Here is a 144,179-nt window from a genome sequence, read left to right as displayed (position 1 = left end):
ATGCGATGTGAAACATTTTAGTTTACCATGTAAACTAACTGCATGAAATTATTTAACAGATCTACATCAAACACTCATCTTGTAAAATAAGTGAAAATGCTCATCAAAATAACCAAAGCATTAATTATTCCTACATAGACTGCTGTTTTTGATCAAAATTTGAATACCTATACCTAGCAGTTAAAATAGCATATAATGACTACCAATGCCAGAGGAGAAAAGACTTGCATGTTAAACTTTTCATTAATGCATCTGACATTGTTTACTGAAGTGACGTAACAGTTTGAATCTATTACTTTGACCGACATTGATTGCATATTGAGTTGCCCATGATAATTTTATCAATGAATAGCCTCAGTCAATAGGTAATAAAAGTGTTTCACGGTCATTGATGTTTTTTTTAAAAAAGGATAAAAAAGTTCCTCAATGATGAAGGACGGATTTTAATTACATGCTATATTTACCATCACAATGGACCTGAAATGAAACAATCAAGATGTGATGTCCCTCTATTTTCAAAAGCTCGAAAGTAATTGGGCATGTGACTGACACCAGGTGTGGTCAGTTCCAATGTTCCTCCATGACTGATTAAGCACATAAAAGGTCTGGATGTGACTCCCAGCACTGAATTTGCATTTGGTAGCTATTCACTGGAACTCAAAATGAGGTTCAAAGAGGTGCCAATGCGAGTGGCGTCACTAGGCTGAAAAAAACAACCCAAATAAACCTATCAGGGAGAGAGCTACTGTAACACCTGAAGAGAGCCCAAATCAACAATTCGGTACATTCTTATAATGAAAGAGTGAGCTTAGCAATACCCCTTCACAAGATTTATCCAGCTCAAGGGCACTCTTGAGGAGGTAGGCGTATCACTGTCAAAGTCTACAATCAAGAGACATCTTTGTGTATGTAAATACAGGGGGTTTACCTCTAGATGCAAGCTGGTAACACTGAAGAACAGGAAGGCCAGGGTAGACTTTAACACCCCTGCCAAATTCTTAAATAAGGTTCTTTGTAAAGATAAAACCAAGATCTACTTGCACCAGACTGATGGGAAGAGAAAATTATGGTGATAGAGAGATACAGCTAATGATCGGGATACCACCATCATCTGACAAACATGGTGGAGGCAGTGTTATGCTATGGGCAAGTATGGCTGCCAGTGGATCTGGGTCACTGGTGTTTATTGATGATGTGACTGCTGACAGAAGCAGCGGAATGAATTCCGAAGCGCATAACGCTGTACTCTCTGCTCAGATTCAGCCAAATGCTGCAAAACTGATAGGAAGGTACTTTACAGTGCTACTGGACAATGACCCAAAACATACTGCAAAAACAACCCAAGAGTTTCTCAATGTACAGAAATGGCATATTCTTCAATGGCCAAGTCATTCACCTGATCTTAACCCAACAAAGAAAGCCTGCATCTCAGTTACTGAAGACAAAACTGAAAGTGGAAAGAACAACAAACAAGCAGCAACTGAAGGCAACAGCAGTGAAGGTCTGGCAAAGCATCCAAAGGGAAAAAACTCGACTTTTATTCGTGGCTTCTAGACTTCAGCCAGTCATTGGCTGCTAAGGATTTTCGTCCAACTATTGCACATATGCATATATAATGCATATACTTTATATTATATTACTTTGTCCAATTACTTTTGAGCCTCTGACCATGGAGGCACTCTGGGAAAATGGCCGTAATTTCTGACATCTTAATTTAACACATTTATTAAACCCTAAATTAAACTCCTAAATTAAAGCTGAAAAATTATACTGCCCTCACATCTTCATTGCTTAATTTAAAATGCATTGTAGTGGTATACAAAGAGGAAATTACAAAAATTGCATCAGTGTCCAAATATTTATGGATCTAACTGTATGTTTTCAGAGCCTAGGCTCCATGGATAAACAGGGATTATGTAGTGATGCTACTCCAGAGACTGCCATGACCTCCTGGCAGTAGATGACAGAATTCCAGGACTTTGGGAAACCAAATTTCCTGGTCGTAAGGCATGGTTGCCAACTTTGGTAAGCTGGCTGGCATGAGATTTTCAGTTCGAGACGAGTCTGCACACGCATGCACATGTATGTAACGGTTTTATTACCTTGAAAATATTATGCATGATTTGTAAACTAAACAAGTGCTTTTGATGTAGTTAAGTTTAGGTGTATAATGGAATAATATATATTTGCCGTAAGATTTCTAAGGTGAGTGTGAGACTCTGAAAGCATGACCCACCAGAAGTGTGAGAGCTGGCAGCCCTGGTAAGGATATACTGGTAAGATATACTGGTAAGGATATACTGGTAAGATATGTTCAGATAAGTTTCCTTGATTTTCCAGCTTCACCTAGTCAAATGTGTGGGTGTGGAAAAGCACCTTAAATATTTAGGACAACCAAACAAGCTGTATAAAAGTAAATTATTATTAGTATTTATTATTATTATTAGTATTATTATGATTATTGTAATTAGAAGAAGAATTATAAGTCTATACACTGGCACATAAGCACGTTCTGCAATTCGCCCTGGGTTTCTTCTCTGCAAATACCCAAAGTGTCTTTAACGTACAGTATCCATTGTCGGATTCATCCCTGGTGTGATCATCTGTCATAAAACTGTGCGAACTTGCATCAGCTATTCAGAGGAAAAAATATACATGACCTCCGTGGTTTTGCTGGTAAGGTTTTGTGGGACTGAGCATAGTGGCCCTTCATTTGTCATTGTTGAGGGTCCTTTGCCAATAACGTGGCATCTAAAGTCACCTTGTGTATGTCAGACAACTTTGACATCTTTATTCTTAGTCTTCAAATCAGTCCTTCTTTGAAATGTCTCTTCAGTTCTCTGTCTACACATTTTAAATATGTTTGATACTAAGGTTATTTCCGTAATACTGTCCTCCAATCACCAGCCCCAGAAATCACGGCCAATGAGGCCACACCCACCTTGCCGGAATACTACACACAATAGTATCACATTCGCTGTACAGGAACCTTTCTGAATTAACGCCTTTGTGAAGCATTGTGCCGGTTTGTTGTTAAAATGGTGACGTTTTTGTTACTGGACATTCCTTGATGTGAATCATTAAACCTGCTCGCTCTGAACTTCCGCTTCCACTTTTTTGTTCATTACAGTTTCCCATGAGTCACATATGCTTCATGATGCTCTAAGAAATTGAAGTATAGCATAGTCTGTAGGATCTAGTCATTTCCTCCTCAGAAAAAAAACATCTGACAGATTTTAATTTCCTGGCTGCAGCTATTCTTTCTGCAAATATAACAGATAGCATGCTAATCTCATCCATTACATTTAATGCATATTCAATCTCTGAAGCTTTAATGATTTTCTTCCTTCGTTCTGCTTGCTGCTCTTTTTAGTCTCATTAATAACAAATAATGGCAATGTCAAGAAATATCGCTGTAATATTTGTTGTATGTGTGTGTGTGTCTGTATATATATATATGCACACCTACAGTATGGACAATTTAGCAACTCCAAATAGCCTCAGCATGTTTTTGGACTGTGAGGGGAAACCGGAGTTGTGTGTGTGTGTGTGTGTGTGTGTATGTATATATATATATATATATATATATATATATATATATATACATACATACATACACACACACACACACAACTCCGGTTTCCCCTCACAGTCCAAAAACATCACATATTCTTATATTCTTGGCTTCTTAGCTAAACTGATAAGAAGTTATTCTTTGTCCAGTTCAGCAATTCGCTTACTGGATCCTTTGCAAAGATTTATTTTTTTTTTATCCCTTTTTAAAACTTTTTAAAGAAGCAATTCGAGGTTCTCGTAATAGTACACTGCTTCCTTTGCACTCAGACTTAACCAGAAGTTTTTTTAGCTATTAGTGAAACTGCATTGTCACCAATCTGCTCTGAAATTAATTTTGGAGGGATCCTGCAGTCTGGATTTATGTGAAGTGAATTTCTAATGTGACATTTTCTCAGCAGTAAGAGGAAACCCTGAAAAGAAAAGAACAACGAAATGCAGTAAATTGTTGCTTGTACACATCACGACTCACGTAAATATATGACAATTTGACTAATCCTTTAGTTAAGGGGAAGGGTTCAGGTGTAATTCAATTTTATTTCATCTCTTTGTTGAAAGCACTGAAATGGTTCATAAATTTCTTGAGGAATCACAAATAATATACTATTTTGTGCTTAATTAATCATGAACCAACTCTTGCTTAATGTATTAATGAATCACAAACTAAGTCGTACAAGCAAATTAGTATTTGCTTAGCAGCAAATCATTAGGCCCACTGTTAATTTAAACTTTCACAACTTTGCCATTACTGTTGGGAATAATAACACTCTCTACCTGCTAGACACTGGTAATTATGATTGTAACAAAGCAACAAGTAGGTTTGCTCAAGTAAAAAAAAAAAAGACATGGAAACTTACCACTGCTTGTGTATTAGTTCAATGAATTAATCAATGATGAAGTTGGTGTCAGTTGTATTAGGGAAGAAAAACAGTCCATGCACTTAATAACATCTAACCACGAAAACAAAAATGCATTTGGTTTAAGCAGGGTGGGAAACATATAGTATAACAAATTGTATAACAGAAAAAAGGTTTAAAGAAAAAAATAAAAATAATAAAAAAATATATATATATATAATTTGCAATTAAAGCTGATTAACTTGATATATAAAATACCCTTTCTGTCTTCTGCAGTTTAGTTTATCAGAACTAATAACTTTTACTATTTAAGAAAAAAGAGGCAGTTGGATTGTTTACTAATATGTCACATAGCCATCTACTGTATAAGAATTAATAATTATCTGAGATCCACAACATTTGATTCTTTGAAGAGAAAAATTAGTATTTGTTCCTCCATGTAATTACAGTCTAAAATTAGTTCTCAGATGCCCCAAGACTAAAAACATTTGCATCTCTTTTGATAAATCATTGGCATGCAAAATTGCCCTTCATGCTCACATTTAAAGATCTTGGAGATGTGATTGCTTGCTACTGTAGATATAGACCTACATAGAAAAATAGTGATAATAGAATATGATCATTATTACTTACATATGCGCAATGGTGACTTCATCTGCATTCTTGAGCAATACTAGGTTTTTTTGCTTTCGATTAAACAGAATTATATGGCATTTAAGAATGTCCATCTTTTACATCTGTCTGCAACAGATGACTATGAAGTCATATAAAGAAGTTTGTTTAAAATAAACCTTACTGCGTGTGCTATTAAAGCCTAGGATGTTTTATGGACCCAAGTAATTTGTCCTAAAAACAGAAGCCTAGAAACTATTGATCTCCACATTATTGAGCTCCTTCATTATATATATCTACTTTTCACAAGGAATTTGCTTGAAAGCATTTTTAACACAATGCGGCTCCTAGATAAAAATAGTCAAATGTGTCTCACCCACACCATGAAAATACTGTACATTACAAACATTAACCACCCCTGTATTTCCAGTAAATGCCACATAACATAATAAGCTGCTGAATCTCATAGCATCTGTAAAATAAAGCTTCAACAGCGATATGTGCTGTAAATTTCTGAGGTGATATTCTTTTAACACACTTTTGAGATGTGGATATTACTGAGAGGGGTCACAGTGCACGGCTTGATGGCAACTCCATTCTGTACTGGGGCCTGAGAAGGACGTCTGCGAGGGCCCTGAGGGCAGATATGGAGGCGTTTGTTAGAGGAATCTGTGAGCAAGTGACACGCCATCTATAGTCTAGTGACCCACGTCCTATTTACAAAGATATTGAAGCATTACGCACATCTGAATCTGTTCCTCGGAGAGTCGCAGTCAGGGTGGGTGATGGAACGGTCTTTATGGATAACAGTACGGTTGTAACCCGACATGCTGACTGCTTTGAGCAGCTGCATCTCTGGGTCCACAGTTCCTGACGCTGATGATTAGCTGTGAACTACCCAGGCTCACTGAGAATGCACGAGTGGTGAACCAGCTGGGAGTAGGGAAAGCTGCAGGGGTCTGTGTTGTCCGGGTTGAACTTCCCCAGGATGGTGGTAAGGCTGTCCTCCTGGCATTGCGGGCAATCTTTGCTTGCAATTGGGAGTCAGGCATCATCCCAACTGACTGGATAACAGGACTTCTTGTCCTTATCTGGAAAGGGAAGGGTGATCGCCTGGATTGCAGCAACTACAGGGAGATAACCCTACTCTTAGTGCTGGGTAAGGTCCATGCTAGGGTCATTCTCAACAGGATCCATGATTCCTCATTTGCCTACCAGTGACCGGAGCAGTCTGGTTTCACTCCTAAGAAGTCTACCATCGACCACATCCTGGTACTGAGGGTTCTTATCAAGCTCAAACGCAAATACTGTAAGTTTCTTTGTAGCCTTTTTGGATTTTTGTTAAAAGTTCGACTGAGTTGATCAACCTACCCTGTGGGACATCCTGAGTCTTCGCCGGATCCCCCCAAAGTTGCTGGACATCACGGCCGGTCAGTACACTGGTACAGTGAGTGCTGTGCAGAGTGGAAATAGATCCTCTGCGTTCATCCCAGTTGATTCTGAGGCTTATCAGGGGTGTGTTCTTGCTCATACTCTGTTCAGTGCTGGTTGTTGGGCAAAGTCATGGGATCCAGCAGCTATGGGTCATCTGTTGGTAAAGAAAGATTCACTGATCTTGAATCATGAATGAATGCTGTGATCTTCATAGGACAGGGCTGTTGAAAAACTGAACGAGGAGTCTGAGTGTCTGGGCTTGCAAATCCAGTGAGCTGAGACGAAGACTGGACTCCTTCGGTACTTTAGAGAATCCTTGGGTACCACTGGTTTGACTTTGTGTGGAAGCGGTTGCTAGAGGAGTCCGGAATGAGGCACATTACCTGCATTGTGAGGGAGCATCAGTTACGGCACTACGGCCATGTGGCGTAAAAATGAAGTGAACTATGGGATGGAACAAACTTATTCCAAACACATATGTCAGCTAGTACTGATTTCATGGGTTAGTAGTTAGTTAGTTAGTTGCTGGTTAGCCGGTTTCTGGTTTCGCAGTTCATGATCCTAAGTAGGCAGCATTCCACAGCTGTGCTACCTGCATTTCAGTCTGCATTCCGGTTCGCCTGATCCTGGAGCCGTCCATCCAGTCAATGGCTCAAATCCTCCTGGTTCCCCGTTTCCAGCAGTGTTTGGATTGTTGGTCTCGGGGGGTCAGAAGACCAAACGTGATAGATGGGTGGCTCAGGTTGAGGTATCTTGTCATAAACCTTGCTTATGAAAGCCAATAAAAGCTTTTAACCAGTAAGCGCCGAGCCCGAGTCGTGACGCACATTATTATGCAGAATAACTGTGTGAGTAATGATGAGTTTGTTAGACAGCTTCCATTTCTCAGTGTGTATGTAATGCACTTAATTTTATTCTTATCGTGAGTTGCGTAGTTTGGGGCTCAGTTACACTTTTCAGTTGATTTAGTAGGTGTGATACAGGGTACAGGGGTAACAGACGGAGAGATCCGAGATATATTGAGCACTGACTGGTGAATAAAATGAGCTGCAAAGATCTAAGGGAGACAAGGTCTAGTGAAAAGTGCCCACATGACCATCTGTACAGTGTTCTCAAAAAGTAAACAGGACGGGGACAGAACACCAGCAGTCTGTCACACTCTCTGGCTTATTATGACTGGTTTAGGACTGGAAGAAAATTTTAATGACATGGTTGCTCGGTTACAATAAGAACGCAGCACTAAATCCTGACAAAGGCTTAATAATAATTAACAATGAGTATCGCAATACAGTGTAGAATAAATAAAGACATATATATGAGGGAAGAACTTATTAGATTATAAAGTTTGTGAGTCTGAGCATTTTATCTCTTTTGATAATCGGGCATCTCGTCCAGGATATACCCCAGCCTAGACCACAGGCGGTAATTAGGTGGATGGATGGATTGATTTTTCTACTGAAATATTTTCAGCATTTTTCAGTATTGTAAATTTTGTCTGGTAAAGGAAGAAGCAACAAAATTAACCTTATATACCCATAAGCAATGGTACTTGATTTGTTTTAGTAAAATATTAACGCGTATAAATGAATGCATTGTCAGCTTGCTCATTGTTAATTTAAAAGTGTTTGCTAAGCAACTTCAAAAAAAAAAAAAAGTGCCCGAGCAGGGGGAGTGTAAAGGGAACAGCCACCCGCTGGCTGTTTGTCAAACCTCCCCTTCAGTTCTCACAAGTACCACTGACAGTAGCTTGCCAGTCAGCACCGTGGGAGCTGTCAATAGTGTGCTTATCTGCGGATTATCTGCCTCATCAGCCAGCCTATATGAAGGAGTTGTGAAATCACCGAAAGCAGTAATTCGTTGTGTTTTCCTCACACTCCTAAGCAACGGCAATTTATTAAGCTCATATGAACTCAAGTTTATAAGACAAAAGCCTGGTTGTACGGGTATTTCATACTGCTGGTTGTTTTGGGTTTTGTTTTGTAAATAAAAAATGACAAATATTTACTGGCAGTTTGTGTCCTTCCTGAGGGTGCCCCCCTGCTCACGGCTACATGCAGCCAGCAATTGCTCTCCCTAATCCACAGTTTTGAGGAATTAGGAATGTCTACTGCAGTGCTGCAGTATTAACAAGGTTATGAGAGAGTTGTCACATGTACCGGATCCTGTTTTAGGTCACTGGACAAGTGGTGAAATGTGAAAAATACGAAGGCTGAGGGGCAGAACAGAGGGAGAGATGCAGTCAAGGAGAGGCGCTCCGAGGTCAGTGCTCTTCAGGTGAACAGTGCCCCTGGTCACGAATAAGTTCACAGCAGCAGAATCTCAGAAGAGAACATTGTGACAAGCAGAGAGTAGACAAGCTTTATTGCAGGCAAGAGACCTTTTTTTACACGAGGCTACAGACAGATCTGAAGTTATTGTCCTTTACAAACTGTTTTTCACAGTTTAAGTGTTTTATATTTTTTTTAAAAGTCCAATGCTTCTGTTTTTCCTCAGAAAATAGCAGTGTTGTAGTGTTGTACATACTCAAGTCTGTATCTGATATACTGCGTGTATACTGTGTATATATAAAGTGCATATATATATATAAATTCTTAATGAATCGTTATTTTTTTGTGCCACTAATAGTCTAGACAACAGACAATCAGCTTGCAGGTTTATTAACCAGGGTCAGGGGACGAACTCCTGGCCATGCAGAATGTGTATTTCCAGGTGAACAGACATGCTTGGTGGGTGAGATAACTAGACAATCAATGATTTATAAATTATTTGCTCCCCTGCTCAAATGACGGTTTTGGCAAAATAATATTAGTGTAATTCATCTTAAAATGTTATAACATGCAAAGATAATATAGATTATATAATGCATTTTATTTTTTGTGATGTGATCTTTTTAAAGTTATTTTCAGACATTTTGCAAAGTCCATAATTAGAATGCGTATTTGTGTTAATTTTGCATTACGCCATCAAGTACAATGAATGATCGACAAAATTTACAGAAAGATTTACATTTACAGATAAATTTTGGTTGTGTTTATGGATTAGTTAGAATGGTGATTATCACGTAATTCATGAATTATACACACCATACACAAGGAACTAACATTATTTTTCTTTTTTTTTGTAAAAATACTTTGGAGGCCACAGATATCCAAAAGTGCATTTTTTGCACATTGGTAACGTTTTATCCCTTATTGTACGGAAAACCCCCAAAGATCCCTTTGTATCTACATATGACATAGTACAGTTCTTTATTCTCTATAGATCAGCGTTGTCTTCCTTCTCTTTTTTGAATTTTTACATGGGATCGCAGCAGTTTTGCTGGCTTTGCCTATTATTCATTGGAATGGAAGTAAATGGAGAAATGGGGCTATGAGACTAAAGAGTAGATCTCGCTTTTCATTGGACTGAACCAGGCCATGTGTGAAAATCTGAGGTTAATCCCACTTACCAACAGATGGCGTTGGCTTTGTGATAAAATACACGAAGAGCAATTTATGGTGTTATCCATGTATTATTCTCTTCATTGCTTATTCAGTACAGGGTCATTTGAGGGTCATCTTGAGGGGTTTCTGGAATTATGAGGGACTCGATTGGAAGCTCATTTCATCATAATGGAATCACACACAAGAAGCATCTAGAGTTAGACTTGGTTTTACATGGTAGAAGGATCTTCAGGGGGCGTTGCTATGCTGAGCAAGGAGAGTGAAACAGGATGCAGATCTTGGTGAGTGACTCAGTGGAGGTGGGTGTTATTGCATTAATGGCTCTGAAAGCCAGCATTAAGGAACTTGAAATTAGTTTGAGCTCCTTATCATGTTATGAATAACCTGCAGTGGTTTAACTGCACAAGGTGGTAGGCCTGTCTGTAAAGAGTTAATTTAGAGATGTCAGTTCACTAAACTGCCTGTCTTTGCTCATCATAAGGAAATCGGAGTAACCAGAGGAAATTCGGATGTTTCAGGGAAAACGTGCTCACCTTCACACAGTTTAAAGCTGCTTGCGGTAATAATTCGCTCATGGCGTGTACGCTGTGTAAGAGCAGCGGACGCATCTTCGGTGGCATTTCGCATCTTCATCTGCTATCTACACATGCTGATCATACCACACCAAATCAGAAGGCCTGTTATTCATACACAAACAAAGGGCTGGAGTGGGGGTCTAAACACACCCCAGCATTGCTCACAGCTATGGTTCGTATGGTTAGAGTGACCATGCTTCCCTGATGAAGTCATCTCAGATACAATATACCGAATGGTGGCAACACTCAGTTAAAAATAGCTGTTGCAATGGGGCAAGGGTGGGATTCAAAATCCCCAACCCTGAAGAAGAGCAGCAACTGTACTACACACTGAACTACTATCTGCTATTTTGTTATTGTTATTAATATTACTATTTTAATACTGGTGGAAAGTTGGATCAGATGGCAGGCACAAATGCTGGAGATTTTCAACTGACACCTCCAAGATCTTCTCTTGCATCCCGGGGAAGGATTGAGATATTGAACGTGAATGGTTGGTGTTCCAAGTCAGCATTACCAAAGCGGCCAGGTGGAGCTGTGACCATAAGGTTGTTGATGCCCATCATGCTGACAATCCCCAAACTTGGTGGTGGACACCAGTGGTACAGGGAGCTGTCAGGCTGAAGAAGGAGGCATTCTGAGCTTGGTTAGCTTGTGGGACTCCTGAAACAGCTGACAGGTACCGGCAGGCCATGGGGAATGCAGCTTTGGCAGTTACTGAAGCAAGAACGCTGGGTGGGAGGAGTTTGGGGAGCCTATGGAGAAGGACTTTTAGTGGCCTCAAAATGATTCTGGCAAACCATGAATGAGCAAGCTTCCCTGTCCTGATCAGCACCTCCGAGTCTGAGGCCATGAGTGTGGGAAGAAGGGAGCGTGAGATCGACAGGCGGATCTGTGCAGCATCAGTAGTAATGCAGATGCTGTACCTTTCTGTGTTGGTAAAGAGAGCTGAGCTGGAAGGCAAAGCTGTCAATTTACTGGTTGACCTAGGTTCCTACCCTCACCTACGGTCATGAGCTTTAGGTAGTGAGTGAAAGAATGAGATTGTGGATACAAGCAGCAGAAATGAGTTTCCTCCGCAGGGTGTCTGGGCTCAGTCTTAGAGAGGGGGGGAGGAGCTCCGACATTCAGGAGGGGCTCAAAGTAGAGCCGCTGCTCCTCCACATCGAAAGGAGCCAGTTGAGGTGGTTCAGGCATCTATCTAGGACGCCTCCTGGACGGCTCCCTGGGGAGATGTTTCGGGCACGTCCAATCAGGAGGAGGCCCCAGGGCAGACCCAGGACACACTGGAGAGATTATATCTCTCGGCTGGCCTGGGAACGCTTTGGTGCTCCCCCGGAGGAGCTGGAGGAGGTGGCTGGGGAGAGGGAGGTCTCGGCATCTCTGCTTAGACTGTTGGCCCTGTGATCTAGTCCAAGATAAGCAGCAGACAAGGGAGGGATGAATGAATGGATGGATATTATTTTATTTTCAAGTTTTATAGGGGTGTGTGCCCTGCAATAATGTACAGCAGTCCTATGCCCAGTACTGCTTGGAATATACCCCAGATGTCAGGGTCAGCGCCTGTCCCACCCTGCCCTTCATGTCCCTTCCCTGTTCCCTCCACCGTCTTTGCACTAGCCCCTAGTGTGTTTACCTTGTTCCCTGGACCACTGCATAGCTCGGTGGTTTGGGTGTGTGGCTCAGACAGTTAATCCTCTGGCTGTGGATATGAGGATAGCCAGAACCCAGCCTCACCTGCTTTGTTTTCCCTAGTGTTTTTCATTAGTTCTTCGCTTCCCTGTTTTGGTTTATCCGACTCGTGTCTGGTTTTTCTGTTCTGCTTGTGTTTGTGTTCCTGGTCCTTCCTGGTATCGGCCCTCGCTGTTTAGCAGTGTTCCCTAGTTCCTGTGTTTGTAATTTATGCCCCCTGTTGTCCTGTGCCTTAATTGATTAAATGATTGGATTGTCCTCACCTGCTCCTCATTGCCCCTATAGCCCGTATAGCCACACCTGCCCCTTGTTAGTTGTTATTTTCAGTGTATTAACGTGACTGCCCCCCCCCCCCCTTCAGTCAGTTATTGTGCTCATGCTACTGTGTATTCTTTCTGTTTCCTAATACTGCTCACAATTTTTGCTCCAGTTCCCTGATTAGTGTTTGTTTTCTGCGTGATTAATTTAGTGGGGCTCTTGTATCACTTGTTTTGGTTTTTACTCCTCATGGTCCTTTTATTTTGTGGATTTCCCCTTGTGTTCAGTTTTATTAGTACACCCCCTCTCTCTTGGATCGTCCACTCCCTTCACCACCTGCGCCATGCTGCTCCTTGACACCAGCCCCTCCGTCCCTGACCACAATGGCTGGATGGATGCTTGGATAGAATATACTTTTATTGTGATTTATCGCGATAATTTTTCAATGGCTTCAGTTTATGGTTTCGTCCTGCTTGTACATTTACTCATCTAAGAGAACATTTATTGGTCTGTGAAAAGACAGAGATTCTCAACACGCAATAAGGCATATGTTCTACTCTGCCCTGTTTGCATTGTCTCGTTATGTTATGAAAGACTGCTTTCAGACACCGGAGGCCCTCACCTGCATAGGAATACCAGAAATAAAAGCATATAATTCTGTACATTTCATCAGAAGGTTTTCACTTAAATGGAGCTAAAACGAAGCTTAGTAATGTTTGAACGCGTTGGAGAATGTAAATCCAGTATGTTTTTGTGTGCACATTTTTTTTTTATGACATATTTTAAATGTCATGGTCATGAGAATAATATATCCAATCAGGGAACAGGGTGGAGAACAGGGTGCGGTGAGGCTAGGAAATTATGAACATCAGCTTTAATCAAGTCAGCCCAAGCAACAGCATATTACAATGAAAAGCTTATTAACTGAGCATGTGCTTTGATAGATCATGCACCGTTCATTCCTTATATGCGTTTACATTTATAGTGCTTGAGAGATTATGATTGGGCAGTTCTCTGATGTGTTGTTTGGAATAATTTCTAAGAACAGGAAGCGATGTTTCTTTCCCCTGTGCTGTGTTGCTCACATACTTCGGCTGGTGCCCATATATCAGTCTGTGCCTTTTCTCTTCTGAGTACAAAAACATTATTAGTGCACATCAGAGGCGCCAGGCAACTAATGGAGATCTGACCGGAGTGAAGCCTAGCATACAAATCGCCCCCTTTTCCTTTTTTTAAAAAAAAAAGTGTATATTGGATACTGTACTGAAGTACTGAAAAACAGCAAAGCCCGGTGATGTAATTAAAAATGTAATTCCAATTTGCGACTAATTACAGGTAATTTGGTTTTCAAGGTAAATGTAGTTCTTCCACCAAAAATGTCAAATGAATACGCTTCAGCAGTTTAGCAATAAACACGGCAGTAATAAGCAGCATTGCACTGTTATGTTTTAACAGCCTTCTGTTTTTTCCTCTTTCAGCCACAGAACTGCACAAACGCAGAAAACTTCAATTGTACACCTCAAAGCAGAATTGAGCACCTATTTTTATGTCTGTTATTTCTGCAGTTGAGACTTATCTTACGACTGGTGGTGCTCAATGCAGATGCAAGAATATGAAATTCCATTTTTAATGAATGTCTCTTACATAGTAAGTTTGATCAGCATTCTGTCAACACACACCAATGGTGAATGCATGAATATTAATTTAGGATATTAATAAGATTTGTGCCAAATGAAATCTAAACAGTGCCAGACAGAATAAAGCAGAATATATATGTGGAGTGACATTAAGGAGAATGATTTTTTATCATTAAGCTAACACTAAACCATGACTTGACCTTTGCTGTGTGTAAGTGGAAGCATTTTCCTATCCGTAGCATAAATATTGTCGCATAAAGTTCAAGTGAGAACCATTACGATCACATAATGTTCTCCCTTAGACCACAGTTACATGTGGGCTTTCACTGCCTTACAGGAACTGCTGTGTTGCAGTCTGTCTTCAGTGAATACCTAGGAGAGAAGTCTGACGTCACCCTATGCATGATGGTTAATTAGTGTTGATGTGGGTCAGCAAAGACCAGGAACCTCTAGATCTGGACAGAATTAAGCTGAAGCGGCAAAGGTAAACAGACAAAGGTGCTGGTAGAGGGTGTGCCTCAAAGTGCGCGTGTGTGCGTGGATGATTTTAATAGGTTCTGCATAACTAAAAATAATAACATGAATGTAATTTCGTCTGCAGACTCTGATTCAGCACTTGGTCTTTGAGGGTGGATCTGCTTCCTGGTTGCTACAGCAGGTGCTCGCTGGTGTGGACGTCAAGCGCAGTTCAGTACAGAAGCTCTGCTGACACCGGCCCCCAGTGCAGGTCCTTCGCACACCTGCTACCCAGCGGCTTTTAGTTTACTACAGTTATGGAAGTGCACAGCGCTACATCCTAAAGGGCAAACTAGCCGTACTGCTGTCACTGGAAAGAAAAAAACTCAGGGTACATAATTTCAATGGCTGCCATTGGAATTTGGATTATTTGGCTTCTCCCGTCTCGAACCCTATCACGAAAAAACTGTGGTTTATGAAGACGGATGCCAGTTTGGATAAATTTCACCGTTTACCATTTTAAATAATTATAAACATCCAAGTTTTAAATATCCAGATAAGAGGTAGTTTTGTTACAATATATTTATATATAGCTGGTCTCTGACTTCTATCATATAATCAGTGTAAATGTTTTGAGGTCAGTTCTGAGTTGGCATTGAATGCTTTGACAGTGGTACATTCTTGCCACAGGTAAGTCTAATTTACCATTCATGTAAAACAGGTGGTTGACTCTCACTTGGTATAATCATAAGAATAATCATTGTCAACAGTATTATTTTTTTCCATACCTTTAATCATAAATTTATACCTGTGTCTGCAGTTACAATCAATTGGACATGAATGCTCTTATTAGAGAAGTTCTGGAAGGACTGAAAAGAAAAGCTCGACAAGAACATCTTTGTTCGCTAAAAAGGGAATCCTTTCATAAGACAGCCAGAGATAATTGGATTTCTAAGTACTCTCATTGAAATTTCCAGTCATACTTAATAATACAATTTCAATCAAAGGAAAATCTCAGGTTGCAGTGCAGTTCAGAGCTAGAAATTACTACTATCTGTTGTGGAGAGAAACCAGTTTTTAATAATTTGCAATACTGGCTCAATACATTCAATTTTTTCTTAGCCTGTCGGGAATTTGGAGGTAAATCGTTGACTTTCAGCAGGGGCTAAAGTCAAGTTTCACACCAAGTCCAGGTGCATCAAGGGAACAAAATGCAGCCCTTTAAAAACAATGTCCTCTGTGATGAGACACACCCACCATGAGCACAGTCATGACATACTCACAGTAACTCATACCAGATCACCACGTCAGGTGACTCTCAGCTGCCAATTAATTGTGACGAACAGGGTTCGGGGTTTCAAATTAGCAGAGCTTCTAACTCAGCTCAGCTACTCTTTCCTGTCACCCATGACACCAACCAAGCGAGGCAGGGAGTTCCACAGAGACTGGTGGGGATTGTGCTGGCCAAGTTTGTCTTGACATAAAGGGCTGTCAGGCGCAGGCAGCTTGTCCGCTGCCAGCAGTGAGTGATGTGGTATCATTTAAGTGCTGCTAGATCTTTTTCACAGCACTCAGTGACTCAGCGTGAAATGAAGAAAAAAAATAAGACGGATGTAGGGTAAACGCCCTGTGCTTCAGCATAGTGGGGTCTCATACTGAACTGGATTCAGCCAAACAGGAATGAGGGATGGGGTGTAGGGTAAGTGTGGAGCTGTACGTGGAAGGTGAAGGTGAATCCAGCTGGCCTTTTTCATGTAGGAGAAGGAAAATGGAGAGTAGGAGAGCAGGATTACTGTCACAGACGTAGAGTGACACAACAGCAGAATTCTTTAAAAAAATATCTGATTACAATATAAAAATGTATATATTGGCATGGAAGTTTGACCAGTGTTCAGGCCGCATTCTGACACCCAACACCTCCAAACTATTAGCAACAGCAATAACTGTCATTAGCAATTATCATTAGCAGTAATACATTAATTGTCATTAGCAATAATACTCTCAACAGAATAGATTGGTCTGACACAGGCCAAGATTAAGCTCTGGGAACTCAAATGTTATACTAAATGTATATCTTTTCTCTGCTAACAGGGGAGCGTAACTGAACATTTCTTATCTTTTCGATCACACTAAATTTGTCACAAAAATTGGTAATTACTTTTTCTTACACGACTGGAGTGATCCTGAGCTACAATGTTATATTCCCATCTGGGTGGTTCATTTGGATGCACTTTCTGTGAATTACAGATCATTTCAATCTAGTGGCTAAGGCAACTTTTTTTTTTTTAACGATTCCCTCAGTGAAAACAGTAAATTCGTCATGACACAGATGCAGATGACACCTCCGTGACCCTGTGCAGGAGATTAGTCTGCACACAGACAGGAGGTAGGAAAGCTTGTGGAGCTGAGGACCACAATCTGCTACTCAAAGTTGACAAGATGAATGAGATGATTCTGGACTTCAGAAGAACCGGGGGTAGCGTACTGTAACACTCTATACGTCAGTGCCTCTGCTGTCAGCAGAGCTCAGAGCATTGAATTTCTGGATGTGTACCTCGCCGGGGATCTCTCCTGGAGCCAGCAGGCATCCTCCCTGATGAGGAATTCCCATCGGCGGACTCACTTCCTGTGGCAAGACTGCCACCTCACATCCCATCCACCAGGGCCACTGGCGTCGTCTCCTTTCATGACCTGTTAGCACCATTTGGTAGGAGGTTCTGTAACATCAAAGCAGGACAGTGAGGCTTAAAAACTGTTTGTATGCTGAACAGTGTTAGGCTAAGGCTGGGACTGTTGACCAGACTTATAACTGTGGACTAGTAACTGTAAATCTATTTATTTATATGACATTCTGTTCCATGCCAAACCTCTGTACCAAATCTGCATAATCTTTCACTACCAATCATGTGGTTAACAGTCATAATGTCCATAGTTTAAATGTCATGTTTATATGAGGCTTATATGTCTCCGTATTTATATTCTGCTTATTACTTCTTATTTGCAGTGACCAATATGAATGATATTTCTCCTCAATGCCAATCTCCACGCGTCATATCTGAGGCCGAGAAGTGAAACATTCTTTGACTTTGACTAGAGATGACAAGCTAAACGAATCTGAGCATAGTTAAACAGAGCAAAGAGAGCATACAGTATTACAAATCAAAATAATAATGAAGATGTGCAATACTGGAGTGAATTAAGATATTCAACGTTTCGCATAAAAAATAATCGCATAGTTCATGACACTAACTCGTATAAGGGAAGAGAAAATAGATTACAGTTTTTTTTTTATTTACTTGTTTAAATAAAATAATTCTCTTCGTATTTTCCTCTCACATGTGGCAGCAAATTATGTATTAGTACAGTTCAATCTAAAATCTGCATATTCTGTATCATTTTAGACTATCAATAAATCCAACGACTACTTAGCAAAGATGAGATCAGTGTACAAAAATTATGCTCTAAGTGGATTAAACATTAATAAATTTTATGTATAACACTTCCAACATATACTCAAAAAATGATTTAACAATAATGTAACAGATTTTTACAGAAAAATAATTTAAACAAGTAATACTGCAAAAAGACAAAAAGAAATGTTGTACAACTTTAAGTCTGTATGGAACAAAAAGGACAATGAATGAAAAAAAAAAATAAAAAAAGATTCAGCAGAAATGGAGGAAATTTTTTCTGGGGCTCCAAGGTCAACTGGCCTGCTGAATCCCACTGGGCACAATGACCCTTTAAAGGGATTTTGTGAGCAAAATGAGGGATGGGGAAGTGGGCTTCAGGCAGCTAGCGAGGTGCAGTGGGTCAGTCAGGGTGCTGATCCGTCCGCCACCTGGGCTGAAAACATTTCTGAAGCCTTTCAACCCAGGCACAGAACCACCGCTGCAAATGGAAGAGGGATGGACAGGCAGGCACACACTACATACCCAAAAACCACAGATAAAGCTACACGAGGTGCAGAACTATCAGCTTACGATCTGCATACCATAAATGAACAATGAACATTATACTGGCAAGACACTTCAGTTAATACTATACTGGCAAAACGGCGTAAAAGAAAAAAAAGACGTCATTACTGTGAAGACCGATGTATTTAAATGCATAAGAAATATAAGGGCGTCCTACAGCTGGCTAAGACTGACACGGTCATGCAGGACACGTTTGCTAAATGCCAAATGCAAAAAAAGGTTCCAAATTCCGACGTATGATATTCCTCCAGCAGTTCAATCCAACTGTAAAATCAATAGGAGCACTTCATTCCCCCAGTAACTAATCCTGCAGTGTAAAAGAGAAATGACAGGATTCCGGATGACGCCATAGACGGCATATACATACATAAATGTATTCATTCTGAGCCGAGCTTCAGCCGCAGCAGTAGCTGCTAGTGGGAATGTGATTTTCATTTAATATTAATGACATCCTTGTGATGTCACCCATCCACCTTCCATAATCGTTTATCCAGTAGAGGGTCACATTAAACCTGGAGTCTGTACAGGGGAACAGGGCAGGGGGGCACTCTGGACAGGATAATAGTCCATCACAGGGCGCACGCACACAGCAGCACACTTTAGGCAATTTAAAGACGTTCCCTGAGATAGGCTCCAGGCTCTGGCCAAGATATATGGGTATAAAAGGATTAGATTTTTTTTTTCTTTTTCATCAGAAAGTCTTCTGTGTATCTGTCTATTTTTTTTTGTTCTACAAAATCTATTAAAACTCCGTGATTGAAAGGTGCCTTAAATAGCTCAAGTTGGTAATAAAATCCTCTCTTACACCAAAATTCAGGTCACTAGAGTAAAAATACTTAGAACAACCAAGGACTAATTAAATGAGGTATGTATCATGGTTTTTGTGAGATAAACACACCCATACTTTACCTTATTATTAGTAAATGGATATTCTGGTTGATATACTGTTAACAGAATTTAAAATAAAAAAATGCATTTATTCATAAACTAAAATAAATAACGATGAGCTTAAAATGTCCACAATATTTCTTACATTTTTTATTAAAGTTGTTCATAAAAATAGGTCACTTTGTAATTTTTCTATTGGAAACCATTTAATGAATCACTCTTCTGAATAAGGGAATATGATAAACCATGTGGGAATGCGCTAATGCTTCTCATGTCCCTAGATATTAGTACAATGTAAACAATGGCTACCACAATAAAAAGAAATCAAGTTAAGCTGCTTGGTGTCTGATGGCAGGTTTCTTGCTGTTTATATCCATCTATATCTGTACTTTCAATCGCCTTGGCTCTGAAGCCTGCTTTCACAGTTTTTTATACAAGGATGGAACTGAATATTTGAATCTGAATATTGGTAAAATACAACTATGTAATTCTATGGGGAATAGATATGCATAAACTGAGAAAAATAACACTAACACTAACAATAACAATAATAATAATAATAATAATAATAATAATAATAGATAATTAGTAAGTTCAGTATAATGTTAATTCAGATAACTGTTACTGACTGGACTTTTCATTCAATCAGTTCAATAAAAAGTAAGAGTAAAAATTCAGATCAAGATTTTGTTTCAACCAACTAATTCAGTATAGAGTGTCACAGTCAGGAGTACTTATCTGATTACTTAAAACAAAATCTTGGTTTGGATTTTTATTTTCTGGACCTGAATTATTAGGCATCTAACAAAGTTTAACAGATACTAGATAGTAAGAAACGTGCAGTTTCAGACACTTGATCCCATTAGTGTTATAACTCTAAAAGTATTTGACAGATCTTTTTCAAACTGTGCAAAGGTATTATATGGGTGAGAAACTGGAACTGCTCGAATTCTGACACAGACTGCCTCAAAACTGAAGCATCCCCACATAGTGACACCAAAGGGAAGGGAAGCCTCAGACACTTCATAATTGTAGCATGATATAACTCAAAAAATATTTTTTGGAACTTTGCACATTGTGCTGGTGAAGATCTGAACCTTTTGCAAATTTTGATACAAACTGCCTTAAAATTGTCATCAAAGGAAAGGGTAATAGCAGAAGGTGCTTGACCTTGTTAACAGGATAACTATCAGATCTTCGATGGATCGTATTACCATTTTGCAAAAACATTGAATGACAATCTATGCCTGATACACCTGAGACAAATTGCTTTCAAACTGAAGCAGCAGCGCTAAGTGGCAGCAGCGGATGGAAAGGGAGCTACAGAATCCATCTTATGAACACAGCTATCTAAAATGTCTAAATATATTCCATAGATTATTTTCAAACTTCCCAGGAATATTGTACAGGTCAGTGGTTCGCAAACTGTGTGGCGTGAGATTATTTTTTTGAATATTCCAAAATAACACATTTTTTCCCCCATCGCCGGCCCCCCTGCGCAGCCAATTTTATTGGTAGCTGTCCGCTCAGTGAAATTTATTGTGGCGGAATTTTATTAAAATTAGCCTTGTAATAATTTTTCAGAGAAGAAGTGAGGAAAGTGTGACAGGTGAGCTTGGTGTGGGAAGAGTAATGATTCAACAGGGGAGTGAGGGCGACAGCCACCTTTCTGTTTTTGTTGTTTGTATGCCTGCTCATCTTAAACATATTTATTATTACTCTACACTAGCTATTTCCTAAGTTTAAATTCTAATATAACTTTTTGTTTGTTTGCTAATGTTTACATTTCACAAAATTGGGATCTGGTACATATACACAGATTTTATGTACCCCCCACTGGGCCTGTGGGACAGTTCTTTTGCCAGCTAACTGAAGGTTGTTTTTGTACAGTCAAAAACAATCCAGGTAGCAATAACATTTGTTATGTGTCTGTGTGTGTTTGCCTGTTTGACATTACATGTTTGTTAATGTCAGTAAGACACGGAGTCTGTTAAATCACAGAAAATGTTGGTCACAGTGCAAATAAGAAACCAGAACATAATTTAGACATGAAGAGTATACAAAAGTGACATTTTAAGACATGGACATGAAAATATATGTGCAAATTGGCATGTGAGTGCAATATGCAGTAAATGAATAAATGTATTTTCAGAATTACATGCCACGACTAGGACCCAGCGCATTCAGGTAAGAACACATTTATTGGCTGTCATACCTCGTTGATCCGTCCAGTAATTCTACAAATTGCAGAGGTTGGGAGTGTGGGAGGAATAGGATTAGATGGGGGAGGAGTGATGTGACTGTCTGGGGAAATTCCTTTTTTTGGGGATTCCTTATTTTGTTGTTCTGACATTTTTCTAGTTATTTAATATCCCATTATTACTCAGAGAAAAATACAAATAATTTAACCTGAAAAATGTTTAGTCAACAATTTAACTCTCACTCATTGAACGACTGCTCTTAAGATGTCGAATACACACACTTTTATGTCTTTTACCCTTATTAATCAGATGTCAATATGTCCTGCTATCTGCGGACTATTCCACAATGTATCAGATTCAGTTTCACTATCCAGCTTCAGGCAAAAAGTATTAGCATTACAAACGGGATCACTAACGCTGGATTGCTGACAGGATGTATAGGAGTGTTTAAAAAGTTCATCTCTCTGGGTTGGTTTTTTCACGTCTTCTGGAAATTAGACCACTGTTTCATTAACTAGGTGATTTTTCTTTCCATGTATTGATATATATTCTTAGGGTAAGAAAGTATGTCAGCTTCACTGCCTTAATTTGTAGTTTTGATATAATACAATTTGTGGGTGATGTCTTTTAGACACCCATTGGGGTCTTATATACCCAATTACTTATAAAACAAACTGGACCTTTGATCCGCTGGAGGACATATAGCAGAGAAGACGATGTTGGCAATATTGGACAATACTATGAAGTTTTCCACATCATCTTCAGGGGGCGCTCTCATAGAGCACATTTAACCACCTGCTCATTACTCTATGGTGTGCTGAAAGTGCTACTAGGGAACGTTCCCGCCTGCTGCCATCAGACGCCGCAGCCCATCCAGCTGACGTGCCACTCCACCTTCCACAGCTATTACACGTCAGTAAGCATCCTGTCTTGTTAGAGCAAGTCTACTGCTATCCGTTCTCTGTTATAACTGCACATATACCATTGCTATTTTATTATCCCTTTATTTAAATATTTCTGTAGTATCACAATGATTTTACTGGCATTTTATGTACTTTTTAAAATTTTCTTGCACGGTGTGTGCTGTTCTTGCACTGGTCCATTTGACACTATGCGTGTTCGTCTCAGAATGTTCTTGCTGCTGTATGCGGCAGAATATCCCAGTAGGATCAATAAAGTCCATCTTAATCATAATATTAATCTTTAAATAGGTGAATATCAGAAATAATGTGCAAGTAGATATAATAACCAAATAGCCCAAATAATATCAGTAAACCAGGATAATTATGTTCAATAGATTCCATTCTTATATTAAGAAAAATCAGCGCAGTGATAGAACAAGCCTTAACACCGTAACATCCATGTTATTCAAGACGCCCCTGCAAGAGCTGTTATGACATGCTGAGATACATCATTTCTGGGATTTTTGCTTTTAAATGATAAATTAAAAGAACAAGAGCTAGAAAAAAAGTCTCTTTGTAACACAAGAAAATGTGTGTGGTATACTGTGACAATACAGTGTCCCCGTCACATTCGCAAGGATTACGGGTGGAAGATCCTCACAAATTCACAAATAAGAGGCCTGCTTAGGCATCTCTAACCTCAACCCACAAGAGTCTGCTAGCCCGAGCGATGTCTCTATTATGAACTGCTAACTAAACAGTACTGTACTGTACATTCGCATGTCAAATTACTCTCTCATCCAAACCTTTTTATAGAACCAGGGAAGGACATAACTGGTATGCATGTACGCATTCACCTTTAAAAACAATACATGTGACAATCGATAATGTGTAAAAGTACTTATGTTCATTTGCAGTGCTATGACAAGAATACATTGCATTTTAACCTGTATACCACAAATGAAGTAGTTACCATATAAAGATTAAAATGCATTGTTTTTTTCAAATCAGCGCAAATGCACATAAAACAAGTACGCTTTTACACTGTTACCACAATCGATTGTAATACATATTGTTAAAGGTGAACGCATTCTTGCATACAGCTATGTCCATCCCTGTATGCAATACACAAACCATGTAAACTATGCCCCGGCATGTATGAAGTTACTACTGTATAGTGAGAGCACATTTTGGACCCATTATTAAAAATACAAAATACAAAAATATCCAAAGTGAAAACGTAAAAGTTACTATGAGAAATGCGAGATTCCATGGTCATAAAGACGGCTAATACAGGGGTGTGGCTGGTTGCTGAGACAAAGATGCATGGTGTGAAATATCTAAGAAACATTATGTATCACAAATATTAAAAAACATGATTTTATGTGAAACAATCAGCATTGTTTCTGGCTTGCATCAACTTGGTTTCTGTAATCTTTCAGCAAGCTCCAAAAATATTTGATTTATTCATGCGCAGCTCACGAATAACCAAAGCCGTGAATGTCAAATTCACAAATGCGAAGGGGGTACAACATTTCCACTGGATTCTGCCTCAAGAGTCCTTGGTTATACAGTAGCCCTGCAGTATCCATACTCAGTTATCCATACTACAATACTGTATAGTAAAATGTGTACTTTTTTTGCATCGTTCTTTCATCCTTTGAGGGGTATAAAAAGTACAAGTATATTAAAAGTATTTTCTATAGTTCATCTTACCTTGTAGTAGGTAACGCAGGCCAAGAAATTCACAGCCTGCTGAAGGAAAGATATAGTAACATGTAGCCATCGTACCTCGTATGACGTCAGTCTTAAATCCATTTACAGGTACAGTTCATAGCAAAAATCAAGGTCTAAAATCATCCCAATTCAGCTGCCATCAAACGCTGAATTGGAAATTTACTGGAATACAGCACACAGATGTCAGATACACAAAGCTTCTAAGGCCTTGCTGTGATACAAAAGGCAAAGGGGAAAGAAAAAATAAAAAAAAATCAATGGCCAGCAGAAATACTTAGGAAAAAGAAGATTCGTATGCTTACCCTTGTAAGAGTCAATGCAGCTGTATTTCATTTTCACTGGGAACCTGAACTGGACAAGCAGTTATGGAAGACTGATGGATACTGCTGTCATTTTGAATGGTATGCAAGCTCTACATTCAGGTCTCCTTTTACCACACAATGGAGCGAACCAACATTAAATACACTGCAGTAGCATTGTTGGAAATCTCATGTATTTCTTAGAGGTCATACTTGTTAACCCATCTCAGCTAATAGAAAACATTTCAGCGAAGTGACTGTGGAGCCTCGGTTATACAACTGGGAATTTGGCTGAAGATATTTTTTTCGTAAAGCTGTCTTGACAACTCCCCAAATCCAGTGTATTTCTAAGGGCAACTATGTCAGACCCCCTGCAGAGTGTTTCCTGCGGTTTCAAAAATTGAAACAGAGAATGAATTTCTTGTAATACCAATGCTGCAGGGAAAGAAAAAAAAAAAAAAAAAAAAAAAAAAAAAAACCACCACTGGACTATCATGATACAGTCTATTCACCCGTCTCGGAATATTTGCAAGAATGCCGAAAACTCATTTCCTGTCTGACATAAGGCTTCTTAACTTTTTACTCTTTCAAGGCAAAAATTCCTTTGTTTCTACTAAGAAAAAAACAATGCAACAAAAATCGTATGCAGTCAGCGTGAATGGTTCACGGCAGCTCGAATATACATGTGATGTAGCAGATGTCAAAATGTGATTTGTTTACTTTGTGTACAGCCAATATATATTCATCATATTAATCAACCTATTTAATGTCTTTAACCCCCCCCCCAGCTAATTTACTCTTGTCCCTTGGTCAGCAAAACGTACAACACACCTACATATGTTAAACATTTATTAGAAAAAATGACCTGTTAACAGATCCATATAAGGCAGAAAGCTGTTACATAAAACATATGGAAGTCAGAATCATTTAATTTCCCGTGGTCCTGAAAGACACCTACAGATAGTCAGAAACAAGGAAATGAATTCCAGAAAGTTTCATGCAGCAGATTAAGAAAATTTCCCATCCACATACACGTCATTCATAAATATTCATGTGGTGGAGTCCACAAAACCTACAATTTTAACTTCTTGCTCATCCATTGCCTAAGATTTCATTTCCCCTTACTGTAAATGTTTGCAAGCATACTGGCTATATTGCACATTTTACTATTCTGACTTGAGGCTTGGAGATCACAATTAGCTGGAATCACAAGCAACACAGTATTCAACTATGCAAATAATTAAAAAAAAAATACCGCACATCAAGCTAAAACAAGGTGTGTTTAAAAAAAGAATAAAAATTTCACTACAGACAAGGAATAAATTGATTTGTAAGGGAAAAAAATGATTGGCTCAAAACCATTAACTATACCTGAAAAGAGAAGCATTATTGCAGTCAGTCGAGAAAATTGCCATTACTTTTTCAAACTCAGTTAAAACCATCGATTGGCAAGTTTAAGGCACACCATCTTAGCACTGAACAGGTTTTAAAACCTTACCAATAAGGATTTATGATCTAACGTTGAAATCAGTTTAATTTGCCACACAAAACACACACCAGGGTGAAAGTGAAACTAGCGTTACCAAATGGTTTCTAAAAAAACATTTTACACGTTCAGTTGACCACATCAAAAACTGACCTAGGTGGTGTACTTTTACTCAATTATAAACCAAACTGTATTGCATACACATTTTCTGAACAGTCAGTAAAATGAGTAACTTACAGGGGGAGAATTATTGATTCCAAACTTGAGGATCAAGGAACAACGGATTTATTGAGGGGCTTTAATTGATAATATGCAGATACGGAAAAGGAGCCAAAACATGTAAAATCTCGTGCGTGTTACACCAATCGTGGCTGAAAAGGCAAGGGACTGCAGAAGCTCCAGAGAGAAACCACTGGACAACGGTATTCAGATACCCAAATCTGAACAGCCAGCTTTGTCGGGGTGTTCAATCTTCAAGAATGCATTTATGGAGGGATCATATGACCCAAAAAGCCCCAAAGTGACAACAGTAAATTTGTCATTCTATAGTGATTAGTGTTTTTTTTAATACTAGACTGACCATTTTCAATAGGACAGGGATTAAAAGGAGGGGGAAAAAATAATGTTAGCAGAGACTCCTGGGACAGGCTGTTATGCGACTAATAGTTTTAAAGGTTCTTAACACGCTGATACATTAAAATAAAAACATAATAAAGGAAAAAAAAAATCACACCTGTCAGAGATTGCAATCACACTACTAGGTGCTACAAAGAAAATCTTATAGCTGAACTTTATTTGCATACGAAAACTTTGGATTTCAGGTTTAAACAAAAATGATCCCCATTCCCTCTAAAAGCATGACCAAGTTAGCCGTTCATCAGTAAGCACAGCAAAGGATTAAGAAGGAATCAAGGCAGGTCAGTCTATATGCACAAAACTAACTGCTATGTAGCCAAGGCATCTTGTGAGAGGGCATGAGTAATGCAGCGTAAAAAAAAAAAAAAAAACAACCTTTATGAAATACACAGAAGAACCGAAGTAAATAAAACATGAAATACTAAATTTTAACAAAATTGTATGGGAATTAAATTCAGAAGACAACCCATTCCTTTTAGTGTTCACAAAATTGAAAGATTCCTTTTTAAAGTACAGTCATCTAAAGGCTGTGCAACTTGGTAAATTGCCTTCTGAGGCATAATGCTCCTGAAAGACTACAAGGCCCCAACTAGATTCGAAAGCATAAATCAATATTTCACGCGCATCATATCCTGTCAGCAATTTCTCCATTGATATATATATTTGGAGGAAGAGGATTCTTAGATACTATCCATAGCTTTGAATTCGCTCAAGACTTGCAGAGGGTTTATATGCTTCTTCTGGGAGGACCTCTTAACCTTGGTTTGGCCATCATCATGCTTCTCACGTTTGACTAGGGGCTTCTTCTCTGGGGCCTTCATCTTCCAAGAGATGGCAGGCATGTTGAGTGACTGCATTCCCCCGACCTTTTGGTACTTGGTGGAAGCCACATAAGACGCCTTCACTGTAGAGACGACAGTGTTCATCAAGTTCTTTGCGGCTTGGATGAGGGACATGGCACTGTCAACCTGGAACAGAACCAAAGCCATATGTAAATCATTCTCTAACCGCAAACCTGCATCAAAATCCAAAGGATTAAGATTCATATAGCTGGCAAATGACCAACAAAGATTCTGAAATAGTACAAGTCAATCAAACACACAACGTTTTAACAGCAGATCACTGAATTAATGACATCTAATAATTGGATGTTAATATACCTATGCCTCTATGAGAAGAATTCATCATATAGCGTATATGTATCAAAAGGAGGAGCACGGCACTGTGGTTTTATGAGCTGCCATAAACTTCCATTTTAAAGTGAAAAAGTAACGGTGTAAATAACTGGGGAAATGGCACTTGAGACAAATTTGCTAAACTGTGAAAAATACTGTTCTCTTAAGAGAAAGGCACTTACACAAAGTTGAATTCTGTAAAATAAGAAAAAAATGTTTTTGTATCTTCTGGAAAGAATTTTATTCCCAAAGCCAGAGATACAATACAACTTATTACCAAATAACCTAAACAGGCTTTCGGAATGTGGAATTTTAAGGGAAGGCTGGTTTGGCAAAGTGTTTAAGACATGTGCCTTTAAACATTACCTAAGGGGGGAGACTGCATTTACATCTTAAAAGCACATAGTACATGGTTGAAAAACAGTATCGCAATTTGAAAATGTGAATGGCTATTATAGCGACATAAGCAATATATCAATGCACCTAAAGTTTTAATTTGAAGAAATAGATTTCCATATGAGTTTACCTAGACAGACACTACCCTTCTCTCACAAGCAGCACGTTTACCAGATTTTAGACGGAGTCCATGAGAAATATACAAATAAGGCAGTGTAAAGATTTCAAGAAAATAATCTGGATGACAGAACGATAAACTACCCCATTGTTTATCATTGGTCCATTTGGATGCGACCATTTCCTGAAGATAAGCAAAGGAACTGCCTGGTTCATGCTAAGCAAAACAGGTACTTTAAGTCTGTCAGTGATCTAAAACCCATTAGTGTGCTACACTGAAAGCACAATGGGGTCAATACACACAATGCGGGAAATTCTCCAAAAGTGGTGGGAATAAGGAATGACAGGCAGATAAGGATGCAGCCTCCAAGTAAGAGGGATAGCAGGAAGAAAACTAGAACAATTCTGCAAGAATGTCATCTAAATTTTTACTGATCCATTTTCTTTGAAATAGTGTCAATACGAACCAATGGACTTCTGACCTGACAATAACAAGTGCTTAAGGATGTACTGTCACTGTAAAACAAATGCAGAAACAATGTCATTTAAAACAGTAATTAAAAAAAGTTTTCCAAAAATCTTACTTAAAAAACCCTAAGTACAGCTTGCAACAGTCCTTCACTACATAAAAATTGATGACTGCAGGTCAAGAAGAGGAAACATTAAATGGCAGGAAATGAGAGTGCATCAAATCCTGATTAAATGCTGAAAAAGGACTGCAGGTCTGACAGCACCTAGTTTTGCTGAAACCTCTGCCGTCGAAAGAATCATATCAAATGAATATGCCTGTAACACAGCTTTGCTAAAGGTGACTTAGAGACTTAATTGCATTAATCTATTTTAATCGCATATAAAACTATTTAATATGCAAGAACCTTAAGAAATGTCAAGACTTGTATTAATTAGGTTTCATTTTAGTTTAAGTTGACTGAACTACTTCATAGTTTAAAGGATCTCTTACATCCTAATAAGCTGTTACTGTGGAATTCCATTCCATTCTAATCAAACTGCTTTAAAAACTGGTCTTGTCTACAATGTCAATTTTGCAGAAAAATAACCAGCAGTTAAAATAAGGCCAATGTCTCCAATAACTGCACTTTAACACACAATGTAGTATGAAACTATACGTGAAAATTCTTGATAAAAATACTTTTGGTTTCTTTGGGGGGATGGGGGGGGACAAGGCCTGAGATGCTCACTATGAGGTTAAAGTAAAATCCAATTTTTATAATGCTACAATGTTAATTTTGTCACTGAATACATACTGCATGATCTGGTAGCCGTACATGTTGGATGTTAGGTTGTAATCTTGTGCCAAGGACAGTTGCCGCATAAGATACTGTCCTCTGTGTTGCCTTTCAATAATTCCTCTGACATCTCTCAAAGATGGTACACAAGAACGTTCATCAACTAAGGCATACGATTTATTTCCCTGAGATTTCCAGGCGATAGCTCAAGGCAATCTGGGTGGGCGGGATTGCAGAACTTACCCCAGAGACCACAAGCTCCCCACCAAGATTTTGCACTTCTGCCTTTACTTTGCTGCAGATGTTCAGCTGGTGGCAGTAGAGAGCAATACGCTGCAGGTAGGCCAGAAGATCTTGCTTGCATGCGGAGTCCGGGCACTACAAATAAAGAGGGCAAAGGTTAACGGAATATTAGGGAGCAAAATGCAATTCCCAACTGAATGTATGCTAAGTAAACAAAGTGCTTTCACATCACCAAAAACCACTAAGGGAGAAATTCACGCAGTATCAGTGCTTTGAGACATTAAGGGCAGGAGTGTGACAGAACACACTATTTTGGGTGAGAAATGTTTTAATTTGCATAATTTATACTGGGAGGTCTTGAATATACAGAAATTTTTATGAAAATAACAGAAGCAGCAAAAACTTTGAAAATATGCTGCATTCAACGTGGAGGTCAAATTTTTATAATTTTTTAAAAAGCAGCAGCAGCTTTTTAAAGAGTTTTCCTTAAAGGAATATCATCAGAAGTTTGAGAGATGAGCTCTGAACGATGAACCAAAAAGGTCAGTCCTCCCAACACATGCAGAACACAAGGCATCTAAACCTCAAAAACACATTTACAGCTTACTACTACATAAGGTACACTGAATGTGCGAATATTTAATAAATAAATTAAAAAAAATGTAGACCTTCCATGAATAACTATGCAAATTACTCAGAATCTAAAGGGGGGGGGGGGGGGGGGAACCTTCCTCAAATCCCATGAGTCACCTTTCGCATATTATCGAAACCCTCTCCTTGCAACACTCAGCTTAATATTACTGCATTTAGCAGGAAATCAAGGCATAAAATACCTGCCGCCAATGGCAGTGTCTTAGCGCCATTATTTAACTACATCCTCTAGCAGATTCCTACCTCTGAGGACGTGTTTAAAGGTGAGAAGAAAAAAAACGTGTACCACTTCACAGTACATTTACCTCCCCAATCCCAGGTCTCATACGTTGTATGTATGCATGCAGTACTAGCAAAACATCTGGACACACCAGCTTTTAAAGCATTTCTCAATTTTAGCTGTTATTCCTTACAAAAGGCCCCGGGGCAATGCAGTAAAAATATTGTGACGACTAAGAAGTGTTCGACATTTCCAAATTATATTACATTTTAGACTTTTCAAACAGCCCTCTTTTGCTTCAATGTCAGCTGTGTAGATACTAGACATTCTTCGGACCGGCTTCCAGATGTAAATACATGGAATGCTTCAACAATCTGGAAGGAGTTTTCACAAGTTCTGAGCACAACTTGGCTACCTTGCTGCTCTTTCTCATTAAACCAACTGATCCCAAACCAGCTGTACAGGGTTTAGGGCATGGGGTTTGTGTGGATCAGGTCTTCAGTAGATATGTCCAGAGTGTGTGTGTGTGTGTGTGTGTGTGTGTGTGTGTGTGTTTTGAAGTTGCATAACTGTATAACGCAGTTGTAGTGAATCTCATTAAACATTACTGTGAGATAATTATACTAACACTGCTGGCATAAACAAAAAGACCAAGTAGCAGATTAAATATGCACAACTCCATTCCAAGATCAGTTGGAAGTACTGCGTGTAAAAAAAAAAAAAAAAAACTACTGCCAGAAAGGAGCGTGTGTGTTGCAGGGGAGGGGTTAAATGCTGATCAGCTTGGGGTGAAAGCAGTGGAAGGATCACTTTGAAGAACACCTCAAACCAGTGGCACTGCTGGAAACTGCAGGTTAAGTGGCTGTGGTAGTCAGAGGCCCCTGTGGCGGCATAGATGTTGACAGCTCTGTATATCGTTGGGGTAAGATGGCCAGTTCTCTCCCTCAGTATCACATGGAAGTAAAGAACTTCTGGACTAGGACACAGGAGAGGTGGCCTGCATTGTAAAAAGGGGAATCGGTGCAAGTCTACAATTGTCATCCGCCCTGAAAAAGGTACCACCACCATATGGGAGAGGAGATTTCATCTGATGGCTGAACCTCAGATTCAGTGGTAAATTCCAACCTGGGCAGTGGTGTCTTAATGGTTAGGGAAACACACTTGTAATTGAAAGATTGCTGGTTTGAACCAACGACCAGCAAGGCATCACTGAGGTACCCTGAGCAAGGTACCGCCCCCAAAGGACTGCTCCCCGGGCGCTGAATTAGCTGCCCCCTGCTATGTCACATTGTTACATACGGGTTAAATGCAGAGGACACATTTCGTTGTTGTGCATCAACAATGATCACTGATCACCAAATTCTAAGTTATAAAGCGCACTAATCATCCTCACTCACACACAGTTGAGAGAGAGTTAACGGGAATATGCAATATGTACTCAGTGTGCTGTTGGCCTTCCCCAAGTCCGCAAAGATGCTGCAGGAATATGGTACCGGGCTGCTCCCGCATGATATTTGGCCCATGCGAATGTAGTACTGTAAGTTGCCCTCATCCAGGGCACAAAAATCACAGCCATTTAGTGTATTAGCCTGAGTCAAGGATTCATTTGGTCCCCACTCCTGTGTCAGATTTTCATGGACGGGGATTTCGAGGCACAGCCGAGACTGGAAGCCTGCCCGGTACGGGGGCCTAGAAGCAGCAGCCCTGCTATTTACAGATGTCATGATTTGGCCTCATCTGACTCAGACCCGTAGAATACACTTGAGTGCTTCAATGCCATGTGTGAAGCAGCAGCACATAAGCAGAGCCAAAACTGAGACCATGGTGCTCTCGGCGCATTCAGGCAACGGGGGCGAGCCCACCCTTAAAGAAAGAGTTTAAGTACCTTGGGATTTTGTTCACAAATGGTAGCAGGGAAAGTGAGACTGAACGTCAGATCTGTTCAGTGGCTGCAGTTTTGATGGCACTGAAGGGTTCTGGGAAGCTAAGCCACTGGACGAAGCTCACAGTCTAGCAGTCAATCCATGTCTATCCCTGAGCTCAGCTATGACATTGTTCTGTTGGAAATGACCAAAAGGAAGCTGCGAGCACAAGCAGCCATGAATGTATAGAGCTATCGTCTCACAACAGCCTTGGCAAATTTATCAAGCCTGGAACTTAGCTTTCATTGAGACACTAAGATGACTGGAAATTCAGGAATTATTTTTGAAAATTGGTCATAAACCCAAATTTGAAGCTAGTCCTTTCCAAATTCATTTTATGAACTTGATGTAATGCACTTATTGCATACAATATAATGAACACTGCTAAGCTGCTAGTAAAGTTGCTGTGGTTGACGGGGCAGCTGTGTGCTTTAATTGAAATCAAAGCACGGTAAAATGGATTTAAAATGAGTAATTTTATACAGGAATTGGATGGAAATAATGAATATTGAATTTTGCATAAATGGTTCATTAACATTTAAACACTGCATGAAGAGTTAACACAACTAGCTTTAATCCACAGAAGAATGCAAAACTGAACCAAAATACATTTAATGACGGTTTACTCAGATCAGAGAAATCTTTCTGCTAAGCAATGATACCATGCGTGGAATGACCTGGAACTTAAGGCTTAACATTATCATAATGAGACAGACAAAGAATCACAGCTATAAACTGCTTATTCAAGAAATCAGGAATGTCTGGCACTGATGAGATTAAAGGAGCAGCTGGCTTTATCTGTCATACGGCTAAACTGAGAGGTCATGGATCAGTTCTTGATTTTCTTTACACTCCCCTGTGGTACGAAATTTACTGCCCTTCCTACAAAGCAGCAGAGACTGGACCTGGGATTAGACTCCGACCACCAGCAGAGTTTATGAATTGCCTATAAATTTACACTGATTGAAAGCAAATTTGAAAGCATACCGTGCATGTAGGCGTTTGTCTTGAGGGCAGAGTCTGATTCACAGTTCCACGTAGAGAGAGAGAAAATGTATAGGGGATGTAGCTGCACTTATATTTACTTTAAAAAAAAAAGTTAGGCCTACAATCCACCAGTCAACTGCGAGCTGGTTCAGACATTATTCTAATATGGCGGCCTGTGGGGCTGCTCATAAATTGTTAATAAACTGCAGTGCAGACATTTGTGTAGCACTGACCTACATCTTTCATGACATCATTTTCAAAGATATTTTAAAGTATTACCCTGCATGTTTCATGCCCCTCTACAATATAGCCAATTAAAAAAAATATCCTTACTGAAGTACAATCCTAATCTCCCCCCCCTCCCTACGCTACACCATGACATTTAATAGACATACATGAACAGGAAATATCTATGGTGTATCTTAACTTTCTACCTGCAGGCTGCCAAGCTTAGTGCTGCAGGTATAGAGCTATAAATAAACCCACGTTATAAAAAGTCTGCCAGGAAGTAATTAAGCTACTAATTAAAGACGAATCACTCTTAATGAACTGAATTCCACCGAGATTTTGCCTTGTCTGTTCTCCTCCCCAGTTCCTCATATCTTTAGTGAAATTAGCCAACTAATACAACTTCTGAGCTCAGAACCTGCCATAATACTGGTAATTCTAGAGTTTCTTGAACCTGTACAAAGGCCGAAAAGAACTCATTTAAATTAAATTGAGCCATTTCAGCTTCAGCCTTTGCTCTCGCTCAAGCATTTTTTTTATGCATGATGCTGCTAACATTTTTCACAACATAAAAGTTGCGAAAAAACTTCAAATCAAAATAGTAAGGTCATTCTGAACTCTTTGGTTTTAAGTTGGATCCAAACTAGAGGAACTGGATTCTTGTCAACCATATCCAAGCCATAACACATTAAAAACAGAATACAAGTACATTGCAAATGTTTAAGCTTGCTGAGGTAGGGCAAGGCTGCATGGGTACATTGGGCATCCAAGTCCAAGCACAACAGAGCCAATTATTAAAACAAAATCACAGATAACATTTACTTGGTTGTTTGAGCAGTAGTACTGCAGTTCATACAGGGTTCGTCATACTTGCATCCTCAACAAAGTTCACTTGTCACAGCCCACAAACCTACGGAAGGTGGGCGGAAAACCAGCCAGCACCAGACCGACACTCCATGTCCCTGACCTTTGCTACATCAACCAACATTTAGCGGCGATAACCTCAGCACAGCAGACCAGATCGGCCACAGCATATGTGAAATACACAAAAGAGGAAGAAAGTGTACTGGTTCTTAAACTAGAACATTAATAAAGCACACAGTTTTTAGGGAAGGGAAAACACCAGGTACCTGATCAGCAATGGCACGGCCCAGCTTGTCCATTCTTGATCCAGCCTCTGCGATCTTCTTGGCGGCACTAATTACATCAGCTGTGTTCTTCAGAGGCCCTTTTCCCCTAAGATAAGGTCTTCATGTTATTTACTGCTCTCGTGTTTTACCATATTTACATTCCTTTTCACAACACTGGGGTAATTTCAGGCATATTTGGCACTTAAAAACAGGATCAGTGACAAGCCTGCGGCAGTTCAGTATCAGCACTGATAAGTCATTTATTACAGAATACTATCTGGTCAAGCTACTGCCACAACACTGCCACTGTTTAATTTTACCCTTCAGAACAAGTGATTTAAATACAAATCCCTCCGAATTAGATTTCATCATATGCCAACCCAGAGGCCCAGACTCCCCTATGAACTTGGGGGGGGGGGGCTAAAATTTATTACGGGAATATCATCGCTTTGTGTGAAGCAAACCGGATGGTGAAGGCATTGAGCAGACACCACCCACTCTATCCCAGCTGTCTGGTCAGTTCCGGAGCCCAGTGCTCCTTGGGCCTACAGTATGATTCAGGCCCAGCCTGCCCTACCCCCACAGCCAAAGCGGGGAAGTCCTTTGCCAGTTTTGTGTCCCCACAAGGGACTCTGGAGCACAGTTGGCAAGTGGCACAACCTGGATTCAAAGCTGCTCTCTCCAGGCTAAATGGAGCCATCCAAAGCATGACAGATGGAATTCTCCACTCCCCCCCCCACCCCCCAGAGAGTCAGACACTAGAAGTCAAGGCTTTGAGAGGGAAGCTAAGGTAGAAGGTAGCACTGTAAACACTAACAAATCAGCAGTGCTACTGTTCCCATCAACGTTGTTGAAGTCGTTTTCAATTCAACGTGATCACAGAAAGGGATCACAGACTCTACCCACCCAAGAGCCTAACACCAGATTGCATTCATTTTACTCTTAATTATCTGCCTGTGACGAATGACATAACATGAGTATCACGACATTTCATTAAACATATACATATATACCTGCACAGCTTTTAAAGTTTGTTTACTTGTACTAACAAAAGTAATTCTGAATTTATCAGAATATGCTTGTCGTATTCATATAGCTGAGGGTGGGATAGGGGGACAGGTGGCTCGAAAATACATTAACTGATGGCAGCAGGGTTGCCGGCTATTAATCCCTAAGGATACAGGCACAATTTCTTTGCGCCGCATTCACCTCCAGGGAATTGTGCTGGACATCAAGGTTGAGGGACTGTAATAGCACGTGGAACATTTGACTCTCCTAGGACTGCCAAAACACCTATCTTTCACAAACCACCTGCTTTCAGAAACAAAAGAGCGAATTCATTTGATACTAAACTATCTTCCCTCTCATTATGGATTTCCGCCTTCTGACATTTACGGATTTCCAAGTAATCCGAGAAGGGTTTTCACATGGTGAGATGGCCCTACACTGGTATAGACGCGTCAACATACACATAAAAAGTAGAGTAACTCCACGATTCTTCCCCCAAGTCTTTCAGCAAAACCTCCAATGAGGGACCAGCATAAATACTGCTGATAGGCATTTTAATTAAAATCCTCAGCATAGCTTTAAGAGCCAGCCTTATTTGCATTTATCTGCATGATATTAAGATGCAGTACAATAGGTCTAGGGGAAAGCTGCTTCGCAATTGCTTTGCCTTGAACCTTCAGGGGACTGCAGAGCGCACTCTGAACTAGCAGAATCAAGTGGACAGTGAATGTATTAAGTCTGATCATCTGCAGCATACTCATTCCTGTTCTTAGTATTGTAGAACCATTTGCAGAGACATGAATGAGTACGAAAGATTTGGATCCATTAATAGCTAAAGTGACAGCCCTGTGCAGAAGATGGAAGGTCCTAAAAGTGCCAATCTATCTAACAAAATTTTAAATTAAAGGCAGACTGGCATTTCAGAGCAGCTGACGAACATGTGTTCTGCCATCTCCGTTCCAAGTGTGACATGAAAAAAAAAAACACTTTCCTTCTGAGTTTTTGATGAGCATTTAAAACTAACGGGGGCACATCAAGATATTGAAAGCAAGGTTTTATGACTGAACCCTACCCTTTGTTATCACGAGCACTGCTATGACAAACTAAATATCCAGTCAACCCAAGAGGTCCAAGGTGACACCTTTACCCCAACGACTAGACTTATTAAAATACGCCAAATTGACCAAGTACATGATACTTTTTACATCTCAACATTTATGATAACCTGATAGAATATGAACAGCCTCTTTACCAGCTGAATTAAATTAGAATACTAAACATCTCTAGTAATATTCTGTCATTTAAAACTGAAGTATTTTTTGAAGTATTTACTGAAGCGTAAATTTAATCGTGATTTAAAATTGTTCACTAACAGCCCACACCACAAATACAATGTATGTTCAGCGAAACATGCAGAATACTTTTCTTGGCACTTATTGCAAAGAAATGCAGACCACCTGCACTGAAATAATGCTTTATGAAAAACTCCAGAATATAGCATAGACAGAGGTAGGAATTATGCAAACAATGAATGAAACTGACATTTTATAAAGCAGACATTTGTAATTCCACCGCGGACAGATAGTTCTAATTGTAATTTGATGCAAAAGTTTGTTACACAGGCGCTGTCGTACAAATAAACATTAAGTGATTCTGTCAGGACATGCATATGATGAGAGAGTAACTCACCTGGTGAAGTCTGTCATTTCCATCATGATCATGCACATCTGCTTGGCCAGCACAATGATGTCATTCCCACTGTCATCCCACTTGGAAACTTCAGCATCCAGCTTGCTTTTCTCCTCTTGAAAGCTAGCCACCTGTTCCGCGATCTTAGCTTTCTGCTCTTGAGGAAGTTGGGCCATAATAGCCTATTGAGAATAAATAGCACTTTGAATGATAAGCATAACATTACAAGACATTTCCAGTAAAACAAAAAAAATAGAGGGAAAGTAGTTTTGAAGCTTCCGTCAGTCATTGCAATATGACAGTTTGAAAAATGTGTTATTGGCAGCAGCTACAGTAATATAACTGCCCAAAAAAAAATTCATTTCTGATTGAAATCTTCATTCACATCATTCAATATCAATTCATAAAATTCTGGGGTCGATTTTTAATTTGTGCCTTGTCTCCAGCTCATGGATATGTGAGGCTTCAACCCCCTCATTTTCACGTGGCCAGCCTCGTGCAAAGAGATCTGGCCCACAAAACAGATTTTTAAAAAATGCCAGACTGCTCCACTGAAGGTAGTGCTGCATGGTGTCAGACCGTAATTATCTGAAATATTTGCACGATCTATATAACAAATCTATATGCGCTATCTATATAACATAGATTACATTTAAACTTAGCTGAAAACTATAGTCAAAGACTATCTACCAGTAGTGTGTGTGTCAAATAAGTTGGTGATGTTGGCATGAGTTGTCAGATCAGTGCCAAAAAAATGTGATTATAGGGCTTTACATATCGGGTGTGAAAATTTGTCCGGATGTTTATTTACACCCACAATTTGATAAGCAGATTAGTAGTAAGCCTGAAAATACTGATGAGGTGTACTGTGATGCCCAAAAAGTTAGTCATCTGTATAAATTTGACATATCTTTATGTTTAATAAATATGTCAGACTAAATCGGCAAAAAATACAGCCACACCGCCACCATCTTTTTACCTTGTTTATCCAAACTTTTTGGTGTCAACTATCATCAAATCAAACCCAATGGAATCAGAAATCAAACTGATTTGGGACCCAGTGAATCGGAACTGAATTGATTCGGGGAATCAGTGGAAATACCCAGCCCCAGGACGACAAACTGGGTGATTTGCCTCTTTACTTGAATCAAGGAATCGACTAACAAGTACGGCTTGTGTGGCAATACAAAATCTTTTGAAGGCCTGACAAACACCGCAAATATGTAGGTTGTGTCCTGAAAAATTTAAGCGTGAAAGGTTTAAATATAGTGGTTATCTAAATGAATGAAGAAGCTTTTTACTCTCCAGTGCATTTTTAAGTAACCTATTGATAAAGAAACTACTTAAATGTAAATCACCCTAGCCACTACTTATATTGTGATTACACCAACACTGCAGTTGCCATAGTAGTAGCAAGAGACATTTGTCACATGTATTATACTATACATTTGCTCACTGCAGAAGCCCTTGCCAATATCCAGAGCTAAGGGTCAAGATGACATGCTCTTCTCAGTCATCACATTTGCCAGGTCTGTGCTGCTTTTGACACTTTCATTGCAGAGTAACATCCTCCCATAACTAAAATGTTTTTGTGAAACAAAAGCTGATCATTGAGTATCAGATAAAAGTGCACCTTAGATATGTCTGTACCCACAGGATACGAAACAACCATATGACACGTAGCTAACAGAGCTCAGTCTACCTGTGGGCTGAGCTGCCATACCTTTATTCTCAGAAAGGACATAGGCCAAAATATAATTTGCATAGGAAAGATTGCAGACTGTACTGAAAGCCTAGAAATTTTAAACCAAGAACAGACCGACCTGCTGAATCTCACCGTGTATCATACTAGGAAACCTATTTAAATAACGACATGGAGGAAAATCACTATTCAAAATAGAGTAATTTTCTGAAAATAAATTCCATTTAACAGTAAAACAAAAGTTCATTTCCTGGAAATGGGAATTAGATGCAGCTGAAATAAGAGACACACAAACTGCAAAGCACCAAAATACTCATCCAATTACACACATAGGATGATCTACATAGCTACATCCGTGACATACTCCCCTTAAAGACAATGCATAGAGCTTAATTTGTTCTGAGAGGATCCCTAACAACTCGATTCCAGTTGATTCCTTCTGCACAGAGATAAAAAGGGAGTTTCAATTCATTCCATGAAAATGCCACATTAGCTTTGGATGTTGAAATCAATTTAAATTGCTGTGCCTTATTTAAACAGACCTCTATTGTACCCTTTTGGCCAATGTGTATCTGCCTTTGTGTATCACCAAGGCAACAGAACACAATTCTGAGTGGATAAGGAGGATGATATATACTTGTCTGGTTGGTTGAGAATAGGCTCTCTGCTTTCATTAGAATATCATCTAGAACCTTGCCGTCACTGCTAGCAGTGATGATCCTTGCATAATTGTGTATTTGTGGCCATTGCCGGACTACCGTGTGTTATTGAAAGGAAGGTACTGAAAATTAAGCTGGCAAAAAAAACTAGGCCACGCCATCCACACTACTCAAGGGGTGGGGGGGGGTTGGTATTTAATTAAAATAAGTAAAATCTGCTCCATGCCACACAAGAAAAACTCGTAAGAGTAGCGACTGGAATATGGAGTTACATAAATGGTAAGCAGGTTCTGAAGTGTGTTGGCACTGAAAGCATGTCAGAGATGCTCACTCACCCGAGCGCTCTGCCCCGCAATCAGCTGATCATCATCTGTCTGCACACTGGTCCTGCTGCGCACATCAATATCTTCCATCTCAAAGTCTGAGTCGTCCAGCTCCTCGGGGGTCTGGAGAAAAAGAGCAAGGGAGAAATGCCATTAGATAATTAACCAACCCGGGAATAATTGACGATTTATATTTGCCAGGAAGGACCAAATCCAGTAACACTGGCGCAGATGGCAAAACGGTAAGCAAATTCACAAAACAAAATTGAATAATCGGTAATCATTTGTCTACATACACATAGTGAACACAGGTGGGGTCTGGCTACCCTCCAAGCAATGGCTTAACAGCGAACTTCTCAAACAAAGGTAGTATCTGATGATGGTGAGGTGGGGGGCATGATGATGGTGAGGTGGGGGGCATGATGATGGTGAGGTGGGGGGCATGATGATGGTGAGGTGGGGGGCATGCACAACACCTATGAGCCATTAAAAGAACTTACTCAGTGCTTTAGTTTGCGCACGATTATGGAGCTTTGCAACATTAAGTCGAAAACACGATTCCCCCAAATGAAGTGTGATTGTGCCATTTTAAGACTGTTAAAAGAATAGTGCTGAATTCTTATGGCATGCATAGAACATCTGTCATTTATCGGATTCCCAAACAAATACATCTTACTGTGCACTATTTTATAAAGAATACTGTAAACAACTGGTAAGTTTGCATGAATCTCAGCCTTGTTACGGAAAGCAGTCTTTTGCAAGGCAAGCTTTTCCATAGAAGAAAGGGAGTCAAGTTAGCAAGGATAACCAAAGAGTGAAATCTAAAATCCTTGAACACATTTGTCAATTACAGGTTTTTTGGCAAAGGGCCCCAGAGAGACTTAGGGGTCATGAGCTTTATTTGCCACTCTATTCCGCATTCCATACGCATGTGTCATTGAATTTGAATTATGTAACATGCAGAATTTTGTTAAAAATGTTCATATAAGACACAAAATGAAATTTATCCCAAACATATCAAAAATACCCTTGACAAGTTCAGAACTTCAGAAGTTAAAATGACATTTAGTTGAATGTGATGACTGATTTTCTGCCTCTGCATACACTGGAAAAAGTGATGTACGACAAACTAGACAGGAAAACACAAATATTTCATTTTTTGTTCTTGTGTAATATTCATAGGTCAGACTGGTATAAAATTTTGGCTATATAAGGACCAGGGAGGTATCAGCAAATTTACCTTACAGGCATTTGCACATTACTACTTTGTCTGTACCTGTAAATCACACACGTCCAAGGGGAAATTTCAAAAGGATGATCAAAGGATCATTTATTTAGGATTAAGCTATCAAAGGAATCACAAGCAAAGTGAGAATCTTTTGTTCATTCATAAAATGGTAAAACTGGTCATCTTGAACATGACAGCAAAAAAAAAAAAGGGGGGGGGGGGGACTGTGCCCGATTGCTATGAAGAGGTTTAGACACTAACCAAAAAGCTTAAGACAGAAACTGACTTGGCTAAACATCAGTTCACAAAAGTATACTTGTATTAATTTACTTCATTAAAGTCAGCAAAGCTAATAATCCCTTCAGAGGGGCCCTTAGGACTTAAACTTGTGTAAAAATTTCAAGCGTCATGCTAAGAGAGTGAGAAATACCCCAGTGTATAGTCAGAAGCCCCCAAAGGGTTGTTATCCTGTTATGAAGCTGGTTTAGGGAAGAGTGATCAGAGTTTGATCTTTTGTTTAAGGGGCAGCTGTCAACAGCATTGGTGGAGTGTACAACTTCAGTGAGTGCAAAGCAAGTGCTGTATTTGTGAAAATTTGCTACAATAAGGATGAAGCAATGAAGCAATCTTAAATTAAGAGCTACACTATGGGTTGACTGTCATACAGATCATTTGTCAACTGGAAGTCAGTAACAGTGACAAGCCTGAGGTGGATACAGAGCTGTATGACAAGAATACGAATGTTTGACAAAGCCCTTGAGCATTCCACTTATAGAGGTTAAAGACTCTGTCCATCTTAAGTAGCCAGAGCTATACACTTGTCCGTTTGGATTGAAGAGTGACCTCGGTTGGGGCTTTTTAAGAGCCTGCCAGATCTGTTCCTCAGAACTGTGCACAGCCTGGCTGATTTGACAACTCCTGTACTGCCTGCTAGCATGACGTACACATCTTAGCCAAATGTTGCACCATATTATGCCAATAATTTGTAGCCTTGCTTTTGGTTGGGGAACAGCAGCCTTTGCTCATAACTTCAACTGTGGGTTCAACCTAATGTTTTATATTAACCCGCACAGAATACAGGCTATACCAGGAAGGAAATCCCCCTCTCCTCCAGGACAAGGGAAATCAATTACTTAATGCAAACAAGACTTTTTTTTAACCAAAGTAAAAATCCCCATGACTTTTTAGTACCTTCTCGGGGGCTAAAGCTACATTTCCAGGAATCGATTCAAAAAAAAGATTCTTTGGTCAACTCATTCAAGGAAATGTGTTCTAATTTCTGTGATTGGCATCAAGACACCTCTACAAACATACACCCCGTGTAGAGCAACCAGCTGCTTTGATCTTGAAATCATCATTTAGATACGGATGTACCTTCCATTGCATATCATTTTACAGTACATGTTGCTTCTCTCTCCATTTCAGACACACTGTCAAAAAGCTGCAGTTTAATTTCCATCTGGACTAATAATGGTGAGCTGAACAATTAACCACACTATACTTCTAGGTATCACCCAATAGATTTGCAATAAACAACTATTGAGTTGCAAAACTTAGTGCTAAAAGAAATTGTGTGTGTGCCATTAAAATTACCCTAATGTGACATAAGTGTGATATACATGTGACAAGAGAAAGAACAAAATAACTTGAAGTACACCCAATGTGTTATAAAATGTGTTAAATAATACTGACATGGTGCACTTTGTATATAAACATGAAGGAAGGTCAGTCTGGGGGTGTGGCAACTGTTAGCACCAGCATGGAATAAGCTAAAAATGAATTTGTACCTTTTTTGAAAGTGTTTGTTTTATATATTAAATGTGTTCCGTTCAGCAACCACTTGAGTGACAGACTCACTATTGCTCGCTCTCTCACTTTATTTTCAGACTGATACTTAAAGCTGAACTTTACACATACTGTATCTAAATTTCCCTGCTAGCTTGCACTCATAGCAGAGCAATCATTCGCAGGTAGCACATTGAGTGCGTCTGTGCTGCTTTGAGACGCCACAGCGCACTCCGCATAAACACAGCTGCACGCTCAAGTCCCTTTGTACTGTCTGATATTTCGACTTTATAGTTTTTACATATTCTACTCCTCAAGTTAATATTTATAAAAATATTTTTTAGCATTGTCCACAAGACCACACTAAATGTAGGCTGGCACCACACAACAGTATTAATTAAACACAATGAAAATGCCCAATGAAGAGCAAAAAAAAGGGATTTAATAGGGGAAATGTACTAGGATCTACTAGAGTCAAAAATACTTAGGTGAGTAAATTTTTGCTGAAACTGCAACATGTACTGTACTGCACAAAATCTGATTCCCGGTGCTAACACTTTCAATAAAGGTAACCCCTAACTGGGGCTCAGCAGGTAGCAAGCATCAAGAGAACCCAGTGGTGTTCTCAATGACTACCACTGTTCTCTGTCTACAAAATTCCAACTGAATGTTGCCAAGATGCCACAGCCCCTTTTACAGTTTTGTTCAGAGAAGGAACAAACAAGCCGCCGTGGCTGTTTCTATCCCTAAAACACTGATTATCTGGATCAAAAACAAACAAAAAAAAAAACAGACCAAATTCATATATCGGCAGATTATCTACATTTATGAACAAGTATTCAGGATACTGCATGCAAGAATGACCAAACCATGCAATAAAACTGTAAAACAGAGCTCATCTTACTTAACCCAGTCATATAAAATATAATTTGGTTGGCAGAGTCTTTCCCAAAAAAGGTTTAACAAACACACACCTTAGGCTTGGGCAGAATGAAATCATCCGCAAAGTGAAGGTAAAGCAAGACTGTTCGCCAGGATAAACTGAAAGGTCAGGCAGTTGGAGAGAGAACATTCTACTTGTAATGAAACTTCACAGACTTACCCTGATCATCAGCACAGCCTTCCTGATGTCACGGACACCGTCGTACACCAGACGGGAGGCATCGATAAATTCATTCTCATCCACAGGCTGAGTGGGGTTCGCACTCAGGGCCTCCACCGCAGCCTCTACCTGCTCCGTGAAACGGGGCATCACTGCGAACCGGACAGAGGAGATGTGTTAGTGCAAGGCCATCTGCTTAATGTGATGCCTAGCACTTGCAGCACACAGTTAATGTAATATTTCTGTTTGCCAAATTTAATTGAAATTTATGCTTTTTACACACACACCAAATTACATCCACACCACAATACTGGAGCTCTGACTTTATCAAATACCACAGCTGGATATAGGTTGCAATGACATCTCTAAAGTCCAGTTCAAATCAAGCACATAAAATTATACATGATGCAGATCTTTAACCATGTTCAGGGTTAGAGAGCAAAATATCCTTTGAGCAGGACAGAAATGGGAAAAAGATTGACCTACAAAAGACTCGCTTGGGAAGGCTAGTTGGGGAAAATACGAAAAGCTTTTTCTGGTAAAATACAGATGCTGTACTTGGTAAATGATGGTGTTTTGACAATAGCTTTAGCCTTGAGCTCCAATATTCAGAACAATACCAGCACACTATTTTGGGAAAAAGGCTGCTTCATTTACTCTGATCTATAGCAGCTTTGAAACATCTCTGAAAACGGACCCAGCAGCCTTCAGTTGTGCCCAAAACTATGAAGCAATGGTCTGGTCCACATTTCCATTAATACTCAGGCCCATTCGGAATTTCAAAGTGAACAAGGTCCCAGGGGGCATTTCAGCTGGGGAGCTACTTGCAAAGCAGAGGGATGAAGCAAGCAGGGATTTTGGGCTTACAAAAAAATGCAACGGCCTACTCAGTGAACTTAATGGCAAAGGTAGCTGTTTAAGCATTTAGATGTAATAGAGAAAACAACTTGAGAATTTAATTTACACATACATACGACACACACACACACACATGTACAGACACACACACACACACACACACACACATGTACAGACACACACACACACACACACACACACACGTGTACATACACAGATAAAAAAAAAATAATTGAAATCACTGAAATTATAACAAATTCAAGTCATGCTGAAAACTAAATGAAATACCTGTGTCTGTCAGAAGCTTGGTGGCCTCCAGCACCTTTTCAGTGTAGATCCCAGGCTCATAATTGTCCATCTCTGACGTGACCACATGAACCACCCTGGCAGCACGGCCCCGAATAGCCCCAGCAGTACGATCCAGCCCATCCACGTCCTTTTCTTGCAGGGCAATCACGCACTTGTTCACATCCTCCAGAATGTGGTTTTCTAGTAAAAAGACAGATCGCATTTGACCTACAACGTTAAAAACAAGGACACGCACTGTCGGAAAAACCCAAGTCACTCTGAGAATTAAAGCCGGAAATCCTTATCCGTCACGGCGTATTAAACTTTGTCCCTGGTTTTGGAAAATTAAGAACAGTGGTCAAAAACATCTCTCTCTAATGAAAGAAGGTAAAATTCAAATAAATACTTGCAACATTTGTGCAGGGTGGGAATGCATGTTGCACTATACTTGAAATAACGTTACCCATGGATTCCTGTCTGGGGCAAGAGCAAGAGATTTGTCCTTAGAAGCCCACTGATGACAATATACCAGGCTCTTCCTTACCAGACACACACAGGAAGTCATCGATGGAAGTTATGTCATCCACCGCGTCAGTAAGCACACGGACTTGCTTCTCCCATTGCTCTTTGAAAAGATCCATGTTGTCTTGAGCTACTTTGCTGTTGGGCTTGGCAGCTAAGGCCAGGGCAGCATTAATAACCTATAATAATTGTAGATTAAGAGCAATTAAATCACCATCCAAAATTCGGTGCAGATAATCTTGTCTGGCAATCAAATCCTTACAAAGCCGTAACTTCTCAACTGGGACTAGAAATTTTGTGTGTATAAAACATATGTTGACAAAACAAAGGACGGGTGAGTGATTAAACAAGACTGAATGATTTGAGCAATATGGTGACAAACAAGGACAAACATGGTTCTTGTACCTGGGGACAGAGGGTCTCCAGCTGGGAGGCCGCCATACGGACAAGCTTCACTCCTTCCTCATTATTGGAAATGGAACAAGCCAGATTGGCAACCTACAGAAACCAAAAATCAAATAGTTAAACTCACATGGGTTCTCAGACATCAGGACCTATAACAGCTGCCCCATTTGATACTGAATTCTCAAAACTTTCCTTCTCAATAGCTCAGTTCAGAGACAGTTCTTAAATGTCTGAAGTTTATTGCAGTAACCACTGTCAGTGCTTCTGAGAGGAGGCGTACATGTTACTGAAAATTTAAAACAGCTGACACCCAGTGGAAAAATGTGAAGCAAGTAGCTCAATATTCCTTATATTATTTTTATGACATTGATATTTACAATAATGATTCAGTACCAAGACTTCCTTATTTTAAAAAAATTTTAAATAATAGAATGGTTATATGCCAACTACACTACGTTCCAAATAATTAGGCAAGTGCCATAAGTAAAAAGCTGTTAAAGAGGAAGGGCTTATACATAAATATGTATGATTTCTTAAGAGGTTTTTGAAGAACAATGTTTATGCAACAAATACAACACATTTCTCTTCTGAGTCATATGACATTCACTGTTCCAAAACTAATTTAAAACACTTTTTTGTGCATGTTTCAGAATATTTAAAAACTTACTCGGGCACTGCTGGCATCTGTTTGAAATGACAAACCGCACTGACGACAGTTAAAAGGAACCTAAACAGAGCTGACGTTTTATAATAAAGCAAAACTGGTGTCTGCATAGTAATAGTGAATGAGCTGCATAAATATTACCAAACTCTTTTACATGCATAGACAGTATTTTGAAAATGTCACTTTTGGGCGTAAAAACTAATCAATTAGAAGCTTCACATGAGACACCGAAATGCGTAAGAGAAGTGAAATGGAAAAACTTTACGTTTCATACAAAAAAAATTAATTAGGCTGATCAAATGTTGGTTAACAGCATTCATCAACGCCTTTCACACCACTGGACACATTCAATATATGACAATGTGAAAACTTAGCCAACGATCAAATGCTATCCTGCTAAAGGACACAATTCTCATTTTCTGGTGACGCAGTGAAATGATGGTCTGGTGGAGGCAGCAGTGCAAATGCACATTCCTAGTCAAAGATACATGCATTAATTAACACAACATAATAATCAAAACAGATCACCAACTGCTATCTAAAACAGTCATGCTGGCAAAACACAAAATGTAAATAAGTCAAAATGTGTTCTACGGACAAAATTAAATTTTGTGCCGTTTATCGCTGAAGATGTATTGCATTGAGCAAAATGGACAATCATTCAGAAGTAACTGTGTAAAATATTGTATGTGCAAAATATTAATGGATCCTAATACTGCAAGCAAATATGTCTGCATACGGTTTTTCGCTGCTAGGACATTTCAGATGCCTAGGAACCATGGGCAACAATGACACAGCATCATGTGAAAACTCCAAAGGCTTAATTTTCTGAAAACTAGTTGCCCTTCAGTTTTGGTCATACGTGTCGTGCATGTGAACTATCACTCAATACATATTGCAAATGTATTTCCAATCTCAAATTAAATTTTTTAAAACGCCTGGGTTAAACATGGGAAGTAGTAGATTGCCAAAAAACAACATAGCGTAAACACAGAAATATTGCACTTGTAACATATTCTGGCCTACAGAGTACAAATCAGATGTTCCCAAGCAAATTTCACATATATGCCAAGTGACTTAATGGCAAAAATTAACAGCTACAGATTCACGTCATGCGCTAAGGCCCAACTGTTTAACATAATATTGTACTGGCAATTTCCATTCAAGTGGAACATGGAAGCATACTACATGGAAGCAGTATTTCAGTAATACACCATGCAAGTGGGGGGTAGGGCAGGGGGTTTAAGGCAGTCAGCACTTCCCATTGCCCCTGGTGTACATTTCATAAATATTACACAAAAGAAATGGGGCTGGCCAGAGTTCCATTCTACCTCTTTCATTTTACTGAAAATTGAATACAGTCTCCAAAAGCAATCACTCAATCTAATGTAACCTCGATCTAATGTGAATTTTAAAAGCATATTCATTAATGAATATGGCCATATGAACTTGTAGGTAATGTCATCTTTCATACACGCAGGCTTGCCCCATATCCTCAATCAACACCATCTTGCAGAACTTCTAAAATCTTGCAAAAATGTCTGAATCTGATAAAAAAAAATGTGTTTAATGGTTTGCATCTGTGAAGGCAGAGCCATCACAGCCATCAAGCACGAGACGCCCCCCATGACCTTGACCAGCAATTGGAAAATGGATGAATAAAAGGCAGGGGGCTCCCTCTTTTGTAAAGACAAAACCCCAGTCAAAATGGAGCCATATGAATTAAAAACTTGATACTGCTCTTTACAAGGCAAGTCTTAAAAAGTACACAACAGTGCATTTCATGCGTGCTGCAACAAAAATAAGGCCAAAGCTTCACACTAGCAATACAGTTCACAAAAAATACATGGCATCCTTGTGGTTTTATCAATCTCATCAGTTAATTATCCTAAAAACTCCTTTCATTGGATGAACCTGAAGTAAACAGCACTCAAGCCACATGTATTATGCAAGGCTTTAAAACCAAGCTTAAAATGCTAAATAATTTCAATGGGATCCATTTGTTACCAAAAGATGATTTATGCACCATCAACTCAAGTACTAAATCTGATTAGTAATAGAAATCCAAGCCATCCCTACATCGAGTCAACATGTACGGTGAAGTAGGCGCATTGCTACAAACATGCAGGCTTGTGTTTATCGCCAAGGTGCCCAAACTACCCATTTATGAATAAATGTACACAGACTGACATATGGTACATGCATGAAGGAGAGAGTGTCCTTCAGAAGCATAGCACATGTTTACCCCCTGAAAACAGGAAAAAAAACTGCAATACATTTAAACACTAATTCTTATTTTAGCAACAATCACATCTATGTAGCTGTATTTCATCTTTTTAGCTTGTTCCAATTTCATCTGGTGTCAGTTCCAATTATGCAGTGCAGTGAGGCATTTTCAACAATTGTTGTGTCATTCTATAACGCCACTGCCAATTCCTCTGCCTGGGGCAGAACTCTGGGCTCTTTGACTAATCCAGTCCCACTCTAGTCTCTAACTGGTGCTTTCACTCCTGTCTTGGCACTGAAATGAAGGCCAGGCACCCATGGGGAGTGGTCACTCCCAAATGTCAACAAAGGGCATTTTTCTACTGGGACCACGGGGAAAGACATGAGGGAACAAGTAATGAGGATGGCTGACGACGGTGTCCATTTCTAGCTGACCCATAAGACTCCACTACAAAATGTTTTAAATGAAGAACATTGTCTAGGAAAAAATACAATGGTGGAAGAGGAACCGAAGTTCAATTTACACTTATCCTGCCACAACCCCATGACTATGTACGATGACAGCACACTGTACATTAAGCGATTTCCTGACCAGTACATAGCATTTCATTATATTTCCATTGTCAACGGGAAATAGGATACAAACAGTTGAGCAAATTGAACCATTTCCCATGAGACAACACTTAACCTTTGGCAATGAAGTTTGACTCCCCTGGCTAGGTACAAGATTTGTTTCACGGATCTGATCAGCCATATACATTTGGCATGTACTGTATGCCTGCCCAAAATAGCACATGATTTCATTCAGAGATATACGCAATATTAACAGCAAACTGCAAAATTTTAAGTCAAGCAGTACCGTTTCAATAATCAAATTTATTGTAAAGATTGCTATAGCAGATTTTGTACGGAAATTTCACTAAATCACAAGATAAAGATCACATATAATGTCTGAATGTTACAAGAGATCAGATATTTTGCCTTTTGCCTTGTTGCCATAAACAGGCTATATGATTTTATGAACACACAATGGCACCGTTAAACCCAGCGGACCTGATCAGATCCTACTATTCTCACATTAGTTGCAAAAGGACAAGACTCACCTGTATTTCAAGGGTATTCAAGCAGATTAAAATCCCGGTTCATTTAATATCTAACTGAGGGGGTCTCACCTCCCAATGAACTTTAGCTTTCTAAATAAATCAGCTGCAAAAGAAAACTCACCTCAATGAGCTTGTTGGCATGTTCTCGGAAAACTTGGGCATATTCCTTCACCTCCTTCTCATTGCCATTCTTGGCCGCTTCAATGAGGACCAGAAGTGGGACGTTGGTCTCCAGGAAAGAGTCTGACACATGGTCCATTACTGCTTTGCGCAGCTAAGAACATAAAAGTAAAGACAGATACACAGCGTTACAAAGCTTTATTTAAAAAACCCAAAATGCTTTCAAAAAGAGAAACATGGAAGACAACATTAAAATTTGAACTGAAAAATCTGTCAGCTTGCTAGGCCATAATTCTGAAGGAGACACTTCGATCAATTAAATCTATAGAGACATTAACATTACAATGTAGTAACAGGCAATAGATGTCTTCTTTTGGAAATGTAAGACATAGGGTAGCCATTTATATTGAAAGTCATTAATACAGAAAATGGAAGCATCAATCCCTTCCGCAGCCATTATTTAGAAATGAACTCCTGTTTCCAGCTCTGCAGAATCTTTTGTCAATACAGATTAAGAAAACCTCCAATTAATGCACATTACAATTTAGATTTTTGAGTTAATTTTTTAAATGTTAAACAGCATTTCAGATAGCTGCATGTATGTGGTTCTAAATATAACACTGTGTTAAACCATTGACATGAGCCTTTTAGTGGAAGTGTTTGACTTCATAGAAGAATGGAGAAATAAATGGTAAGGAAATGGACCTGTCTGCGTAGATCACGCGTCTTCTTAGTCATCCTGTCAATGGCTGTGTTCAGGGCGTCACTTCTGTCTTTCCTGCCAGCCTACAAGGGAAAAATAGCATTTTGTAGCTTACATGTTCCAATGCAACTGGTAGGTAGAAGGATTTGGGGAAGGTCAAACATTCAGGAGAAATTCCTTTCAAAACAGCCTAATTTTGTAAGCGAAATAGAAACCCCAAAATGAGAAGTAAAATAAAGATAAGTTTACAAAACAGAGGAACCTGCGCGGTTGCATAATGGGAAGCGTACCTTAACTATAAAACACAAACGTATGCAGGTAATCACATTTTCAAGAGAGAAATTCAAAAATGACCCACAACATACACATTGAATATTAACAAGAAATAAACAGGGGTACTGCTGTTCTATGAAAGATAAGCATGTGTAAACTGGGAACACAGAAAATTGCCATTGAATACACGTCGTATTGAGACAACTCTCCATTCATGGCACCTGCAATACAATTTTCTTTTGAGCATATGAAATAAGTTTTTTTGTTTTGCAGAAGCTTAGTGTAACAGTGTGATACTTTACTTCAATTGATATTACTCATGCCCCATATCAGAATACTGAAACATCTAAATTTCTACAGAAGGGCCACACGCATCACGCCAATCACTTTATGCCTTTATAATACAAATGTCTGAGTCTATTTGACTGAATTTCAAAGCCTCAAATTAAGCAAATATGGTGTATTTTACAAAAAAAAAAATGGATCAAGGGCTCCAACTCCCATAAGGCTTTATCTACTATATACCCCCCCCCCCCCCCAAATAATTTACTGCAAAAAGGTTACCTATAATTTAACTGAATTGCAAAGTGTGACATTCACCAGAAACTATGCACAAAGGAACAAACAACCCATATTTATCTGCACAGTGCATATGATAAAATCCCAAATCCTATTTTCCATGTGAACAAAATGTACAGAGACTGCCAAATTTAGAAAGCAAGCTGCGGCATTTATCAACATTCTGATGGGGCAGCGAAACCAGCAAGGAAGAAGAGAGGAGGTCATCAAACAAGCAAGTAGGAGTAAGCAGGAGTGCAAGGCATAAAGTAAGCTAACAAGCCAGAGCATTACAGAGCAAGAGGAAGAGAGCAAGGGAGGGAGAGCGGGTGAGAAAGCTACAGGGAAAGAGGGGGCGAGAGAAAGAGCAAGCAGACGAGCGATGCAGCGAGAGCGAGCAGGAGAGAGCAGGGGAGACCACGCAATAGCAAGAGAGCAGACGAAAATGAGCGAGAACGCGCAAATGGGAGGGAGACTGGGGGAGAGCACACGAGAGAGAGAGAGAGAGAGAGAGAGAGAAACTGCATCACTGATCGACGCCAGCCTGCCACCACTCTGTAGCAGTGCGTGCCTGCAACAAAAGCAGCGAACAGCCTGTCTGATTCTTTCCTTATCCCTTTTTTGACCAGCAACTATCCTCTGTGTTGAGAACTCAATACAGACACGGCTGACGGAGCGACAAGGAGCAAGATATGCGAGAAGGGTCTCTGACTGCCATCAACAAGTTATGCGAAGGCAGACCCCCAGTCATGAAAGGCGACTGCTTGATCTTCAATTAACCAATTGAGCTGACATCATTGCAGTAGCAAAGGAGAGGGACGAAAAACCAAAAACGCACAAGGATTGTGATGGATTCAGATCAACTTATAGACTGAAGGGGGGAAATCTAATTTTCCTGATTTCTCAAAAGAAACCGGATTAAAAATATAAGATTAAAATTCTAGTCATGGAATTGCTCCTTTTGTTGCATTTGTGGAGATCCAGCATTGCTTTATTTCTGATCACGATTCCTTTTGTGTTTTATCAAAAGGGTTTTTGTTCATTAGATTTTTTTTCCGTCTGGCTGCTCAAAGTGTCTGCGGAGAAAAACAGTTGAATGCAGCCTCCGATGTGCAGAAAAGAATGGGTAAGTTAGCTCTTTTATATGCTAGGTCTGGACCTGAATAGAAAACAGAGTGCAAGAGTGGACTAAAGATAACACCTCAAGAGCTCTAACCAGTAATTTATTCATTTTAAACGTGTTTGCTTCACCCAGAGCCACAGAAATAAACCCTAATCTGTGTACTATGTAAAAAAAATCCTCAGCTATAGAGAGATGCACACTGCATTTATCATTTTAAATAGCATCAGGATCGACGTGATAAATTCACAGCAACGCATCCCAAGGACACGCTTAATTCTGGGTGTGTGTACGCGGTGGCAGTGTATTCCACAATGCTCAAATAAACAGGCTGAAAACAAGGGCTTACGAATGATTTTAGTCTTAATTAAAAACATATCTGTTGAATCTACAGACTGCATTTAGAAAGAACAGGGAAGGATGAGATAAAAAGCCGGAAAGAATGAATGTTCCTTCAGAGACATGGGGGGACTTGTATATTGCATGGGGTATTCAATCAAACACAAAATGTGTATATTAGTGTCTGCGCATACAGAAATACATGGGTCACAGATTTGACAGACAGCGACCGTAATTACAGTTTTAATATTCCATAGGGATCGTTTCCAGCAGGAATTAGATGCCCACTCTCCTCCCACCCAGTTTATTTTGTTGTGTTTAAATCCACCCAGGTTTCCATTCAAGGTGGCTACTCGTAGGACCAGCACCAGCGGCACTCTTTGCGATCAGCATGCTGCTGTGCCTGAGCCCTGTGTCATGCACAACCTGCCCCCAGAAATGCCGCTGTGAGGACCTGCAGTTTTACTGCGACACACAGGGGCTCCTGGCCCCCCCAGATGGTGTGGAAAGGGGGGCTTTGGGGCTCTCACTGCGGCACAACAGCATTACAGAACTAAGCGCTGATCAATTCTATGGCTTCAGCCAGCTCACGTGGCTCCACCTGGACCATAACCAAATAAGCACCGTGCGGGAGGATGCATTTCAGGGGCTATACAAGCTTAAGGACCTCAACTTGAGCTCCAACCGCATCACCAAGTTGCCCAACACGACCTTCATCCACCTCATTAATCTCCAGATCCTGGACCTTTCTTTCAACCAGATGACCGCTCTTGAGCCAGAGCTATTCCATGGTCTGCGCAAGCTCCAGATACTGCACCTGCGCTCCAACTCCCTGCGTACAACCCCTGTACGGGCCTTCTGGGACTGCCGCAGCTTGGAGTATTTGGGCCTTAGCAACAACAGGCTAAGAAGTCTGGCTCGCAATGGCTTTGCAGGCCTGATTAAGTTACGGGAACTCCATCTGGAGCACAATCAGTTGACCAAGATCAACTTGGCACACTTCCCCCGACTGGTTGCCCTTCAAGTCCTCTACCTTCAGTGGAACAAAATCAACAACTTAACATGTGGGATGGAGTGGACCTGGACGACTTTAGAGAAGCTAGATCTCACTGGAAATGAGATCCGCACTCTGACTTCTGATGTGTTTGAGACTCTACCCAATCTTAAGATCTTGCTGCTGGATAACAACAAACTAACAAGCCTCGACAGTCAGACCTTGGATATGTGGCACTCACTGGGAACTATTGGGCTTTCCAGCAACCTCTGGGAATGTACCAAACGGATCTGCTCACTGGCTACTTGGCTGAGCATATTCAAGGGAAGGTGGGAACACTCTATATTGTGCCACAGCCCAGAGTATGCACAGGGTGAGGAAATACTGGATGCGGTTTATGGGTTTCAGCTGTGTCAAAATTTTTCGGCGCCATTCCTGCCGACCAGCCGCTCTCCTGAGGTCACGTCACCCCAGGAAGCCACCAGCTCCCTATTTGGAATTATGCAGACACCCACGCAGGACTTCTATGCAGAGGATTTTGGAAGCTTTACTACAGTTGCTACTACCACCACTGCCACCCAACCACCCAAGACTGTCATTGCGACCACCACCACAACCACAGTGGGGTGGGCAGCTGTGACAGACGACTTCTCAGAGATTGACAACACAGTTCTCACCCAGAGGGTCCTTATTGGAACTATGGCCCTGTTGTTTTCATTCTTTCTCATCATTTTTGTGGTATACATCTCCAGAAAGTGTTGCCCCCCAACACTAAGACGAATCCGACATTGCTCAGCAATTCAGAATCGCCGACAGATGAGGACTCAGACACGACAGCCAATGGCAGACCTGGCCACCCAGGTGCCCTATAATGAATATGAGCCCAGCCACGAGGAGGGTGCCCTCGTCATAATTAACGGGTACGGGCAGTGTAAGTGCCAGCAACTGCCTTATAAAGAGTGTGAAGTATGAACTATTATTTATTCTTGCAGATCATGGTTGCCCATTTAGCCATTCCAAACAATAGTGTTGGTTTGTTATTTTTCCAGTATATATTAAAAACCAACTTGTTGGCTTTGAACATATGTTTTGGAAGCAGATGTACGATGCAGCTGAATACAGGCCATCTTCTACAGTTCTGGAAGATTCAGATTAAGTTAACAGGTGTGAATTGATATTCACACATTTATTTTTATAATACGAATACACATTTGTTGGTATCAAGAAGGAAAACTGAAGACATGCCATGTCACTTAGAAATGTATATGGTAACAAAAATAACCTAATTATGAAGAGGAGTCAACCAACCACAAGAGGTAATACTTTAATCTTTACACATGGTAAAAGAAGAAAAAAAAACTAAATTTAATCTTTAAACTGGGCAGTGTTTTTGTTATCTGATCAGACAATGCAGTATTCACAGGCCAATTCAGTGCCCAAGTCTTACTTGCACAGCTGACAAATGACACTTAACAAGGATATTTAGAACCTCTCCAACCAATACGCAGCCTTCCAGGTTTAGAACTAATTCCATCACCTCTTAAATCCAAAAGCTTAGCACTTTTTCTGGGAAAGGTTAATGACCAATATGCCACAGTATTAATTCTGCCAAAATGTCGTAACTCTCTAGCACAGTGGGAGCAAAATACTATTTATGACACCACCGATCCAAATATCAACTACAAGAAATCTTCACACTGGCTCAATTTAAAACCAGTAACTAAGGTGTCTCCCACTTCTCTAAAAATACAACCAGAATGAATATATAGGCCTGTATTATTTGTCAGTTTACCTAGATAAATGCTAAAAAATTGGAAATAGGCAATACCAAATTTAAGAGTCATGGCTCAGTGAATTTTCAATGCCGCAAACAGTACCTGAGGGGCAGATAGAAATGACACCCTTCAGTTAAATAACTGAACAATCTCCATTAGAGAATTTCTCTAATTTTGGGGTGTCATGACGTAGCACCACTTGAACACATTCTCACAGGCTACCTCCAATAAAAAAGAAAAGGAAAAAAAATGTTCCATGTCTTGTACTTCAAAGGGGGAAAAAAGAATTTAAACATGTTAATCCAACACTAAAAGTCAATGTTGAATTTTATATATAAAAACTATATATTACTGACTAGAGATTGCGTTTCAGTTTCCCAGAAGCACCAGCAGTACAGGTGACTCATTGTGAATGACGAGCCATCACTTTGTGCCAAACGGAACGGTGTCCATCATTAAATTAAAGCAGCTGCAGCTCTGTGGACTCTTCAGGATAAGGATGTAGGCTTCACAACTGATAATTTATACTTTTAAATTACAGTTAAAATGAAAGGGGGAGGAGAGCACAGACTACACTAATAACTTTACAGTTAAACCATATGGACAGTAATGGAATATTGTAATACATGTTTGATAGAGAAGAAAAAAAAAATCTCTAGGAAGCAAGCATTAATGCAAATTGACGACAAAAAGTGGCCTCTAGGGGGAGATATAAAAACAAAATCTGCGCGGAATTTTTCCAGAAGCGTTAGAGGGAGAAAGAAGTGTCTTTGGATTAAGACAATTCACAGAACAGGGAAAGCCCCCCCCCCCCCCAAAAAAAAAGAATCCATGATATATCCAGTATTTGTAATTTTACCGAATCCTCAACTACTTAAAATACCTGCCTAAATAACACAAACAGCCATACTATTGAGAGTGATACTAATTAATAAATCTAGAGAGCTGTTTGAACAGTTGACATGGTAGTCATGGTATTTACATAACAGGCCATTTCAAATATTTCCCTAAGAAATTTACGCGTAATATTCCTCATGTGCTCCAACTCTGAGCTGCACCCCTACATACCTTGCATGTTCCCAAATGACAGATAAGAGTTTTGTTCGTGCCAGCTGATATCAGCAAAGACTGGACAAGCCTTACATCTGTATTTATGAAATAAGCTTGGAATTGGACAAGTTATGAACTGGACTGGTGGTTAAACATTTTATTTCTAGAAAGTTTAGCAAACACCTGGCATCTATTAAAAGCAACAGCTTGTGAAGTGATCAACACATGAATTGTAGAATTTTACATCTATCTGCACTCCTGTCACCTGTATTCATACCACGGTGAAGTGCGACATCACATTCCCTAGCAATCCTGATCTTTAAAATGGGTAACGCATATGAGACAGCCATTTTAAATATTAGTTCATTGGTAGCGTATTTTCATTTTCACAGAGGGGGAGATCATGGGACTAAGAGAACACACTTGTGCGATTGACTTTAGGCACACTACCAACACTGGGAAATTCAATAGCAAAACCTAACATGGTTAAATGATTTATACTCATGCCTTTGAAACATTCTACCATGGCTTCTCAATGATTCATTGAAAAATGTATCATCCGATGAAAAAGCATTTGGCAATCAAAATTCATTAGGTATTAATTTATCAGTAAATGATTCCTATTAAAAACTTTACTAATTCTGATTAGTTTGGTAATCCCTTCATTGATTGGTATGTTTGTTGCTAGGAAAAAAATGATGAAAGCACTTTACCAGCGTGTCAAAATACTCCATGCTCTCCCACATTGCCTACAAACCCATTGAAAGCACTACTTTCACTACGCTGTGGTCCAAAAGAATGCTTCCCCCTTTTTCCTTTTGTATTGTAATATGTACAATTTCATATATGTATAGTGGACAAAAGATGTGGCTTTAACTGAAGATTTTTTTTCCTTAAAACATATATTTTTTAAATAAAAATGACTACAGTTTCTGATCTTGCACAAGTCTGGCAGTTAAGTTATTATAAACGATTCAATACTGGCTTAGATTAACTGGTGCAAAAAAAAAAAAAAAAAAAAAAAAAACATGAAAAGCTGTTGAAAGTACCTTTAGAAGTAGTAGAAAGTCTGAGTCCATGTTACTTCTAAAGTATGGTTCTGTCACAACTGGGATGGTAGTATTTATACAGGTTCTCAATTACTCCTATTTAATGCTGGAATGCTATGACAAGACATCAAGGGAAGGAGGGGACAGTGCTAAATAGCCGCAATGCCACACCATTCCAAAATAATCATTAATTCTGGCCAATACTGTGTGTGATACCAGGGTGGGCCGACATATCTGAACATGGGTCTATAGGTTGGTTTAATGAGGTCAGTTTACGTCAGAACGGGTTGGGGTTAAACTCACGGATGACCAGGATCTAGATTGGATCAACCAAATTTAACCATGTTTGTTTTCTGCGAGCTTACTTCCTGTACAGCAACTATGCAACAGGTTTGAGAGGAGTGCAAAACATCTACACAATTCATATGTACTGATACTACACTTCACTGCACTCTATATCAGCGTATAGCATCATGAGATCCTTCTGCCAGGGTTATACAGAATTTTTACTTTAAGCCAAATGCAGCTGTGTCTTCCTCTTAGTAGCGTTTTTCACACACTGATAAAGACGGTAGGAATTTAGATACTGCCAAAATGTCATACTTGCATACAGTCTGCATATCTGCACAACCTTCAGGTTCATTTACACAAATCTTTGTGTGCATTTAAGTGATTCACTGCCTTCAAGTTAATTATATTCAGCCATCTTTAAATTATGAATTCAACAGTTTTTCATTCTCAGATACGTTAATCAATGTGGCCTCCGGTACTTCAATGTCACAACGCCAGCTGTTCAAGAACAGCTCAGAAATCCAAATTAAGATATTCTTCACATACTTATAACTATCATCCAATGAACAAATCTTCATAGACCAGGTCTGGCAAAGGTATTCTTAAGTACAAGTGGAGACCTCAAGCTTAGATCAAAAAAAGAAAAAAATTCATAGTCAATCATCATAGACCTCAATACTACTACCAGCCCAAGCGTAAGAAATTAGTATTTGATCATGAAGGACAGTTACAGTACAAACTGTTAACTGAACTTCACCAGTCACCAATATGTAACAGTAACTGCCATACCATAAAATTTCAGCTGCACAAATTTCAAAATGCTGCTGCTCATGTATGATGTCTACTTTTCATAAAGTAGCCTTAAAAATAAGCTGTAGGAAACAAAGGTGGCGATAAAAGCGCCATCACACACCACAGACCGAACAGGAGGCCAGTGCGTGATTGTTTTGTTTTTTTAAATTCTCTCATTATTGATTGACGGTATTCATAGCTTACAAGATAATAAAGTCTATTCCTCTTCGAGGAAGCAGCCATCTACCACTCAGTCCTCTCAGTGGAGATTTCTCCCCCAAAGAAAGGGGATCAAAGCATCTATGCAGCTATGAGCCATTAACTGCCCATCTGAAGTTCAAGGTCACTGAAAAACACTCAGTGACAGCAGTATTTCAAGGTCTTTTGCTGTCATGATTCTAACACTTGATGCAAGGTTAATAAATGGCACCACATTTCTTTCTCACATCAAATTTTAAAAAAATTAAAAGCAGAAGAGCCTATTAATAGATAACATTTAACAAAACCTGAATTATGGATAGAGTTAATCCTGATAAATGAAATCTTGGACGACTACTGGAGCAATCATTCTTCCTTAGAAAGAAAATGTGTATTTGCTGCAAGAGCACAATGACTCATGGAAATGGTTATTGGCAGTGTGAGAAAATTGAACAAGCCCTCGTCACAGCCTGCAACAAGGCAGAACCCTTTAAAGCTCTGATGAATAAAGGTACCTTTTAACTGTGCATCTTTAATTATGCTAATGAATTGGCAGATCCCCTTGATGCATCTAATCTGGATTGCAAATCAGCATTCAGCATAAGACATTTCTCCTCTGAGCTCATCATTGAGTCCCACTGTTTCAAAGGATAGCTTCAGTTAAAGAATTCAATCAGGACTGACTTTACAAAAATGGAAATGCTTCTATATAGAAGAAACAGAATATTACTCATAGAAACTGAAATATGCAGAATAAATTACCACAAACAGGACATAAAAATAGTTATTAAAAATCCAGGGCATGGAATCTTAAACTTTTGCTAAAAGCACCCAGTTACCGCAAGCAAAACCTAATAATCATTACAGGCTCCAGACTACAGAGCACCTTTAGCGTCGACAATTTCTGCCAAAATGATGCAAACTGCTTGCACCCGACAAATCCAAAAGCAATGAATCTGTACTGGCTTCAATTAGAATGCTGGACATTAAAATGCAGTCATGACTCATTCAAGAAATAGCACATACTTTAAATGTGATCACACAAAACCTATATGCAAAAATCAGACATATATCTGGTCCCAAGTGATATTCAAAGATGTGACACAAAAAGGATGTTTTCCAAAGGCAAAAATCAGGAGATTTTTCACATATCACCAACAACATGCTCGATTTTGGTTTGCTGCAATGTGACCAAACCTACAGAACTACAAAGAAACTAGAATATATTGCTTGGAACCACTCAAGAGAATATAACTTCTAGGACCAGTGACCAGCTTATTAGTGACCAGTTGATTTGTTTATTAAGTCTGGTTAGACTCAGCCACTCTCTCTACTGCCCCGGCTTTAAAAAAAAAATGTAGATTAATTAAAAACCAGAATAAGGTGTTGAACTACATTGCTTTCGTTCAGGATAATAAAATTCTCAGGACAATGGCTGTCAAGACCAACAGTCTTTGATCAAACCGATTTGAGCCAAAAAATATTTAGCTGCACAAACAAAATGAAGCTTGCTTTATCAAATAATAATCAGAATGACTGTCCAACAACAAAGAAATGTTTACAGTGTGTATGCAGAGATCATACTAAATCTGATTTTAACCCTCTTGGGTCTTGGGGTAGGAAACATACTGATTGGGGTATGGTCACATTTCATCATTAACTTAATTCATGGCAAATAATTTATTTCTTATACATTTGTTTTTGCATTACACTCATCTTAATTTTAATGTAAATTATAAATGTTAGATTTATGTTAAGTGTATAATCTGATGTCGAAGTATAGACATTGCAAAATGCAATTTGGAACACTTGCAGAAACATTATAAAGGTACAGAGTAAGCAATGGTGGCAGTTTGTTTTGATCCCAGATATCTGATCACCAAAGTCTTGGGTACATGATGGTGTAGTTGCAACATTCAGTTGGATAAATAGGTTTTTCTTAAGTCATTTCTGGTCTCCTTCCATTGAATATGTAGGAGCTCTCATGTGTATGCATAAGCCATTCACACCTGGCCACATCCGCATTTATGGTGCAGATGGATCACATTTCACCGTGGCGCTGTTCATCAAATCACCATATGAATGTGATTTGAATATGCGGTAATGTGGCTATTTAGAACGCGAATAGCGATCTTCAAGGTGAGGGCTGTACTACATGCCCCCCATGTAGGTAAAACAAAGAAAGGTGGCGATTTAACCTAATTTTAAAAACTAATACTTCCGACAATGGACGTTTTGAAGAGATGACCAATTACGGATTTAGTCAGCGTTTTTTTTATGATTGTACATAAAGATTTAAGCAAGATATCAACTGAAATAGGCGTGAAAAATACGTTGCATCGTCAATGATGCACTCGTACCAAGAGGGTTAAACCAAATAATCAGGAAAATGAACATTTAAAATTTCAAAGCTTGCCAAGTTAATTTCCTAAGATTTTAAAAAAGTTTCCGTGCGATGTGACAATTACGCATGCTCATAACATGTGATGTTGATATTGCACCTTGTGTAATCCTACATACTATGCACTAAAAAGTGTCACTCTTACAATTTTGTTATACTACTCTGAGCATCTGCTTTAATTTCATAGGCTATTTCAGCAAGAGAAAGTTGATTCCTAAAGGTCCCCAGGGAGCATGTGAGTATTTCTTTTGTTGCGGATACCAACCAAACTACTGCTGAATGTAATGGTTTCATCTAAAATAAGTGACAAGCTGTTTCAAAGCACAAGGTCATGGTAATTTCTGGAAATCTGTTTAATAACTTTCATTACAACTACAGCAGAATCTCTAAATGCATATGCACAACATTATGGTATATGCAGTAGGACTGGACGATAACTATTTTATCGCAATAAATACTCACGATATCGATATACCAAGTGCTCGAAGGAGGTCTGATAATTTGAGACATAACATGCCACTGGCCACATTTTATATCACAAAATGAGGTTACTTTGCGACTACTTGTCAGGACTGCCAATGCAGCACAAGTGCAAACACAGCTGTGAAAATGGAGGATTTAATGAATACAAAACAGAATGCAATAGAGCAAGTAGGCAGACAGACAAAACTGTTAAAACAACGGCAACTCACCAGAAGGGCAAGCAAGTCCAAAACAACCCGCTAAAAAAGGGTAATACAGTGAAATCAAAAGGGAAAATCCACAGTAAAATTCAGTCCATGAGAAATTCTGCAGTAATAATCCATAAAGAATTAAGATAGGAAGAATGCCAGCAGCAGCCTTCCGATGACTAACAAACTGCTCATCTCTCGCACTTGCGAAATGCTGTTTGGTACACGTGGCGCTTTTGGTTTCCTTTTGGGTTTTATTTGAGTGCTTTTCTGAGAAGAGAGCTCCATCTAGTGAGGCTAGAATATACAGCAAATTGTTCGACAAATGTCATTTTGGCCATCACTACCGTTTGGCAAGCGTTTGTCACATTCTGAAGATAATCGTAGTTACAAACTTGCCTAACCATCTACTTTACTACTAAATTTTAAAAATCGAGTAAAACGACGACAACTTTTATCGCGATAATTATTGATTATGACCGATATTAACATTATCGTGATAATTTTGGCCACGTTGCCCAGCTCAAATATGCAGGTATCAAAACAACATTCAAATTCCTCCCGATTAGCTAAGAGTTGCATCCAATTACAGTCTGCACATTGTTTCCAGTTCTCTCTATCAAGTGCGTGTGCATGCGTACACATGCCAGCCACTAACTGACATTCATTTTAGAGACTCCAGTTCACTTGTGTTACGTGTTTTTTGACCTTGAACACACCAGAGAACATGCAAACCCCACACACAATAGGGGTGTGTGGCAACAGTACCACCCGTGCCACAGTGTTGCCCTCAATATTAGGTCTGCATGATGTTCAATTGTAATATCAGCACCACACGATATACACATGCAATTGTCATTTCGGAAAAACGAACAGCTGGGCTCAGACAGTAAGTTACACCGAAACATGTTTACTCTACTCAAATACATAATACTGCGTAAAACGATGCAACTAGTTCTGTTAGTTAAAAAAAAGGTCTTCATTTTCTGGGAGTACAACTGGCAGAGACCGTCCCACTCTAGCAACACTGAATGCAATGAACATATTGATTTAGCTATGTGCATAGACGTATCCTCACTTTTACAAAGATGACAGGAGCAGCAAAAATCGCCACAGAAAATTTCAAAATAAAAGCAGCACAGTTCAGCAGTAAATTGAAAATTTTGTAAATTCTAATATTTTCTGAAAAGGGCATGAGTTTAACCCCCCAAGTAAGTACTATGTGTTTAAAAATTGACAATACACTTTAACGTTCAGGCTAGCAGACCATTATGGCTTGATGTGAGGAGTATCCAAGTATTTGCAAATTTGCACATTCACAGGTATTTATTGTCCTCAACCCTTGCTAATGTGAAGGGGTTACTGTATACACACACACACACACACACACACACCGCAGTGTCTCGGCAGAATATTCAGATGTCCGAGAACCCTGGGGTAAGGCGGCTGTCGTTCGCCGTGACCCTCAAGCTTGCTCTCACCTGAGAACAAGATGGGGCAAAGAATAAAAAATGTCCCCACAAGGAATAAGGTATCATTGTTGTTAATTATTATAAATAAAAGCAAACAAGTTACCAGCAGATTAGACATAATCCATTAATTATAAATGAATGCAAATGGTTTTGGAAAAGCAGAATGTAATTTGAATTTCAGCAACCTTTTTAAGTCAGTTCATTCCATTCCAGGTACTAAACAAGGCAGATGCCTTTTTTTAGCAAGTACCAAACAGCAAAATGCACTGAAATCCAACACTGAAGGATATATAATGCTTGGCATAACTTCACTGGCATCGGTGAAAGGAAAATAATCATATACACATTAGAAAACAGCCCAATTAACACAGGAGCGAAGGTTGCTTAAACATCTGAGGAAACTGTTATACACCGACAAAGGCAAACGTTTAGTCTTTACCTAAGCACATGTTTTCGAGTGATGCCTCAGAGTCTGAGAAACTAGATGTATGTAATGCATATTTTGAGATGGTTGGCTGTCTGACAGCAGGCAGAACCATGTTTATACCATCTAAACTAATTGAAATTTGTTTTTTGGGCTCTGTGGCAATTAATCTTTCCCAGCCTCATTTATCTGTTTGCAGCCAATTCATTCTTTTCCTCTGGATATTTATTAAATGTAATTACAAGACATTTTAGGACCAACACAATGTAAATTCCCAAGGCCATCCATATTAGATTGGGAGCCTGAAGTATTACTGCATTGAAAATAACAGGGTAAAAATCCTTATAAATCCCTGCACTAAACATTAAACCCCACCAAACTCAACCACTCATTGTACACAATATTAAAGATTTTTAAACAACCGGCTGTCCAAAAACTAAAATAAAGATTAAACCATATTACATATTACTAAAATAAAACTGGTCTTTATTAATCCTTTACAACTTCTTGCCCTATACAATTCCAACCTTTTTTAATGGTAGTATCGTCAACCAGAACCATCCTATCTGTAGATACATAGAACTTGTCTGACAAGGTTTCCTAGCTCATGCTCTTTCCCACATGCATTCATCTTGTATTGATACTAATTTGTACGTGGATGCAGATGGCCACAAGTGGTGCATGCATATAGCAGTAATATTCTCTCAGACCAGGAGAGAACAGATGTATTGCAAGTATCAGCAGTGCAGTAAAATGGGTAGTATTTTTTTTTGTAACTAGTTTTTAAACACTAAAAAAAAAAAAAAAAAAAAAAAAAAGTTGTTCGGCTTGAGCAGTATTCAGAATACAGCATACAATACCAATATGAAATTGTTACAACAAAATTGTAAGAACGGTGAATTTTATTGCCAATATTTCAAAATGCATGAAGAGTGTGGTTTTTAAAAATACCGTATACTATGGTATAACGTCAGTACTCTAGGAAAAAAATAAATGGGGGTACCTCCACTTCCTTCAGCATATACAATGGCAGTTCAAATAGAATATAACCCCAAATACATAGCAACATCATAGCAGTTATAACACAATGCATCACTCGTGTTTGTGGTGATGCTGGTAAAAGACCTACTGTACTGCTAGTCATAAAAGCATAGCACATATAATCATGTACAACACATTAGTACTTAAATGCATAAACCAGTAACAGTTATTATAGTTATCGTTATTTAGGCTATACAATCTATGTTTCTGTAAGCACACTTCTCAATGGCGAAAATCGCCCAACATTTCTCAATGTAACCCTGTTGCCAAGCGACGCATGACTTAATTCTGGTAAGTGAAGCTACACTGTACCTAGATTTCTATGTTACATACTGTACTTCTCATTCCTGCTTTTACCAAGTGTAATACATTAGTGTTATTTTAGGTTTTATGCATTTAGTATGATTTTCGCTCTAGGAACACTCAAAAATTGCTTGACTGTTGGATTGAGGAGGAAACAATGAAAGGAAACCCAAGCATGTTAAGGCTGAAAAACATTGATTTTTAACACCATGTATTTCACTTTTCAAGCAAAACTATTAATTTCCAGTCGTTATGGGAGCACTTTCCAAATCACAAAACACCACTAAATCACAGTTAAGTGTCCAGTCAATGTTATTTGTTGAGTGATCAGATAGAAAAGGGCTGCAGGACTAGTACAGTCCATGAGAAGAATAAATCCTATTTTCAAGTAGCTGCCAAGTAAGTGGCTCAAGTTAAATCTTACTGGCAATTACTTGTGAGTTTTACATGTAGTTAAATGAGATGATCAGAGAGTTGCTCCAGTAGGCGTCCCCTAGTGTGTCCCCCCCCCCCAAAAAAAAGTCATGAGGACGATAGAAAAATGTCTGCTACTCTCGCTCCAGCACCTTACACGGGCAGAAAACCCATTTCTCTAGTTATCTACTAGTTAGCCACAGGCTGAAGGAAGCTTTTCATGTTAACAAGCAGGTTTCCCTGGAGACAGAACTACCCTGCTGACAAAACATTTACTTTGTGTGGCTGAAATCTGTGCCTTGCGTCTGATATACAGTTAGATGAAACTGCTGTTCATTGCAGCATGCCAAATTTAACTGGCTCAAAGAAAGAAGCTATATTGGTGAAAAAACGTGTTCGATATACTAGTGTTCAAATCCATGAGTCAGGTCAGACATCTGGAAATGCTATGTGACAAGTTTTTAACCACTGAAATCTGTTTTAAAAACACACAAGACCTTCCGTGCTAACAAGTCGGTATTAGTCATTCAGCTTAAATCTTTACTTATCCATCTCAGAGTCGCAGCCCAAGAACAGGGTTTCAGCCTTTCAAACCTCCGGCTATACAAAGCCAGGCTCCATCACCATATATTGCAAATTTTACTTGGGTGGCAATCGGGTTTGCATCTGTGCGGTGACTCATTATGGAGCGAACAGCATTCCTTACCACAGTTCCACGAACTGATGGTTGATAAACCAAGCACAAGGCCAACTATATGATCAAGTGCAATTCTTCAACAGTTAGCACTTGATTAGCAAGACCCAAAAAGAGCATTTTAATGTAAACAAGAAAGTACTAGAGAACATGTAAATGGTGCATTTGTTTGATATACTTGAATCAGGCCAGACATGGACAACTGTAACAGTAATTCTATTCTCGGGAACCTCTTAAAGAAAGGGAGTGTCAGCACTCCACCAGAACTTGTTTCTGATAGAAGAAATGCCTCTCTGCCTCTATAATTAGGGCAAGGGAAACATCTCTCATTCACCTGCCAGCAAACCAATCAAAAAGGCAAGTTTTTTTTCCCCACAGTGAGAGATCAAGGACCCAGGCGGAGAAACACTATTTGACAGCTTGCTGGTGACAGGTTTGTGTTTTATAGCGGCCTTAAATACTCCAGAAATCTCAGTGGCATTAAATTTTCTTCAAGAGGCATGACATAACTTAAATATATATTAAAACAAGATTAGGAGATAGTTACTTTCACTTCAGTTGTCGGTCATTTGGCATCTTTACATCTATAAATAAAATCATTTAATGCCTCCCTGGTGTTATTTCATGCAAACAGGATGGTCCCAACAATAAAACAGAAATAAAAAAGGTAGCAGTTCCTCCCGTTACATCTTTATGCGACCCCATAAAGCCAGCCGATCAGAAGCATGGAGAGGTTACCCATAACAGGATCCCAAAGCACCACAGGCACGGCCTCTGAAAATGGCACCGTTTGTCAGCTGGGCATGTTCCAACCCAAACACAGATATCAAAACAGGAGGAACTGGAGAAAGCTCTGCCACATAAAAAAATCCAAAAACAAAAGCTTTAAGGAGCTAAAAGCACAGCCAAAAATCTTCACATGGAATAAAGTGGTCTGCCTTGGCAATTTTCTTTTTAGATTATCACACACTGGGCAGCACAGTGGTGCAGTGGTTAGCAGTGTCACCTCAAACTTTTGAGACTAGGGTTCAAGTCTCCACCCAGATTCCAAATGTGTGGAGTTTGCATGTTCTCCCCGTGTCGTTATGGGGTTTCCTCCAGGTACTCCGTTTCCTCCCCCCGGCACAGCCCAGAAAACATGCTTTGGTTAACACATTTTCTACCTCTGACCTTTCTGTTCCCACTAACTCCTAATATACAATACATAAATCGCTCTGCACTCTGGAGTAATCAAATTGCCCATAGATGTGCGTGTGTAGGTGAATGGTGCAGGAGTGTGCTCTGTAATGGGTTGGTGATCTCTGGGATAGGCTCCAGACCTCTGCGACCTTGAATAAAGCAAGTGGTTGCAGAAGAATGGATGAATGCAACGTTATAAATGTTCCAAAACAGCATGCAGGATCCTTGTGCACTAAAAGACGTACACACACTCTGCAGGCAAGAAGCGCTGCTTCAGGACCAGGTATAATGCTGCTCCATTTCATATCCAGCAGGCAGATGCAGCGGTCCCTGGTGATTAGTACTGCCGGCAATGCCCGGCTGTCACCAACGCAGACACTGCCGTAAATGCAGGTTAAAACTGCGAAAAGGTGAAGGTATCAATAGATGTGAAAGATTGTGTCTGACCTGGACACGCATGTTTCATCACATAGCAGCGTTATAAAATGCAACACACACATTACTCTTGTAACACTGGTCCACAAAAGGGGAAAAAAAAGCTGCTGGGCTTGTTGCTATGCAACCAGTATACTCCGTTTAAAGTGGAAGTCGGCAACCAAAGCCCTGACAGGACAATATTGCAGTTAACAGCTGGCGAAACTTTTAGTCGAGCATTTGGTAGATTTTTAATCACCTAACCACACAATGAATGATACTACCCATGAATTTTGCAAGCCATTCCACACAGAGAACAAGGGTTATAAAGACCATCAAGTCTTCAATCATGTCAAATGAAGAACGGTATCAATTAGCATAAAATGGGAAGGGGGGGGAGAAATCATGATATATAATCAAGTTTCATGCTCATTAGGCATTTCCACCACGAATATTCAATTTCAGTTAGTGCAATTAAATCATTTCGGAAAAACACATTACATACTAAAACGTCTCTGGAATTTAAAAATAAATTAAAAAAAAAATACCCTTCAAGGAATAAGATAACGTATGGTCAACGGTGCTAATTAAATGTTGATTCTAGAAACACCGATCTTCCTCCAAGAAATACTACTTTGAAGAAATACACACATTTCAGGTATCAAGGCTCAGACGTGTCCAGATACCACCACAACTTCCAAAAATTCTGGGCTTTTAATGCCAAAGAATGAGACGTGTCAGACGATAATATGCACAAGGCCCAAAATATCAAACCCAATGAATTAGAGGTTTTAAAAAGAAAGATTTCATACTTCCATCCATGTTAGAAATGCCAGAGCAGTAAAGTAGAAAGGCGGACTAGGCTCATAAGACAGAAATCATTTTATGAATGTGCTCAATTTAAGTGCCACGGGGGGGGGGGGGGGGGGGGGGTATAGACAGAGGGGACCAGGAGCTCATGTGGTAACAGATGTTTCAGATATGGAGGATCTTATGCCATTAGAAGTCAACAGTAGCTGCAAAAGGCAACTTGAAAGCGACTGACTGCCCTTGGGGAAACCTTCAGGAGTGCGACCCGGATGCTGCAGCTGGACAATCCTGCTTGTAGAGTGATATGAGAAGTCAGGGGGCGCAAGAAGGGCACGGAAGTGGAGAACGTGTTTTGAAGTACGTGTATCCCAACGATTACTCGGGACAAATGGTCAATGATGGGGGTGAGGGGGACAAAAGATTCATCGGGTTGAAATGCATCCATTTGCAGGAAAATAAGTACAAAATGCTGTATCAATTCTGCAGAAAGGCACACACAGAAATACCACAGAAGCATGCACGAACACAGTGGACTTTGTTTTAGGTAAAAGAAAAACATGAAAGCATGAAGACACAATACAAGGATAAGCCCCCAGATAATAGGCAGTGTTAAATGTTGGGGGGAAAGAGTGTTGGAAACAGACTAGAAGGTTAAACTGAAAGACAAAATCAGAAATCCTTGCTTGCTTTGTGTGCGGCCTTCAGTCTAGCATTCTTCACTTTTCCCCATATTTTGTGTGTGCGTGTTATATAAATAGATAGATTAGTGGGTTCCTCCACATTTGTTCATATAGGCCTAGCAACTCACCATAGTTAAAACACCCATTCTTATCTTTGCTGATCCCTGATTGGTGAAAGTCAGCGCTGCCATGTACTAGAAATACCTAATCAATTTCCTTGCCCATGCGCAACCGGTGTGCACCGTTGGACATAAATGTCCACCAGACATAAAAATCAGACTGCACGCACATGACAATGTCTGGCAGACACTCCAGATGAAATTCAGTCACTCAACTTGTGCGTGGACCATAATGCTTGAAAAGGGCGAAAATAAAATTGTACTTAAGCCCACTTCCCTAACAAAGAATCACCGCTTAGTCACCGGGTTACTTATCTGATGTCACCGAAATCATACTACCCAGTGCAAGTGACAACTACAAGTGCATAAACTAAAAATATTCACAATTTTAGCACTAACTTGTACAGCACAATAAAAATTTGCTTACTTTATGCATCAATATTTTCCATAGGTAGAAAAGAAATGGGAAAGATATTATGGATACACGATTCTGGTCCAAGGCTAGTAGGCACACTGAAATGACGGCATGAAGTGTAATGAAGTACTGCACAGTTACAGGGAGGTGGGAGACCAGTCACAGCACTTAAGTCCAAACTAGTGCTATAGCAAATACTCGATATCCAAATAGTTTTTTTTATAAAAAAAAAAAAAAAAGCATTTGAATAACTGGTTAATGACTGACACTCAATTACTGCAGCCCCCTAAAATTCATGTGCAGTTTAGATTGACTGCAATGCGGCACCAGTCACACACAAACACAAGTGAGTCAAAAATGGTGAGTGCACATAAAAACCAAATGCGAATAAAAATTAAGAGTTGCAGCCCTAGTCCAAGCCCTTAAATTCTGATCTTAGTCAGACCAAAACAGAGGAGCAGAACTGACATCTCAAAATTAAAAAGGTTAGAAATTAAAGAAATGGTGCCGTTCATGCTTTTCTGCATATTGAAAACCTACCGTACACGAAACTCATTACAGTCAAGATGAATGAAACTCACCTAGCAAGAACACAGCACTTCGTCACATTTTTAGCAGTGACAGACTGTTTTCTTCATACAAATTTAGGTAGAGGTGATGCCAAAAAGGCAGGTAAGACAGCGGCAGGGTCTTCTATGCCTTTAGGGACTGGGATATACAATTCACTGGCCATAAATTAGTACAGAAAACTACAAAAAAGCCAAAACCAAAAATAGGACAGTATGTGGTGCTTCGGGCAGTGATTTTTTTCCTGACGTCCTCAAGATATGGATCTTGGTTGCATAAACCATGCAATAAACTACTGTGACTGAGAAGGTATATACATTTTCTAAAGGAATAATATGTTTCATAATACTACCAATAAACACACAATATACCTTTATATTCAAAGCCATCCAGAGACTAACAGATCATGTGACACTGAAAAGGTGCGATGTTAGAGTGGTTCAGCGGGTAGCAATCACCTAACATATCCAGGGAACGGGTTCAAATCTTTGTGCACCACTGCCCATTAAGTAACATGACCAGCATCCTGTCTATGGTGCAAGTCAGCCTTGTCTGTAGTGCTGCCTGATCAAAATAAGTGGTTAGAAGATGGAGACTATTAAATCAATTAATAGTTGCCTGGCTTTTACCTTTGGCAACGAATTTAACAAAAAAAGGTGTTAGTGAAATATATCTCCAGGTTCCATAGCATCTTTATCAATCATCTTGAAATTGGCCTTTACTTGAAATCCAATTTAAGAGTATGGATGGTAGATGGATTAACTGACTGCCGTATACAAAACTTCACATTTACAGAATGGGATAAACTAAGTTTGGGGGCTCAAACTATGGCTGCAAGAACTAATCAAGGATGTTGGTAATAAATCAATAGTAAAAACAGCTGACAAAATGTGTCAATGGGATTGTTTTTGAATATACCATTAAAATACCATATACTGCGGTATACTTGTGTATACGCAATTGTTAGCAAGCTAATTATGGCAAAGACAATAGATCTTATGTTCTATACCACTGTCAGATAAAATAGAGGTTCACTGCACTGTATGAAGTTTTACAATCGCCTTAAATACCTGTTTAAATAAAGCATTTGCACTTGTTTCTTTTGGCCCAACCCATGGATTAGTTGATTACTTGATTTAACGAAGTGAGCAGGTGAAGTAATGATTTTATGCAGCCCTAGATGAAACACGAGTGGAGTGGAACCTGGCAATTTAAACAAGTATTTCTAAATCTTTCACTCCAGACACTGAATGACTTGGATGTAAAGTTTTAACATGCTTAAGTATAAACATTTACTTGTAATCAATCAAAGCCTATAATCTAAAACCTTTTAAAGGGTCAGTTAAAGACAGCCCAAAAGACTGAGAAAACCCAATGGAGATATCAAGGACTTATGAACTTGGAGGCAGTTATTCACTCTGCTGTATCTGGGCAGTCTTCCAATACGACCATTTTGGTTTTTTCTATCCCTGCCATTCAATGTACACGAATAAACAAAAATGTTACCTTAAATATCCATGTGCTAAGCACTGTAGATGCAGTAAACCACCAGCACCAGAGGACAGGAAGGGGGATATTCAAGGGCCTAAACATCTTACATGTCTAACTTAAAATGCGTGCAAAGTTTAGTGGGACTGAATACAACCTGCATCTTTGTGAAAGTCTAAAATGCGTCAGTAGAATGGCCGGTTTATTGGGTACCCCTAGTTAATATTGTGCCAGACTCACATTTGCTTCTAGAACCAGAGTAAATGTGCCTGACAGCACAAAGCTCTTAGTTTGTCCATTTGCGACCTTCCTGTTCACCTTTCTCCATGGACAGCTCTCATTAACAAGGCGTTTTTACTTATGGAACAACTGTTACCGATATTTTTACTTTACTTTTAGCAATCACATGATCTGCTGTTTGGAGTTGGCCTTAGGATAACAGGCAGGGTAGCTAATAAAATTAGCTACTTAGTATTATACAGCAGCATGCCTGAGCATCTCACACCTTCAATGTGCCCACATTGCTCTCACAGGCTGAAGTCCTTATGATGGTCATGACAGGCAGACTATGGTCATGATGGTAGCTGCTTTACTTAGACAGCATCGAGTAGAATTCTAATAGCATACATAATATGCAAGTGACACTAAAAAAACCTAATAGTAATGTGACACAGAGAAGGTAACTGCACCTCATATTTCAACTGCAAACCAAGGAGCCGAGTATGAGCATGCGGTGATTGTAAAATTCGGTGATAAAACTGCAAAATGTTATACGCCTTAAATAAGGCAGCTCTCAACACCTGAAATGGGGAAGGCAGGTCCTTCACCGAACAAAATCCATTAGACAGATCTTTAAAATAAAAAAGACACTAATTAAAACCAATTAGGCACAAAAACAAGGTGACAAATACATGACATTATAGGTGTCTGCAGGCTGACCAGAGACTGAAAAGAGCTGCACTTTCTATACAAAATCCAGCTTTTTTTCCCCCCCTAATGAGCAAGCTGATGTCTCTCAATAAGCATAGAAGGGCTTTTGATAAAATCACTCCATGGGTGAGCCAAAACACCAAGTATGAAACTGATCACAAGTAAATGATTACTCATTTTGTGACTAATCCTGCAAGAAGAACAAGTATAAAGGTCTGAGCCTAAATCAGCAATGCTTTAAAAAAAAAGAAAAAGGCATGAGAGCTACATTTTAAGAAGTGGTCTAAAATAGAGATTCTGCACCAATGATATACTGCGGCCCTTGAACAAAACCCGGGAATAGTATTTATATACACAAATTAAAATGAGGGTATAACGAGTGACCCCTGGCGGTTTCATTCAGAGCTTCACTGGAGGATTGCACCTGAAACTGCAGACTGGTAGTGTGAATTCTGGGAGATAGAACGAGACTGCATGGAGGAGGAAGACAAAGACCGAAAGTTACTTACATTGCCCATGTATTCTGAGAGCAGGTCTTGCAGTGCCTGCCTGACAGAATTGCACTCTGCCACTATGCGCTCCCTGCGGTCATCGCGTGTGCAGGAAGAGTCGGCCATGAGGGCAGCGCCACTGATGATACTCTCCAAACGCTCCTCCAGGGAAGGGCGGAATCGGTCCTCACTGAAGCTCATAGGGTCCACGATGATTTGTTTCTGTATCAGAAAGAAGGTGGGTACAGACTTTCAGAGAAGCCGTTTGCATTAGGAATAACTCATTACATATTCTGAACAGCAATTTGTTCCCAGCGAGTCCTCAGACACATTGATAATTTAACATTTACAGTGGATTATCCCCCTTTGAAATAGGAAGGAAGAGAGGCAGTGGATAAATATTTATTTTGTTGGCAAGTGTGCGCAAATATGACACTCCACCAATCCATTTGCTCTTTACACTGTACATGGTAAAAAGTGAGCGTGCTGGAGCCAGCTTTAGGAACACTACATTCACTGCTGGCGGCAGCAACCTTACAGATTGACTTGTTTGGCAGGTGTGCAAGAAAGCAATTGTACTCTGCTTCTTTGGACCAAAAAAAAAAAAAAAAACACAAAAATGATGAAGATTTGATACAGCGGGATTCTGAGTCTGAAATCACCAGCATTGCTTGTGAAAGAAAAGTTATATATGATGGGAGGGACTAGATGTACTTTGTGTTTCAATTCAGGTTTAAAAAGAAAGATTAGGAAATAGCTGATATATGCAAACAATACCTTCATGTCCAGTTATGTTTTAACTGTATATTTAAAACAGACAGCAAACAGCAGCAACATTAAGAAACATTAGGAAATAATCACCATTAAAGACTTAGTTCCATGTTCAGTGCTGCAGCTTGACCCATTTGAGATTCAGATTTGCTCTGCACATTGGATTACTTAGGAAAACCCATTAGCTGTATGTTAATTTTAGACTTAGCATGGAATAAGGCATAGACCTTAGCATGGGGGGTGGGGGCAGCAGCCAACATTACAGGGAGCAAGCAATTTAAAAACATGAATGTGCACGAGGTTATGAAAAGCTTATCAGTCAAGCAGCCATCCGGAACAGACAGTGACTTTATGAAAAGAGTTTAATAACTCCTGATCCCTTACTTTTCTATAGCAGCTGCCAAAGTACTGAAAATGAATTCCAAGACCAGGCTATGACAAACTCCGCAAATGTAGGAAATTATACTTTCTTTGGTGCACTTACATCCATAAGGAGCTCCTAAACACCAACACTGATGAAAAAAAGAGACACTAGAACAATTAACAGAAAATTCTGATTACAAGAAACTAATATGTACAGGCTTCCAAGACGTATAATGAAGTTCATTATTATACTCAGGTGCCAATACAATGTATGAAATGTAATTGGGGCACGAACACAATTGCATTGTTTCAATTTTTGCGCCACTACATCTCTTTTTTTACTTCCGTGCAACTTCCAAGTTCAACAAGTCAGCAAGCTATTGCTGTTATCGCCTCTCTAGTAGTTCCTGTTCAAACAAAAATACCTAGTCTAGACATAGGTACTAAAAATGGTTCTGGAATTGTCCCCGAGGAACTACAAAATCGGGTCAAGTTCCTACGGTGTGAATACAAAAGTCCCTGGTTCTGGAAAAAGGTTCTGTTTCCAGAAAAAAAAGTTCCTGCGGTATAAAAGCGCCTATTAAGATGAAGGGGGGGAAAAAAATGAATGCATTAAATTCAGCTCATGAATTTCTGGTGGAGATTCTTAGCTCAAAATTTGTACAAAACTCATGCCACTTTAGGAAGCTATGGGACTAATACTGAAAAGTATATCCTTTTCATCAATAAAACATTTTTTTTAAAAAAGCTTCAAGAAAAAAAAAAAAAAAACTTCACAGAAATTCAGCGACATCGAAAATGGTCAGATAAAGTGAACGGCATTTAAGCAATGGGGAATTAACCTCTAAACTACAGTTTGATAAGATACTCTTACAATAGATATCCAGACTGATTGCTTGGTTGGCCTTGGGACAGCGAGCAGAATGGTACTAGAACCCTCTTTGACCAAAATAATCCCAACGTGACATTAACAGGAGACAATTGCTTTTAATAGCCCACATATAATCATCTGGATGACAGTTTTCATTAAATTCATCATTCAATCTATGATGTCTCCCCAATCCTAAGAGAATTCACTACAAAATAGCAAATGGAAGATAGCTGACAGCAAATTACTCTGCCAGTGCATTGACACCAACTCAAAAGGCCATTAAAACAGGCCAAAACAGCAGCAGCAAGTGTTGTCCTCATATTTTCCACTTATTCAAAAGATCAGCCATCTAAAATTACACTACTGCAACCCACCAGCTGCCACCCCATAAAGCCACTCTGCATTTTGTTCACAAGAAAAGGTTGCCAAAGATGACTTCCCACACTGCTGTGTTGCTCTTTGAGGCAGTATGGTGGGGAGGTGGAGCATAATAAAGGTGAAACAGGCCAGTAGATTGAATGAACCTTAAAGGATATAGGACAGAGACCTTGGAAGCAATAGTGGGGGAATCTATGCAGTACTAAATAATGAAGGCTGGGCTCTTAAAGGGCTGGCACAGATAGGAGACGCCTTCATCCACACCCTCATTTGAGATGCATGAAGCCATGTCCACAGCTCCACTCAGTTCAGAGGACACTTAACTCTTTGACCCATTACTGTCCAAACTATTTAAAAAGGGTTCCAATATTTAAGATGGAGGGTTCAGTTCATTGTTAGCCATTTACTTTAGCAATTGTGCTAAACACAACTAACAGCATGTCAGTAAACGATATACCACATAAAAACCAAAACATGCAACTAATATGCTGAATACAATGAGGCTTTTAACTAGTGTTCATTATGGGTGAGTTAGAACAGAAAAATAAGGGTTAAAGATTAACACCTATTCCAAAATGCACTCCCATGCAAGTGTTAAGCCCAAATCGGTCGAGAATCATCAACCTTCATACTATCAAAACAGACCCAGGTTCTTCTCCTTTTCAAAGCCCCCACAAGCACTTACATACAATTGTGACATGCAATGGGGGCGTGCAGACATCAAGTGTTCTCTCGCTACAAGCAACCAAATTCAAATTTAAAAATCCTCTGATGTTTCCACACATCAGGTAAAAGGGTAACCAATTCAACAGTCATATTTAAAAAAAAAAAAAAAAAAAAAAAAAAAAAAAAAAGCCACCCCGCTCACACTTTATTAGCTTTATCTCGTCTGGCATTCTTGCTTGTACGTCATGTTTCCAGGGAAACTGAACGATGACTCATTCAAAGTTCTATCAGCTTGAAATTGGGAACCAGGAAATGATCCAGAAAAAATCTGACATGTCTGCACAGTCACCGGAAACCAAGAGACGCAGACTGCTATGATTGAAAGGTGTTAAGCACTCACAAGCATAAATGAATGAAATCTTATATATTAAAGCATCTTTAAAGTTGTGCTCAAATACCATCACCAATAACACACAGAGCATCTGAATCATCTTTATGCTTAGGCATCTTGTTGAATTATCCAAAATGGATTAAATATGGACCATTTCTGCTTCATCAAGCTTACTTCAAGAGCACTAATTTTTCTTGCTTCTTGACTGAATGATTTCCCCACTTAGCAGCTTACATTTGAAATAAGATTGAGCTGGAGGGCACTTTCTCATTGGGACCCAGTGTCAGTCTGAAGCACATCAAGCATAGCCATGCGTATGCTTTCCTTTTCCATAAAAGCATTACACTGAACTAGCCTGCTACCAGCCCGACTGTCCAACACTGGGCAGTTATGACCAGCATTTTCACCCTTTCCACATTTTTGTCTGTTTTTTGACAGACCTCCCAGCAATGTGTCATTTTTCACATCCTCTCTGTACTGTGAAACTTTATACTTACATACTCAAGTAAATTTGACACAGAAGTCCCACACACCTACTGCAAATACATCAAGTCATCAAAATAAAGCTAAATTCAGAGAATCAGATGGAAATTCACTAAGCTTGGACAAAAGTCTAACTACAAATCCCCAAACACTACAACGGTACCAAATGCCATCCATTCATGCATCATCTATACCAGGGTCTCATGTTTTTGCTCCCTCCGAACCTCCAGTAGTGGGTATCTTGGGGTCCCTGAGGACTGGGTTGGGAAACATTGATCTATACCCTGCCAGCACTGCCACCTTTCAAAAGCAAAAATGCCACAATGATCAGCCATGTTCCATTTCCCTCAGCAAGTACCAGTAACAAGGAAGGAGAACATTCAGTTAAAGACACCAGTTCACTAGAACATGCTAGCCTGAATCAATTACCCTAATTTTAATACAGCAACGGCCAAAAGTAATTTTGAAAACTTAGGAGGCTTCTCCTTAATCTCTGTAAAACACAGTGCACACTTAATGCACTTTAAAACATGATATTTAACAATTACCATTACTAATTTAACACCAGATATCATGGCTAATAATAATAAAAATTGCAATCATAAAATGAAATCACGTGCACTCAAATGATCGAGATGTTAAGACCTGGTTTGCGGCAAGAGCTGTGGAATGAAAGAAGCTCAGTTTTGATGGATAATTTCACAGCTTTCCGCTTCAAACATTACACAGGAGGCATACAAGACACACTTGAAAGATTCATAAAGATTCCTTATTCAGGAATCAGAATAATTGTAGAGTAAGAGTGGAAGGAGAAAAGCAAACAGCGATTCACAATGAAACCACTAGCACACATGCTTTGTGCTTGCAATTAAACTCTGCATTAATTCAAAAGCATCCAAATATACTCACAAAAGGAATTATGAAGACTGCAAAAAGGGGCTAAGCATAGCGACAAGCCACTAGGGTCTCTAAGAGCCTAGACTGCTCATCTGTTCCATTCCTTAAACATCAGAGGAGCTTTGAAGAGGAATCCCTCCACTGCATAATTATAACCCCAGTGACACTGAAGAATGTTGCGCAGAGTTTAGGAGAGCATCAAGGAAAAGAATTCAGACTACTCTGTAAAACTAAGGCGGCTCACACTTCAACACTTAAAAAGCACACCTGTATTTATACAGGAAAACCTCACTGCGTTCAGCTGTTAAAGATGAGCAGTAACGTTCCTGAAATGTATTGACTGAACATCAACCATTACCTACAGCGCAAACACATTTGCTTATTCGACCAGTGTATATGCTTGCATTTATAAAACTTATTTGCTGGCATATAAGCAGTGCATTCTTCCCACCTATCTGCAAGTACCATTTTGCAGAGACTACGAAGTGCCAGGCATTTTAAAAACACCACATCTGAATGTTAGGCATGATTGAAAACGAGGAAATTCAAGACATCCTAACCCGGATTACTTACATCAAAGTTGTTGAGGGCGTGGGCCAGCTCTCCTCCCCCTCCCTGCTGATTGGCAGAGTACTCCGCGGCCTGGGCGGCGTTGGAGATGCCAGAGACCGCATTCTGGAGCTGCCTATAGATGAGGTCACGGTTGGCCTTGTAGGCAGCCACGTCGGGATGCTGCAGACAGGCACGTGAAGCCGTGTACAACATGGGGATATTGCGCTGTAGCACTCCGCGCGCTGCCGCCATCTGGTCCTTGTGGTGGACGTCCTTCAGCTCCTATTCCAGAAGAAAGAAAAAATGTTCAATTTTATGTCATTCATGCCTCACAGCATCCAACCTACCTGACTACATCAGGCTAGATGTACCAGATAAGGAATGATTCAAAGTTTTCATATTTGGAAACAATTACAATAATAAATCAAAGGATACAAATTATCCTCTGCAGCCTGATTCAAAACAAACCATAAAAAATTCATTTTACTGCAGAAACAAGATAAGCAAAATAGGAGCAATTTACTCCAAGGTTATTTGCCCCATTTCTTTTCGTGCTTGTGGCCCTGTTCCTAGGTGCTCTTTTTAATCATTTGACTAAGGGAGCAAAGCAGCTGCCATTTATGCATATTACTTTTCTGCCAAATGCTTTGCCCAAATTGCTAATTCATAATATCCACACGATATTAGCAACACAGACATCTGCCAACAGGGGTCTAAAAAGCAGTCCTCCGATTCAATCAGCCTGGCTGATTGTGTATCAAAGACAATCAAAGGGATGAAAACATCAGCTGAGATTTGTCGTCAGATGTCTGACGTACAGGCAGGAAACTTGACAGAAACCTGATATTGTCCACTTCCCCAGCAGCCAAATACACTACAGAAAGCAAATGTAAATACCTTAATATTCATAATTGCATTATTGGAAATGCATTAGAAATCAATCAGGAAGGGAAATCACAGAAGTTTAAATGGTAAAGTAGTACTGTATTGACTGGAGACGGAATTAAAAGATTTGCCTGTATGCCACTTGTAACCAAGTACCTAGCACATGTCAGAAAGTGAATATCAATGAAAATGCATTGTGTATGAGCTGCTCAAGTCCAGTATGGCAGATAAACACTACCCCTCCCCCAATAAGCAACCTGATGCATGTACTTGAAGCAGCTCTACCTTAGGGGCTTGAACTTCGAGACATAAGGATCTCCTATTGTCTGTTACAGGTTAGTGATGTGACGCTCAGTGATGTGTTGTCACAAAGCAGTTTTATGAAATGTAAATCGCTGTCAGCTCCAGCAAACCCAGATGCCCAAATCTCATTTTCCGTTACAGGATCTTGTTAGACTTGTTACAGTAAGAGGCTTATTTCTGAAGAGGGACCAAAAGAGTGTAATGGCATACAAGCATGAGCAATCCAGATCTGAGAACCGGGGGGTGTGAGACAAATCCCAGGAGTCCTGGGAAGACAGTGCAGCAGTCCCTCCAGGTAGCTTTTCATGTTGCAGGCTCCCCATCCACCTCGGTAGGACTGTACCTGCTGTCTTTTGCCTGCCATTGCATTCAGTTTATCCACTTCAGGCTTCAGAGCTTTATAGTGAATGCCAAGATCCTGCTCAGTGCCTGCATTGCGGACCTTTGCCAGGTTATCCTCCACCTACAAAAAAAGGAAGAGCTTCTTTAACATAACTGGACTCCTGCCCAATACCCTAAAATCCCTCTGAAAGCATCTTTCATGCAAGATACTATGCGGATATTAACAGTAAATTGCACAGTTCTCCATTTGTCCAGACATGACTAACTGCAGCTGACACACAATTGCTCATTGCTCAATTCAACAACATTTCAAGGAAGTCAGAATTTGTGGTAAAACTGCACCTGAATAGAACCAGTGGCTAGGACAAGGCCAAAGAAAAAAAAATCAAATTAGAGAAACATATCAGTGAGCCAAACTGAGAATTGAAGAACCAACACTGTCATACAAAAATCAAAATCAGTTTGATCGGCCAGGAATACCCCCCTCCCCCAACATACACACACACACTCCAGTAGTAGTAGACGACTTTCCAGTAAACTTACATGACAGCTCAACACACAGGCAGTAGATAAAAATATAACTAGGACAAGACAATGTTATGCAGTTTAGTTGGTATGCTTGCTTAGATGACAACTGTACAATAAGTGTGCTAGTGCAAAGAATGCCACATTAAATTGAATGGAATAAAAATCAAATCAACAAGATGCCCAATTTATCAGATGATAATTAGTGAAAATCCAGAGGAAAAAAAAAGGCACTAATGTGTGTATGTACACACACAACGTATCACAAGTAGACAACTGGCTAGTGAACAATCTGAATTTAGCAAGGTTTCCTGAGGAATGACAGACTGACAGTTTTGCCCTTTTCTGATAGCTGGGTGCAGAAATTGCAAAGCTATATCCCATTTAACATCAGAGGTCCTCCCAAAAAAAAGAAAGAAAAAAATAGCCTTGAGACAGTACCAGCAATGAAAAGGTGGCCAAAGATGACAAACACTGACATACAGGAAAGCTTGTTAGGGCAAAGTTTGCTGTTCTCCTACCAGTTTGAGTTGCACCAGTAGCTTGTAGACATCAGCCATGTCAGCCAAAACCAGCAGGTGAGTGACGGCGGAAAGCAGGGCCCGAGCGGCTCGCACCATGTTCCCCCGCTTCACAGAGGAGCAAGGGTCTTCAGCAAACTCTCCAGAGGCAGTCTTCATCGAGTCTCCTGCAGACAAACGGAGACACTATGACTGTACACCAATTTAGGAGACTGATGTAAAATTGTAATTCTAATGAAGGGCACCCTATCAAAACCTAAACCGTAAAAACCGAAAATTCATGTCACAGAACCATGTCATTTTAGACAGCATAACATGTGCTTTGCTCTGCCAATTAGTGCTACACCTCCCTGGAGTGTGCGCAAACTATGGGTGATGAATGCAGCGGTGCACTACCAAACATTTACAACAGTTGTCACATTTTAAATTAAAAAGCTAACAAATGCAACACCAACTAAGACTACGAAATCATATTACCCAACACAAGTGCCTAAATATACATCAGCTCCATCAATCTGAGCAGAGCTGGTTGGAAAACTTCATTGCAATCAGGCAGCAATGGAAAAAGCATCTTATGGCCTTTATATTATCAGCTTATTGTCAGAGAAATGCAAGGAAAAAGACATTACTCAGACACTAGATTCGAAGCTTTATTTGCCCTCACTGAACCAAAGTTTCACTGAAAGTTCATTTCTTCCCCCCACCTCCAAAAGAGCCCATTCTCAGGCTGGACTGAAGCAAAGGAAATTCAGTATACAAGAATGGACAGCTGCTATCAGAGGAACAAAGGCACAAAGTATAGTGAGGACAGGCAGCAAGTTAACTGCAAAAGACAATTATAGACGTGAACAGGCCTGGAATGAGTAACAGCCATTACACATTAGAATGCCTGGCTGGAAAAGATTGCAGCCTGCACGTTTCACTAAAGTTTACTCAAGACCTTAGTGTGCATGCTAACAAAGGAAACTTAGGAAGGGATGGACATTCCACAATGTCCCCATGTCCCTCAAACAAGAATTCATCTCCTGCTGTGTAATACCTCCAAGCAAATTACACATTTTTACTGCTTTCTAAGATAAGCAATGAGGTCATTTTGTTAAAGATCAAAAGCAGCCCAATAAAGACATACCAAGCAAATTAGCAGGTAATTTTAAAATTGTCACTACTTGTGAGAAAAGGAGAAAACCTGTCAAAACCAGTAAAGCACAGAAGAAAAAGCAATCAATGCAAAAATTTGAGTTACAGGAAATAAAGCTACAATGTAGGTTAAAATGCAAGCATATACACTGATCATTTAAAAAACAGAATTTAAAGTACATTAGAAACAACCTCACATATCACACTACAACTATATTTAGTACACTGATTATACATAACTGTTAAACCACAGCTGGGTGGGGAAAGACTCATTCATTCTAGAAGAGATTTAGCAATACTCAAAGGCAGCATTATCAGTCCAACCACACATGGCTGCACAGCCACTCTCATGCACCAGTCTTTGAATTCCACCCAGACAAAAGTGTGCCAAAATCAATCAGACATTCCTGCACAGCCTGTCAGCTACTTGCAACCACTTATAAGAGGGATTTCAAGAAAGGTGTGGGGGAAGGAGGGGGGGATCACAAGCAGCACAGGTCGCATAACACATCATACAGATAAGACAGTGGTTAAGAAAACACAAGACCTTCCAGTGAGGCATCTATGCAATAGGTTGAGATATGACACTTTTCAATGTGGCAGAGTTTCCTCAGTAATCTTAATACATGCACCGCAAATGTGCCAGGAAAAACATGAAGAAATTCTTCACATTTATATGATGAATAATGTACCAGGCATTAGCTGCACTATTTAATAGTTAACAAAGAGTAATGCACCCGTAAGCCGACCCTTACACAGACACTATTTACAGCTGAAGGGGAGAACAGCTTAATAAGGTCACAAAAATACCCAAATATTCCTTAAACAAAAGCATTATTTCCAAACAATCTGAATAAACCTTTGAAATCTAGTGAAGATGGCAATGGTTTCATTTTAATAAACCTATCAATGCACAACGCATTATTCCATCTGCTGCCAATACACATAATTAAGAGTGATAGACTAATTGATCTGTGTACCACACACACTAATAATAGTTAAAACTATTGCCACAACGACCTGTAGTTACCTTGTTTGCGCACATCTTCCACTGCTTCAGTAAGCTCATTCTTGAGAAACTGGCTCTCCTTTGCAATCTTGTCTCCTTTCTCAAGAAAATTCTGCGTGGCTGTTTCTACTGAAGCCGCAAGGACGTGCGCCTTCTTGGAGCGACCCTTTTTCTTATTAGACGGCCCTTTGTTGCTGGTGTTCACCAGGGTGGTGACCTAGTCCAGTGAACAATTACATTTTAAAAATAAAACTCAAACCCAAGAACTTGGTAGAAAATTAGATCCGTAAAAGAATTTCAGTTCTTTGCGATAATTTGTTTATAAAAGGTGATGCACGCAGAACTGGGCAAATATGAAAGACAACGCTTACCTGAGTAACCAAGGGCTCAAGGAGTCTCTCCACAGCCAGTGTGCGGATCTCCAAGCTTTTGGGATCCCATTTGAAATTAATATTGGGTGTGTTAATGCTTGTCATTCTTTCACGCCGAATCTAAGAAAAATGAAAATGGTTTATTACCTTTCACTGAAGATAACACTTGATATGAACATTAAATTGAGTTTTATAGCAGCTTATAAATATAATAAAGGAAACAACAAGTTTAGCCTTGTGTTACTGCATGTACGGTCAGACTGATATCAGAGAATAAAAATCCCAGAGGAATCCAACATACTCAGAAAACAGCTACAGCTGAAAGGCTGCATGGGAGGGGAATTCAAGTAAAGACACGTCAAAAATCGAAACCAGCAGAGTGGTGAATAAATACAGTTGTACATGACTCACGTAACCTGACGTAATATTTAAAATGTAAGCTCTGAGAATAATCGTCAAAGGGGAAAACGAAAAAAATTCACAAAATTAAAAATAACAAACATTTTCAGACATCAACTACAACAGTTTTCAAAAAAGTTGGAAAAAACTTGGAAATCATTTAAACCCATGTTTAATTGAAAACAAAATTGAGAACAAGATACAACATATCAAATGTTGAAACTGAGAAATTGTTTCGTAACATATGGTCAATTTGAATTTGATGCCAGCAATCTGAGCATATATTTGTTATACAACAAAAATTTACACAGCGTCCCAACTTTTCTTGGAAATGGGGTTGAACATACAACATGTAAGGCAATGTTTTTGTTCTTTGGTGGGTTTAACCTGACTACTGGTTTACTACGCATTTCCAGTCAGGCACTGACTACCCTGAAGAAATCAGCAAATCCTGGAAGGTTGTACAGCTGTCGCTATTCCCGACTGAGATGTGGCATGACAAGACATCTATCTGCTAGAGTCTAGCCAAAATTAATGCTACATTTCAAAACTGCCTGTAAAGCTACCTTTGAGCGACTTCTTTTAACATGATAATGCGTTACTGGAGGTTGGGGGAGTTATTCAGAGAAATTTTTGACGACCAAGATGCAACTATTATTGAATCATTTATAGTCACACTAAATATTCCTAAACTGCTAGACATCAGCTGTGAGACAACTCATTTTCCATAATGTATTCAGGCCCAAATAAAATACTACTATAATTTAAACTGCCTTAAGAAAAAACATTGCCAATTACTTTAAGCAGGTTAAAGGGTCATATTCAAAAGGACATCCATAAAATGCCAAAATACCCATCTAGCCATTTCAAGATAAGCTATTCAGAGTTTACATATTAAAATAAAACTGTAGTCAGAACATAACACGCATCACGTGTCACAAAATAACTTTTATAAGCGGCAGTAAGAGACCGATAAGCATTCTCGATTTAAACTGAGCTATACACAACTATAATTGACAAATCCAGAAATGCCCATAAAAGTACGGGAAGACGGTACAGGAATCAATGCAGTTTACTCCTCCCCTAATGAATAAATGCAAGCAGGAAAACCAGAGTGAGGTCAAACCTTCCAACTACATGACACATGCTCGACCCCTTAACAGGATTAGCTCTATCAACATAAGAGGAAGGGCAGACACCTACGTCACCATTAATAGGTGATAAGTATTTTAAAAGATCCAAGTTTCTGAATATCTTAATGCAAAAAAAAACATCTCGCTTCTACACTCATACGTGTCGAGGCAGCAAAGGCCGATCCCACGCCTGCGGGCCACACCCGCATGTAAATGAACACAATACGCAGAAGAACGGAGTCTTAACCAGTTTTTCACATTTAAAACTTATAAAAAGCTATCATAACCCACATCTCTAGTTTGTACACTTTATACATAATTAAATATAGCCGTGCAGGACACGTGGACGTTTCGTTTACTGTCTAGGACAGTATTAAACGTTTAGAGATAAACTATTTCCGCAGTCGCACTCAATTTCTCGCTTTTATAACGAAAGATTTTGAGATAACGTTATCTGGGATTTAACCCCACACCCACAACACAAATTGCGAAATCCACAGTTGCTCAATTAACCTGCTTTCTAGAAAGTGGGGAAACCTGATCTCCCCACTACAAACAAACGCACAAATTATGCATGAAACGTTTTAAACTCCAGCTACACGGCCATTTAATAATCCAACTAAAATTAAAAGGTCCACCAAATGAACAATCCAAATAGCTTTTAGTTCCAGTTATATAATTCAGAAAACAAAACTAACCAACTTAGACAACTGTCCAACAGTCCGACTACTATATTTCGATACGCCCGAGAAAACGCCACAAACTACACAATACACAATACTACACAAACTACCCCAGCTTAATTAACACGACAAATCGTTTTCACTCACGGTATCTAGTTAAGTATAACACAGAAAATCACATTATTGCCAATAATACCAAACAATAGGTAAAAAAACAATACAATTTCAGTCGGATTAGAAAACTCCCTAGTCCCTCACAAATAGTGCACCAAAACTATCGACTGTTTCCAACAACTACATATTTATTCACGAAAAAATGCTTAATTACTTAGTCATTATTGACTTTAGTAACATGATTAAAAACATACGGAATGGACAAACTTACCGAACACAAAACGGGTGAGAAACTTGGAAAGGGCGGACGCCTCAAAATGGTGGAATGATAAATTCCGTCAAAGTTTTCCTTTCCCTTTATCCCCTCTTTTATCTCAGTTCCGATATCAACAGCCGGGAACACACAAATACCACAGCTTCGCAAATAGGTCCAAAACTAAATCCTCGACGGTAACAGAGTATTAAAAAGTGCTTGGAATAAAAAAATATGAACTTTTCGGCAGTTATGCGCATTAGTTAACGTAAGTGTTTCCTGCGTGTAGCGGAGGGAGGCGCAGCCGCTTCCCGGAACGGCCAGCAAACAGGAACCAAGCGGAACAGAACAATACGGGGATGGCTGGTCGGCGCGCGCACGCATGCATGCACGCACGCGCCCGCGCATCAGGTGTGCCCGAGGCGTGGCTTCCCGGTAACGCCAGACCTGCGCGCCCACTCGCCAAGGTGACACTCCTGTGCGTTCCTGCCTTCCCAATTTGCATTTTATTACAAGTAAATTCCTCAAATGTGACGAAAAGCAAGTTTCATACTAATTACGTCACACGGACCTACGTACCGGCTCGATCACTTGCAAGAAATTGCTTTAAAATGGCTGATACATTTACACCGAAATTGAATTAGTCTCTTCATACTGAGTTTAGACTAAAGCAAATCCACAATAAAAGTAACTAAATTCGGCCCTTAGATTCTGAAAGTTGATGAGAAAAAGAATTATACTAAAATGTAATACATTCTAGTCTGTTAAATATTCCTTTACGTATGGGGCTCCAAGAGTGATAAATGTGTTAAATTTATCTTTCCTTAATTTTATGTAAGTTTATCACATTCAGGGTTGGAGTCCTACTGGAATGTATGTGGAATTCACTTGTTTTGCCTACCGATTTTCTCGCCTGCCGTCCTACGAAAGTATTGTGACTAGAAGCACAACCTTGATTTGGCGTGCAGGAAACAGAAGGTGTGGCATAAATGCCATTATGATTACGCAAGGAGGTGTGTCAAGTAGTTAGAAAGATAAGGTAATCGTTGTATGCTGCTTTGAAGAGGCATGCATTACTTTTGTACATGCTTTCATACAAAGCAACTTACATAACATTCAGTATCCTATTTTGTCCAGTTATATAGTTTTTTAAAAAATGTTCCCAAGGCAATTCAGGTTATGTAACATGCTCAAACATAATTTTTCAGCATTATTGAGATTGAAAGACCAGACCCTTAATAATTGCACTCCATATAGTATCTAAAGATGGGTCTTAATGATATATCCTGTTCTCCCTGAGGCAGCACCTATAAACTAATATTTTACTATTGTTTCAAGGTTAACGACAGAATGCACATGAATTTTTCCTAAGACAGTTTTAGTTAATGTCTTTAACCCCAAAAAGTTTCCCATGTGCTGATAAAAAACGATCAGTTGATGCAAAACTGATGCTGGCAGACCAAAGAGACAGAACTCGTATAAAGGAAGTACAAACTTATATAATACTTTGCATATGGACTGTAAGTGGCCAGTGCGTCTTCAGATTATGACATTCCTTCGATATTACTTAAGGCTTTTGTAATAGTAAAATATGAGAAAGGGTCTGGAGATTCTCAGGATTATCTTCAAAGACAAGAACTAACCGCTTTAGAATATGATTCATTTTCCAGTGTATCCTGAATTTGTTTGAAGTAAGCATTTCTTTTGTAATTCGCTAGATCAGATTTTGAGACTTGTAATGCATCTGCTTTTCAGTGCAGTTAACAAATGCTCTCCATCTGTGTATTTGAAGAAGGAAATGAAATGTAATTATATATTATATCATTATATTGAAATGAATATTCAATCTTTAAATGTTTTGTTAATGTGTTGTTGTCTTATTCGCCCTGGAATGCACACTGTGCTTCTCAAGTACTCCATATTACTGTGTTATTAATAATTATGGGTCTTCAGGCTTGCTGATGGCATATTCATTGTCATGATGATTGTATTAGTGTTTCGTATTTTTAGCCCCTCGTATCTGAAGAATGCACAAGATAGACCCCAGTTACTGACCATGTGCTTCTACCAATGACCTTTGTCTGTAGTTTGTTACACACATGTACGTGAATGCTAACTATGAAAGTCACCTTAAACAAAGTCATCTGACAAATAACTAAACCTATATAACGTCTGACTACTGGGAAGCATGATACAGTATAATGAGATGCAATTAAGGCACATCCCAGAATCTCTTTTAGCAAGTTTTTATCAGTATGACAGCATGAATTCCTACATATTGTCGCGCCTTTGGCCAATAATCACCTGCTTGTGAACTGGGGACGCATAAGATGCAGAAATAGAGAGTAAATGCTTTGAAGTTATTAATGTGTCATTTTATGTTAGAAAATGTTCTTGGGGAAAAAAAACATGAACATTATTTTTGTATTCAGTCCCTGCATTTCAATATTTTGTAAAGCCACCTTTTGCAGCTATAACCCTGGGTATTTTTGGGTAAGTTCTGCACACTCTTCTGGAGAGGTTTTGGCCCATTTATCCCAGGCAGAATTGCTTCAGGTCATTTAGGTTAGTCGGATGATGCTTCTGCACCGCAATTTTCATATAGTGCCACAAATTCTCTACTAGAATGAGATCAGAGCTTTGACTGGACTATTGTAGGACATTTTCCTGTTTGTTCTTAAGCTACTCCAATGTTGCTTTGGCCTTTTGTTTGGGATAATAGTCTTGCTGAAAGATGAACTTTCACCCAAGCTTCAGTGTTTCAGCAAGCTGTTGTATTTCCATCCATTATTCCTTCGATTTTAAAATGTCTCTGCTTATGAAAAGCAGCCTCTAAAAGTAATGCTACCACCAGCCTACCTGACTGTGTGTATACATGCTTCCTATGGCAATTTTTTTTCAATTGTTTTTCACTTCCAAAATATAGAGATTAAATGTAAGCAGATGTTTTTTTTATATAATTATTTCTTAAAGACCATTCTAATATGATATCAAAATAAATACATTTTGAGTTACATTGCGCTGAATTCAAAATATCCAAGAGAACAAAATTTCAATGTAGGATTCGGGTGGCATGGTGGTGCAGATGTTAGCACTGTTACCTCACACCTCTGGGAATTGGGTTAGAGTCTCACGCCTGGGTTACATGTGTGTGGAGTTTGCATGTTCTCCCCATGTCGTCGTGGGGTTTCCTCCGGGTACTCCGGTTTCTCCCCACAGTCCAAAAACATGCTGAGGCTAATTGGAGTTACTAAATTGCCCATAAGTGTGCATGTGTGAGTGAATGGTGTGTGAGTGTGCCCTGCGATGGGCTGGCCCCCCATCCTGGGTTGTTCCCTTCCTCATGCCCATTGCTTCCGGGACAGGCTCCGGACCCCCCCCCCCCCCCCCCCCCCCCGCGACCCAGTAGGATAAGCGGTCTGGAAAATGGATGGATGGATTCATAATCCAGGTTCTGAACTGAAGGCACTGTGCTACATAATGAAGACAGCATACATCAAAGTCAGGTTATGATCAGCTCCATCCTTTTTTAGTACAGGATGAAGGAGTCATTTTGGGGTTTTCCTTTTATCCTAATGAATAAAAGTGACAGCGATGCTGTTCGTCCCCCATTAACCATCTGTAACTCTTCACAATAATTATACCAAGGGATGACTCTTTTGTCACTTTAAGACAAATATGTATTTAATGAAAGTCTGACACATAATAGAAGCACCTACCATTGCACTGTGCAGGTATCATAGCAAATCTCATGGGTTCTCTCCGCATCTGTTCTGGATCCTGACTTTTGCAAAAGATACCCAAACACTAGGTATAATGAACAGATTGCTTAATAAGCAGTATGAAATGTGATAATACATATAGATACAGTAGTAATTAATATTTCACTCCAGCAGTTCAAACCGATAGTTTCTGTTTAAGCTATGGTTATGGCTATATAGGTTACATACATTATGATATTTTATTCAGTATGGAAAAATGTGTACAGATGGGTTTTTCTGCTATAATGGCCCATGCATGGCTTCTAAATGTCATGATTTAATGGAAATAGAATTTTCTGAAGAAATAATATTATATTATTGTTGTACATGGGTAATTACTATCTTTGATGAACTGTACATGATCATAATCTTTCCTTTTCTATTATGAGAGAATAATATTACATTAATATTACTATATTCAGGGAGATTGAGAATTATCATGTGTGCATGACTATGCACCTAATATGCTGCTTTAGTATAATGTCTAAGTTTAATGGACGGATAGGTCATAAACATGGGTTGGTGCAAAGACCATATCCAATAAAAATAAAACCACACACCTCAACAAGCATGATGATTCCCCAAGGAGTGGCTGCACAAAACAATAAATGTATTACCTCTCGGAGGACTTAAAATAACATTTGTGGTATTTGAGAAAATCTGATTATTAAAACTACTAACTACCTCCATGGAAAGATATATATTTTTTACTGTGTAAAATGGCATGAGTTGTATAGTTTTAATGGCAGATAAACAGATGGAGGAAATTACTTAATGAGGATAACATAGACACTCATCTAAATGAATAAAACTCTACAGGAAAATTACATTAACAGTAATGACTTCTTGCTGAAAGACAACCAGCAAAACAATATGCAATTATTTACCGACAGTGGATGATATTTAGGAATAACCATCAGTTGTGGCATTACTTATAAAAAAAAAACGGAACAGGAATTAAAAAGTGTATAGTACTATGAAAATGTGCTAAAGATCCTTCTTATTTAGCTGAGTTCATTATGTGTTGTTTTTAAAGATGTAGCTTGTTGATGACTGTGATAGTGTGATAATGCCTAAAACTTAAAAAACCTGATGTTACAAATAATCTGATGATGTTTAATGGGTGACTGTCATGCACCCATCCATGTCGCCTCGCTGCTGCTTTGGCATTGCATGCTGCCACTAGGCTGTTGGCCTTTGGCTCTTCACCATTCAGTCTTTAAGACCTCCAACATTCTCCCTGAAGTCACATATCTAATCTTTCATTCCTGTTTGTTTCTGTGTGTCAAATGTAGCATGTTTATCCCACTTTTGGTTTTGGATTCTCAGTGGAATTCCTGTCTTCGGTGATTTCTGCAATGGACTCCTGCCTTGTGTGACAGAAATTCTGAATAATACTTTAATCACATTTATCATCACATTTATGACCATATAATAATTGCACAGTTATTGTAGCAATAATCAAGGGCAAAGGAAAATAAATGTCTATGAAACAGAGATGAGCTTTATAGAGGGTGATGACTTACAGTGCTAACCACTTTGCTATCATGGCAAAGCTCCAAATTTGGGGTTGTCTTTCCACCGATGGTTCGATCTTTGAAGAGTTTATGTATTCTTCTTGTTCATGCTTCCTGCCACAATCCAGAAGAGGTAAATTAGTGAATGAAAAATTCTCATTATATGTCAGGGTTGCCAGCTCTCACACTCATGCAACATCTTGCGTGATACTTACGGTCAATAGATTTCCTGAAAATGTTGTATCATGGGATGGGTTCGGTTGGTCGAGATGTTAAGGAATCATGTTGCATTAGTGTCTTTCTTTTAATGGATTGAGTTGACTTCTAAAGTCATGTTAGAAGAAAATATCATCCAGTGTGAAAGAGCCAGCAAAAACCAATACATTTTGCATAACAGGCCCCTGCCAGTAGGTTTTTAGGCCGGTGTATAGTGCCGGGCCCCCTAAATCTGTCAGGGTATTCATGCCCCCTTGGACGCCCCTGATACTACCCCACCAATCCACTATCATTCTACCTGCACCAGGATCCTGCTAATATCCTGGCCTGGCGAGCTGCTGGGGTTGTGAGAGGAGGCAGCCAGAGAGTTTGTTCATGCCTCAATTTCAGTTATACTGCTGTATTCCTCTTTTATGAGATTGAAACTCATAAAAGAGAAAGTGCCAAATCAGAACTGTAAAGGTCATTAACTGAACAAGGAAAACTGGGGAGAGGAGGTGGGGTGGGGGTGCCATAGACCTGGCCATGTTTCCCACACAACTCTTGACTTGTATAATGGGCCATTTCTTTTAAGGGAGTCAACCAAAGCACCAGGAGCTGTGAATTCAATGAACAAATGTTGAATGTAAAAGCAAATGCATTAAACGCTGTGTTATACCATTAATAGTAAGAGAACCGTGCGATTACAAAAACGATAAATTTTTTCTGTTTAAAAGAATTCTGGATCTGTGTTCTAGTTACCATAGTAATTTCAGCAGTGAAATGTAAAACAGGATCATCTCAGGATCGTTGATGACAAATCCATTTTCACTTCATTCTAGTATTTATAGATGTCCTTCCTAAAAGAATGCATGAAAGCTAGCTAATTATAAATAAAACAAATAGTCAGCGGAAAGTATCTACTGTGAATCTCTGAAATGAGTATGATCAGAAAATGCCACATGTTTGTTTCAAATGGGCATGAGGAGTAGCTTACTAAACCATAACTAACCCCATGCACTCCCTTAGGCACAATGCTACCAGTCATGTTTTATTTAGCTAGAGAACCACTAACAAACATTTCCAAGTGTTATGAAAAATGATGTGTGAAGCTGTATATAGCTTGGCTGTGTCAGGCACAGCTGTGACGGCCACAATTTGACCAAATATTCTCTTTAGGCACTTTATACATTTGCATTGTATAAATTGTGTGAACCTGCACCTTTTTATTATTTATTTGCTTGTTGTATAAATTGCTTCAGTAACACCTTCTAGTCAATATGGTTCTGATAAATGGCAAGTCTGCTCAGTAAGGATTCTAACAGTTGTTGTGGTCAATCCCTTTCAGCCAAATCAGGAGTCAGGAGCCGTTTGTGTATAATTCCAGAGTCAGTCTTTTATTGTATCCATGTGGGTTACATCCAAGACTGGACTCTCTGCCGAAGTGTGTCCCCTGCTGAATTACACTGATTTCTATACACATTTCATATCTCTTATCAAGATATTTGTCACAGGGGACTCCCCAAGCATTATCTTTCCTGGACCAGTTGCTACCATTGTGTTTCTCCTTCCAGGCTTCCGGTATTCCATACCCCTATGTGTCTCTATCATTATTTCCTCTCTTTTGGGGTCCAATTACTTTCCTGCCTCTCAGTGATAGGCCTGCCAATCATTTGTTATTGGCCGAACCTTCTGGAAAGCACAACTGAAGCAAGATGGTCCTCTTATAATGTTCTTTGTACAATTATGGCAACAAGCCCAGATCTCGCCATGGATGCTATCGTGGGAAAGCAAAACCATTCCCAGGTTTCAGTGGTAAAAAGTAGCAAGTCTTGGTGGTTTCACCTGGCCATGTGGTGCTTAGCTACACAGCTAATTGTATTTCTTGGCCTTCATTATAGTGATAAGCTGCAGTGCTAACTAAGGTGTATATTCAAACAACCAGATACAGAAATGTATTAGAAATGTTCCCAGATACACAATTATCTTGGCTACATTGTGCAGCAGTAATTGATCTACCTTTTCTAAAGGTTACAAGGTCACACTTCCTATGGGTTACATTAACAGCTTCTTAATAGTGTCCCAATAATTACATTTGCTAGGTTAAAAAGTACTAAATAATATTCCATACAACAGGAGCAGTAAAAAACTATGAGAATATTAGAGGTGAACATTTCAGGTTCAGAAAGTAAAAATCCAGACCAGGATTTTGTTTCAACCAACCAGTTGAGTACTATAGTATGTGACTGTGACTCTTTATGCTCAACTGGTTGGTAGAAACAAAATCCTGGTCTGGATTTTTACTTTCTGGACCTGAAATTTCCATCTCTGGAGAATATAACATGCACCCTAACAGAGTAACACTTACAGGACGGATTGAGTAGCAACCCCCCATGAAGTGTTAATTTCTAAATGGCATTATTAATCATTAATAATGGCATTATTATTGTTAAGATTAATAAATGAAAACCAGTAAACATGTTTTATTTGCCATTTGCACAAGTACCAGTAGAGGTACATTGGAATACTTCTCTTTGCTACTCTTCTCTGTAGCTTGGGGGTCACAGCGCAGGGTCAGCGAATGTGCAGGCAAAACCATATTCATAATTCTTACCTAAATTGAATGACGTCTGTTCTGAATTGTTACAATATTGTAATTTGAGTGATTGTATTAAATGTTCATGCTGAGTCAGACAGCTTCTTCCCTTCTTGATTCTGTATGTTTCTGGCAACTCGTGGAGTTGATATCAAAAATGGGTAACACTTTACATTAAGTGCACCTTCATAATGCATTCATTATGCATTCAAAGAACATTCAGTGCACCTTCATAATGTATTCATTAAGTGTTCATAAAACATTTATAAACATCATGTATGTACAACGTAACATCCTAACATCCCTTACCAGCTGTAATATACGTTAATAACAGACATTATATAATAATAACAAACATTATAATTGTATAATCATGTAATGTTTGTTATTAATGTATATTAAAGCTGTTGAGGGATGTTAGGATGTTAAGGTGTACTTGCATGCTGCTTATGAATGTTCTATGAATGCATTATGAATGCATTATGAAGTTGCACTTAAAGCAAAGTGTTATCCAAAATTGTAACTATTTCTCTAGTAAACCAATCCATTTATAATTGCAAAAGCTCTTCTACTATCCTTCAGTATGACCCTGGGTGAAATACCTCCTACAAAAACAAAAGCCAAATTGAAAGCAATTGAACTGCAGTTATTCCTGTCTGCACAGACTGATCAGCATTATCTTAAACAGATAACAACTGTGCTCTTCTCACTCTGCGCTTTACTCTATAATAACAAGCCAGTCCATTGCAGGGCACACACTCTGTGGGTAATCTGGAGACACCAGTTTGCTTAATTGCATGTCTGCATGTCACATCTGGAAGATATGAGGCTTTAGTGCTATATTCTGAGCCAGCCTAACACCCAAATTAGTGATTATAGTGTCAATAATACTAATGTGTTTTTACTTAAAAAAGACTTCAAATTCATTTCTCATCTTTGAATTCTGATAGTTGGATACAATAGACAATGCAAGCTCCATTTCAACAACTTTGATTTGGTTGAACCCACTACCTGTGAAAACTGAATCCTTTCTTACGGAACTACTTAAAGCATCTACCAGGAGTGGACCGGCGACAAAAAAGCAGCCCAGGAATTTGCGGTTGAAGCGGCTCCCCTTGCTTCATTTTGTTGCTTACCTGGGGAGTACCCCTTGGTTCATGTTGAGGAAGAAAAATCAGCACACCGGGAAAATTCTCAAACTTCTCGATGGCCAGTCTGTAGCCTACGCAAAAAATAATATAACCACTATAAGTTGGCTCTGTTTCTGAATTTTTCAAAATGGCTGTAGCCAGACCCATGGGGGGCCTTAAAAAAAATTGGAACATAATATGATTGGTCTGGGTTGGGGCCCAAAATCTCTAACGAAATGCCTGGTTACACCTCTGTTTAAGAAACTAAACTCAGATTCTCACGTACTTAGTTTTCATTTATATGCTGCTAGAGGATTTGAAGATATTATGTCTGTAGGCTCCTTAGTAAACTTTCATTCAATTGAGGCAAAAAATGACAACTGCCTCTGAACTCAGAAAAAGCCAGAGTGCTTCTACTTGGATGTAACAACATTAATAACAATATCTTGCTGTCAGCACTTATTGCTGAGGGCTTAAACTTCTGTTTTGCCAAGTCAGCTCAAAACCTAGACAATAAGACGATGACCTGTCTTATAATAATCATTTTAACTCCTTATCCAAGATGTGCTTCCTACAGCTCAAAAATTGCAAGACTAAGGTGATTTTTGACTGGTCAAAATACAGAAAAACTATACATTTGTCTGTTGGAGATTAGACTACTGCAATGTTTTATTTTCAGAGAGCATGATTCACATCTGCAGGAAAAAATCTGAAAATTCAACCGTATTACATCTGTTCTGATGTCTCTTCTCTGACTTGCAGTTAAAATTCAGGACAGTCTTCAAAATTATTCTGTTCACTTATAAAGCATTGAAAGGTCAGGCCCCCATCTCTCTAATGGAGCTGATTAATATGTACAATCCACTCTCCCAGATCTCGACATACAGGCCTAGTTGCAATTTTCCAAATATTTAAAAAAACTCTTAGACATAAAACTTTCAGCTGAGATCTCCAGGTTTATAGAACAGTCTACCAGCTGAGAGGCACCCCTCAAGTCTCAGTATTTAATTCCAGACCAAAGCTCTATCCTTTTTGTCTGGCTTACCTAGACTTGTTCTCGTTCTGCCTTATGTCTTTATAACTATCTTTATGGCTGTCTGTCATCAGGACTGCCCATAATGGAGGAGAAAGGGGAGATTTTCAGGAGGCCAGACATTCGACGGAGGGTATGAGTGTGTCAGCATGGATAATGGTAGCTTTGGTTTAGTGGGAGGCATTTAGTAGAGTTTTTCAGAGGCTCAACCATGTCTTTGTGTAGCTCTGTCTGTCTGCCATTGTTTCATCCCTCTCCTTCATGGCTGAGTGCTGTCTGCACCCTGCAGCAAACATCAACAGAGCGTGAGCTATGAGAAGGATGACCACCTAATCCATGTCAGGAGGGACACTATGAGCTACTCCAGGTTTTACAAACTACTTTAAAATTGAAAGGTTCCTGTGCTTGGCTAAATAGTTCATTTCTCCTTGTGCTTTGGCTGGTGTGTTTCTTGGGCTGAATGTCTCATCCCACTGTTTCACAACAACATCAGTGACACGTGCATGATTATAGGAGACTGACCAATCAGCAGACAGCAATATCTCAGAGATTGACCAATCAGCACACAGCTCAGTGCTTAAGCGAAATCCAGGTCCTTTTAATTGTAACGGTAGTTTACAGACCCTGCTCTAGCTCCCCCCCGACACGGATTAGGTGGTCACCATAGCTACGAGGCCTGTGGCTTTGCCTTACCATAAATGCAATGAGAAGCTGACCTGATGATCATCTCTGACTGTCCTAACAGATGACCAGAGGGAAGAAAGGGTAATACTTTACTTGATGGGGCACAAATAATATAGTATTATGCTATAAATTATGTATTAATTAACCAAAAATTCAAAGTTACATTGTGATCTCATATTAATTCATTAATGAATCGTGACGCATGTTTTATCTCATGCAGTTACTATATTTGTTACTATATCTGTTAATTATGTAAACCTTTGTGAATTACTGAAGGAAAAAGTCACGAATCGCCCAAGTTGAATACTGATCTCATATTTGTTCATCATTAATGAATCATCATGCAGCTTTGAAGCCAAGCAGTTATTGTGTTACTTTTACTTCTGTAAACCTTTGTGAACCACTGAAGGAACTACTGAATGAACAAGTCATGAATGACACAAGTGAAATACTGACCTCATGTTTGTTCATCATTAATGAATCATGATGCATCCATCATTATTTGTGTTTCAGTAGTAACTCAGTTATTACTAAGTATTTGTGCCCCATCAAGTAGCGTTACCAAAGAAAGCCTTTTCAGTCGGAACTTTAGCTCCAACACACTGCATACCTGTATAAGGTGCCAGGAGGGTATCGGGGCAGTCAGTCCGCCTTGAACCCCTAGAGGGTTTTCCATCCTTTCTATTCAACAGCATCTACTTTAATTATTGCAGGAAATTGTGCATCCTCTCTTCTGCTGTCTTGAGATTATTTTCCAGTCAGATTACTGCCATATAACATGAAGTGAACCGATGCTTTATCTGATGCAATTTGCACAAGTACGGTTAGACCATAGTGCCTCTTCTTGCATTTCCCATTTTCTCTCCTACAGTATGAGGCGCACACACACATACAGTTGAGAGCGAAGCTTGTGGTACAAGCGTAGGGCCAGGCCATTTATCTGGAGCCCCTCAAGCCGTGATCACAGGCACACAGGTCAGACCCAGTGAACCACACACTGCCCCCCCCCCCAAAACATAAAATGTTACATCCATGTATCATATGGTAGCCGTTACATATTTGCAAGGTGTTGTGGGGCAACTACTGTACGTAGGTGTTGTGTTCGCTGAAAGCGGGTAAGGCGCACGGACAGGCAGGCAGGCAAGGATCAGGCAGGCAGGCAGAATACAGGGCAGAACTAGGGGTTTAATCAGAGGACTTGGGGCAGGAAACATCAGACGACAACTAACATCAATGACGGACAAGGAACCAGCGCAAGACACGGACTGAAATATACAAGACTGGGCAAAAATAATCAGACACAGCTGGGTACGATCAGGGAAGCACACGTGGATAATCAGGGGGCGTGGCACACACGAGGATCGGACGAGCCGGGCATGACAGTAGGAATAAATAAAATTAATTTTGTGCGATTAATTAAAAAAAAAAAAGCATGAATAATAATGAACAATAAAGTAATGTTAAAAAAACAAAAAGTGACAGTTCTTTATATGAATGGTGGACTCGTTACTGGGATATGTGTTTGACACATGGAGTGAGAACATGTTAAACTCAATAATCATGTTATATAATTATTCAGTAAATGCGTTTAGTGCTGTGAAACAGGAACAATTTCGTATGAGGGATCAGATGAGACTGAAAGGACCAGCTGACGTGTTTGTTTTCCCATGTGGTGTGAAACCCGGCAACCTCACCCAGCTGACTCACACTGCCCTCCTTCCCCCAGCACCGACTCGGGATCTCATTACGAGAGAGTGCTAATCTCTTCAGTCAAATGCAACACATCAGGTAAATCCACCAGGCACTTAAAGCTGGGGGGCTCAGCTGGAGTAACATTTTACATGAAGGAGCCCCCAAAGGCAGCCTCTGTGATTGGAGTACAAATTCGAGATCATAAGTCTGGTCTCATCTGTGTTTATAGCCGAAGTGCAAAAAATTGCATAATAATCAACGTTCTAGGAGGGTTTACCAGTCAGGGTAATATAACCACTGCAATACCATCTAGCCAAAAAAGTTACTTGTGATAATTCGGAACCATGCCATATCTTATTTTATGGGCAATTTTTAATAGAAAAAAACATTTATCTAAGATACACTTGTTAACCGGAGACTTTTTCTCCAAAAACGACACTCTGATTAATTACACATTGGAAATTGGAGGACATTTATTATCCAGTCACTCATTTGGTCATTACATTTTCTTTTCTACACCAAAGAAACATATTTGATTTATTTCTTCACTCAGTGAAATGCTGTTTATAGACAATGACATAGATACCCCAGACGTATACCCCAGTCAGTCAAAATGTTATAACCACATACATACATACATACATACATACATTTTCCAAACTGCTTATCCTACTGGGTTGCCCATCGCAGAGCACACTCACACATGCACTCCTATGGGCAATTTAGCAAGTCCAATTAGCCACAACATGTTTTTGGACTGCGGGAGGAAACCCCACGACGACATGGGGAGAACAAGCAAACTCCACACACATGTAACCCAGGCAGAGACTCGAACCCGGGTCCCAGAGGTGTGAGGCAACAGTGCTGACCACTGCACCACCATGCCCCATGCCACCCCCACGAAAATAAAATTCTTGTAAAAATGTCACATGACAAGGGCCTGGAAATATTGCACATTAAGCTAACATTCTGTACTTTTAGTTGACATGTTAGGCACAGAAGCGATGGGCAGGGGGGTAGACCTGAGTGACTTTGATATGGGGCAAATCATCACTGGATCAGATAGGCAGTACCTACTGAGAGTGTTCGGGGGAGGGAAAAACCACATTGTGCTGGGTGGACAAAACTTATCAATGTGAGATGTGAATGACTGTTATCCCGCCTGCTTCAAACCAACAGGAGGGCTACGTTGGCAAAAAGGTAGTTTTACTAATGGTCACTGGAATAATATGTAACCTCACACAGCGCATCAACCCAGCTGTGTATGGGGCTACATAGCTAATTATCAGTCTAGTGCATCCCATGGAGGCTTGACACATGCCCGACTATCTACATGATGCAACAGAAAACGGGATTCGTCAGACCAGGCGACTTTCAGTTCAGTTCTGATGCTTCTATACCAGCCATAGGCACATTGGATGGTGGACAGAGGTCAGCATGGGTACTCTGACTGGCCTGTGGCTGCAGAGCCCCATGGCCTGCAGGGCCTGATGCACAGTGTGTCGTGACGCATTACTTCCGTGACCATCAGACTTTATCAAAGTCACTCAGGCATTCACCCATATCCTTTGCCTCTGGATTAAAATGATGACCATGAGGACCAAAAGTTAACTTACCATCAAATATACCCCAGACTGGTTTTATGAGATAGTCAACATTATTTGGCTGGTTGTAATGTTTTGGCTTGTCAGTGTATAGGGGCGGCATGGTGGTGTAGTGGTTAGTGCTGTTGTCTCACACCTCTGTGACTCGGGTTCGAGTCTCTTCCTGCCCTGGGTGTGTTGAGTGTGTGCATGTAATTTCAAGGATTAAGGTCAGAATAGTCAGGCAATCCCACTCACCCTTCCCCCCACAGGTCTGTGAAGGAAAAGGAGCATTTTTATGTTAAATGACCCAGAGTCTGTTTTGATGTTAAAAGTGATTCCTGAACCACATGCCTTTGCTTACAAAAGAATGAATGACTGGATGAATAGATAAATAAATAAGGTACAGGAATAACTCAGCTTTCAGTTTTTTTACTTTCTGGGGTCAGTCTACTGTGAAGATTTCCCTAAATGCAGAGAGAGCCGTACAAGTGTGGAGGAACTGCATTTTCAGAACATAAGTCCCAAGATGGTATGAATTTCAAAGATTCACACTGAAATCTTCAAAACAACCAAAGGACACTTGAAGAAAGTCGAAGGAAATGTTTTTCATGGTCAATAATGACTGGACTGGTTTATTGTAAAACAATAATTACATGGCTAAAAGGTCATTGACATGGGTGACGTGGATGCATCTAAAATAAGCATGTCTCATAGGTAATAAGGACGAAGGCATTATTCCTCACACAGAAAAAAACAATTAAAACACAATGAAAAAAATAACTTGATAATATTCAAAATATTAGACATCATTTCTACCCAATTACACAAAATATCCATACAATTGTATACAGCATTTTAGTCATTTTGATTTCCCTTTATGTCATTTAATTCAGGTTTCATTACAACCACATTCACATCTGTGGCATTAATGTCACATTTCTGCCGAAGGTGAAATGCATATGCATTCTGCAGAGCATAGTGTGCATGCAGCGTCTGTGTTGAATTTGTGATTGATTTGCAGAAATGTATATTCATTTGGACATGCGGTGGCTTGGAAAGTTGGAGAAGGAGAGGCATATATTGTAGGTGGACACTTGCAGGTTCAGGAAAATTATCCGTATTTCATCTTAAATCTAACCCCAGGCTACAGTGAGGATAAAAAAAGCTTGCGAGCTAGACAACGCCTGATTGGCTGGCTGGCTCACGGGTCAGAGGACTGAGGCACAGTGATATAACCTGGCCAGATGACAATAAATGTCTTTCTACAGCTGTGGCTGAACGCTTTAAAAAAAAAAATCACCAATGCTTGATTATCTCCTCCATTATGCCATTACAATGTGTTATTCTTGATAGGTATGTTATATTAACGTTATTTAAAAGGTCTTATTTCCAACTGATGCTTCAGGGTAACAGGAAAACAAAATCAGGCACAAATTAAACTAACACAATTAATTGAATATTATACGTTACACACGTGAATGCATTCTTACGTATTTTTAATATTAATGATGCTATACTCAGTTTTGCTGTATTCATAATGGAATGCTTAATATTAAATATCAAGACATTCATTTTAAACCTCTGTATAAAAAATGTTATTGACAGCAGTTTGTAAAGCTATGTTTAACTGCGTAAGTTGACATAATAGAGTATTTAGTGACAGTGATTCCAAAGCACTGGGTTCATATTTGCCATCTAGTGGCAGCAATGCAAAACAGCGTCAGTCTGGGTGTTTTTTTTCGCCCTTATTTCAACACACACGCATTTCGTGTTGCAGTACATGAACGAAAAGAAAATGGGCAGTAAGAATTCTGTTACCCACCAAGAAAGTGTCATCAAACCTGTACGGCCTCGTAAGGTTCCATTCCTCCAGCAACATGTTCAGTTCAGTTCTGAGCTACCTTCCTGCTGGTGCTGAATGTTTCATACATTGTTTGATGTTCGGCTGCACTTGAAGATTGCATTTGAAATGAAAAATTGATGCGGCCAGATGTTTCCGTTTGCATCCCATCAGACTGGAAGCACATTTTGAGGAGGATTGATTTAAGCTGATCTAAGTTCAGGTCATTGAAACACTGCTGTTTCCTGTTATCCTCCTGCTCGGTGCACATTGTTGTGGATCTTCTTTTAATACATGTATACATTCTACATCAAGCATTTGTTAGAGCTATAGTATACAGAAAAGACAGTCAAAATGAGCATCTTACCACAAAAGCTAGAGTAGGAAATATATTTTTCATACAGCGTCACTCACAATGTAATGTATGCCATTTTATGGCATTCGGCGGCAAAATCTTTTGGCATGAAGAAATAGAACATTAAAAAAAAATACAAAGAGCCGTGCAAACAGATAATTCCATGTCACCTGTTATGACAAAGGAGAGATGATCCTTCTAGCGGGTACAACAAACCAGGGTTCATTTAACAAACCAGAAGGGGAGGAACAGAAAAGGAAGGAACTGCAAGGGGTCAAAATTAAACTAAGGGAGGGAGCAACACTGGAAATAACAATACAAAAGCAATGGGGAGGAATGCAGGAAGCTACAGTCCCACAAGGTAACTGCAGCTAAGACTCACACAGCAGCACAAGGAAACAGCTGCAATGACACATGCAGGCAACTATAAGCACTAATGAGGCTGGACGAGGAACAGGTGTGGGCCATAGACAATTAACCAAACACTGGGAACGAGGTAAGAATGGGCGGATAAGGATAATTACAGTCAAGTGACTTGGGGCAATGAGGAGCAGGTGGGGTCAATCAACATTAGATACAGTCACAGAGATCTCCAAACGCCAAGGAACTGAACAGAACTATAAATGAAATACACACGTGTTAAACCAAGAGAACACAAAGCAACGTTAAACGACAGCTAGTTGAGATCTTGAATTCAACGTCAGTCTAATCAGGTGCAATCTTGAATTCACAACCAAGGGCCCATTAAGGCACACGGCGGCACAGGTAGCAGGTAGACACACTAGGGTAACGCCAAACAAGATGGCCTGCTTTGATGGAGAAGATGAGGAGACACATGGGACAGGGCCAGATGGGCACTGATCCTGAGACACCTACCCAGATATATGAACCCAAGCAGGACATTGTCTCAGATCATGCTCAAGCAATGATACATTTATGTCTATGATTCAAGGTATAGTTTATAATATGGATTGTTGTGTCATCAGGAATTATTACCTGAGGAGTATTACATACTTTGTAAGTTTGGTCAGTCAGTATTCTTTTAAGGTCCAACTATCACTGCATTCTGACTACAAGCCTAGTTATCTTTATAGGGAAACACACTAGTCAAGTGAAGCCTTGTTTTTCAAGGCAAATTAATGCAATGACTTTAATGTTCACTAATGCATGAATACTGACTATGCACCCATAGGGCCATGTGAGTAATGAACAGCTGTCTGGGGGGATGCTTAGAATATAAAGCAATTTTAGCTGAATGCAACAGTATGTATGTATCTGTCTGTCTCTCGGTCTGTCCTCCAGTTTCCAATAACAGAAATATGGAGTACGCTCTATATACGGAGTACGCACTATATTTTCTACAGTTTTAATTTATCAGTGGGGTACATGGTAATTAATCCCATTTTATCTTCTCCTGAGACAAATAATGTTGCTGTGTATTGCTGAGCTCACGGCCCAAAAATGCATGATGTCGGCAGGAACACAGGAGGCAGCAAAACGTGCAGCAGTGACTTTACGCCCTTTCAAGCCGGAGGGACAGCGAACTGTGGCAGTAGCTTCCTAGCATGATCATTTACGGGGAGCTTTAGCCCAAGAGACAGGGACGCCGAAGGTACCTGGCCTTGCAATCAAAGTCTGCCACCACTCCAGAACCACTGCCATAATCTGGCTTCCTCCTATCACTCTAACACGCCAGTCAGAATACTGGGCACCCACACGCATAAAAGTCACTCAGGCTGAATATGTGTCCAGCACACAGATGTGCCACAAGCACCTATGAGCACTTTTTTTTTTTGAGGGGGGGGGAATCCAAGATAAGCACATACACACAGTTATCTCTCTGAAGGACACATGAGGCTTGCAAGCCAAGTTTAACATTAACAGTAATTATCAGGCAGCTGAGTTGAATGCGGAAAATTTGTTTTGTTTCTAAGACCTGCTCTTTACCTCTTTGTACCCCTACAATCACAGGCACTGATGCTTTTACTGATTTGATGCATATTCCTGTGTGAAAATAAAAGGCTGGAAAAGGCCTGTCTGGTCCGATCCCACAGGAGAGCTACTGTAGCACATATTGCTGAAAAAGTTAATGCTGGCTATGATAGAGAGGCCACATACTCCCTTCATGGCAGTGGAATTCCTTGATGGCCTCTTTCAGCAGGAAGATGCACTCTGCCACACTTTAAAAAATTGTTCAGAAGTGGTTTAAAGGACATGAAAAAGAGTTCAAGGTGTTGACTTGGCCTCCAACTTTCTCAGATGTCAATCCGATTGAGCATCTGTGGGATGTGCTTGACAAACAAGTCCGATCCATGGTGTCCCCACCTCGCAGCTTAGAAGATTTACCGGATCCACTCCTAACGTCTGGCTGCCGGATACCACAGGACACCATCACAGGTCTTGTGGAGTCTGTGCTTCAATGGGACAGAGCTGTTTTGGGGGCACGAGGGGGACCTACGCAGTACTAGGTCGTTGGTTTTGATGTTATGGCTGATTGGTGTGTGTGTGTGTATAAGGAATAATATGAAGTTTGAAGTACTGTTTTGAGATTCAGCAGGTGTAGGAAAACGCCGGTGATCCTTTCCGGCCTTCACAGTGTTGCTCCTTTCAGTGATTATTAATCTGCAGCGGAGTGAGAGATGCCCCCTGTTCCCTTCTCCACAGCACACCATAACTCAAGTTGCTGCTCATAAGGTGCAGACATGCCCTGGGGCTCCCTCCTGGGACAGCTGGGAGGAAAGCAAAACTCACAGAATGACTTTCAGCATTTCCAGGAAGAGACTCATCCACGTTTCCAACACCAAATGCCACCTGCTTTAATCTCAGTCAATGAGAAAAGCGCATATATCACCCTAACTGCACACTTTGATTCCATCTCGACGGATTACATTGTTTTGCATTTGTAAAGTTTCACTGGTTCCTTCAGTGGCCAAATAACTTGATAGATATCTCCCCAGATTTTGTAGCTTGCTTTGCCTTAGTGTAATCTCTCTGTCACAAAACACAGGGGGGGGGTGGGGTGGGGGATTTTATTGCTAGAGAGGAGAAAGTGAGGCTCTGTGGAGGGACTTAATCCAGTAAATTGAATCAGCTCTGAGATGTTTGAGTCAAGATCAGAGACGTCTACAAAAAAGCAATGAGAGTCTATTTTGGTGGTAGTGGAGCAATTTGGATCCTACACCTGATAATCTCCCTTTTCCACAGGATATGAATCCCCCAGTTAAACTCGGTTTTGTTTTCCTGGGCTGGCAGTCTGACGTCCACTTCTGCAGCAGTGGCAGGCAGCTGACACTCGAAAGCCAGTGTCATAGAGTCGTTCTCTCTCTATTCTTCTCTCAGCGCGATGCCTCTCTACAGTGATACATTGACTCCCGCAGAGAAGCAATTCAATCGGGCAATTATGCTGGGTGTTGGAAAATGACAAACATGCACAAAGGTTCTGTCTCCTAATAAGAGCAATTTTGTAGCGAATATCTTCGTCGACGGTGACTACAGTTACTTGGCTGTGAGGTGCATCTCTTCTTTGCTTGTGTACTTGAATAGTTTTATGCAAAGAATTTTTATAAAATAAATATATATATATATATATATATAGGTGGAGTACATTTTTAAAGTTTGCAATGTTAATTGCCTTTTAGGAGGTGATTGTATTGCCTCTTTATTTACAATGATCTTTTGAAGCTCTAATCTGATTATTAGAGACACAGACATCTAATGCATGGTGTAAGGTCACCTTTAGGTATAACCAACACAGTATCTGAGCCAATAATGACAACAACGTGTGAAGTGATGTGGGGAGGAGCAGGGGTGGTGGAAAGGGAGACTTCCCTGTAAAAAAAAAAAAAACAGACATCGTGCTTCAATATGTGGTGGCTTTGTTAGTTTCATGCACCTGATTAGACTGACATTGAATGAGTGCCAAAGGAGAACATGATCTTCACCCCCCTCCGCCAGCCTTGCACTGCAATCGCTGCATTAGTGACAAACCACAAAATTTAAGCTAGCTGACAAAACGCATTAGGGTCTCCTGTCAGATCATATTATTGCTGATTCCACTTGGAGATAGTGTTTCATACTTTACAGTGCTCTGGATCAGATGGAAGATATTTATGGAATACAAATGCAGTGAAAGGCATTCATTTGTAACTGTCGGCTCACTCTAAATGGAAAATTTCTGCAAATTCCTGTAAATCAAGGCTTCAATTTTCATTTTTTTTTTTTAGGAGCCAAATAACTTTTGTGGAGATTTCAAAATTGTGTGGTTGTGTGGATTACAAGAACTTTTTTAGTGGTTTATAAGAATCTATTCTTATACAATGTACCAAATATCTAATACAAATCATTTTATCTCTTTTTTTATATGATATATATAATGATGTTTCGAAAATGTTTTGATTTGTAATATTGTGTATACATTATAGGTCAATAGACTTTAGAAAGAAAATTACTGCATTTGAGCCTGCAATAGCTCGTCTTAGAGGTATGTCTTTTAGACATTTAAGAGAAAAAAATATAGATCAATATTAAACTCTACAAGAAATAGAAAAGGTCTTTGACAGCTATTTTAATGTTACTACTGATTCAAGGATGCAGATGAAAAACTACCCAGAGAGAAAACTGCATACATACTCACATAGAATTGTGGTGATGTGGTTCAGTTGATGTGGTGGTGATGTGGTTCAGTTTCTTGAGTGTATAATGGAGGGACAAAATTTAGATTAACTAAACTCAGTGATAGATTTTATCGAGAGAGATGGATTGAATGACTTCCTCTCATTTTAATTACTGTTATCGGAGTTTTACAGGATGACTTGGATATGAAATTTGTTGACTTAATGAAACATGGAAGCCTATGCAATAATATTGTATAAACTGAAGCTTATGGATTAGAATCAAATCTGCCCTCAGCAGTGACCTTTATAAACCCATATTTAAATTATTTAATATTTTATAAACTTATATGCAAATAATTTAATCATATTTATATTTAATTGGGATAGTAATTCTTAAAAAAATGCGCCAGGTCAAGTCGATTGTTTGTTTGTTTACTTTCTTGTTTTTCCTTGGATGATATTAATCTGTTATGTTTGTGTTCATATACACATGAAAGTATTTTCAGGAAAACCAATTTGGTAGCTTGAGATATGGCTGCACAGTAATTTAAGAAAATTAAATGAATATATGAACAGTAACATAATTGTAGTGTACTGTACACTGGCATTGATTTATAATTCATATTATGTATACAGTATATGTATCACACGAATATTTCAGGGAGACTGGGTTGAGCTAACTTAAAAGACTGAGCTATTAATAAATATTAGACTGAATTATATAATATTTCTTTTTATTAATCATTGCTAATTTTAGCACAAAGGAGAAAATAACAAAAAAAATGTTAAAATATCGTACCTGTCTTTCCTGCCTGATTTCTCCTTGCCCCATGTTTTCTACTGTGAGAATGTGACTACAGTTAGGGTTAGCGAACATTAATTATAAAATACTTTCATCTGCATCACTTGTCCCAACTTAGCTAGACATTCATTTGTGATTCTTGGAACTTATAAAAATTCTGGATTGCAATGTGTGGCTTTGCACAGCTTCCGAGAAATGGTTTAATGAAATCATCAATTAGTAAAAGTCTGAGTTTTATTACAAATATGGTTTCTTCTGAGAGTAGCATAGACTTCTGAGAAACTGGAACCTGGTCAGGACCTTCGGGATGTCAGGGTTTCACAGGAGAACTTGAATATGATTACATCTGCAGTCAAACGGCTGGGATGGGAATTAAAAATGAAGGATCTCTTTGGGGCGCAGGACTAAAACTGGCTTGTGGACAAAGAGCCTGGTTCTGCATAAATTAAAAATCCTGCCAGGAATGTCTTTTGAGGGTTGCACATGATGAAGGTTAACACATTCCAAAACAGAAATTGTGAAATGACTAAATAATCTCCAGCACAAATTTATTTGTTAATATTTATACTCTGGCAATTCTTCCTGCTCCGATGCGTAATACATTATCTCCCTTTATATCTAATTTTTATACATTTTATCCACTAGGTGGGGATAGTAACATATTACTTGTCAGTTACGTTCTAGACAACAAAAACAGGTGAGGAGTCTCCCCGTGTTCATCATTGTAAACTAAGTGGCCTGTGAAATTACCAGCCAGCTGATCACACCAGATGGGTCATCGCACTTTAACTGCCTACATAACTTCACCTGGAGGCTACAAGCGGCACGGGCCGCTCGAGCAGATTACAATTAATCAGTGAAGCATAGCCACCAGAAATGTCCATACGCAGAGTCACTGAGGATAAAGACCGTCACAGTAACACAGGCGGGCAGGAAAGCAGATAAGTGTAAAACTGTAACGTTATCCTTTTACGGTTTTATCACTGTCCACTACAGTGTGCACTTATCTGAATTAGACTGAGGTGAAAAAAGGTTAATTTGCATTATCACAGTATTATCAAGCAGGTTGATTTTTATGCAAAACAAATAAGAGTGTGGAATTATTCAGGTCTAGTACACCTGGGGTACGCCTGTTAGAATGAAATGGCAGACAAATAAAAACCACCAGTTATATGCTAATGTGCTGACATTTAAATCAGCATTTAATGACATTTTAAATCAGTATTTAAATGCAATATGACATCTGACCTTCATTCCGAAAAGACCATCTCTTACCCCATAAGTGAGCATCATAGACAGCTAGACCAACGAGGAGTGAATAAATGGTTAAAAAACAGTGCCACTACGTCCTGACTAGATACACGCAGCTCCTTAAATCAGCAAACACGTATATGCACATGGATTCACATGGATACCTCAAAAAAAACACACACACACACATAATTAAACTGACACATTCATTCTGACATGAATGGTTTAAAAGGAGCTATTGTTACCGGGGGCAGTAATCAAAGTGCTGGCTTTAAGGAGTATGGAGATAAATGAATACACTTCAAATGGGATTCAATGGACTGTTCGATAACAGATTTCAAGGGTACAACACAGGAACATGCATTGCACAATGGGGCCACATTATGAATGTCACTGCAGCAAAACTGTCTGTCTTCTTAATTGACTCCATTTCACCAGCTAGTTGCTGTAGGCATTGCAAGCGCAGGAGACCTCTGTGCTTCTGCAAGGAGATAAATACACACCGCTCGCCTCGTGAAAAGTCTAAAAAGTCATTAAACAACTTTTCTGTGTATCCAAAGAGAGCCCTTTGTCTTTAAAAACAATAAAATGTTATTTGAGCATCTTCAGAAGTGAAATAAAAAAAGACCCGTTGGACTTGCATCACCAAATATGGAACTCATTACTGGCCTTCCACCCCACCTACGCCTTAATCACTTTTAACTAATGATGCCAAGGCATGCCAGGGCTCAGCTGTGACCATTTTCTGGGGTCACTAGGAATCCAGATAACAAACGCAGCAGAATAACAGAGCTAGGCATGGATTATAGGTGGCTGGAGGGGATCTCATGACTTCCAAAAGGCAATAAAAGGCAGATTTAACAACATGTATTTTAACAATAATCGCTGAATACAAAAGTACCTTGCGATGCTGGCCTCTGAGATCTAAACTCGTATTTGAATTCACCACCTGAACCTGAATCCGGTTATCCTACACAGGTCTGTTACATCTTGGATGGTTTTTTTTTTTTTTTTTTGTGCGGTACAGGGAGTTTCCTTTGAGGTCTCTGCTGATCCGTCCTGTACTCCAAGCCCATGTGATGCCTGCAGGAGGCACATTCCAGAATGTCCTCAGACATCATGTGAAAAGTCATCTGCCGCAATGTCCTGTGATATGATGTTGCAGAAAGCAAGATCGTCGGAGCCAGTTCCAGTGATATAAATATTCCCCGTAGTGCATGATAGATTCTCTTGCTTCATCCATAAAAGTAATAAGCCAGAGCAGATTCTGGGAGGAAGATTTTTATTTGCAGACGATGTTCCCTGGTGCAGGAGACTCTGCACAGCCCAGATTGCTCAGTCCTTTGTTTGCTGCTTGTGCATTTCCATAGCATAAACATACAGGCACCTTGTCATTTGGTCACACTTACATGATAATAGGCGATGATTGGCTGGTTTGCTAATTAACGTTACCATCGTGTGCTTGATTAAAAGACGTCACACAAGGTTTTACCTTTTAGGTGTTACAAAGTAATATAACAAAATCCTAAAATTCCTCCCTTTGATCCTTTATCATCATAAAAGAAATACAGATAAAAAACATGGTAAATTTGTATTATAGAATTAATAGACTATAAGAAATATGTTGATGCAGTCCTGTTATACATAACAACTTACATTGTTTTACAGAAAAGACGCACACAGGCCATTTTTACACATTTTAACAAAATCAGTACAAATAATCCAAAATAAAGATAGAAAAATGCAGTCAGAAATTGTCTTCCAGTATATGAATTTTATTACGAGACACTTTCATCCAAAGCAATGCACAACTGAGAAGGCGGGGTCAGTCAGTCCATGGTGTAATTCAGGAACTTCCAGTCATAGGCACCTATCTTCTAGCCCACAGAACCACACACGGCCTAAAATCCCCTATGAAATTATATAGCAAATTAAAAATAAACAGGCTTCACATTTGGTACTTCACGCACTGCTATGAAGATGCTGTAAGACTGAAGACCACAATCTATACATCTCCAAGGCTGTCAGCAATGTAAGAAAGCATTTGATGCCCGTGAGAAGAAAGCATACACTGCAGTGTTGTCCTGTTCTACAGAACAACTATTCTGACAGTCTTTAATTCTCCTTTCATCTTTCGCACACCTAGTGTGGTCTTTTTAGCTAGTAATGTTGCTTTTTTAGGCATTGTGTCAAACCCACTATATCTGTGGGTGAGTAAAATTACCATTAGGAGAACCATTCCATCCATCCATCCATCCATCCAATCCTTGTACCCGCCTGTACTATTCGTCCTATTCATGGTGGCAAGGATCCAGAAGCTGTCTTGGAAACAATGGGGCGCAAGGTAGGAAATAACCCATTACAGGGGAAACCATTAATTTCCATAATTGTGACACAATTTGACACAAGAAAAGAACCATTTTGACATTTGACACAAAAATAGAACCATTTTGTTAAATGCACAAGGGATTTTGTGCCAGGAAGGGAATGATCCTAATTAGACTGCTGGTTATGCTTAAGCCCAGTTATCAGTTAATCATTGTTAATGAATCCCATGTCCGACAGCTTGCGAACTTAAAAAAGTTACAGGAACAGATCTCATTGATAGTCCATAGGCTGCATAGTGAGCCATCACTCTACAAACATCTACAAACCTATTCCGTTTGCATGTCTGGTTGTCCTATGTATTTTAATTTGTATATATTGTTTTTCATTGTGTTGAATTATGTTATTCTCAGGACCATGTTGATTATTAGGAGTGAACTCACCATTCCCAGACTCTGATAAATACTTCTACCATATTATATAAATACTTCTTCTCTATTCTTGAAGCAAGTTGGCTAACTTACAATGGCTAACATGAATCCATTGAACTTTCCATTGCACTTAAACATCTAGATCAGTAACTAAGACAACCTGAACCTGACCATCCCACTTAGTTTGTGAAGTTCTTAGAGAATACCTCCAACTCCACTTGCTTTCAGTTAATCCTAATTCAAAGGGATTGTTAGTTTGTTGGCAAGTATTGCTGATATCAATTCGTCAAATCAATTCAACTCTACCGGCTTTATCGTTGTTTATTTTTGCATATACAAATAGTTCATTGGGATTTTTAAGGTCTACGTTTAGCAGAAGCTGAAGTGAGGGATGCTCTAGGGCTTCACAGCATTAGGGAATGTTTGTTTTCTCTCTGTGATGAGCTGTTGAAATCTTTTGTCCAGGTCGTCATAACTTCTGCTGTGATCTCCAAGCTTTTGCTTTCGTTTATATGCCCAGTGTCCTGGCTTATGACAAAACCAACACTTTCCCAGGCATGATTCATATTGGGTGTGTTTTTGGCTCATTCCCTGGAATTTTTAATTGAGTTGTATGTCCTGATTGTATTCAATTCTCACCGCCCACTCAACAATCTGATTAAATGCAGTCCCATTACCATCCCAATCTTCCTTTTGGATTTTAAGGGCTTTAGGCACTTCAGCTTTAAGTCCATTGACAAAAGCAGTTTTTAAAGGCACACCTGAGTCCACGTAGATGTCATTGACATCATTCAACTCAGAAGGTTCCAGCCAAATCTGACTGAATCATTCCTCAAATTCATATAATCATTCCTTTCCTGTGCTTTCCACTTGCGAAAGGTAATTTCAGATCAGTTTACCTCTGCGAGTGGAAATTCCTGCGCGACATCCCATCATGCTTTGACCTTTCATAGGGATCTCCCAGTATTCTCTCAAAACTGTCACTGAGATTATTTTGATCTGTGTCCCTCAAATTCACATTTAAAATCACTGCACCATCCAATGGATGAATATTGCAAAATTCTATACGGCATTCAAGAATTCGGCAAGCGTTGCATGGGTGAGTGGATATGTCAGGCAATTCTTTAGACCACTTGTCAATTTGCTCTGGCCCTAAATGGAAAGTATTTTTTTACCTTACCATCTTTCCACATTCTCCTCCTAGTCCTCCTCACTTACTACCTCCACTTCAGTCTGTTTGTGCTTGACAATCACAGGTGTACATCTCACCTTTGATGAAGCAGCTTTTCTCACCTGTCTGCTGTTGTCTGATGTGTTGGAGTCTGAAGCTCTGTCATTGTCATCATACAGTATGGCGATGTCAGTAGATGGTGACATTGTTGCCACTCAATCGTCTCTAAATGCTCGAAGGAGTAAAGTGATTCAGTTCTGTCTCCTTTGTTCATTGTTGTTGGAGAGGTTGTTGCTGGAGAAGCTGTTTTGTCAGAGTCCTTTAGTTGTTGCTGCAGTGAAATTAGTTTTTACGGCTTTTCATTTTTTGTTTGCAATCTGTCTTTTTCACTCTTCTCTTTCATTAATTCCTCAGCCAATCCTCTGACCTTTACCTTTTCAGATGTAATTTCCTTTCTCAATCTCTCAATTTCAAAACTTTCTCCATGTTCGAGCATCTGGTTTAAAACAATGACTGACCATCCGTCATGTCTGCTTCTTGGCTACGTGCGTTCCAACTTTCCCCAGACCTTTGTGAAATCTGGCAAAGCTCGTCATCCATTTTGTATTGAATGCTACATTCTGTCTGGGTATCCTCATAGCGCTCCCTTAATCCAAACCTCTTGCCTAAATATGTGTATTAGGGTATCCAGCATTTTGCTGACGTTTGTGTTTGCTGGATCCCATTCTCCCTTCTCAGTGGTCGCCCGTTGCCCATTTTCAGCAGCCTGATTGATCGTCTCAGCCTGCTCAACCATGATGGTTTCAGAGTTCCTTGTTACCCTCAAAAAACATAGACGTATGACAGAAGTTAGAAGACCATTGAAGTGAGGGAAACATGCACTGGTATATTCTTCTAAAATAATCAAAAACCAAGGTTTCCTATTTGGAGAATTACCTATTTCTGATGATTAATCAGTAGGCTTATAGCATTAGTTGCAATTTCATTAACTTCTTTTCCAGTCCTTTTTTTGTGAGGAAGGCTATCCTTGCCTAGTGGCTGATTTATACTTCATCGTCGAAACGACGCTGTAAGAACGGCTTCCATTACAGCCTACAGTGTAGTCTATGCTGTAGCCTAATGTGCACCTACCCAGAAATGTAACTACACATCACAGCAATGCAGACCACAAGAACTGTTATTGGTTCACTTCCATCCATCCATCCATCCATTTTCCAAACCGCTTATCCTACTGGGTCGCGGGGGGGGGGGGGGGGGGGGGTATGGCAATAGGCACTTCAGGAAGCAATGGGCACGAGGCAGGGAACAACCCAGGATGGGGGGCCAGCCCATCGCAGGGCACACTCACACACCATTCACTCTCACATGCACACCTACGGGCAATTTAGTAACTCCAATTAGCCTCAGCATGTTTTTGGACTGTGGGGGGAAACTGGAGTACCCGGAGGAAACCCCACGACGACATGGGGAGAACATGCAAACTCCGCACACATGTGACCCAGGCGGAGACTCGAACCCGGGTCCCAGAGGTGTGAGGCAACAGTGCTAATCACTGCACCACCATGCCACCCTTGGTTCACTTCATAGCATTCATTTTTTTATGGAAGTGAAGAAAGTATATATCCCAAGTGTACTTGTATTGCTAATTGAAACTGAAGCATTGTTTACAGTATATCTAACATTAAATAACCCATCCTGAGCGTCATAGCGACAGGTCTACAAAGCACTCAAAATGACCAATTTCACTTACCTCCAATAAGTTTATTTATACTTCATAAAACTAAAAAAGCAAAAAGTAATGTAGACACTATTTTTTCACTGTTTTTCCAAATTTGTCTATGGGAAGTTTGGAGCAACACAGATATAAGCCAGACGTGATAAATGGATACCTTGTTAAATGTTTTTTTCTGCTTCAATTGTGTGATTCAACAACTGAATATATTGCAGGTTGGGAAGACAATAAATGCAACATCCAAAACTATGTATCACTCAGCGTTTTGCCGGTGTAATTGCTGAGCAACACAGACACACCAGCAGAGAATTATAAATGCTGGGCACGGCAAAGGTTACTTGGTGTAGGTCACGGCATGAGCTCAATATAGAAGAAAAAATCAGGGAATTCAGCACAGTATTTATCTAAAGAAGGAGTACCAGCCCAGCTGAACAAGATACCATTCATCACCCTTAGCTCTGTTCACAAATTACTAAACTGGTAGACTAGGAATCCTAATTCTCTCAATTAAGAAAAGACACCAACTTTTAATTCTCCCTCAATTAAAAGTATCATTCTATTGCAATATCCTATTAACTGCATCTCAGTTGAAACAACTTGCTCCTTATTTGTCACCCTAAAACAATAAAGTCCTGACCCCTACAGGTAGGAATGTCACAGCTCAGTTCACAGTTAACAATCAGCGAGTACCTGCATAGGCCATGTGCAGCATGTCTATGAGCAATTTTTATTTTAATTGACTATATCCACATAAAGTTAGACTTTTATTTTCATCTCAACTCATTGTACTTTTTAATTGTGTTGTCTGTAGGGTAGCCAAGATTAAATTTGTATGACTGGGGGGGGGGGGCAGTAGGACCAAAAACAAACAAAAAAATACAGAAATTCAGGACAATTTAATGCTTGTAAATAGATCAAGTAAATGAATATTCATGTTATGATGCCGACCTGTGATATTTGAACCCCTTGCTGCTTATATTCCGCTCACATCAGCAAAAAGTGCAGATGGTATGGAACTTGCATCTCCTACTCTTCAAAGTGAACATGCATTTTTCGAACCACTCTGCAATGTGAGTGGTTTTTCATTTAGGCATCCAATGCAGATAAGATCATCAGGGGCTGAGCTATTAATGCTAGTGATGCTTTTTTTGCGGTGAATCGGTAAGCTGTGCGTTATTAACCAATGAAACACGACATCATTTGTGAGACAGGTGCCTGAGCACCTGCCCCTTTTGCACGAACGGTTGATAGTACCTCCTTTGTCACTTTATAACTGGAGAGATCTTCATTTTAAGGTATTAGCCTTTAAATAAAGTAAATACTGGAAATGACTATATTTTTAATCTTCTGGACCATCTGTTAGCTTTCAAAATGAAATCAAACAGACAAACAGATTAAGTTTGACAGCCCTGGTTTTAACAGATTATATATATCGATATACTGTAAAATAATTAAAAAAAGAGTAAACCATTACTGCCCAACCTTGTGATAACTGGTCAAAAGGGGATGTTATTTTAGGCAGCTTCTCTCTTTATTCTAACACTTTCTCTTTAGCTGGCCATTTCTGTGCTCTGCTTCAAAATTTTCTGTTCACCATTTCTTTATTTATGTTATTAAGTCTTATATTGCGGAAAGCAATGCATGCCGATTTTGTGGGATAGCAAGATCTTAGGTCATCTTTTACAGTAGGCTACTTGGCATGTACAGTGGACAGTTACATTTTTCATTCAATCAGCAAAAAATAAGAAAGTATTTTGGAATCCAGCTCTAGTCTAGAATTTTGGAATACACAGAGAGTACATGCATTTGACTGCATACAAACTTACTCAGATTTCATTAAGCTTGGTTGTTAACAACTCTGTAGTGAGACCTGGTTGTACTTAGTACTTCTTAAGCTTAATCAAGCTCTCATTGTCCCTGTAAACACTAATCAAATACAACTACATGTTTTTATTTTCTATATTTATATAATTTGCTTACTGTAGTCCAGTCTAACATACTTTAAGACAACTGCTTTCGCTAGAGACCCGGAAAGTTTAATTCACAAAATATAGACCTCAAGGCAAAGTCAGCTTGGAAAAAGATGTTGGTTTCAGTCGAGATTAATAAAGCATTGCTCTTCTATTATTTTGGCGAGTTATGGAGTCTAAGATAATGGGAGATGTTTGGTCTCAGCCAGTCAGGGACTACATGATCCTGAGATCAGGAACCAGAAGATGAGGAGGAATGCCTTTTTGAGGATTCTGATTGCTCAGTCCATTGTCCTTTGCAGCTGCAGCTGCATAGCATGGTACCCTGCCTTACGATCACATCTAAATGGCAACTGGCATCCTGCAAATGATATCGTCTCTTAACTTCTAGGTTTGTTGTTGTGTGTAGGGATCATGTGATTGATAACAGAGTTCTTGTATTACAAAGTAATATAAGAAAATCCTTCATATAGTTAAACGTACATATACAGCATAATGACCTTTCTCAGCTCAGTCTATACCTAGGTCTAGAGGAGTAGAGATTAGTAGGTGCATAGGTCGTATTATGTAGCTTGCTAGTTACTATTTTCCTAGGCTTAAACAGACCTTATTTATTTATTTATTTAGCAAATGCTTTGTCAAAATGACAAAAAGCTAGGCAGATACATAAATACACAATGCACGCATGCAGCTGACTGAGCTTCCAATGGATGCAAGTCGCATCAGCGCAAAACACACAATATTTCTCAAACAAATCAAGAACCTTATGCAACTACTCGAATGAAAAGAAAAAACTGCACAATTAAGAGGACTCAGGGAGCACAAGAGACCAGCTTAACGACCATAGAGTTGGGCTAGTAGAGATGTTCCCGGACCACACACAAGAATACAGTACATGGTGGAAGAATTAGATAGCTGACTGAAGAGGGCAAGATGGGATGTGGAACTTTATCAGCACGTTGATGGAGATGGATGCTTTTCCATTAATGGCTCTGGAAGGGCCTGATGTGGGCACCTATAAGGAGCCAATGAAGACAGAGAAGCAGGGGTGTACAGTTACAGCATCTGAATGATGAAATACTCAACATGCTGCCGCATTTTGAATCATTTGCAGTGTTTTATTAGCACGAGCCGGTGGCTTTCTGAGTAAAGAGCTGCAATAGTCTAGTTGAGAGATGAAAAGAACATAGATTAGATTAGAATAAATCAGGTCAGATCAGATTAACGTTATTGATCCCAGAGGGAAGATCTTGTGCGTACAGCAGCAACAACATAGTGCACAGATGAACATACATGTTATGCAACACAGACAAGGTGTACAGATAGTATACAATGAAAACACGTAAATTTGGTGCAAAGTACACATTGAGGAAACAAATTAAAACGTACACAAATATATTCCTGAAAAAAACATATTATTATAGAGTACTAATGAAAGAAATGTTAGGAATGAATAATAAAATAGCAGAAGGGAATTAAAATGCGCAATTAAAAACAACGGACTGCATCAAACTTTTTCCACTGCCAGGTTAGGATGTTCTATCTATCCATCTCCGCCTGTGGCCCCATCAGGGGCATAAGCCGTCAGTCAGCTCTCTCCAGGCATCTCGGTTCTGAGCAAGTCTTTCCAGCTGTCCCCACGTCTTCCCCAACTTCTTTACATCTGTGTCCAGGTCACGATGCCACGTATTTCTAGGCCGACCCCTCTTCCTCTTCCCCTGGGGGTTCCAGGTGAGGGCCTGTCTTGTGATGTTGGAAGCAGGCTTGCGAAGGGTATGGCCTATCCATCGCCAGCGTCTCTGAAGGATGTCTTTCTCAACGGGCTCTCGCATAGTTCATAGCCACAGTTCCTTATTTCTGATCTTATCTGGCCAGCGGATCTTGAGAATCGTCCTGAGGCAGGTATTGATGAAGACCTGGATTTTCTTCATGTTGGTTATGGTGGTTCTCCAGGTCTCTGTTCCATACAATAGGATTGACTTCACGATTGTGTTGAAGACCCTGATCTTGGTGGTGGTGCTAATTCCATTGGATCTCCAAAGGTTCTTCAATTGATGGAAGGCTGCCCTTGCCTTGCTGATGCGGGTTCTCACATCTGCATTCATTCCTCCCTGCTTGTCCAGTATGCTGCCAAGATAGGTGAAGCTATACACCTCTTCCAGCATATCACCTTCAACTATAATGGGTGTATCATTGGATGCATTTATCTTGAAAACCTTGTTCTTCCCTGTATTAATGTGGAGACCCAGGCACGCTGAGTTTTCCATCACAATGCTGGTCTTTACCTGCATGTGTTATTGGGTGTGAGAGAGAAGAACCAGATCATCTGCAAAGTCCAGGTCGTCCACCTGCTTCCATAGTGTCCACTGTATGCCATTTCCTTTCTGGTCAGTCGATGTCTTCATGACCCAGTCTGTGGGGAAACAGGAACAGGAAGGGCGAGAGTAGGCAGCCCTGTCTCACTCCAGTTTATACTTCAAAGGCGTCGGTCAGTTGCCGGCCATGAACTATCTTGCAGGTCATCCCTTCATAAGACTTCTTGACAATGTTTGTGATCTTCTCCTGTACTCCGTAGTGACTCAGAAGCTTCCAGAGGGTCTGCCTGTCAACGCTGTCAAACGCCATCTCATAATCGATGAAATTTATGTAGAGGGGTGAATTATGTAGAGGGGTGACTGCTCTAAGATGATATGCAGTGTGGCAATCTGGACCATGCATGCCCTTTCTTTGAGGAAACCGGCTTGTTGGTCTCGGAGATGCGGATCTACTGCCTCCTTCATCCGGTTCAGCAAGATTCAGTTGAATACCTTTCCTGGGATGGACAACAGCGTTATACCGCTGGTATTGGCTGGACTGTCCTATCCAGTTTCTCTTTAGCTTCAATCGGGTAACTAGGAGGTGAAGATCTGAAGCAACGTCTGCACCTCACCTGACGCGTACATCCAGGAGAGAATGGCGAAACGTCTTCGTGATGCACACATGGTCGATTTGATTTTCTGTCGATAGATCTGGTGAATCCCAAGTTGCCTTGTGTATCCTTCTATGATGGAAGACACTTCCTCCGATGACAAGGTTACTTGTGGTGCACAGCTCGGCGAATCTCTCCCCATTTTAATTCATCTCGCCTAGGCCCTGCTGCCCCATGATCTCCTCATAGCCCCAGTTGTCTCTGTCTATTTTGGCATTGAAATCACCCATAACAATGATGATGTTTCTCTTTGGTCTGTCTTGTATGATGGCCAGCAGTCTGTTGTAGAAGTAATCTTTCTCCTCTTCTTCACTATCATTCGGGGCATAACACTGGATTACGTCCATGTTATTCCTCTTTGTGCAGAAAGAGGCCATCATAATCCATGGGCCGTGCGCTTCCCATCCAAGGAAAGCTTCCTGGGCTGACCTGGACAGCATCAGGGCTACACCCTGGGTGTGTGCTGCATCTTCCTGTTCGTGCCCCGAGAACAGCAGTAGCTCGGCGGAAGTCAGCCCATTCTGCCCGGAACCAGTCTAACTTGCCTTGCTGATTCCCAGAATGGTGAGATTGAATCTCCTCCTCTCTGCGGCCATCTGCGCTGTCTTTCCGGTCTCATACATGGTCCTCACATTCCATGTACCGATGGTAGTGCTGATCCTGGTGGATATGATGGTCATCGGATGTTTCCAGACATCTTTGGCTTTCACTACCCGGCTTCATACACCTTCCATTTGGAGGTCCATCCTCTCTCAGGTCCATGATGTCTGTTTTGCTTTTTAATGTTTCTGTAGTTGGCATTTTCCTTTTTACGGGGTGGGGTAGCTATCAACTGTTCTCACTAACAATGGCTAACAATGAACCCGGCTATAACTTTCTTACTCAACTGGATACGTTGTGATATTTAAAGTAGTGTGGGGTAAATGTAAGTGAATGAAGATAAAGGCCATTGATATTGGGGTATCTGGTTAAGCAAGAAATCCCAAACTGGTTCCTAGAATTACTAAATAGTTTTCTGGCTTGTTGTACTGGAATGCCGTTAACTCAGGTGCGATGTCATTCCCAGCACTGGCTTCTGACCTCTGAGATAAATGAAACACAGTATTAGGTAGTACCTGATCCAGGGGACTATGCTGGTGTTGTTCAGAGAGGCTGGAAGGAGGTATTGGAGAAGTCAATGAACATGATTGTGATGCTGGATTTTTCTTGGTGGGAGCAGGCATTGTGGAGCATGCGGATGTATGCAGGCTACTAGGGATACAGGTGGTCTGCTACCGGGGGTCAGCTGTATCAGTACCAGCCTCTCAAAGGCCTTCACGATTTGTGAGTTGAGAGCAACTGGTCTGAAGTCCTTAAGGAATCTGGAGCACCCTTTCTTTGGAATGGAACTAAACAGGGTGTCTCATAGAGCTGGGCTACTGAGAACCTCGCACCCCTGTCTGTGCAGTTTCCCCAGGACATTCCTCACCTAGTCAGCAGAGACAGACCGAGCAGGAAGTGGAGTATGGCTGGAGACTAAGCTTGGCGTCTTTCAAAGGTGGAAACTTCAGGTGCATAAAGCACAAATCCTGACCAAGTTTTGTTTCAACTAACCAATTTAAAGAGTCACAGTCAGAGTACTCAACTGGTTGGTTGAAATAAGACCTTGGTCTGGATTTGCACTTTCTGGACCCAAACTATACAGCTCTGGTGTCTTTTATGGGGAAGTCAAAGGGTGATGTGAGACCTGAGCTGCTGATACCAAAGGGCAATTTATTCTTTCATACTCTGCATATGCTTTCAGTCTGCTGACTGTTATGGCACAGCATGGTGCAGGCAGGGAAAAAGGTGACGATGCACTTATGGCTCCAAGACAACATGGGTTTATTAAACAAAACAGAACAAAGGGGCAAGCCACAAAATAAAAAGACCATGTGGGGTAAAAAGCAAACTGGAAAAACAAGAACTAACGACAAAAAATCAAAAAGTAACAATTAGGGAAAAAGAGCAACAGGGAGCAGAACCAGAAAAACCAAACAGAGCAACAACACACCATAACCTGAACACACAGAGTAACATCAAACAATGACCAACTGGGGAAATGAACAAAGGCAGGCACTTAAATATACACTGATAACAAGGACTAACAAAAGGCAGGTGCGAATCCTGAAAAACAACCAATCAACGAGGGCACAGAGCAACAAGAAACAGGTAAAGTAACTATTTGACTGAACACAGAACTAAGGAACTTAAAAGACTTGAAACTAAGGAAACACAGGGAGGTACTACATTAGGAGAAAATCAAGAAACAAGTAAAACAGAACATAACCAAGACAGGGGCAGAGAACCATAAACAAGACAAATTAAACACAGGGATAAATATTATCAAACAAAGGATAAAACAATAATAAATAACCAACAGGTGAGTTTGGTATCTGGCCAACCTTGGACTCGCAACCACCAAAAGGGCAGTAGGGAATAGTGGTCAATCACTTTTATGTTAAGCCACACAGCAGCCTGGGGGAGCAACGAAACATACTGGGGACTATGGGCTACCTGACAGAGGAGGAAACAGGATACCCAGAAAATAGGACAGAGAGTGACAGACACCAACCCTGACAACCAATGGTCATGCGCATGGTATAATGTCTGTACAGCATAAGAAATTAGATATTCATGTACATCGGACCCTCCTCATACTGGCCACCATAACTACTACAATAACAACACCTCTTCTGCCTCTACTGTTTCATCATTGACCACTGATCCATGAAAGTTGGCACTGCCACCTGCTGGAAATATATAGTTAATTATGTGGCACATGCACAGTCGAGTCGCATGAATTTGCACAAATACCACCGCACAAAAATATCTGGGCTTTATGTGCAACAACTGCAGCCGTCCAGCCCCTGACAATAAAATTGATATCACATTTTGAAAGCACACACAGAAAAGTGAAGTATGAATTGGCCTTGTGACAAATAAGAGCTAATCTTTCTAATGTTATACAGGGTGAACCTACAAGACCAGGAGATAACTGCTGTGTGATCAGGAAAGGATAGCTAGTCATCTATTATTACTCTAGTTTCCTGGCAGGCGTTGATGGGGTCGATATTGATGATCTTATACACCTATTTAGTGATGTCATGCTGGATGGTAGAGTTGTCAGGGAAGACAAGAAGCTCAATCTCAGAGAGATTCAACTGGAGGTAATAATCCATCATTCAAGCTGAGATGTCAGCAAGGCAGGTGGAGGGTAAGGAAGGCCAGGCACAGGTACAGCTGTATATCATCAGCATAGTGGTGGTAGAGGAGTCGTACGACTGGACGATTTGACCTCGATAGTTTATGAGAGAGAAGTGAAGGGACCTAAAGACTGAGCCTAGGAGGACACCTACTGTTATCCACTTACATTAAGGATTCAATAATGCTTACATACGGTGATTGCGGAAGTCATGAAATAAATTTGTGTGCATGTTGATGTTCATGAAACTCCACTTAAAAATAATTAATCATTCGGTATATGGGCATAATCATCTTTGGAATATAGCAATGTCATGAGGGCGTATAGCGTGTCATGTAAAATGGCCACATGCGTCCTTAGCCATTAAATGACTAAGAAAAGCTATAATCAAAGCTGACTTATAAAAAATAGCTATTTATACCATTATGCCATCATATTTAACAACTCAAACCAAAGAACATCAATTTCTAAACAGAAATATTTACTCGTTTTAGTTTTGGCTAGAACATTTTTTTGTAATACTTGTACACTACACTTGTAACTTGGCATTTATTGGAAGCTCAGCCTAGCTAGACCTGTGCCTAGCTGACTCCTCAACAGCACATATGTTTGTAATCTGCTACTTGCTTCATTTGTATGTTGCTTCATTTAACAAACGTCTGTTAAATACATACAAATGTAAATATATTAATGAAGTTGGCTACACCTAAAATGGCCAGCAGAGGGCTTCTCCCTCTCTGCATATCAGAAGACAGCGACAGCCAGCATCAAGGTTAGGTTGGCTGCAAGCCAGAAGTGGACAATATTTAGCTTTGTTGTGCTGTAGGATTGGGGCTAATGCTGGACGTCCTGGACCTCACAAGCTTGTACTGTAAAACTCAAAAACTGTTATACTGATCAACAACATATGTGACTTAATAATCATTGAAACAATTACCACAAAATCCCCCAAGGTGCCGTTGGCTCGATGTGGGAATTTTGCTCAAAACATGGTAACTGTTGTGTCACTGAGGGTGACTGTAGTTGTTACATTAATAGTTTTATCACAATTAGCTATCATAGTTATAATGTTATAACAAGCAGGATTATTCACAGGAGCTGAATAGCAGTGGTACGGATGATATTATCAACAGAAGGAGTGGGATAATACATACAACTGACATTTCATATAAAACATATAGTACAATAAATATCTTTGAGCATAAATAATCTAAACATAATCTGTAACAAAAAAAAAATATCGCAACCACAAAGAATTTTTACAAGACAGCTAGAGGCAGAGGTCTGTAATATTAGCTTCAAGCTTCCATCATTTTGGACTGACTGATCTCTGACAAAACAGAGAAAGTCATTTGGATTTGTGTATTTAATGCTGTATTATTTAGCTTTTGTAATAACTACGGAAAATGGAGCAAATAAGCTTAAGCATGTAACTATAAGTTTGTTTTTAATTATGACTGGAACATTTAGGTGTGATATTGTAAAAGAACATCATATGTTCCTTTTATTCTACAACACAGATTGCAAGTCAAAGTGGAAATTCTGAAAGGTAAATTTCTCATCCTGCACAAAAAGCTATTGTTAATTCAGACACTACAGGAAATGACTGTGTACCAAGTCATTTATAAGATGACACTGCTGTGGTTCTCTTCAGTCATTGTGAAACATAATACATTCTAACAGAATTTATAACATTCAGATATAAATCTTTTATATAATGGGTTATATAATGGGTTCATCTACAAACAAACCATTATGCAGTCAAAGATTAGCATGTTTCTAAGTGATTCAGGCTTATTGTTATGTCACAATGTGCATAGAATAAAGTGTGTGAAATTCTCATGTTTAGAGCTTCAAATAGCATTGAGCTATCAGATTGTATCTGTGTAATTAAACGCTTGTGTTTTTGGCCATTTAATGCAAATTCATGGAAAAAATATACTGGGTGGGTAAGTTGCAAATAAAGAAAAATGTAAGTTTTGAGTTCATTCTTTGACAGGAGTAAAATTCAATTTTAAAAGAATTTTACAATAAAAGGAATTTTATGCTATTTTCTTTAAAGTATGTTGTAAAAGTATGTTTGATATATAAAATGTTTGAATGAATGCATTGGTTAGACAATAACATGATACATGATTACTGTCACCCTTATAAACTTAAACATGTGTTCATGTGAGTCAAAGAAAGTGTTGGTAATATCGGTGTATTGCCTTTCTAATTAACTCAATAACACCCTATCATGGTCCACAAAAACATTCATTAAATTTGCAGGGTTGACAGTTCTCCATGCAATGGATGTGAGATGAAGGTTCTTGGAGACCACAGAAAACATCTACTTCCCGCACACCCAAAAGTGATAACTTTAAGGAGAACAATGCAGTCAAGCCTGGGAAAGAGAAAATACAGCAAAATGAAGCCTTGAATAGGAGGCTCAGTATTTGTGGGCCTTTCACGCCATAATTCTTCTTCCATTTAAACATGTGGTTTAAGTCAGACAATGTAACAATTGTTTTACAGCCATTTTTATTCAACGTGATTGAAAACTGTTTAACCCACTTACTGGATCATTCTTACTGGAACAGTTCAATTTGAGCACTTAGACTCAATTCTAGGGGATTTCAACTGCTAAACTTTGACATGTGCGTAATAAATTCATTGTTGAACATTATTATTTAACTATATGCACTGAATTTGGATTTATTTTAATTGTCAGTTATTCACAGTATGCATATTCCTCTATAATGTACCAGTAGATCTCAAAAAGTGTTAAAGTTGGATTTATTCACTATCAGCTGGCATTCACTGAATTGGCGATGATGGGGCTCACACTAGGGAAACAGACAGTGGCTTATGAGCAGATTGTATGGAGTATGGACTCCTGGTGTATCACCAACAGGTAGTTAGGGAACCATATGGACTCATAGTGTATCACCCACAGTTAGTTAGGGAACCATATGGACTCATAGTGTATCACCCACAGTTAGTTAGGGAACCGTATGGACACATAGTGTATCACCCACAGTTAGTTAGGGAACCATATGGACTCATAGTGTATCACCCACAGTTAGTTAGGGAACCGTATGGACACATAGTGTATCACCCACAGTTAGTTAGGGAACCATATGGACTCATAGTGTATCACCCACAGCTAGTTAGGGAACCGTATGGACTCATAGTGTATCACCCACAGTTAGTTAGGGAACCGTATGGACTCGTAATGCATCATCCACAGTTAGTTAGGGAACTGTATGGGTTTGTAGTGTATCACCAACAGGTAGTTAGGGAACCACATGGACTCCTGTTGCATCACCAACAGTTAGAGAACCGTATGGACTCCTAGTGTATCACCAGCAGTTAGTTAGGGAATCATATGGACTCCTGTTGCATCACCAACAGTTAGTTAGAGAACCGTGTGTACTCCTATTGCATCACCAAAAAATCCTGGTGGCAGAAAAAAACGACAGCTAGCAAATGATACAAAAAAAGTCATTTATCAATTTAAATTATATTCAGATCCCATTTGCAGTTTTATCCTTCCTATAATTTTAATAGATGTCATGGTTGGATGCAAAATGTGCACAGAATACTTTTAATGTTGTTTGTTTATTACCTCTAAATTAGGAAAGTGGCAACATTTCAAACCATAGAAATTAATTAGATTTTTTTGTGCGGCGGTGTGGGTTGATTTTACCCCAAACAAGACAGTTTGGTTAAAAGATGACCTTTGCTTCTAGGCAATTCTCCTTGTACAAGCACACACCACCCAGTGAGCAAGTACAGCCAGGCTCTCAGTTACTAATGATAATACTGTTTTGAATTATACTAACAAGATCCTTTATTCTCATCTTATTTGGTTAATGATCAGATATAAAAATGAAAAATGAATGCTAGGTGTAAAGATGAATGCATTTCCTACTGTGATGCAAAGTGATGAATAGTTTTTTATGAGGTTATATGGCAAACTGCTGCCCCACCATGTATTAAGGGTGGCGAATTCTCTATACTATGTTATCTGCTATTATACAATTGTATGTAATATATAGTGTTACATTAGAGCATACTTTTCTATGCAATATATGGTAATGCTTTACATGAACTGCACCTTCATAATGCCTATATAATGTATTCATAGAACATTCATAAGCAGCGTGTATGTATACCTTAACATCCTAACATACCTCAACAGCTTAACATTAATGATAAACATTACATGATAATTACAAACATAATCGTATAATCATATAATGTTTGTTATTAATGTATATTAAAGCTGTTATGGTATGTTAGGGTGGTAAGGTATACATATGCTCTGCTTATGAATGTTCTATGAATGCATAAAGAACACAATATGAAGGTGCAGTTCATGTAAAGCATTACCTAATATACTATATCTTCTATATTGTTTATTAGAGTGATTTGTATTTGTTGTTAGGAAGTTATAAACCTTGCACAACAATATTAAATAAGGGAAGCAACACCATGTCCTTTACTACTGCAGCTACCCGTTACCCTGGAAAACTTTTCTAATTAATCTCAATTCAGTTCAATTAAATTCAATTCGATGTACTTTTTTAACAATAGACTCGGCCTTGTTCGCTTCATTCTGGCTTCTTAATGAATAAAATTATAAACAGCACATTCCTACAAGTGGAAACTTAAAGATGCATTTCAGGGACTTCGCACAACTGGCAGAAACGTATGAAGGACAGCAGAGTGCCTCAATTTTCTACTATCAATTATATGTGCTTCTGATATGGCATAAAGGTCTTCCTGTAAGCCATGTGAATGTCAGAGCCTTCAGTATTATTGCATTTTGTAAGACTCGGTATCCCTACACATTACTCTTTATTGAGGTAGAGCCCACAGATGAAATCCTTTCATCTTTGTTCAGAGAGATTCTGGTAGATGTGGAGCCAACTCAGTGCGATGCTGCCAACTTTCTGCCTTAAAATTTCACATATTTCTTCCAATATTGCTACATCCCCCATAATAAATAAGACATCACTGTTGTACTGTATGTAGATCAACTTATAAAGTATTTAAAGACCATGCATAAATGCACAAAAGATAATTTTGTGTATAACTGATACAAATATTCAACATAGAACAGCTATAAAAAAATACAAAGTTTGAGCCCAGCTATTAATTAAGTCGTCCATAACACTTATCGGTAAGATACCAAACAGGCACCATATTTCCTGTATACAGATGTTCCTCTACTTACGAACTTTCAACTTATGAACTTTCAGACATACGAACGAAGAGGACTGTAAGTCCTAATTGTGTTCATTGGGCTCCCGTTTCCTGTCCGCAACATCAGTTTTCTTTTTCTGCCTCGTACAACTTGTGGCCGCTACTCCCGCCGCGCAGCAGCGTAGCGTGCGTACTTCCAGCGTATACGTGCGTACTCCCAGCGTAGCGTGCGTACTCCCAGCATCCTACTTCTTTGACTATACCTTTAAAATGATGTTGAATAACGAATTTACAAACGGCCATTCAGAACATATCTCATTTGTGAGTAGAGGGGCGTCTGTATTTGACAGGAATAATGAATACCCCCAGAATGCAATGATCACAAATGACAAATGACAGCAAAATTACAACTAGAATTGTTTTAAATATTACGCTTCCTAAACTATATTTCATACATACATTGATTCTTTTCACCTTTTTGACATTCTTGCACACTTAGGCACCTGTGTATGGGCATTTCATATTTTTATATTGGGGCGGCATGGTGGTGCAGTGGTTAGTACTGTCACCTCAGACCTCTGGGTTTGAGTTTCTTCCAGGTTTCCATGTGTGTGGAGTTTGCATATTCCCCCCATGTCGTCGTGGGGTTTCCTCCGGGTACTCTGGTTTCCCCCCACAGTCCAAAAACATGCTGAGGCTGATTGGAGTTGCCAAATTGTCCATATATATATATATATATATATATATATATATATATATGTGTGTGTGTGTGAGTGACCAGTGTGTGAGTGACCAGTGTGTGAGTGACCAGTGTTTGAGTGACCAGTGTGTGAGTGATAAAGATGAGTCTGTCTAATATAATATAATCTAATCTATATGCGCGACTGTCGCAAAATATATTAATATGCATTCTTCAGGTAACTAAACATATTAATAATTTGCGTTCATCACACTGTTTTTAGGAATCATACCCTGAAACCGTCTGATGTTTACATACATCTACAGATAGAATCGGTAAATGATGCTGTTGTTAGAATGCTGGTTGTGATTCCTTGCCAGAAGAAAGTTGTAAATGTATATCCTGTCCATTTTAAAAGCATTATTCATGCAGCAAAACACGTAAAGAAACAGGTTTCGCAAAGGTATGGCAATTAGATCGTTTAGATTTACATATCGTTGGTCCGATTCTCCTTTTCTAACAGCCAGATTAAACATCTGGATCTGCAGGGAGGAGACTCCATATGTAGCCTATATATAGCCTACATATGCATCCATTGACTTGTGCCGGCAGTCTGAGGGTTGGTGTTTCTGGTGGTGATCCTCGTAAACTGTGGGGCAGGTGAAACTTTTCCCAGCAGCCACTTTCGAGGGTTTCTAAAGTTCTCAGCATTCTCTGGCTGTTCGTTTGCCAGCATGTTCTCAGTGCAGAATGGAAGCGCCTTTCCTTTGCCATAGAGCGCTGTTATTCGGACGCGTGCTCTGCTAATTCATACCCTGCGCAACTTTTTGAACTTGCGGAAAATGAACAGCACGGAGATTCAGTGCAAGGACGACGAACTGGCCAACTTGACAGCATGCGCGAATGGGAGCTCTTGGTCCTACAACGCCATTGAAGTCGCATCCTTCATGCACGTTTTCCCAACTATATATGGGATCATTTGTACGATCGGAGTTATCGCCAATACTCTGGTTATCTATGCGGTGACTAGCTGTAAGAAAAAAATGGTCTCCGACATATACGTCCTGAACTTGGCCATAGCCGACATGCTTTACTTGGTAGTGATGCCGTTTACCATCCACCAGCTTGTGAGAGAGAGACAGTGGGCCTTCGGCAGTTTCATGTGCAGCGCAGTGATGGTGCTTGATGTCAGTAATCAGTTCACCACAGTCGGAATTGTGACTGTCCTTTGTATTGACAGGTAAGTGGGCTACAATATTAAATTATTAATATATAATATTAAACATATTTAAAGTAAAATGCATCATCAGTGTTGTATGAGTGTCCTTAAGGAGGGAGACTTGCATGAAAAACTATATGCAGCGAGAAAAAAAAAATTATTTAGAGATTTATAGAGATGCTAGCAAGTTGCTGTAAGGGGATCCTGTACAGTTTTGTTTAAAGAAAATAGTCACTTTACAACCTAAGGCGCATTTCTTAAATAATGCATCTTAAATATGTTTGATGTACTTTAAAATACTTTCAATGAAGATTTCTTGTAAATAATTTATAGTCATCAAATGAAAATTAATAAGGCTGAGCCATTAACTAACTGACTGTATTTACTGAAAACGACGTGGCTGAAAAAGGACAGCGCTCACAGACAGTCTTGGGACGCTTGCTTAATTCAGTAAAATACTGTAAATGTATTAGTTTTATAATAAAAAATATTTTATTCATTTGTTTACAGAAATATGTACCATATTTATAAACAGCCAGTAGTTTTAAGTGAGACATTCATTTCAAGTAGTAATAAATTGAAAATCAAATTATAGTTCTAAAAGAGCTGTTCTGAGTTTAAAAGTTCATTGAAAAGCAGTCTGGGCACTTTTTCATTAGTAACATGTTTGCGATAACATAAAACAGCAAACATTTGTGTTTAGTATCCCTTTGGGAGCCAATGACTACAATCGCGATTAATAGCAAAATGCAAGAAGAGAACTGAATGAGTCAGTCGAAAAATGATGACACTTAAGAAAATGTCCTTACGGAAGATATATGGGGGTATGTTAAAAATTATTTGTCAACTGACTATTGCTATGAAATCAATACATTTCCAACATTTTCATAGGATTAAGCAAGACTTTCTGTGAGCGCTGTACACAGAGCATTATATAAAGTGAGCGTTCACAACTCATGTGAGTATGTTTTAAGGAATATATTTAATTATAATTTTGCGGTTAATATGAGTGAAAATTATTTAAAATTAAATTTTAAGAAAAATAGCAATAGAACAAGTCTGCCGTCAGTTCTTTTTTAATTTAAAGCCATGATTGCTTTTGGATAAAAACGAATTAGGAATAATGAAGGTAAGTGTATGTCAGAAGTTTGTAGAACTGCTAAAATAATTAAATGAATACGAAGTTATTTTCGGTAAAATCAATTTTTAGGTTCATATGTTTTATGTTCGCTTATCGGCCTACACATAAAGTCTGATTTGTGGAATAATTTATGGATCTGTGGGATGTATAAACTTATGTAACTTTAGTCCTGCTTGCCTCCAGATCATCCTTCAGGGCTGTATATTATCTTAAATCAGTAATGTGTAAATTGCACTTCATCATTGCACTGTCATTCTGTCTAGATTAGGTCTTTATTGTGGCTTGTGTCTATTACATCCAGCATGGGGTGACAACCTGAATATACTTTACATAGTAGAACAATTTAATGATGCGACTCATGAAAAAAGATTTTCAGTGACAGAGGATATATATTACTAGAGGGAATATGTTAACCTTTGACCTATGTGCCATCGCTACTAATGGGGAATTTAAGAATATTTACAAGAAAACATTTTTTTCTCCAGAATTGATATAAGTCGTATGACAAATAAGATCACTATACATGAGAGGAACGGCGTTGCTTTCTGGCAACGGGTCAGAAGAGCAAAAGAGATTGATTTCGTGGAGGATTTCGTGTTACTGCTCAGCATTTTTTTGCCTAAGCCTTGGGTGGCATACAAATGCTAGTAGGATCATGTAGTTCTTATAATTTAAATAACTTCAAGCAACATGTTTGCAGTGATGGATGTGCTGCTCCTGTTTGTTGACATCTGTGGAGAGAGCTGCGTAGTGCATTCTGGGATTTGGTGATTATGTTTGTAAGAAGGAGAAGTTAAGGGAAGTTAGTGTTCGGCTAGAAATCACAGAAAATTGTGAAAACTGTGGCTCAAATAATTAAAATCAGTAAAGGCCAGGAGAAAAAATATATAATTGCAGTGCATTCAAACTAGGTCAAGTCAGCTAAAATTTGTCCTGAAGCAAAAACAAAAGAACATGAAAAGGCATGGGTGTATATTTATATGGAACAGCCAAGTGAAAAACTAGGAAAAAAGAAGCTTGTTTTGGACATGAAGAAAAAAAATAATCAATGATGTATAACGGACAATATAGTACCTAGGTAGTTGTCTTAGAAAGACCATTGTGTGGGAATTTAGAGTAGAACAGTGGTTCCCAGATCTTCCACCACAATTCCCAGTTGGATATTAGCTTTGACCTGGTGTGCTGGTGTTGAAAAATAAGAACTTTTAGGAATGACTTGAGGTATAAATGGAGAACCTCTTCGGGAACCTCTAGATCAAAATAACAATGTTCAGATGCTACCGGCTGCTTTTAATGTCCTAGTGGAGTAATTTTCACCTCGGATGAAGCCCTATGACCTGATTAATCAGCCAGACCATTAGAAAGTGGCTTGCTGAAGTAACTGGTCTAAGCCATACAGTGACATATATGACGAACACACAGTATTGTATGTATATGATATGTCCTATAATTAAAGAATGCATTGTTTATATTCAGCAGTTAACTACAGAAGCAATCAGGTCTACCCAACATGGATCAGCTTATAAATTATAAGCTGTCAAAGATAAAATATTGTTCACAATTTTCATGTTTAATGAATTATTTCCTCAGTTTTAACAGCCATCATGTGGATCTATAGATAGGGCCGTTGCCTTATTCCTCCGGGGTGAGATTTTGAAATCCTCCTCTGTTCTCTGTTTGTAGGGTTTGCATTCTCCTTGTCATGTGGAATTCCTCTGGGCATTCTGCTGTAGTCTATTTAGTGTCACTGAAGAGCCCATGATTTTTATCTCGCCTGTAGTGGACTGGCGTTCCATTCAGGTTTCATCCCAGCCTTTTGCCCTCTGTAGCATGAGAGGTTCCAGACCCTCTGATTAGAATTGGGTTCCCCAGGTGTGAGCCTCGAGGGACATAATCCAACACAGATCACAGATTCCTCTGCTCAAACACATCTTAATCAGCTAATTACCAGCAGAGTGTTCTTCATAAGTGGAGTTATCCAGATTTAATTGTTGATGATTTGACTAGATCCCAGATGTCACAGCAACCAATCCGTAAGTTCAAACCTGCTTGGAGCAGGTTTTTTTGATGTAAACAATTGAGATAATAATGAGATAGATTAGATAACAGGTATACACAGAGCTCTGTCCTCTAAGGAAACCCATCCAAACATGAACCCATCTTACTGACATAATAAGAGGAGCCTGTTTCCCTCTCTCTCTATTAGGGATGCACTGGTACCGATACAGGCATTGGGTATCGGGTCAATACTGGGCTCATATACTTGTACTCATAACAATTGTCAGATACCAAGGACCGATACTAGTTAGTTGCAATATTACGTTAGAACGCAAAGCCACAGCATTTTTTCAGACTTTAAGGACTGTTCTGCTAAAGTGTCAAGAGGAGAAAGGGACCGCATGTCACTTAACACAAGCAATTAGATCAAACGACGCACCATAGTTCAGAGTACACGACGTTTCATAATGCTAACAGAGAAAGACCACAGCAACAAACTTTGCCGCAAATTATGGAGAAGTGAGAGAAAATTAAACTGAAGCATTATTTATATCTAACATTAAATAAGTTTAGTAATGTTAGATATAACTAACGCTTCAGGTTGAACAATAATACAAGTACACCTGGGTGTATGCTTTCTTCGCTCCTGTAAAAAATATGAACACTACCAAGCGGACCAGTCGGATTTCTCGTGGTCTGCGTCGCAATGACGTGTAGTCAAATTTCTGAGAAGGTGCACGTCAGGCTACGCCATAGGGTCCACAGCTACATCGTACTTGCGGTGTCGATTAGACACAGAAATATGGATTGGCATAAAACAGTCATGGTTTTGTTCTTCTGTAAAGACCTTTCCAATTGAGAATTTAGAATCCTGATATAAATGACTGACTTGAAAACTCAGGTTTCAAGTGAGGTAAATAAATTCATACATTGGAAACCACTTATAGTGATCATGGTTATAGTGATCAACCACTTACAGTATATGGATCAAAAAGCTTACATATTAGAAAGTCCATCACAGTTACTACATCACAGTGAGATGCAGAAAAAAAGTTTTACACCATATAAGTTACATTTATACAGTACTCGTAGTAGGTGTCTCAAAGCCGGAAAATCTGCAAACTGTCGGATTCTGTTCCTCCATGGCTGGAATTGGGGAAGCCTGGCTTAGAATAAGCAGTTTCAATTTTAATTTGATTTAATATCTAATATCATTAGATTTAATAGCTAATGACATGTTCTAGGTTTAGCTCTTTTACCAAACTTCCCTTAATCCAATTCTTGGAGAAAATATGAGCAACCTAATGCAATCGGCAGAAGCATTCTTTAATTGCGGGCACCTAGTCTTACTGCAGCTCTTATAGAATAGGAAATGACTTTTGAAATATCCTAGTCTCCCGTAGTATTGAAAACACTCTAACATCCTTTACACGTTCAGGCTCAAAAATGTTTTGGTCTGGTCTTTTTTATTTGATAAATGACTTTGTTTAATATCCTGCACATGTATTGGGCACAGGATTCCTAAATGAAACATAATTTGATCAATGGTCAGGAGTGAAATTGGTTTCTAATAAATTGTAAAGTACTACTTTTATGACGTAGAATAGGGCAGCAGTGTAACAGAATTCTAGACTTTCGATTTTGTGGGGAAAATGATATTTATTTTTCCAATGTCATAAGACATTTCAGAACAGAACTACAAGAACTTCTCGCTTTGTCAAGCAAATAATTTAAATCAGTACTTTAAAATGATTATTTCATTGGTAGATGTAGCATGTGCAAAGATTATTTTCCCATTTAAACCATTTTTTATAAGTCACTTATCTAATATGTATCACTTTATCAGTTATATATTTGTACGCAGTCCTTCAGTATTCCAGTTACCATATTTATTTATGTTGTAGTAATATGTTTGTTGTGGGCTTGTTTGTAGCTTGTCCTTTCCCAAGCACATCTGACTCCAATTTCAGCTAATGCTAAAACCATGGGTAGAACAACTCAGTGATGTAGGAGTAACACTTCTCATGGGTCAGCAATTAGGTTGGAGCAATGGGTAACTCCATCCATTTTCTGTAACTGTTTGTCCTATTCTGGGTCACAGGGAGTTCGGAGACTATCCAGGAGGCAGGGGGAAACCCAGGATGGGGCGCCAACCCATCACAGGGCACACTCACACACCATATACTCACACATGCACACCTACGGACAATTTGCTAACCTCAGCATCTTTTTTAACTGTGGAGGAAACCCCTCAACAACACGGGGAAAACTTCACACACATGGAGCCATGGTGGAGACTCGAACCCTAGTCCCAGCGGTGCGAGGCAGCGGTGCTGACCATATCTGTGCGAATCCTCAGACACAGAGCATGGATTACGTAGATTATCTAGATTAACTGGATACCATAAAAATGAAAAACGTTTTCTGGCAAAGTAACAATAGTGAGTAAAATTTTGCCTTTATATTATTGTTCCTCAGAACCTGCCCTGCAATAAGATGAAGAATAAAAAAAAAATCATAAGCCAATATAAGAATGACATACGGATCAGGCACAGAATGAGGTGTGGAAGGAGGGGATAAGGTCTCTGTTATCTGGGTTATAGAGACAGACAGCGACGGGGTCAACACAAAATGGAGGGAAGACATGAAAAACAAAAAGCAGTTTCAGCCAGAAAGAAAAGTAAGAATAGAAGTGGCCCGTGGGCATTGAAGAGTAACGGGCTTAACAGCCAGTATGTTTCTGTGTCTAGGCGTTTGGCTTCACAAGCTACTGCAACACAAAAGCGAAACACTATGTTACGGCCAACATCCGATCTCTTAGATTCTATTTTAACTCTCGAGAAATATCTTACATGAACTATGCTCGTTTTGAAGAAGAAGAAAAAAAACACTATCATTTATCTACGCACTACACATATGGGTGGTCAGTTTTGCCTTTGTCGGGCAGTATAGCCAGCCATGATGGCGTAGAATATTAAGTACTGCTGGCTTTTCATTCATGCACTTGCACCCTCATTTAAACAGATAAATGATGGCATCTGCACACTGATATTTCACTTTTATAATATTTACCAAAAACTGCTGTTCTAAAGGGGAATTGCATTGTGCATCACTGTGTAAGGATCACATACTGTAGACTCTGGGGTGACAGAGCATTTGTTGTAACTAATACGGAGTTGAAGTGGTCTAGTTGAAGGTGCCCTGTGGCCAGAACCTTCACACTATGCTGTTCCAATACATCAAAACATCAAGGAGGAAGCCTGGGTGCACCAGAAGTGCTTGTTTATCGAAAATGTGTTGTGAGACTGGCTGCGGGCAGAATGGTGACAAGAGCCATTTGACATGCTGTTAGGATGAAGGAATGGAGGCAGAATTATAAAATTGTAGGGGAAACTGCAAACAAAAGACAATCGTTCCAGCTTCAGAATAAAGCAAACGCACAGGAAAACAAAACCTGCTTCAAGCCTTGAAAGGAGGAACTATGGGGTCTGGGAAACATGAAGAAACTAATCAGTTATATGGTTAAATTATAAACTAATTGAGGATGACATTGTTGCTTAGTGGATAGTATCGATTTATTGTCCTTGTGCTTGTAGAGTTTGCCTGTTCTGAGTTCAGAGACCCTCAGTTGCTCATAGTACACATGACCACCATAGGGCTGGCACCTCGTCCAGGGCGTAGGCCTGCACTGTGCCCTATGTAGCCTGAGATAAATTCCAGCTTACAGATAATACATAACGGACAGGGCATATATGCTGTGTTGCATACTGGGGCGTCGGAGTGGCAGGGAAACCCTGACAGATTCAGGGGGCCCAGAACATTAGAGGGGCCCTTGAATACGGAAAATTACAAAAGTATATATAATGTAATGGGAGCAGGGAGCCCCAAGGTGACTATTTGACAGGAGGCCCCAGAATGTCTGGCTGCTTCCTGGTTGCATATTTATATGTTTATTGACTTGTAATTACATGAAACTAAAGAGATGTTTTGTCCAAAATTTTAAGCCACGTGTCAAAGGGTGAAATAACAGAAGAAAAACCCAGTGATATAAAATGAAGGCCACTAAGGGATCCCTTTGGACCGTAAGGCAGAGCCCCGAGTTTTCCATTACTGAGATACTGCTTTGTGTCGCTGTACCGCTGGAGGACAGCAGAAAGGAAGAATCCCTTTATATGGTCCTGCTAGAGTCAATAGTTATTCACATTTGAATAAGAAAGAAATGGACAGCTAAATGCACCCCCTAATTTGCTTGAGGAAATTGTAGCAGCATATTCTCAGAAAGACTTGTTTTACACGAGGAAGAGTTTGATTTTTTTTTCTGCCCTCGTGTTTTGATGGAACTCTACAAGTCATGACTGGCATTACAACATATGTAACAGCTATATACATACATACATATAATACTTACACATATAATAGCTGTTTATTGGGGGTCTAAATATGATTATTTTAGGAATGATTTGATGCATCAGAAATCTTTCATTTCTATCATAGTTTGTTGTCCGATTCTTTTGATAACCTAAATTCAAGCCTTTTTAACCTTATTGAAAAAAAGAATTCACAAATACGACAGTAGGAATCTAATAAGACACTGTTAACATCTCAGGTAGCACAGGGCAAAAGCCAGAGGCATGCGCTGGGTGGGATGTCAGGGTTCACAAACAGCCGTTCATTCCACGTCATTTACAAACAGCAGCCCAATTGACTGCGTGTCTATGGGCTATGTGAAAGACTGGACTAGCCTGAGACGGCCTGCAGCACACATTGCCCTGTGAACTGCACACATGGGTGTGAGGCGGCAGTGCTGTCCACTCTCACACAGGAAAGGCTGTCTTCTCTGTTCATGGAAACGATGGGGCTTCACACAATAGGCAAAGGGCCATAATAAGTTTTATAGTTTTATTGCCTTGTTACAGATATACTATACAAATAGTCTAAGCAATCATTTTAATGTGAATCTTTAACAAACAAGGAATTAGATCAAATTTGAAAATAGATGGTTTGAACAGAGTCCAGAATACTTTTAGGAAATGAACAGTGGTATCAAGAAGCTGCTTTGAAAGCATATCTACACACGGAGGAAGGAATAGTTTTAAAAGGGACCTGTCATGCTCATTTTCACTGTTCATAACTGTATTTTTGGAACCTACTAGAATAGATTTAAATGCTTCAGTGTTCCAAAAAACACATTATTTTTCTCATACTGTACGTCTCTATTTAATCTCTGTCTGAAACACTCTGATAGAGCTTTAAGTCCCACCCAGGTGACCTCATCGTGTCACGGAAGTAAGGACCGGAATTCTAACAAGGCATTTCAGGCAGATTGGAGAAGAGTGGTTTCTGCGGCTAGACTTACTCCCTTTGGTGTGTACTTTGCACCTTAAGACTTTGCAGACCGTCTACATGCACATCAAGCTATATAACACACTGAAGGAAAGGGAAATGCCGGAAAAGCACAATAGGTCTGCGTAGCTGGGGATCGTAACAGTCTCCTTTAACCCCTATCACAAAGCATATACTTATAGCAGTTCAGGAAGGTGTGATTAATAAGGCCTGTTTCACATGTATAGCAATGAGATGATATGGGAAAAGCTAAGGAAACCTCAGGCATAGTCCCAGAATGCCAACTGGTAGGTACCTGATACCGCCTAATATAATTAAAGAATAATAATGTCTGGAAATACAATTTTTAACAGCCAGCTATTGTGATTTCATTTTTGTGATGGTCATTTACATGGAAATTAATTTATATATATATATATATATATATATATATATATATATATATATATATATATATATATATATATATATATATATATAGAACAGAGTATAATAGTGGTACTTTATTAATCTCCGTGGGGAAATTCTCTATCTGCTAATGAGCATCGTTCTAGAAATACGTCATAATAAAGTGAATATCATGAGGCAAACACCCACGAGGCATAAAAAATTATTAATTATGACTAATATAAAAGTGTCATTTATCATTTATCTTTAGGTAAGTGCTACCTTTTCATTAAAATTGAAATTTAAGTCTTAGGGCGTAGAAGAATATCTAAATGACCTGACAACTTTGCAGGAATTCCTCTTAAATGTGTCCCCGTTGGACACTGGAAACCCCATTTCAAAATTCAGCTTGTACAGCTGCTCACTTTATTTGTCCTGTTGTGTTCTGACATCTGCCTACTTTGAAACGGACACCTAATTGTTAAACTAAGCATTTTTTATCACTGAGATAATTCTGATAGTTTCAAAAAGTAGCACTATTGCTCAAATTTTCTAAAACCTTAGTGATGCTCATCAATAATGTTTTGTTCAGCCTTCTGTCGTTTCCATTTAACGTTTGTTTTCTTCCTACTTAACAAGCCCATCGGTTATAAAGTCTAGAAGCAGAATATTCCTGATTACACGTTAAATACAAAATGTGAACTTATTGCATCCATTTTTTTCTTCAGTATTTTTGAGCTTTTCTTTAGTAATTAAACTCATATTTCCAGTAATTTTTGTTTTTTTATGTAGGACTGTTAGTAATGCCTGTGGAATGGTTTTATTCATCGTTTTGTTCCTTTTGAATGCTTCGTTTTCCCATATGATGCATTTTAATTCTGTTACATTTTATGCTGAATATTTATAAGCATGTTTGAACTGGGATGTGAAAAGGTCTTCAGAGAGCTAAAAAATCATTTTTAGATCAAGGGTAAATTATATAGCCACTCTGCTTATCAGTTGACTTTCAGGTGCCCCCCTTTGTAGAAGCTAAACCAGGAGGGGGTGTGTTTAAATGGACCTATTCAGTCCCAGGGACTGAGGTCATTTATAACTTAAAAAGAAGGAATGCTCCTGCTTCCTCACACAACACGAATATGTGATTTTTGTCCTTTTTTGGTCTCTTGGGTGTTTGCAGGTATGTCGCGATTGTCCACCCCACATCTGAGAGGAGAACCATCCGGTGGACAATCGTCATTAATGCCTTGGTGTGGATGGGTAGTCTTCTATCCACTATCCCAGTCATGATGTACACAAGAACGGCCCGTCGGAAGCACATAGAGGTGTGCATCATGGACTTTCCCAAGGGTCCGCAGGACCTGTACTGGTACACGCTCTACCAGTCGGCCATTGGCTTCATCATCCCCCTCATCATCATCAGCACCTTTTACTCACTTACCCTCTACCACGTGTTCCGCTCTGTGCGGCGCGTCAAGCGCAAACAGTCCGTCTCGGCCAAGAGGGCCACTAAAACGGTGCTGATGGTCATCGGCGTTTTCCTCCTCTGCTGGTCGCCCTTCCACATCATCCAGATGGTGAACCTGAGCATCGTCCAGCCCACCGCCCTGTTCATCTACGCCTACAACATCACCATCTGCCTCAGCTACATGCACAGCTGCATCAACCCGCTGATGCTGCTCATCTTCGCGCAGAACTATCGGGAGCGGCTCTGCCGAAGGAAGGAAGCAGGCAGCGCCTATCACGGCTCCCCCAAGACAACCATAGTCAAGACTGACGGAGGGAACACTGTTGCTACAGATGCAGGCAACCCCTGCACGGTCATTTAGGCCCCTGAAGTAACTCCACCTTGAGATGAATAACAGGGTTCCTTCTGTTCTGACTTGATTTATACATGCTAGTTTCTGCGTAACGCAAAACAAGGTACTAAATATTTTACTGATTGCATTTTGGAAATGTGAGCAGGAACCAGGACTGCTTATGTAGAACCGATGCAGGAGGATTGATAATGTCTTGATATTTTATGTAACATCTGGAAAAAAATTCTGAACAGATGCATTGTTTATGTATGTTGGTTTATAAAATGTCTATAATTGTTAATTGAGCTTTCATTAATAATTTGTTGAGACAGTAATACAATGGCAGACGTTTACTTGTTTTAAGTCATTTATAATGTTATCTTTAATATAAGAGAAATATATTGCATTTCTGCCAAAAAAATGTAAAGAAAAAGGAAAGATGAACCTCTATGTTGTAATGGATGTTATGTTGTCAATATAAAACTAAATATACAATGTATTGATGTATGATGAATAATACGGCATTTTAGCAGAATTGATATCTTTATAATATGGCATTTTCTGTCATGTGCTTTATCGTTCTGTATATTCTTTTATTTTGCAATTTTCCATTGTGTTGCAGCAAAATATTACTTTCATTAAATATTTTGCATGTAATAAATGTGTTTCGTCATTAACTAAATTTGCATAATACAATTGAACCACAAACTAGCTATAAATATTCTTTTGTTATATCCTTAAATTGTCCCTTTACAAAACTACCCCCATGACACAAATCATGTCCATATCTTAAGAGCAACATAATAAAAAACCTTTTCTAACTGTTTGGCAGACTTGTTAGGTTAGAAAGTATATTCAAGCAAACATCTACTGTCATAAACTACAGATAACCATAATTATAAGATATATCGAAAGCTATTAAACTACTTTATTCCCTCGTGCCCTACCGCAAAACATAAATATGTACATTTAAATATTTGTATGAATATATAAACAAAATACTGAAAGCCCGTAAAGGAATTTGTAGGAAACAAATAATTAAACATAAACACTATAAAATTCCCTTAAATCATATTATAACAGAACATGATGGAATTGTCACAATAAGGTCTTCATGTCAAACTACTATTTGCTCCATTTTATTGCAGTGGCCCAGACTTCCCTGGACTTAAAGTAGACATCTACTACAAGACATCAATACCAACAAAACAGAGCATGCCATAGAGAGCCTGCAGTGGGATATCGACCGGCAGTATCAATATCGTTATTAGATACTAGTGGTAAGGAGTTTTCATCCCATTAAAGATGTTAGTTCTATATCAGCACCATAACACTGCAGAAATACAGTACTGCTGTAATATCCGCTCCTCCGTCTCCTGCTGTTACACATCCTGGACTGGGCTGCAGTTAGCCTGGGGCCTGTAGAAGGCATAAATCAGGGGATGCCTGAGGTGGGGTGCTACATCCATCCATCCATCCATACAACCATCCATCCATCCATCCATTTTCCAAACCGCTTATCCTATTGGGTCGCGGGGGGTCCGGAGCCTATCCCGGAATCAATGGGCACGAGGCAGGGAACAACCCAGGATGGGTGGCCAGCCCATCGCAGGGCACACTCACACACCATTCACTCACACATGCACACCTATGGGCAATTTAGCAACTCCAATTAGCCTCAGCATGTTTTTGGACTGTGGGGGGAAACCGGAGTACCCGGAGGAAACCCCACGACGACACGGGGAGAACATGCAAACTCCGCACACATGTGACCCAGGCGGAGACTCGAACCCGGGTCCCAGAGGTGTGAGGCGACAGTGCTAACCACTGCACCACCATGCCGCCCCCTTCCATACAACCATCCATCCATCAATCATTCCTTCCTCCTAATGGCCAAATGAAGCTCCATGATCCATTTGCTGTATTTTTTCAAACCACTAGATGGTGCTTTGGCCTTGCTTTGGGTCATACTTTGAGCCCTATTTTGAACAGAGAGAACCATCTAGTGGGGTCAGTAAATACAGCTTGTGGTTCATGAAGCTTAATTCGGCCATTACTACCATTTTCTCTGGCCACTTATCCTATTTCTGAAGTCTGCAGAGTCCTATGCTGGAAACAGCAGGTGCAAGGCAGGGAATACCCCAGGAGGCGGCGCAAACCCCTGGGGTGAAACAACGAGAGTTAT

At 39.5% G+C, this 144,179-nt stretch overlaps 3 protein-coding genes and 1 pseudogene across 3 annotated transcripts; 2 read left to right on the top strand and 2 right to left on the bottom strand.

Annotated features, from left to right (window-relative positions):
• Positions 1–25,373: 25,373 nt before the first annotated feature.
• ctnna1 (catenin (cadherin-associated protein), alpha 1) lies at positions 25,374–87,723 on the bottom strand. Its single transcript, XM_049029104.1, has 18 exons — positions 87,382–87,723; positions 84,782–84,901; positions 84,432–84,627; positions 82,265–82,431; positions 81,220–81,339; positions 79,710–79,970; positions 74,335–74,538; positions 51,367–51,447; positions 50,663–50,815; positions 46,549–46,641; positions 46,166–46,322; positions 45,622–45,822; positions 44,476–44,627; positions 40,373–40,483; positions 37,677–37,858; positions 34,980–35,085; positions 29,842–29,976; positions 25,374–27,631 (listed from the first exon to the last, which is right to left on the bottom strand). The coding sequence occupies exons 2-18, from the start codon at positions 84,884–84,886 to the stop codon at positions 27,344–27,346; spliced, it is 2,712 nt and encodes a 903-aa protein (XP_048885061.1). The 5' UTR covers positions 84,887–84,901; positions 87,382–87,723; the 3' UTR covers positions 25,374–27,343.
• On the top strand, positions 52,186–62,910 carry lrrtm2 (leucine rich repeat transmembrane neuronal 2). The gene is made up of 2 exons (XM_049029115.1): positions 52,186–53,321; positions 53,987–62,910. The coding sequence occupies exons 1-2, from the start codon at positions 53,318–53,320 to the stop codon at positions 55,618–55,620; spliced, it is 1,638 nt and encodes a 545-aa protein (XP_048885072.1). The 5' UTR covers positions 52,186–53,317; the 3' UTR covers positions 55,621–62,910.
• Positions 87,724–119,513: 31,790 nt separating the features above from the next.
• LOC125750146 (uncharacterized) lies at positions 119,514–121,695 on the bottom strand (annotated as a pseudogene).
• Positions 121,696–130,720: 9,025 nt separating this feature from the next.
• Positions 130,721–142,511, top strand: LOC125750832 (melanin-concentrating hormone receptor 2). The gene is made up of 2 exons (XM_049029129.1): positions 130,721–131,350; positions 141,376–142,511. The coding sequence occupies exons 1-2, from the start codon at positions 130,953–130,955 to the stop codon at positions 142,022–142,024; spliced, it is 1,047 nt and encodes a 348-aa protein (XP_048885086.1). The 5' UTR covers positions 130,721–130,952; the 3' UTR covers positions 142,025–142,511.
• Positions 142,512–144,179: the final 1,668 nt, after the last annotated feature.

The sequence above is a fragment of the Brienomyrus brachyistius genome, chromosome 10, assembly GCF_023856365.1.
Source record: "Brienomyrus brachyistius isolate T26 chromosome 10, BBRACH_0.4, whole genome shotgun sequence".
NCBI classification, from domain to species: domain Eukaryota; kingdom Metazoa; phylum Chordata; class Actinopteri; order Osteoglossiformes; family Mormyridae; genus Brienomyrus; species Brienomyrus brachyistius.
Note: the sequence above shows the minus strand (reverse complement) of the source record. Positions and strands in the feature narration are given on the sequence as shown.

What these genes read in the sequence shown, in the direction of transcription:
- ctnna1 (XM_049029104.1), bottom strand. Translation starts at nt 84,886, where the DNA reads ATGACAAGCATTAACACACCCAATATTAATTTCAAATGGGATCCCAAA. An exon ending in TTGAGCCCTTGGTTACTCAG is followed by an intron (nt 84,628 to 84,781) that starts GTAAGCGTTGTC and finishes TCACTGGACTAG; the next exon opens with GTCACCACCCTGGTGAACAC. An exon ending in CGCGTGATCTACGCAGACAG is followed by an intron (nt 50,816 to 51,366) that starts GTCCATTTCCTT and finishes TTATGTTCTTAG; the next exon opens with CTGCGCAAAGCAGTAATGGA.
- LOC125750832 (XM_049029129.1), top strand. Translation starts at nt 130,953, where the DNA reads ATGAACAGCACGGAGATTCAGTGCAAGGACGACGAACTGGCCAACTTG. An exon ending in ACTGTCCTTTGTATTGACAG is followed by an intron (nt 131,351 to 141,375) that starts GTAAGTGGGCTA and finishes GGGTGTTTGCAG; the next exon opens with GTATGTCGCGATTGTCCACC.